The sequence below is a fragment of the Rana temporaria genome, chromosome 3 (genome assembly GCF_905171775.1).
Source record: "Rana temporaria chromosome 3, aRanTem1.1, whole genome shotgun sequence".
Classification (NCBI taxonomy): domain Eukaryota; kingdom Metazoa; phylum Chordata; class Amphibia; order Anura; family Ranidae; genus Rana; species Rana temporaria.
Window position 1 is genome coordinate 411,595,987 of NC_053491.1, and position 144,179 is coordinate 411,740,165.

Genomic DNA, 144,179 nt, shown 5'->3' on the forward strand with positions numbered 1-144,179 from the left:
AAAGTGCTATTTGTGGGGAAAAAAGGACGTCAATTTTGTTTGGGAGCCACGTCGCGCAATTGTCATTCAAAGTGCGACAGCGATAAAAATTCAAAATTGGTCTGGGCAAGAAGGGGGTGAAAATGCCCTGTATTGAAGTGGTTAAAGGGTAAGTTCACTTTTGTACACTTTTTTTTTCCTAAGTTCCAGCTCCCCTACGAACCAATATAGCATTCATTTACTTTTTTTTTTTAAATATCAAAGCTTTCCATTAAATCTACAGTCACTTACTTTTCTTGTCCTAATCCACGTTTCCAGACGTTTCCACTAGTAACGTCTTTCCTCCTGATCAGACTTCAGGTCATGACACAGGAAGGAGTTGACCAGCTAACCTCATGAGCACACATCCTGCATCATCCACCCTCCCATTCCCAGGTGCATGTTTTTGAAATGAAATGCAATCAATCAGTCAGTGATCACCCTTCTCACTAAATACACAATCAGATTGCACAGTGTATTGCCATCTTTATACAAGTACATAGGAGGGAGAAGTTTATTAAAAGTACGTTTATTAAAAGTCAGCAGGTACAAAATGTGTAGCTGCTGACTTTTTTTAAACAGACACTCACCTGCCCCACGGTCCAGTGATGCGGCCGCCCGAAGCCTCGCTCCTCTCCCTCTCCTTTCCGCAATGCCGGATTTGCTAGTGTGGGCAGCCAGCTGTGACAGCTTGCAGCTGCACAGCCGGGTGCGCACTGTGCATGCACGAGTCGTGCTGGGCCTTTCCAGTGGTCGGGAAATCTTCTGGAACCTGTGACGTATTCCAGAAGATTGCAGGGAGGGAGGGAGGGGGAGAAGAGGAGTCACCTAGGCAGCGAAAGCAGAAGCGGGAGCTAGGCAGGCCTGGACTGGCCATAGGGCATACCGGGCATATGTCACGTCTCTGTAATGTAGGGGGGGTCTTATGGGCTGTGTTGTAGAGGGGGGTCTGTAATGTAGGGGGGTCTGTATTGTAGAGGGAGTCTGTAATGTAGGGGGGTCTGTACTGTAGGGAGGGGGGTCTGCAATGTAGGGAGGGGGGTCTGCACTGTAGGGAGGGGGTCTGCACTGTAGGGAGGGGGTCTGTACTGTATTCAGAGCATAATAGCTCATTATGAATTACTTACCTGAGATCGAAGCCCCCGCAGTGGCCCTCGTTTGCCTCCTCCGTCGCCACCAAGTGACTTCCGGGTATCGCGGCTCTGGCGCTGTGACTGGCCGGAGCCACGCTGACGTCACTCCTGTGGATTCACGCGGGAGCCACCAGTGACGGCATGATCGACTTCACTAACGGCACGCTCAGTGCGCCTGCGCCGCTGTCTACGGCGCGCAATGCGCCGTAGACATCGGTACAGTCTTTCCTGCAAATATCTCCTAAACCATGTAGGTTTAGGAGATATTTCTTGTACCTACAGGTAACCCTTAATCTAGGCTTACCTGTAGGTAAAAGTGGTCTGTAAGTGCCCAAGTAGTTAATAAAAAAAAAACAAGCTGGAGCTTTAAGAACAGTGTTAGGTGTTACAATGACCCCTCTGTACACTACACCTATAAGCATGTGAAAAATCAACTGCCCATTGCCCACCCCAACTAGTAATCAGTAATGGTCAGGGCAGGTTATAAAAATAAAGAATGGATACATATGGTTACATCGGGCTTGGTGGTTACTGCGCCAAACTGAAAATAAACTACTGAAAACACCAGATGACACAAAATAACTTCCAGTTTTGTATAAATAGAAAAAAAACACGTGGAGATGGCAGATACCCCCACATTATATCATGGACATCAACACAGTTACAGTGTAGACAGCTGGTAGTGTACAAAATGTGGTTGTAGAATGTTACAATCTTTTGAGCCTGGCTTCTAAAGTTTTAGTTACATAAATAATCTGGTTGAAAAAAGACACAAGTCAACCCAGTTCAACCAACAGAGAAAAAAATCCCAACACACTCAAATAGAAAACCTCCATATACAATACCCACAGTTGATCCATAGGAAGATTAAAAAAAAACAATAAAGCATGATCCAATTTGCTCCAGTGGGGGAGAAAATTCCTTCTTGATCCCCCAAGAGGCAATCGGATATTCACTGGATCAACTTTACCTATAAATTTTAGTATACAGTTATATTATGTACATTCAAGACAGAATCCAGGTCTTTCCTAACGCTAGGGTGACACCTATGCATTTTTGGAGGACACATTTGCACAGGCACGACAGGCTATTCAAATTTTATATTTTGTTACAAAATTTTGCAAACGGGTAATGTTTCTCCTTTATTGATGTACGCTGATGAGGCTGCACTGATGGGCACAGATGGGCTGCACTGATGGGAACCCATAAGGCAGCACTGGTGGGCACTGATAGGCAGCACTGGTGGGCACTGATAGGCAGCACTGGTGGGCACTGAGAAGTGGCACTGATGGCTGGCACTGAAGGGCATTGATAGGTGGCACTGGTGGGCACTGAGAATTGGCACTAATAGGTGGCAGTGATGGGCACTGATAGGTGGCAATGATGGGCACTGATAAGCACTGGTAGGTGAGACTAATAGGCAGCACTGCTTGGTGGCACTGATGAGGCACTGATTGGCACCACTGGTGAGCATTGATAGGTGGCACTTGTAGGCATTGATAGGTGGCACTGTTTTGCACTGGTGGTCACTGGCAGGCGGTACTTGTGGGGCACTGATGAGGCGAATGCGCCTCTTCCACTCGGGACCAATGTCCCTTACACAAAAGCCGGTGATCGGCTTTCTTTTCTACGCTGTCACCGTGAGAAAAAAAAAAACGAATACCAAGCTTTTGTTTACATCACATGATCAGCTGCCATCGGCGACTGCGACTCATATAGTAGCGCGCGCAGGGAGCGTGCAAAGGGGAGGCCGTCTATTGACGGCCTCCCGGCACTTCAGGTCTGCGCTGTAGCTGTCATTCAGCTATAGCGCGAATGCCAAGTCGTTAAAAGAGAAGTCTGTTTTTTTTTGGGCTGTTCATACTTACCACGTTTTCAGCGGAGAGCGGTCTGAAGTCCGCTCTGCACTACACGAGCCGCTGAGACGCCGAGACGGCTGCTCCCCACCCCCCCACTGCTCAGCGCTGATACTACATCTATCTCCCTATCTCTGCACTGAGCATGGAGCCACCGAACACCGTCGATGGCTCGGTTCTCACTCCTCCCCAAGCAGAGCAATGCTGACTTTTACTCAGCATAGCTTCTGTTCTACTTCTCAGCGCTCATTGGAGCGCTGAGCAGTGGGGGGGTGGGGAGCGGTCGTCTCAGCGTCTCAGTGGCTCGCGTAGCGGAGAGCGGACTTCAGACCTGTGACCGCTGAAAACGGGTCACAGGAGTGCAAAACAAATTGCACTCCTGTGACCCATAGGAGAAGCCCAGCCTAAAAAGCTCAGGCTGGACTTCTCCTTTAAGTGGTTAAGAAGGGCCTACAAGTTATCAATAGGGTTTAGGTCAGGTGAGGAAGGGGGCCATGTTATTATTCTTTCATCTTTAAGGCCTTTACTGGCTTGCCACGCAGTTGCATGTGATGGAGCATTGTCCTGCATTAATACCATGGTCTTCTTGAAACATGCAGACCTTTTCCTGTACCAAGTGTAAGTGTCTTCTAAAAACTGGCAGTAGGTTTGGGTATAGATTGAGTCCATCCTCAACTCGAAAAGGTCCAACTAGCTCATCTTTAATAATACAAGCCCATACCAGTACCCCACCTTCACCTTGCTGGCATCTGAGTGGAAGTGGAGCTCTGTGCCTATTACTAATCCTTAACCAGGCCCATCCATCTGGTCCGACAAGAGTCATATCATCAGTCCATAAAACATTTGAAAATTCTTCAGAAGTCTTTTTGGCCCAGTCTTGACGTTTCAACTTATGTGTTTTTTAGTGGTGGTCGGGATTCAGCCTACCTTACCTCGGCCATGTCTCTGAGCACTGAACACCTTCTACTTCTGGGCACTCCAGGTAGGTTGCAGTTCTGGAATATGACAACACTGGAGGATAATGGACTCCTGGAAGCTTCACATTTGATTCTTCTCAAATCTTTGGCAGTTAATTTGTGTTTTTTTTCCTCAACGCGTTTCTTACGACCCTGTTGACTATTCGCTACAAAACATTTGATGGTTCTGTGATCACACCCCAACATCTTAGCAATTTCAAGAGTGCATTCAAGTTTATACAGCTTGGAGTTGGACAATATGCAAAAAAACTCACTTGCCTAATAATTGTGCACACAGGGCCAGATTCTCGTAGATCGTCGTATCTTTGCGCGGGCGTATCCGATTTACGTTACGCCTCCGCAACTTAGCCGGGCAAGTGCTGTATACTTAAAGCACTTGCTCCGTAAGTTGCGGCGGCGTAGCGTAAATCGGCCGGCGTAAGCCCGCCTAGTTAAAATTTGGAACAGGGGGGCGTGTTTTATGTAAAACTACTGTGACCCGATGTGATTGATGTTTTTGCCGAACGGCGCATGCGCCATCCGTGGAATTTCCCATTGTGCATTGCTCCAAAGTACGCCGCAAGGACATCATTGGTTTCGACATGAACGTAAATGACGTCCAGCCCCATTCACGGACGACTTATGCAAACAACGTAACTTTTTCAAATTTCGACGCGAGAACGTCGGCCATACTTAATATTGGCTGCGCCTCATATAGCAGGGGCAACTTTACGCCGGGAAAAGCCTAACGTAAACGTTGTAACTTTACTGCGTCGGCCGCGCGTACATTCGGGAATTCGCATATCTAGCTGATTTGCATACTCAACGCGAAATTCGACGGAAGCGCCACCTAGCGGTCAACAAAAAAAATGCAGTTAAGATCCGACGGCGTAAGAGACTTACGCCTGTCGGATCTAACAGATATCTATGCGTAACTGATTCTATGAATTAGTCGCATAGATACGACCGGCCGGACGCAGAGATACGACGGCGTATCTGGAGATACGCCGTCGTATCTCCTCTAAGAATCTGGGCCACAGTTTATTGTTTGTTTTTTTTCAAAATTGACAGTAATTTTTTTGTTTATAGCACAAAAAATTAAAACCGCAGAAATGATAAAATGCCACCAAAAGAAAGCTCTATTTGTGGGGAAAAAAAAACATAAATTGTATTTGGGTACAGCAACACACGACCGTGCATTTGTCAGTTAAAGTAATGCAGTGCCGTATTGCAAAAGATGGCTTGGTCATTAAAGAGGGTAAACCCTCCAGAGCTGAAGTGGTTAAAGTGACTAACTCTACACCAAGTTCACTATCACTATATGGACCACTCATGTATTTATACATGTTGATCATATCCCCCCTTAAAGGGGTTGTAAAGGAAAACATTTTCCCTAAATAGCTTCCTTTACCTTAGTGCAGTCCTCTTTCACTTACCTCATCCTTCGATTTTGCTTTTAAATGTCCTTATTTCTTATGAGAAATCCTCACTTCCTGTTCTTCTGTCTGTAACTACACACCGTAATGCGAGGCTTTCTCCCTTGTGTGGAGAATGCCTCTTGAGGGGGAGGGGGCGAGCAGGAGTGTCAGGATGTCCACTAACACACAGCTCCTTTCTCTATCTGCAAAGTAGAGAGCGTCCTGACTTGCCTGCTCGCCCACTCCCCCCTTAAGAGGCTTTCTCCACACCAGTTTTTCTTTACAACCCCTTAAGAGTCGGTTCACACATAGGCGGCATGACTTTCGCGGGCGACTCTGCAAGTCGTCCTGAGGATAAAACGACTTCTGTATAGAAGTCAATGCAGATCGCCCCGAGCCGCCCCGAAATACTACAGGAACCTTTTTTCTAAGTCGGAGCGACTTGCGTCGCTCCTATTAGAACGGTTCCATAGCATTGCATGGAACGCGACACGTCAGGCGGCTGAGCCGCCTGTCGTGTCGCCCTAGTGTGAACCGGGTCTTAATCTCCACTTCTCAAGAAAGAATAAATTCAGTTCCTCTAATCTTTCCTCATAGCTGAACTCCTCCATTCCTCTTATCAGATTGGTTGCCCTTCTCTGCACTTTCTCCAGTTCCCCGATATCCTTTTTTGAGAACTGGGGCCCAAAACGGAACTTCATATTCCAGATGAGGTTTTACTAATGATTTGTATAGTGGCAAGGTAAGGCTGTAACCTTTTATATTACCAGATGATGGCACTGCAGTTCAGTTCCACCGATATATGGAGGGGTGTCAAGTAATACTCAAGGTAGGGGGAGGGATGAAGTCAAAAACCTGTAACAAAACATATACAGGGTATAGAGAAATTTGCAAAGTAAGGAAGAAGATGCATCCCTCAGTGGTAATCATGAGGGATGGCATATGGAGGGCAAATTAACTATTTACCCCCCCCCCCCCCCCCAGGTATCTTACACAAATTTTCTTATGATGGCTTCCATAGGTGACAATCTATTAGGCCGCGTACACACGATCGGTTAGACCGATGAGAACGGTCTGATGGACCGTTTTCATCGGTCCAAACCAATTGTGTGTGGGCGCCATAGGTTATTTATCCATCGGTTAAAAAAAGCCAACTTGTTTTAAATTTAACTAATGGATTCCTAACCGATGGGAAAAAAACGATAGTTTGTAGGCATGTCCATCGGTTAAAAATCCATGCATGCTCAGAATGAAGTCGACGCATGCTTGGAAGCATTGAACTTAATTTTTTTCAGCACGTCGTTGTGTTTTACGTCGCCGCGTTCTGACACGATCGTTTTTTTAACCGATGGTGTGTAAGCGCGACTGACCATCAGTCAGCTTCACCGGTTAACCGATGAAACCGGTCCATCAGACCATTTTCGATCGGATGGACCGATCGTGTGTACAGGGCTTTAAAGTTACAATGCCCCACTTTCTGGCCAACGTTTGATGCCGGCTTTGCAGGCATACATTTGCAAGTCAGCCTCCCCATAGTTCCTGTAGCCTGGGAACAGCTGTGCCCACCCCCCCATACTTCAGTAATTTTGTGTATATGGATATATGTATAATGCTCATGCTGCATGTAATGCAGAAATCTAGGTCTCCCTAGCTCATGTGCAGCAGCTGCTCCCAGGATTCCGTGATGTGTATAAATGAATAAGCCCAATTAACCCCAGCCTGCTCTGTAAGAAGGGGCACCGGGGACATCATTAGCCATTTCAATTAGCAGGAATTAAGTAGCTCATCATACGAAGGAGGGGTAAGGAGGCTGTTACACTGGAGACACCATCAATTCCCATGGGATTCTGTTGAAAATCCAAAGCAGTCACTATTAATCCAGAAGTGACAATCATGATGACCTGAAACTTCAGACCACAAAAGCAAAGCAAACAAACAAAACAAAAAAAAAACAAAAGCAAATAATATGTAAAACAATCTTTTTATTGAAGCTTAACTCCAGGTACCCCAAGAATGGGGCATAAAACAGTCATTTATACTTTTTATCAATGCCATTAAAGATAAAGTTAAAAAAAATGACAAGTATATACCAGCAATGATTATTCTTAGCTTCTCTCCCATTATGCTCCTCTTCAGCTAAAGTCACTATTGTGTAGTAGAAGAAATGTGACAGACACTAACATCGAGACAGCATGTCTAAGCACGCACTCTATGCACATCATTGTAATGAAAGTCTTTTGTTTGGTTTAAATAGGGATCCACAGTAGAAGATGTACCAAGTACTATGGGTCAGGACAGTTGTTATAAGAGGCAGGAGGACTAATGGCAGGAAAGTGCAGAAGGAAATGACTTAAAGGAAAGACAAATAACAAAGAGAAAGATGGGATAGCAAGGATGACACTTCAGAGAAGAAATAGACCTATCCACCATTCCTCACGGTATGACCTTGTACACACGATCGGAATTTCCCATGAAAAAAGTCAGATGGAATTTTTTCATCGGATATTCCGACCGTGTGTATAGCCCATCTGAGTTTTTCTATCGTAAATTCTGACGGACTTAGACATGTTCTCTTTTTTCCGATAAAAACAATTTCTATCGGAAATTCCGTTCGTCTGTATGAAACTCCGACGGAGAAAAAAACATGCATGCTCAGAATCGAGTCGACGCATGCTCGGAAGCATTGAACTTCATTGTTCTCGGCTCGTCGTAGTGTTGTACGTCACCACATTTTGGTCGGTCGGAATTTTAGCGGATCTTTAGATCCACGTAATCTATCTGATTTACGTTCCGCCGGCGCAAATTTTTGAGGCAAGTGCTGTATTCAGAAAGCACTTGCCTCTAAAGTTGCGCCGGCGGATCGTAAATCCCCCGGCGGAATTCAAATTCCGCGGCTAGGGGGAGTTTACTATTTAAATCAGGCTCGACCCCGCGCCGATCGAACTGCGCATGTGCGGCCGGCTAAATTTCCCAGCGTGCATTGCTCCAAATGACGTCGCTAGGACGTCATTGGTTTCGACGTTAACGTAAATTACGTCCATCCGTATTCGCGACCGACTTATCCAAACAACGGAAAAAATAAAAAATTCAACCCGGGAACGACGGCCATACTTAACATAGGATACGCCGCATATAGCAGGGGTAACTATCCGCCGGAAAAAGCCGAACGCAAACAACGTAAAAAGATAAACTCCGGGCGGGCGTTCGTTTCTGAATCAGCGGAACTCCTCATTTGCATGCGGCCGGCCTGGAATTGCAGCCTAAGATCCGACGGTGTAAGTCACTTACACCTGTCGGATCTTAGGGAGATCTATGCGGAACCTGATTCTATGAATCAGGCGCATAGATACGACAGACGGAACTCAGAGATACGACGGCGTATCAGGAGATACGCCGTCGTATCTCTATCTGAATCCCGGCCACAGTGTGTATGCAAGACAGCTTGAACGATAATTCCGTTAGAAAACTCAAGAGTCTATCCCGATGGAAATTCCGATCGTGTGTACGGGGCACAAGGCTTCAAAGCGCTCAGTATTTTGTTTGTGTGTGTCCCTGTTTAGTGAGCCAGTTAGGTATTTTCAACCATGAAATAAGTTTTGGTTCCCTTTTTACCTTATGCCGCGTACACACGACCGTTTTTAATTAAGTTTTTTTCGACGTGATTCTTGTCAAGTCTGCCTTGCCTACACATGATCGTGAAAGAAAATGCTCGAGCAAAGCGTGGTGACGTACAACACGTATGACGGCACTATAAAGGGGAAGTTCCATTCAGATGGCGCCACCCTTGGGGCTGTTTTTGCTGATTTCGTGTTAGTAAAAGTTTGGTGAGAGACGATTCGCGCATTTCAGTCTTCGTGCTTTTCAGTCTGTTACAGCGTGACGAATGTGCTATCTCCATTATGAACGCTAGTTTTACCAGAACGAGTGCTCCCGTCTCATAACTTGCTGAGCATGCACGTTTTTTTTCATGTCGTTAAAGCCTACACACGACCGCTTTTCATGACGTGAAAAACGACGTGAAAAAAAAGAGCATGTTCTACATTTATAATGGCTATTTTTCACGTCATGAAAAATGCTCTGGAGCCTACACACGATCGTTTTTATTGACCATTTAAAAAAAAAATATTTTTCACGTCATGAAAAATAGTCGTGTGTACGAAGCATTACAAGGGAGGTTTACTCCTTGAAGAGTTGGGATTGAATAAAGGAAAATTTATATGAAATACTTACCGTAATTTTCCTTTCCTGATGGACTCCATGGCAGCCTACGTGTGGGTTAATCCCGCCTCTCATACCTCATAGGACCCTACTCCCATAAAGCTTTGCTTCTCCCAATAGACTGTGTTCCGTAATTTAGCCTACTCCAGCAAAGGGGAGGGAACTCCTGCTGCCATGGAGTCCATCAGGAAAGGAAAATTACGGTAAGTATTTCATATAAATTTTCCTTTTTCCTGACAGACTCCATGGCAGCCTACGTGTGGGAAATAACTAGCCATACACACCCGGGTGGGAAAATTGCTGGTTAAAGAAAAAGTTTTAATTGACATTGTCAACAGATAGAACATGTAAACCAAAATTAACCGATGATAAAGAAGCCGGTTCTACGCAGTAGTGCGTCATAAATGTATTCAGTGATGACCAAGAGGCCGCTCTGCAGATTACTTCCAGAGAAACATGTCGGGCAGCAGCCCACGATGTAGCCACGCCCCGAGTAGAATGGGCGGTTAACGCTTCCGGAGTCAAACCCTTCGCTTTATAAGCCCCTTGGATGGCCTGTACAATCCATGCTGCAATAGTTCTAGGGGAAGCACGCATTCCCTTGTTCTTTCCGTGAAAGGAAACAAATAGATGATCGGATTGCCGAAAAGATGCTGTAGCTTCCAGATACTGTTTTAATACATTCCCAACATCCAAAGGATGAATTTCAGAGTCCTCAGAAGAACGAAAGATGGGAAGGACGATCTCCTGGTTCTCATGGAAGACTGATGTAACTTTAGGTTTGTGACCTAGCATAGGAATCAAGACCACACGATCCGGGAAGAACGTAAGGAAAGGTTCCTTACACCCCAATGAGCCAATTTCTGACACCCTTTTAGCTGAAGTCATGGCCACGAGAAAGACCACCTTGAGAGAAAGAGCTTTGATTGATTGTTGGTCTGAATTCTGCATGTTTGAGAAAAAGTCCAAAACTAGCGGAAGATCCCATTTGGAGAATCTTGGCTTTCTCATGCCTAGTACACACGAGAGGATCGATCCGCGGAAACGGTCCGGGGGACCGTTTCCGCGGATAAATCCTCTGGCGGATTTTGATCTCATGGTTGTACTAACCATGAGATCAAAATCCCCGCGGAATTCCGTCCGCGGTGACGTGTCGCGCCATCGCCGCGATGATGACGCGGCGACGTGCGCGACGCTGTGATATAAGGACTTCCACGCATGCGTCGAATCATTACGACGCATGCGGGGGATGGATTTGGACGGATTGATCCGGTGAGTCTGTACAGACCAGCGGATCAATCCGTTGGACTGGATTCCAGCGGATCGATTTCTTAGCATGTCAAGAAATTTTGATCCGCTGGAAATCCATCTCCGGGGACAAAAATCCGCGGAAAAAGATCCGCTGGATCGTACACACCAGGGGATCTATCTGCTGAAACCGGTCCGCGGATCAATTCCAGCGGATCGATCCTCTCGTGTGTACGGGGCCTTAGAGGTCTCAGTCGGATAGCTCCTCTGAAAAACTGTCTGACAAGAGTGTGAGTGGCCCAGGATATCCCGGTGAATGCGGAGAAAGCCGAGACTTGGACTCTTAGTGAGCTAACAGATAGAGGTAGCTCAAGACCCGTCTGAAGAAAACCTAGAATGTCTTGAATTCTGGGATTACTAGGAGAACCGTCCATAGAAGTGGTATAGTCTGAGAATTTTGACCATATCCTTTGGTAGATTCTGTTAGTACTTGGTCTTCTAGCGTTCAATAGGGTGGAGATGGCTCCGCTTGGACAACCTAACGCTTCCAACCTTCCCCTTTCAAGAAGCAGGCCATCAGATGTAGATGGGTTGGACATGGATGAGGAGTCGATCCTTGTAGCAGGAGATCTGGTCTGGATGGGAGAGGAACTGGATCCCGGAAGCTCAACTGAAACAGCAATGGGAACCACGGCCTGTTGGGCCAGTATGGGACTATTGCCACTATCTCGACTTCCTCCCACCTGAGTCTCGATAGAAACTTGAGGATGACTGGAATTGGAGGGAAGGCATAAGCCCTGCGGAACCTCCACTGATCCGTTAGAGCATCCACCCCGAAGGCCTGGGGACAGCGACATCTGGTGTAATACTTCTCCAGCTTGAAATTGCATGGGGATGCAAACAGATCCACTTCTGGTGAAAAATCCAGTGACAGGATCCAACTGAAAATCTCGCTGTGGAGAGACCATTCGTTGTTGTCGAGAGATGTCCTCGACAGGAAATCCGCCTGTAGATTCTGAGATCCGGGGAGATATACAGCTGTCAAATCCTTCAAGTGTGTCTGCGCCCAAGACATAATTGGATTCACCTCTTTCAGTAGAGACAGACTGCGAGTGCCACCCTGTCTCTTAATGTACGACACTGCTGACGTATTGTCCATCCTTAGGAGGACTGAAGATCCTTTTATCAGGTGAAGAAAAGCTTGTAGGGAACAGAAGGCTGCGCGAAGTTCCAGCACATTGGATACGATTTTCTGGGACGGAAAATCCCACTTCCCTTGGGCTACTTCCTCCAGGCAGAGAGCCCCCCAACCTGTGTTGCTGGCATCTGACGTGATCGTGATCCAAGACACAGGGGCTAGAGAATGGCAATTGAGGAGATTTTTCCTTAGTAGCCACCAAGAAAGACTTTCCCGCATGTGTGATGTTATCCGAATCATTTGGTCTTGTGATCTCGGATCCCACTGCTGAAGAAAACCCTTCTGGAAGGGCCGCATCTTCCACTGTGCCCATCTCACCATCGGAGTTGTGGAGACCATGGTGCCTATAATGTTGAGGCATTGTGAGGCTTTCAGAAAAGGAGATTCTAGAGCGCAACGGATCCTGTCGCGAACAACTGGGATTTTCTCCAGGGGCAATGAGATGGTACTTAGAAATGTATTGAATTGGGCCCCGAGAAAGATCAGAGATTGTGTCGGTACTAGGTGACTCTTCTCTTTGTTCAGTAGCCAACCAAACTCGGTCAGAATCGATATGACCAGATCCCGGTGCATCAATATTTGCTCCTTGTTTTGCGATAGCAGCAGTAGGTCGTCTAAGTAGTGGTGTAGACGAACGCTTCTGGTTCTGATCAGGGCCACAACAGCCAGTAAGAGCTTTGAGAATACCCGTGGTGATGTTGTGATAACGAACGGAAGACAAACGAACTGGAGGTGAACACTGCCTACTGCAAACCGCAGATACTTCTGGAATTCCATTGCTATGGGCACATGAAAGTAAGCATCTTTCAGGTCTATGGCCACAAGCCAGTCGCCTGGTTGAACTGCTTGACGGATCGTGAGCAGTGACTCCATCTTGAATTTCTCCTTCTTGATAAAGGTGTTTAGATGTGTCAGGTCTATCACTGGTCTCCAGGAACCTGACTTTTTTTGGACCAGAAAAAGGGGTGAATACATCCCCTGGAACCTCTCGGCCGTTGGGACGTGTATAGCAGCACCTTGAGCCACCAGGGAGCTTGTGTATGACAGGAGGACTTGTCTTTTTTCCTCTGAGCCTGGCATTGTTGTGTGAATGATTTGAAGAATAGGGGATTCTGTAAAAATCCAGGAATGGCCTATAGATACCGTCTTGATGGCCCAGAAATCTTTTATTGAGGTTGCCCAGACATGCTTGAACTGGAAGAGACGAGCCCCGACTCTTTCCGTCTGGGCCGGCTCTACATCAAAAGGATTTGGGGGCGTTGCGTCCACTAGAAGAAGGGCTCTTTGCCGGCTTCTGACCAGAGGGTTGGTTTCTTCTCCAATTCCTCCTGAAATCACGTCCAGGCCTGTACCGACGAGCCTCCCTTGCCCGATCTTGATCCTGCCTGGGAAAGAATTTTTTCTGTTCATACGGACGACGATCCTGGGGAAGGAACCCTGACTTTCCCCCTGTGGCTCGGGTGATGGCATCATCTAATTTGTTCCCAAACAGGGAAGAACCCAAAAAGAGTATCTTGCACCATGCCTGTTTAGAGGCAGGGTCAGCCACCCAAGGGCGTAGCCACAGGGCACGCTTGGCTGTAACAGAGGAAAGCATGACCCGAGACACTAGACGTATAAGATCAAGGGAAGCCTCCCCCAAGAAGACTGAAGCCATCTTTAGTTCTTGGACTGGAATGCTTCTGGCTATGTCTTCAGAGACACAAGACAATACAGAGTCCATTTCACCTGTCCAGGCCTCCATTGCTTTTGACAGGGCTGCAAGAGCTAAGGCTGGTTTACAAGCCATGCCCGCTGTAATATAAATTCATTTTAAGTCAGTGTCTATTTTCCTCTCCAGGCCATCTTTAAAGGAAACGGTGTCTTCCAAAGGGAGAGTGACATGTTTCACCAGTCTCATCAAGGCCGCATCAACTAGAGGAGCTGACTCTAAATGTCTCACCTCTTCACTTTTGAATGGGTACAGCTTCGCTATCTTGGATAGTAAAGAATTTTTCTTGTCTGTACCAGACCATTCCTCTATAATCACGTCTCCAAGCTCACCGAGGAGGGGAAAATTTGGACGGTCTTTTTTAAGCGGGCTGAAGAACTTCCTTTGCTTGGAAGGTGCTTCTACTGGATCTTCCCATTTTAAAGCGTCCTTGACTGCTTTTACCAATGTTGGAACCAGGGAAAAATCAAAACCTGCAGCATAATTGACATTTTCCATTTCACTTTCTGAAGATACACTTGGGGAGCGGTTAACTCGAGAGGGCCCTGCAACTTCAGGATCATCCTGCACCAGGACTGGGGATGGTTCAACAGGAGGAACAACCGCTTGAGCCGTTCAAGGATTCTTGGACCACTCTTCTGACCAGGGCTTCTACCTGCTGGTCCTCACCCCCTCTTTCCCTTACAGCACAGGAATAACATGGCTCACAGAGGGATTTTCCTTCTGGGACCTGAGCTCTACATCCCCAACAGGAATTCCTTCCAGAGTGACTGGAATGGAGGTGAGAGCGGTGACCAGACGAGGATCTAGAACCTTCTCTATAATTTTTAGATGAAGATCTAGAGCTTCTAGAACTTAATTGATGTTTTTGCGACTGAATTTCAACATTATCTTCACGTGCTACTATTTGAGAAATAGACCTAGAGGGACTGGAAACAAAAAAGACAAAATACATTAAAAAAAAAAAAAAAAAAAAAAAAAACCCCATAGAAAACAGGCAGAGGGAAAATAATTCCATCCTACCTGCAGCGTAAGGTTTGGCCACAGGGGGGCGGTGACACATCCATGGCAGTGAGGATAACACACAGTACTAAAGAAAAATGAAACAGGAACAGTGCATCAGGCAAAAGGACATCTAACTACAATGAAACATTAAGGCAGTACAAGTACAGCCTCTTACCACAATCCACAGCCAAAACACCTCAATCCTGGACCGTCAGGGATGTGCCACTGATTAGCTGTACCTGACAGCTATTTAAACTTGCCGCCCTGTTGATGACGTCACCGCGCACCGGCGTGTGCATGCGCGGTTAACCCACGTCACCCCGTCGACCTTGTGCGCCTGCGCGATCATGGCTAGCTGGACCAAAGAAGCGCACACACATCCAAGCCTCGTTCGCAGAACGAGGCGTGCGCATGCGCAGACTGCCAGCAAGCGGCGAAGCTGGAACGCACTGCGTTCCAGCGGCCATAGCTAGAAGGAAAGAGACAGACAACACACAAAAACTGGCTGCCATAACAGTAAATGCATTTGTTTATACATTACCACCATAGGAACCCCATGATCCGGCCTGGAAACGGAAGCCACCGCTGCTTACTCTGCAAGGTCTGGGATAGTGGAGACCCCCTGCTAATAGCCAGGATATATGGTCAAATTGTCGCTTACCTGCTAGTGGCAGGCTAGAAAGCTCTTAAAAGGGTACCACAGACACTATAAATGTCCGTCCAGCTAAAAGCTGAGACTTGTAGGACTTCAGAGCCACCAGGATTAGGGATCAGGGAATATAACTTTTCTTTGAGGTAACAAACAACTACTTCGGTCCTAGGAGGAGGACAAAAAAGGAACACAGTCTATTGGGAGAAGCAAAGCTTTATGGGAGTAGGGTCCTATGGGGTATGAGAGGAGGGATTAACCCGCACGTAGGCTGCCATGGAGTCTGTCAGGAAAGGGTAGATCATTCAGTAACAAGCAAGTCAAAATGGTTGCAAAAAAGAAGTACCCATTTTACTGAGGCAGATCTGGCTTGAAATGAAAACTACATGCAACTGTTCCCAGGAGAACTGCAAGAACCTTGTGGCCAAAGCTGCATTTGCAGAATCTTGGACTTCCACCTCGCAAAAGGTATGAACTGAAGACCAGGTGGCAGCCTTGCAAAACTGGGCAACAGAGGCTTAATGCATAGGAAACACCCATTGATATTGTGGAGTGAGCACCTAATGCAGCGCACATACCATCACTTTTTGTGATGAAAAAAAACGACATTTTTAAAAACGTCATTTAAAATGACCGTGTGTGGGGAAAACGTTGTTTTATGTTTTCTGAAAAACGACAAAAAAAAATTCGAACATGCTTCAATTTTTTGTGTCGTTTTTCAAAACGTCGTTTTTTGTGTCATTTGATAGTGTGTGGGCAAAACGGCGTTTAAAACAACGTTTTTAAACCCGCGCATGCTCAGAAGCAAGTTATTAAGCGAGCTTCAATGGAACAGAGTGCCGCCGTACGTGCTGAACGTAACAGCGCTTTGCTAGAGCATTTTGAAAAAACGATGGTGTGTATGCTACGTCGTTTTTGAAAATGAAGTTTGAAAAACGTCGTTTTGTTTCATGAATTAAAACGTTGTTTTATTTCATCACAAAAAAATGACCGTGTGTACGCGGCATAAGAGTGCTGGAGGTGTCTTATACTTAGAGGATAAGCTCTTGGGGTGAGTTGTCTTATCCACCTGGCAATAGTGGATTTCGAAGCAGGATATCCTTGTGAGGTCCTGATGTCATGACACAGAGAGATTGTTGCTTTTAAATAAATTAAAATAAACTCTGATAGCTCTGACATATCCAAACGACGAAGTGCAATCTCTTTAGGGTTCTTGGGAGCACAACAAAAAGAAGGAAATACTATGCCTTCACAAATGTGGAGGTTAAATACCACCTTAGGCAGAAAACTAGGTGTTGGGCGCAAACTACCGTATTTATCGGCGTATACCGCGCACTATTTTGCCCTGAAAATCAGGGCAAAATCGTGGGTGCGCAGTATACGCCGATACCCGCTTTCCCGCCATGAGTTTGAATACTGCGCCCGCATATAGCGAGCGCAGTACACTCGTGAATCTTCGGCCAGTCTCGGCGCCTCTCGTACTGACGTCCTGAGTGTACAGGACGTCAGTGCGAGAGGCGCCCGAGCCTGCCCGAAGATTCACGAGTGTACTGCGCTCGCTATATGCGGGCGCAGTATTCAAAGTCGTGGCGGGAAACGAGCGGGAGGACGCCGCCGAAGGACGCCGGACCCGCCGAAGATGGACGCCGGACCCGCCGAAGATGGACACCGGACCCGCCGAAGAGGACACCCGACGAGGCCGCAGAAGGATGCCGGACCCGACGAGGCCGCAGATGGACGCCGCGCAAGACATCAAAACTGTAAGTACAAAACAACAAAAAATCTTTTTTTCCCACAGGATTGGGGGCTATATGTAATGTGCTGGGATGTGATCTAAGTGCTGGGATGTGATCTATATGTAATGTGCTGGGATGTGATCTAAGTTCTGGGATGTGATCTATATGTAATGTGCTGGGATGTGATCTAAGTGCTGGGATGTGATCTATATGTAATGTGCTGGGATGTGATCTATATGTAATGTGCTGGGATGTGATCTATATGTAATGTGCTGGGATGTGATCTATGTGTAATGTGCTGGGATGTGATCTATGTGTAATGTGCTGGGATCTGTATGTAATGTGCAGGGGGCTTTGGAATATAAAAGGGGCTGTTGAAAGTTTTTTTCCTAAAACTTCCCTCCTAAAATTAGGGTGCGCGTTATACGCCGGTGCGCGTTATACGCCGATAAATACGGTACTTTGTCTTTTTGTAGGATCAGGAATGACACCTTACAAGTAGGGATGAGCCGAACACCACCCATTCAGTTCGCACCAGAACCTTCGAACGGACCGAACATTCGCACAAACTTTTAGAAGCCCAATGAAGTCTGTGGGACTCGAACGTTCAAATTCAAAAGTGCTCATTTTAAAGGCAAATATGCAAGTTATTGTCGTAAAACGAGTTTGAGGACCCAGGCCATGCCCCAGGGAACATGTATCAATGGAAAAAAAAAGTTTTAAAAACGGTTGTTTTTTTGGGAGCAGTGATTTTGATGATGCTTAACTACTAGCCGATCAGCCGCCACAGTTATATGGTGGCAGGTCGGCTCGGCTGCGCGAAATCACGTAGGTATCCGTAATTTCGCATTCCAGCCATTAGGGGCGTGTGCGCGCCCCACCGGAGGCGCGCACACGCCCCCTGCTCGCCCCTGGTGCCGACGCGCATGCCCGGCGGGCACGATCACCGCTGGCACCCGCGATCGCTCGTTACAGAGCGAGAATTGGGAGCTGTGTGTGTAAACACACAGCTCCCGGTCCTGTCAGGCCTCGTACAGACGAGCGGACATGTCCGATGAAAACGGTCCGCGGACCGTTTTCATCGGACATGTCTGCTAGCGGATTTTGGTCTGATGGTTGTACACACCATCAAACCAAAATCCCCGCAGACAGAATACGCGGTAACGACGCGGTGACGATGCGGTGATGTGGCGGCGACGTGGCGGCGACGATGACGCAGCGACGTGCGTGAACCCGGAAGTTCAATGCTTCCACGCATGCGTCGAATCACTTCGACGCCATGCGCGGGTTCTCGGGCCAGCGGACATGTCCGATGAGTCGTACTGACCGTCGGACATGTCCGACGGACAGGCTTCCAGCGGACATGTTTCTTAGCATGCTAAAAAAAAGTGGTTAAAGTGAATTTTTGGGGGGAAAAATTCCTTTAAATATCGTACCTGCTGGGTGTCTATAGTATGCCTGTGAAGTGGCACGTGTTTCCCGTGTTTAGAACTGTCCCTGCACAAAATGACATTACTATAAGAAAAAAGTCATTTAAAACTGCTTGTGGCTTTAATGTAATGTCTGGTCCCTGCAATATGGATGAAAATCATTGAGAAAAATAGCATGGGTTCCCCCGCCCCCTCCCCCCAGGTCATTACAAGCCCCTTTGGCCCTATATACTTTGAACAGCAGTATACAGGGACTGTAGGTTTGTTGTTAAAGCGGAGGTTCCGTTACAAAAAAAAAAAATTAAAAGTCAGCAGCTACTAACACTGGAGCTGCTGACTTAATAAGGACACTTAGCTGTCCTAGCTGCCAGCGATGTCGGGCCCCCGCCGAGGCCGATCCTCGATTCTGGCAGCTCCAAGCGCCGCCATCCACAGTAAGGGAAACAGGCAGTGAAGCATGAGCGAGCAGCGCGGCGCTTTGTGAATGGGCCGGCTGCTTTCTGGGACACACACAGTTCCCAGAATGCAGCGCGCCCCATTCACAAGAAGACACCGAGTGTAGGAGGAGGAAGAGAATCCGCCGCGGAGGATGAAGAGGCAGATTCGGCATGTCCGCATAGCAACAGCTATTTAGGGTAAGTAAAACATATTTTTTTTTTCCATTTTTATTTTTTTTTCGATTTCTGGTGGAATTTTTTTTTCAGGTGGAACCTCCACTTTAAGTAGAATCTGTTTGTAATTTTGAAGTGGTACTTTTTTAAAGTGTAGCTCTAGCCAAAAAATCTATTTTTAAGCTTTTTGGAAAACATAGAGAAGGGTTATCACCCCTGTAACATTTGTTTTGCTGTCTGTGTGCATCTGTTCAGAAGATTGCAACTTTCTGTCCCAATGACAAATGTATTTTTGAAAATTTGGGTTTTTTAGTGAAACAAGGAATGGTGAAAATACTTGCAGAATGATCCCCTGCCTGTGGTATTAATATGAGCAGATCTCTGCCAGTAGGAATGAATATGAGAACACCAGATTTACGTAGCTTTAGGTGCACACTTTGCAGAGGACACAGACAGTACACACACCACGTAGCTTTAGGTGCACACTGTGCAGAGGACACAGACAGTACACCACGTAAAAATACTTGCAGAATGATCCCCTGCATGTGGTATTAATATGAGCAGCTCCCTGGCTGTAGGAATTAATATGAGAAAAACCAGCAAATCTATTGACGTAGCTTTCTTTAGGTGCACACTGTGCAGACGACACAGACAGTACACCACGTGAAAATACTGCAGCTAGCACAATCACCTGCCTGCCTGTCAGTATATTAGGAAGAGCGGATCTAGCTAAACTGAATACAGTGTATAAATATATACTGTATACAACACCTGGGATGCATATATATCCTCTACACACTGTAACATTAACTGACTAGCCTGCCTGCCTGCTCTATCTAACTCCAAAAAATGACACGCTCTCTCTCTCTCTCTGTCTTTAACCACCAACACACTACACAAGGCCACCATGTGGTATTCTCCTTTATTCATGCATTGCATGAATGTATGTTATTATTGCCAGCTGCCGCTGGTCTATTCAAGGTGGCCGGACATTGAGCGCCAACCACCTGAATAACGGCAGCTGGTTGGCTGTGCGGAAGTGCCTATCAGAGCCAGCGGCTTTGATAGGCTTTCTGTGTACAGCCCTCGTCCTCCCGGATGTCTTATCCAGGGAACGTACGGGGTGCGTTCCTTGGATAAGACTGACGGCCGTCTCAGCCAATCAGGTTCGCCGATTCTGGTTATCGGTAACCTGATTGGCTGAAGCGTCACCAAGGCGGGAGAAGAAGACATCGAGGGACGTCGAAGGATTAAGGTAAGTGCATTTTACAGGGCACAGCGGCGACAATTGGCACAGAGGCGACAAAGGGCACAGTGGCATCAATGGGCACAGTAGTGACAATGGGCACAGTGACAACAATTAAAGGGCACAGTGACATGCACAGTGGCAACAATGGGCACAGTAGTGACAATGGGCACAGTGGCATCAATGGGCACAGTAGTGACAATGGGCACAGTGGCGACAATTAAAGGGCACAGTGGCAACAATTGAGGGGCATAGTGGTGACAATTGGCACAGTGGCGACAATTGAGGGGCACAGTGGCTGCGTTTGGTGGCATGGCACAGTGCTGACAATTGATGGCACAGTGGCTGTGTTTGATGGCATGGCACAGTGACTGCATTTGGCATGGCACAGCGACTGCATTTGATGGCATGGCACAGTGACTGCATTTGATGGCATGGCACAGTGACTGCGTTTGATGGCATTGCACAGTGACTGTGTTTGATGGCATGGCACAGTGACTGCGTTTGGCATGGCACAGCGACTGCATTTGATGGCATGGCACAGTGACTGCGTTTGATGGCATGGCACAGCGACTGCGTTTGATGGCATGGCACAGCGGCTGTGTTTGATGGCATGGCACAGTGACTGCGTTTGATGGCATTGCACAGTGACTGCGTTTAATGGCATGGCACAGCAGCTGCGTTTGATGGCATGGTACAGAGACTGCGTTTGATGGCATGGCACAGTGACTGTGTTTGATGGCATGGCACAGTGGTGATAATTGATGGCACAGTGGCTGCCTTTGATGGCATGGCACAGTGACTGCATTTGATGGCATGGCACAGTGGTGCGAATTGATGGCATAGTGACTGCATTTGATGGCATGGCACAGTGGTGACAATTGATGGCACAGTGGCTGCGTTTGATGGCATGGCACAGTGGTGACAATTGATGGCACAGTGGCTGCGTTTGATGGCATGGCACAATGGTGACAATTGATGCCACAGTGGCTGCATTTGATGGGCACAGTGAGACTGCAATTTTTTTCTTTTTAAGTTTGCGCCCCCCCAAAAATTTTGAGCACCAGCCGCCACTGCTAGCTGTGCTGGGAAATCTGCCTGTTCTCCAATGATCAGTTTTCTTCTGACACGCCCCCCTGCACAAGCTTTTACTGGGAAGATCAGTGTGCCATTGCTTCTCCTTTCCCCAGCTCTAATGCAGCTGAGAACAGAGGGAATGTGATCATTAAAAAAACAAAGGTATGTAGAATTCTTTTTTTTTAACTAGCCACAAAATGTTTGCCTTTAATTTACATTTTATACTGAATGTGTTGTTTTACAAGGTGATTGTTTACAATCACTTTTAACGTCTGGGGGGATGGCACTTAACCAGCACCCCTCCTCGATCACTGTCTGCCGGTGTCTCCACCACTTACCCCATCTAGGTGGGGGATGACAAGCGGCGAGCTGTGGGTCAGGCAGCGGGTGACGGGAGGCAAGCGGTGGGTCAGGTAGGGGCTCCTGCGTCCTCTGTGTGTCTCTTCTCCTCCTAGGTGTCCAATAGGATCGCCTGTCCTTTCAGGCAATCAGGTGACGGATCTAAGATCCACTTCCTGATTGGCTGGGAGGAGGATCAGTGTGGCGATAAAAAATATTCATGCGCTATCTTCACACAACTGGGTGGGCATTAGGTGCAGTGCTCTGCGCCCCAAGCCCATCCTTTTTCGAAGGCTATTAGAGCCTCTGGCTCTAATCACATGCTTAAAAAAAAAACACCCCCAGCCATTGGATTCAATGCATCCGGCATCCCTGTATGTAGATCAGGGGGCCGGACGCATGAATAGGGGGGGCAGCGCCCGTGCGCCCCTAATGGACGGGCCGCCACTGGTTAAAAGGGTGGTAGTAAACACCTGAATACCTTATAAAGGGGTCTAGGTGGAAGTATTGAGAAGTCCAACCTGTGGTGTGATGTAACATCTAGTCATCCACCTTAGACTATGCTTTAGGTCAGTGTTTCTCAAACTTTTTAACTTCGAAAAATTCCTGACAAAAGTCTGAGATCTCAGGGATCCCCTGAAATAAGTTTCATATCTACAAATCACGGAACATCGTTGTGATCAGTGAGCTGTAGATATAACAACAAATGTTCTTAGAAATTGCATTAAAGTGGTTGTAAAGGCAGATTTTTTTATTTTTATTTTTTCATCTTAAAGCGGGGGTTCCGCCGTTTTTTCTTTTTTTTTTTTTAAATCCTTCTGCCGCTCTTAACTTCTTAAATAAGAAACTCGTGTGTCCCAATCTTCTGGGCGCCAGGAATTGTTTTCTCCCGCAAACGATATTTTAGAAAAATCCATAGATGGACGTTTCCATCTTGTTTGTGGGCACTGTGAAGCCCAGCAGGATGTCCTTCCGGGATACTCAATATCTAAAATGGAGAATTTGTAGCCGCCCACGTCACTTGACCCGCTTGACGAGTCACATGACCCGCTTGTCGAGTCACGTGACCCGTGAGATATCGCGGGATTACAGCACAGCGCGTCTCCTGGGATTCTCATAACTCACTCCCAGGAGACATTGCGCAGAGCTCCCCGTCAGGGAAAAGGCACGACACGCCCACTCCCCACAGGGAAGAAGACCCGGAAGTCATGCTGGATACAGGTAAGGGTACAGACATTAAACAAAATGACAAGGCTGCATGTATTTATTAGGGCTGCAGATATGATAGACTCAAAGTTCAGTTTGAGGGTGAACCTCCGCTTTAATGCATTTTATGCATTAAGATAAGAAACCTTCTGTGTGTAGCCAAAATAGAAAAATAGCCGGCAACTCCAATCCATAAGAAAATGTATTGGCACACGTAGGAAAACAAAAAAGCAGATGTGTTCCGTGTGAAGAGCCTTTGCCCCTGATAATACTTATCTGAGCCCCATCAGTCATCCGGGACTCTCCCTCCTGATTGGCTGAGACACAGCAGCGACGTCATTAGCACCCGCTGCTCTTAAAGTCACACACAAAGGCTCCTGGGATGGACAGGAGGGGAAGACCACCCAGCCTAGGCAAAGAACAGTGATGCCAGTTTCTCTCTGCAGCTTGTAGTCTATTGTTCATCTGCTTGTGATGAATGACAGATCATGGCGGAACCCCGGTTGAGAAACACTGCTGTAAGTGGTGGAATTTTATCACCAAGTTTAACACTGTACAAGTGAATAATTTTCAAACAATTCCATTTCCCGATAGTTTTAATGTAGAGCAAATTCTATTTAGGAAACCTGTAAGTCTACATTCTTGGTCCAGTACAGGTTAAACCGGTCTTACTGGTCCATGTCACTATCCCAGGCTTCCTTTGTCATGGTGGGCATACCAGAGGTATGTTCAGGGTCTGCGCTCCATAGGTAGGGACACAAGGTAAAAAGTGCGCAGACTAATAACTTCAAGATGATTTTTATACTTGTGGGTATAAATGACAAATACATCAGTCTGTATTTTAGTTGGGGAGGGGATAAAGCCAATCCACAATCAATGGTCCATATTAAAAAGTGACAAAAGTCCCATAAGATAAAAAGTCCATCCACAGAGGGCTGCCTCCAACAAAGGAATAGAAGTGCCTCTTTCTTGTATTCCTAAGAGTAGGAGTAACGGTCACAATTGAATATGAATAAAACAATTGCCAACTCACAAAAGGTATGGAGATAATAGGCACATCAGAAGAGAGGGGCATCCTGATGAGCTGTCATCATTAGATGTTCCACAGTGGAATGCCTACTGCTGACAGCTCATCAGGATGCCCCTTTCTTCTGATGTGCCTATTATTTTCATACCTTTGTGAGTTGCTGATTATTTTTTTCATATTCAATTGTGACCGTTACTCCTACACTTAGAGGCGCCGCTTTCTTGTATTACTCCATAGGGCTGGACCAAAGTCCCGGATCTGTATATTACCCTGCAGCTAACTACACAGATTGCACTAAGTGGCAAGGTGAGCACCCAAGTAGGATCCAGTGCCCGAAACATTACAGGCTGCCCCCAGCATAGAGTGCAGGTACAGCTCCCAAGGTTTTACCAAGGTTGGCCAGATCCAGGTGTGCTGCTTCTTTTGTTGCATTGGAAGACAGTGATGTGTTGACTAGTGTTGAGCAGAATATGCCATATTCGATTTCGCGATATATCTCGAATATATATTCGAATATTCGAGATATATTCGCTAAATTCGAATATTCGTGATATTTTATCGAAAGTAAATGATTGCGATTTTTCGCTATTGCGAATGCGAAAATAATTGCGATTTTTTGATAACTGCGGTAGGAGCACTCTGATTGGCTCAGAATATTCGTGATATTTTATCGAAATATCGCAACATGCGAATGCGATATTTATTGCGCAATTTCGAGAAATGCTGGAGGAGCGCTCTGATTGGCTCAGAATATTCGTGATATTTTATCGAAATATCGCAACATGCGAATGCGATATTTATTGCGCAATTTCGAGAAATGCTGTAGGAGCACTCTGATTGGCTCAGAATATTCGTGATATTTTACAATACAAAATAATTGCGAATATTCGGCAAATGCGGAAGGAGCACTCTGATTGGCTCAGAATATTCTTGATATTTTACAATACAAAATAATTGCGAATATTCGGCAAATGCAGAAGGAGCACTCTGATTGGCTCAGAATATTCTTGATATTTTACAATACAAAATAATTGCGAATATTCGGCAAATGCAGAAGGAGCACTCTGATTGGCTCAGAATATTCTTGATATTTTACAATACAAAATAATTGCGAATATTCGGCAAATGCGGAAGGAGCACTCTGATTGGCTCAGAATATTCGTGATATTTTACAATACAAAATAAAAAGTGTTTTGCATTGGTGGTGATTCTTTACTCTATCCATCTGTCACAGCCGTTTGTCAAACACCTTAAAGATTGAACACGTTCATGCTGCATGCTTTGGACTTTTTTTCACTTCACATATCAAAGACATTTTTATGAAAGATTATTTTTCTATTATTGGGACTATATTTCTTTATATATTTGTTTCACTGTGTATTTCACAAGTTATTTGCGCTTGCTTATTTTATAATTTGCCCACATGTCTTGTCACTAGACATATTTTTTATTCTTGTAGAGCGACTCCATTTTCTGTCTTGTATTAATTTATGTTGTATAACATTTTTGAGTTGCTGCTGTATTCTCCCCTTTTTTAAGGTATGCGCAATTTTTTCCTTCTTACAAAAAATAATAATATCAAACATACAAATATTCATAACATACACATACACAAAGCCCCCCCCTTTTGCATCAGAGACAATCAGAGTTCTCCTACCACAGTTATCGAAAATTCGCAATCATTTTCGCATTCGCAATAGCGAAAAATCGCAATTTTTTTTTTTTCAATTTGGCAACATAATAGGATCGCCTCAGCTTAGCTACTCGGCCCAGGGTCTCTAATCATACCAGCAATGCTTTTAGACGTCGATAGGATGTGATCTGTTTTAAAAATCAAATTGAAAAAATGCGAATATTCGGAATTGCGAATATTCACCGCGAAATTCGAAATATAGCGCGATTTCTCGAATATGCTATATTCGAGTCGAATATTCGCAATGCGAATATTCGTGAGCAACACTAGTGTTGCCTGAATAATCCTAAGTAAAATAATAAACTGGTGAAGAAATAGGTCCTCCACCATTGAGGTCTCATGGAGTAGGGTTATTGAAGTACACTTGGGTTGTGTGTGTGTGGGGGGGGGGGGGGGGGGTTGGGGGTTAAATGTCCAGCAAACCTTTACTAGTGTCCAATCACCTGGAGGTACCAGCTCATGACCTTGAGTCTTTAAAGATTCAGCCTGTGTCCTTTCCTTTATGACCAAGGTAAAACTACTGTCAAATACTTTTAGTATAAAAGTCCCCTTCAGCAACCAGCAACTACGGCACTACTATGTGGGCATGTTGATAATGGATGAGATAATTGTGCAGGCTTACCAATGTAAGGTTTACATTCACTCTTGCTCGGCTTGAATTTAAATCGGACCCATCAGTCACCAGAAGATAGAAGGTGCCCTGTCAACTGTCTAAACACATGCCGTCTCCCAAAAACCTGATTAAAAAGCCTATGCTTTTATACTTGTACGGCCTTTGGCTTATAATCTATAAAATGCCCTCCCCCCGCCTCAAAAAAATGTTTAATGCTTGGGATCCATTTATAAAGGCCACCTACTCCCCTTCCCCTTTATGAGCCAGCAGATTGAGTTAGGATTTACCTCAATTAGCCAATCATGTTAAAAGCAAATATCTGATTTAAAGAAGATCTATCATTATACATGTAGTACTTTAGTCCCATGTTGCCAAAGCTTTATAATCATAGTTAACCAAACTAAAGCGGTTGTCCAGATCTGCCATGGCAGGGGGGGGCTGCAAGTCAGACCTTATAACTGTGGTTTAGAAACATGGTACAAAGTACTACATGTACCTTGTCCCATAGAGGACAGAACTGTAACAAAACAAGATGCTAGATCAAGGGCGGTGTATGCATCTGTCCCACCACTGTACCACCCTGCTCTTCTGTCCCACCAATGTATCACTCTGCTCATCTGTCCCACCACTGTAACCCCCTGCTCATCTGCACCACCAATGTTCCCCCTTTCTCATCTGCTCCACCGTTGTACCCCCATGCTCTTCTGTCTCACCGCTGAACCATCTTCTCACCGGTCCTAACACTAAACATATCTGCGCCACCACTGTAACCCCCTTTCTCACCTGCCCCACTACTGTACCTCCTGCACATCTGTCCCACCACTGTATCCCCTGCTTCTCCGTCCCACCACTGTAACCCCCTGCTCATGTGTTCCACCTTTTTTTTTGCACCCCCCTGCTCCTCTGCCCCACCGCTGTAACCCCCTGCTCATCTGTCCCACCAATGTACCTCCTTTCTCCTCTGCCCCAACACTGAACCCCCCGCCCATCTTTCCCACCACTATAACCCCCTTCTCATCTGGCCCAACACTGAACCCCCCTGCTTTTCTGTCCCACCGCTGAACACCCTTCTCATCCCTTACACCACTGTAACCTCCTGCTCTTCTGCCCCACCACTGTAACCCCCCCTGTTTATCTTCCCCATTAAGGTACCCCCTTTTCTCATCTGCCCCACCACTGTACCTCCCTGCACATCTGCTCCACTGCTGTATCCCCATGCTCTTCTGTCTCACTACTGAATCATCTGGAACACTGAACCCCCCCTGCTCATCTGGCCCAACACTGAACCCCCCTGCTGAACCCCCTTCTCATCTCTTCCACCACTGTACCTCCTGCACATCTGCCCCACCGCTGTACCCTCCTGCTTATCCGTCCCACCTCTGAACCCCTCCTGCTAATTTTCCCCACCACTGTACCCTCCTCTCATCTATAATATACGTGATATGCAGAGTGGTGAAAGGAAGCAGAGATGAGACACATTTACCTATCCTGGCACACTCATTCTGCCGATCCAACTTTCGCACCCAGCCCATGTGCTGGTACGTGATTGCACATCCATTCCATATGCTGGTATGTGACATGCGCTCAGGTCGGGCATTTTCTGAAAGCAGTGGGCCTGTGTGCAGGATCATAAGTTGGGCCCCTGCAGCGGAGAAAAGGGGATGGGTGTGACTATTGCACTGAATACTGGCTATGGCTTAAAGGGACACACAGTGCAGGGGTTCAGTAGTAAGTGACACAAAGGTTTAGAAATAATTTCAACAAACTTCCCAGAAGCTCAACAGTAATTCCACAAACTGTCATCCGATTGTGGTTTTCCCTTTCTGAGATTGGTAGTGGCAACCATGCAAGTCATCTTCCTCCAGATGGTGGACAGGGCTAGCAGGACTGTGATTGGCTTTAGCAATGACCAATGACAGTCCTCCTTCTGGAAACAGAGACCAGTTAAAATGGTGAAAAATGTACTCAGCCTTTCTGTTGTGTGTGTGTGTGTGTGTCACGTGGAGCATGGAGAGGAGAAAGAGGAGCAAAGCATTGTCTGATGCCACGTAGACATGAACTTTTTTTGGGTTCTAAAAAAAAGATTTTTTTTTTTAATGTCATTAAAAACGATCGTGTGGGCTTCAGAGCATTTTTCAGGTTTTAAAAAAATGGGCAACATTTTTTTTTGAATATGCTCGATTTTTTTAACAATGTTTTTAACTTTGTCGTTTTTTGGGTTGTAAAAAAATGATCGTGTGTGGGCTTTAACGACGTGAAAAACCCACGCATGCTCAGAAGTTATGAGACGGGAGCGATCGTGCTGGTAAAACTACCGTTCGTAATGGTGTAAGCACATTCATCACGCTCTGACAGACAGAAAAGCGCAAATCGTCTTTTACCAACACAAAATCAGCCCCAAGGGTGGCAACATCCGCATTGAACGTCCCCTTTATAGTGCCGTTGTACGTCACCGCGCTTTGCTAGAGCATTTTTTTTTTTCACGATCGTGTGTAGGCAAGGCCGTTTTAATGATCAAGTTGAAAAAAAAAACGTATTCTAGAGCCTGAAAAAACAAATTTTTTAGAACCTGAAAAATAATCGTGTGTACGCGGCATTAGGATTTGAGGACAAAAATTGTGGCAAAGCATGGTAGTCCAAAACATTTCCTTAATTCGCAGGGATTTCCTCTCACTTTGTTTGGCTATGGGACATGAAGTGAAGGGAAATCTTCGCAATGGGACACAGATGACGGGGGGAAAAAATAAAAATAAAAGATTTGCCTATAGTTCTTTTTGATATTAACATTATAAATACCTCGTTCTTTCCTTTTTTTAGTGATTACAATCTCTGTTCTCAGCTACACAAGAGCTGGAGGAGAAACAGCAGCACACTCAACTGTACAGTGAGTGGCTGTGTAGGGGAGGGTCAGAGGCAACAAACACTTTAAGTTGTGCCAAGAGTATGCAACTCCACCTTGCATACACAGAGGAAGTTACAACAGTAGACACTAGGGATAGGCTGAACAGACCGCTGTTCAGTTCTCACCAGAACTTTTGCACATCGGGAAAAGTTCAGAACCAAATAACAAACCCCATTGAAGGCTATGGGACCCGAACGTGAAAAACAAAAAGGCTTATATGCAAGTAATTGGGCATACAATGGTCATGGGGGTCTGGGTAATGCCCTGGGGGACATGCATCAATGGAAAAAAAAAAGTTTTAAAAAAACGTAATTTTTAAATTAGCAGTGAATTATTATTAGGTTATTAAAGGTTAAAAATGAAAAATTCCTTTAAATATAGGGCCTGGGGAGTCCACAATTTGGTGGTGCAATGTTTCCTAAATAGTTACCCAGGGTTGGAAGATCTAGTAAAGCAGGCCAGAAGAGTCTATAGCCATTTTGGGCGATCATACACAGCTAGTGCTCGGTTGGCTGAAATTCAGTAGGAATTCCACCTGCCCGTAAACCACCTAATTTGTGACATGCCTACCAGGTGGAACACGACTTTGGTAATGCTGCTGCAGATTTTTGTGGCTTTCAGGTGCTCTTGCCAATAGCCTGAGTGGTGGGAGGTTAAATGTCGTACCCAAATGGTTGGCGTTTTTGCTATGCTAGATACAAAAAGTTTGCAAATAGCAACTACTAAAAAAAAAAAAAAAAAAAATGTCCAGACAGCCGAGCTGTGGGAAGTGGGCCAGGAGATAACAGCTCCACAATGCGATTGCATAGGGTGGCTGCTTTCTACTCTTCCATGATGGCAGCCTCGTTGGGTGCCGGATAGAGCAGAGGAGGAAAGTGAGTGAGGCACAACCCCAAGTCGAGTCAGTGACTTCATCTCCTCCATCCTCGTTACCACTGGTGACAACTTGGCAATACTCTGCATCTGGGGGGAACATGACTGCCAATTTGTGTATCAGTGTTCTCTCTGTAGGCTCATGTTCCTGCCTTCAACCTCAGAACCAACATCTGAATTCAGTAATGGCTTTGCATTGTCAAGGAGCAAGTGGCTGATGCGGTGTTTAAAACACTCCACTGACTTCACCATGCTGGGACTATGGCAAAAATGGCTGTAGCCAAGGAAGCAGGTTTTGCCACTCTGGCAGCTGCTGGTGACTGCACACTAGTCTCTGCTTGGGTGACAGAGGACGGTTTAGTAAGCCAGTCCACCACCTCCTCTGCATGCTGTGGCTGGATAGCATGGGCAACATCACTAACAGAGTAAATTATGCCCTGGTGGACCGAGGACTGACCACATCCACCTTTGCCTGTGGACACATACGCTGCTGGCACCCTTACAGCGCCATGGGAATGTCTGCCTTTCCTTGCTGTCCTCCCAGACATGATGGGCAGTGGGGGGTGCTTATTAACAAAATGTAATAAAGAGGTGTAAATGTGTACATGGATGTACTTTAATCAATGGAAAGTGGCGTTTGGTGCACTTTAATTTGAGTATTCACGACACAGACACACTATAATATACTATGTCAAACGTTCAGTAACGCACAGAACTATGGCGTTTAACACAGTATATTTTATTGTGGTACTGCAAGTTTAACAGTCACTGACTGAACTATCCCTTTATTCACACTAATGTAAAAGATGAATGGAGGTCACTTCATTCACACTGAACTATCGCTAGATGCACACTAAACTGATATTCTACACCGACAATAGAATCAGAATAGCACACTGTCCAATAGCACTGAACAGAGCCCTGTTATATCTCTTTCCATGCCACCATCACACTACAAATGGCTGCTATGAAAAGAATACTTTTATAGTGCGAGGCGGGATTAAGATCAATGAGCCATGATTGGATACAGTCATGACAGCATCCAATCATGGCGGAGACAGTGCTATGCACCCCAATTGGGCGAAGCTTTAATTGCTTCAGCCAATTAGGGCTTTCAATGCATTGTGCAGCAGTGCATGATGGTCATTCGGCAGACCGAACAAACTGTCAAACAACCCGAACAGCAAATGCAGTGAACCGTTCGCCCATCCTTAGTACCAAAGTACTGGAAAAGATGGCAGCGATGGAGGAAACAAATTAAAAATCTAGTAGACAAATCTGTGTGCATGTGGCACCAGTTCTCACACTGAAACCACTTTAAGTGAGAATCTGGATAGGTTGGAGTCTGCCCAATCACATTGGCAATTGCTGCTCCCCTTTCATTTTCTGTAGTGTAGCTGTAAGAGGATCACCCCCATATTTAGCTTTCATGTGCAGGGCCGTGTTCACCCACACAAAAAACAAACACACACATTATTTTAAAACACAATATATTTTCTATTTTGTTACAAAAAGTCACATTTTTTTTCAAGAGTTTTCTTTTCCATGAAACAAAAAAAAAAAAAAAAAAAATACATAATAAAACTGGAGAGAAGACTGGAATGAAGAAAAAAGGTGGAAAATAACACACAAAACCTCAGAATAAGTGGGAGAAATAAAAACAAAAAAAATAAAAATACATATATAGGTGAAATTAACCCAGGGAATGCCAGATAAAGACTGCAGCCTCCAGTCCAGGACTCAATGTGAACCCATCACCCTCGAGACTGCCATTCTGTAGGGATAATAAATACTCAGCCTATCAATTCACAAGGATGTAGTGACATCAGAGACAATTTAAACCGCATTTTATAAAATAAAAAGTGAAACAAATACTTGGCTATTTGTTCTGATGAAAGGACTTCCTTGAAAAGTTTTAGGTTGCAATCTATGAAATTGTTCTAGGGAACCTGCAAAGACGGCCATTGGCTGTCACAGCAGAAGTTCCCATCCAGTGCCAGAGGCAGCCACTGATGACTCCTGGAATAAAGTTTTGGCAGGGCATAGCTCTACAGTTCTTACACAAAATACTGAAAAGCTTGCTCTGGATGTAGAGCTTCTTCGGGAGTCAAGCAATAGTAGCAACCTAGCAGCAGATAGGAAGCTTAGTTGGTGCCAATAAAAGGCCATCATGACAGGTTCCTTTTAAGCCCACAGAACGTCTGACCATGGATAGTGTCAGTACTTAAACGGTGCCATTAGGTCTCAGAATAGCAATGCCACCTATTTCTAAATTAATACGTCACATCTGACCACAAATTGACTGGATCAATGGCTGTGATTTCCTTGTGAAGCTGCATTCTCTTAGATACAAGTCAAACCAACAAAATGGCTGCCTCCAAAACATGGCAATGAGCACACTTTTGAAATTAGACCCGACTCTTAGAACATAAAAAAAACCCTCCCCCCCCCCCCAATAAAAGCAAACATGCATAGCCCATGTTTCCTTACCTGGGCACATTTCTATGTACAATTTACATGGATTTTTTTCCTATTTACCCCATTTAAATTTTATTTAAAAAATACAGAAAAAAAAAGGATTTAACAACAAGATCAGCAGAACCAACGGTAAAGCCGCCAGGTCAAATATTGACCAATAATCCGTGTGGGTCTGTTTTTTTCTGGCCAAGTATGCGATATACTGGGTGTTGGAGAATTACAGCCTGGGACAGTAGCCTGGTCTGCCTGCACCATACCAAATAATGGTTAGCATCAACACTAGAAATTCCATCAGTGGATCGTCCAATCATGAGTCACTTATGAAATAATTAATGTCCTGTAGGGCCAATGCAGTGAACTGTATGCATCAGTGCACAGTGATGTCCATATCCACAAAAGCATTGTTCCATTCTTGAATGCATCAAAGACAAGAATGACGGGGTCCCGAATGCAGGGCATTTTTATAAACACGAGTCAGTGCAGAACATCCATATCTGCAAAGCTGAATATCAAGAGTGCAGAGCGGGGTATGTGCAGGTCTACAGGGACTACTCCTTCCATCTGTGTGGGTCCTAGCTATCTGGGCCATAAATCCTTTCAAGTCAGTCACTGGATTTGGTCACCAAAGACAGGGGTTGTGTCTGCAGCAGTGGTAAAGCTTGCAGGGCTGATGGGAAGACATGTGGAGACAGCATGGAGGATGTAAACGGGATGGGACGGGAGAACAGTGGAGATCCGACAGAAGATGGCATGTGTCCTGACAGACTGGAGGACGGAGATTTGGAGGCCAAGAAGGCAGCAGAGTGGCTGAGTGACATCTGTATTCTGGATTCAGGCTTGGTGGTGAGTGAGAGTGGCTGAGCCTGCTCAGAGTGGGTAGCCGCTGGTGCTGCTGGAGAAGCGAGGGCAGCGGAAGGTGTTGCTGGAGAGTCCAGCATGCTACCATGGGAGGAGCCTGGGCTGTCACATGATTTCTCGGGAGGAAGATGATGAGGCACACATATCTTCTTTACTTTACAAGCTGTAATAGAAAAACAAAAGTCAGTGCTTGGTTTACCAAAGAAGCAAGTTTACAGATTCTTTTATGGCACAGAATACACTTATGGAAGCCCAGAAAATAAATTACAGCTACAACATTTATTACAGGAAAACCTTCACCAATGTAGCCCTTTATGGTAGAATCAGGATTATTCCTGTCTGCAGGTTTTTTCCAGGGCAGCACCAGACATTCCCTACGCAGGCAGTTCTTGGAAGACCAAAAAGGTCAGATTGTTTTTGCTTAGACAATAGTTACAGTTTTCCCACTAATCAGGTTTGTGGAGGGATCTTTCATTGGAAAGATCATTCTGTCAACCAACTGCCTTCACAACCATCAATGAAAATTTGCAGTTAGCTTAAAGCAGGCGTCTCAAGCTGGCGGCCCTCCAGCTGTTGGGAAACTACAAGTCCCATGAGGCATTACAAGGCTGACAGTTGCAAAACTACAAGTCCCATCATGCCTGTGGGAGTCATGCTTGTAACAGCTGAAGGGCCGCCAGTTTGAGATCCCTGGGCCTTAAAGTTATCCAAAAACAACTGAGGTGATGAATATACAATCTGGCCACTGGGAAATGGTACACGCTGCCAAATTCACAGATCTTGGGTGACATGGCAACGATTCTTTTAGCCATTTCCTGGTGCCTCTATGGCAGCATACATATGGGGCAGAGAAACCAACCATATGTATGCTGCCATGGATAGGCACCAGGAAAAGAAAATTACAGAAAGGCAAGTATTACATTTTCCATTTTGACAGCTGGCCAGCAGACAAGCAGATGGCCCCACAAATTAAATTGCTTTCTAATGTCCACAGTTGGCCAAATGCTAGTTTGGCCTGGTTCACACCTATGAGTTTTGCGTTTTGGATAAATGCACTAGTTAGTTTAACATGTTTTCCTATGGGTCATGTTCACATCTGTGCGTTTTCAATGGGTGCGTTTTTGGGTGAGGGACTTTTCCCCCCCCCCACCAGGTTGCCTTGTTGGCTCCATAGACTTCAATAGAAAATCAGCGGAAACAAAAAACCCAGTGCTTGCATTTTTGCCAATTTCTCCTGCAAGAAAAGAGACACCTCCCAAAAATGCATAAAAAAAAAAAGAAACGCACAGAGAAAAACACATCAACCACAACCTGCATAGGTGTGAACCAGGCCTTAGACCAGTGACGGCAAACTTTGGCACCCCAGATGTTTTTGGGAACTACATTTCCCATGATGTTCACCTACACCGCATGAGCATTATGAGAAATGTAGTTCAAAACCATCTGGGGTGCCAAGGTTTGCCATCACTGCCTTAGTTAATGGGTGCTCAACCTGGGGCCCTCCAGCTGTTGCCTCAGCCTTTGGAAGTCACATTTGTAACAATCAGCCTTGCAGTTCCACAACAGCTGGAGGGCCACAGGTTGAGCACCCATGTCTTAGACCAGGGATATGCAATTAGCGGACTTTCAGCTGTTGTAAAACTACAAGTGCCATCATGCCTCTGGGTGTCATGCTTGTGGCTGTCAGAATCTTGCTATGCCTCATGGGACTTGTAGTTTTGCAACAGCTGGAGGTCCACCAATTGCATATCCCTGCCTTAGACTATAGCTTAAGCACTTCCCTGCCAGGCTATAGCCAAAAGATGGCTACAGAGCAGACCTCCAGCTCTGGAAGGACGTCCATGAATGACCAAGTAATTACCCCCTCTAATAGCCCATCTTGGATCTGATGTGGTATCAGGAAGGTATATCCAGTATACATTTCCAAGTCTTGATTGCAACTCCTCTATGGGACAATTTATGATGCCAAAGGCTGTAACGTACTGCCCACAATCAAATGAAGGAGCGGTCACCCAAGTAAAGAAACTGGAAGGTAGTACCGCAGAGCATCAAGTCTGCTGCTACAACTGATGTCACATCCAAGATGGAAGCACACAGATCTCAGGTCTTTTGGATGCGATACACAAGGAGGCCTTTACAGGGAAATTAAATACATAAAACAAAGGGGAGATGTGTAATCTTCGAGGAAGATAGTGGCCGATTTGGTGGGGGTTACATATCTTTTATTGTTGCCATGTCAAATCACCACATCACAAGTATGGCATGACATGTCCCTCCATGGGCTACATCAGTGAAGGTTTAGAAGACAATCCATACAAATACACACACACACACACACACACACACACACACACTTATTTTAAAATAAACTGCATCTACCTTCCGATTCTGGCGACTGCTGCTTCTCTCTCTTCCGTTTCTTTCTTTTTCCCTGAAAAGATGGAAAGCCCAGATAAATTAACATCCAGTATGTGTCTTTTGTTACAAAAACAATACACGTGTGATTGCAATAAAGCTGCACACTGCTCAAGCAGCACAACATTTCTATTGCCATCAAAAAGGACGACAAAATGTAACCAACTGTGTTTTGCTAGATTCATGATTAAAGTGAAACCTACCAAAAATTTAAAAGTGCCAAGGGTAACAAACAGTTTCAAAGGGCAACATCCTTATGGTACCAGTCTTCAGATAAAATTCCTGGTCCACGTGAAGCCCATTGGATTCTAGACCCAGGATGTACACAACTCCTCTTTAAGCCAAGACTAAAGGGTACATGACTAAGATGTTATAGGCTGAAACGCGTCAACTGTTTTGCCTTTGTTCACTGACGATTTTTCATAGAGCAATGACCGGAGTGTGGATAATCTTTTCTTCATTACTCAGCCAGCGACGGTGGATCGAGCACCCGGGAGCTCTGCTTTCTATGTGATGTATGGGTGGTAGCACTGACTTTCTTGTTTATATAAAGGGTACACCACCAGGCAAAGCAGTCAAATAAACTTTATGGGTTATATATGGGGGTTGTTCTACCTGCCAAAGGATTTGTATTTCCATCAATCCAGTCCTAACATTCACAGAACAGACCTGTCTAGCAGAACAAAAGGACTTGATTCTTCTCTGCTGCAGAAATACTTTCAGGTCCTGTCCCTCTCCTGGTCCTCGATTGGATGGTTAGGAAGAAGCAGCAGACTGATAGGCTTATCTGTCTTTGCGATTTCTACCTCTATAAGCATGCCCCCCTGTAAAAAACTTGGAGCACTGCAGCACAACGGAATGTCTCCTTGTGCTGCTTCAAGTGCAACAAAAAAAAAAAGTTTTTGCTTTGGATAGAGAGGAGATGGATTAGACCCCCTGTCAGTTTTTGTTGTGGTTTGTGCCACTGATAGGGCTCTTTCACACGGTTGCCCCGTTCAGGTCCGCCTGCCAGTTTTTTAGGCGGACCTGAACGGGCGCTCCGTGCTCCTCTATGGAGCCGCGGACGTCAGCGGTGACATGCCCGCTGACATCCGACCCGCCAAAGTGCGACGGAGGAAAAACCTACTTTTCCATCCATCTGGCGGATTGGATCGGGTGAACACGGACAGACAGTCCGGGTTCATCCGATCCCCCCATAGAGGAGAGCGTAGAAAAGACAGGGCGGTCCCTGCACAGTGTGCGGGGACCGCCCTGTCATTTGCCGGCTCAGCGGAGCGATCCTCGCTGAGCAAGCGGAGGTTCACGGGGCGGATCATTACTGATCCGCCCCGTGTGAAAGGGGCCTTCGGGGTATTTGCCCTCTCTTTGTCCGGTTAACATTATTCAGGATTTATATACCGCCAACAGTTTGCGCAGCGCTTTACAACATGAGGGCAGACAGTACAGTTACAATTCAATACAGGATTACAATTGAAAGTAAAAGAACATGTACAATTTTGGGATGTCCCCAGAAAAGTAATAGCGTTCCCCTCTATTCCATTGGGGACACTGTCTGGTGATCTGGGGGTCCCCAAGGGATTTCCCTTAATTTGCAGGGATTCCCTCTTACTTCCTCTTTGGCTATGGGACAGGAAGTGAAGGGAAGTCTCCTTAATTGGACAAAGATGGAAAAATAAACTGACAGGGGTTATGACTTTGCTTTACTCTATCCCAAAAAAACAAAGTTGTGCCTATAGTTCTGCTTTAAGCCCTCTCTAATCTCAGAGCTAAAAGCGTGCAACTGATAATCTATAAGGCTGAAGCTTGAATTAATTTTACAACAAACGAATGGATTGGTTCTCTGCTCCGAATTATATTCTTCATTGAACTACATGTGCATTTAGAGATACCCGTATTTATCGGCTTATAAAACACGCACAGGCGTATAACACGCACCCCAACTTTAAGAGGAATGTTTCAGCAAAAAACAATATATAAAAAAAAAAAAAAAAAAAAAAATTCCACGGCCCCCTGTGTATAACACGCAGGCAAAGCTTACACCTTATTTTCAGGGTAAAAAAGTGAGTGTTATATGCCAATAAATATAGCAATTGTCCAAAGATATTGAAAGTACAATCCTGAAGTCAGATCTGTGGTATAGTACACTTACATAGTTGTCTCGTGCAGACCATGTGGGATAAAGCTGAGAGTGAAGCTGCCTCTCTTTTCTTGCCAGCTCATAGTACTTTGCCTGTTCTTCTCGAGATAATGAGTGCCACTGTGGAGAAAGGACAGTCAGATCGCCATTTAAAATCTTCTATTCTCTAAAATACACATTCAAATTTGAAGCAGACAAAGAATCTCCTGCTATTAAAAGTTGTACTCAGATGCTACAGGCTCTTAATTCCTTGTTCCCCATTTTGACGCTCACGGAAATACCACGCTTTGCTTCCCTTCTAAGACTGGGGTAGTCTGGACAAACTGCAACCAGCTCCAGCTTGGAGCGCATCACATAATGGGAACCGGAAGTGACGTGGCCGCCTTGCTGGAGAGTATAGTGGTTGGAGTGCATATAGCCAAGCCACGCTTCCGGTATGGCGGCATTACTGTCCATAATGGCAGCAACATAAGCTTTGGTCTCTGTACAGACTTAGTATTTGCAAAGCCTACTCCCTGGATTTAAATGCGAGTACTGGATGATGTTGGACACAGCCTCTCCTGGCACACACAATTGTGGGACGATCAATTTTCCATATAATTTTTTAGCTAAGTTTTTGTGTGTTATGCACATGAGCTTTGATGCATTTAGTTTTTTTTTTATATCCATCACATGTATGCATCACGTTTAGGGTGTCATTACCTATGCTCCATAGAGGTAAACCCGTTAGTCCACACTCACAGGTCACGTGGGAAGTGCTCTGGTTTTATACCGGCCATGCCATTTGGATATTTAAAGTGGTTGTAAAGTCACAGCCATTATTTACTCTGACCCTCTCCATTTTAGACCCATGTTTAGTTACAGGAAGGGACTGAGGAGAGAGCACGATGATAGAGGCACATAATCTGATCATGCCATCATTAATTAGCAGCCATGATAAGCATGGTCATTACATACAGGGGAACATAGAAACAGGCAAGATCAACCAGGTATTGTACAACATGGAAAGGGCCGACTGACACTGCAAAAGAACTATGCTATACATCATGCCTTAAAGAGACCGTAGCTTTTTTCTTTTTAGGCTACAAGTGCAGCTCTAAACCACAGGTCTTGTCTGAGGAAGAGGGCAAGTCCCTCCAAGTGCATTATCCTTGCATATTTGTATAGGTACTCTGTATGATGTGATGCGATGTGCTGTGCAGTAAAGACATACAGGAATCTTGGCAGCCTGTATCGGAAATTTGTTTCAACCAACTTGTACACATGTTGGTTTGCGAGTATAGAATACATTTACAGATTTTTTGGATAAAGGATATCTGGAGGATAATGCACCCTCCGTTTTACAGTTACACATTCAAATTTTGCTTTTCTCTCCTTTCTCTTTTAAAAAACTCACCCGGCGGCCAAGGATCTGGTTGATGGCAGCGCTCTCTTTGAGCGTGCATTCCGCAACCACCTTCGCTCTCATTTCTTTCATGTACAGCATGAAGGCATTCAAAGGCTTTTTAATATGTGGCTTCCTCTCCTCTTCTTTCTTAACTGCAGCCGATTGCTTCCTGTAGGAATACAAATAAATAAAAATATAAACATGGGAGAGTCACTATGAATTTCCCCCTCAATAAAATTTCAGTTCTACCAAAGGGCGCCAGCCATTACAAAAACTAAAAAAAGATCAAAGTTCTGCAACAGAAGATGGATAAAAATTAAGGAATCCAGGTATTCGACAGTGACATGTGCGTTCTAAAACGTTGGAAACAACAACCAATAAAAAGCAAAGTTATCATAGGGAAAATTCACCACTAAGCATTTAAGATATAATGTATAAAAACTGTACCCATCTATAAACTGAAAAAAAAATCAAGATTTGGGTAGTGAAGGCCTTAAAGCAAAATTAAACCTCAAAATAAAATAGATTGCAGCTTACCAATACCTAATGGCTGCATTCACTCCCCCCCCCCCCCCATTTATTTTCATCCAGTGGCCTGGATAGTTATGCCGCGTACACACGATCGCAAGAAAAGTTTGATGTGACGTGCTTTTGGTTGGAAATTCCGACCGTGTGTAGGCTCCATCTGACTTTTTCTGTTGGAATTTCAAACAGCAAAAAATTGAGAGTTGGTTCTCAAATTTTCCGACAGTTTTTCTTGTCGGAAATTCCAATCGTCTGTATGCCGACGCACAACAAAAAAAAAACCATGCATGCTCTGAATCAATTCAACGCATGCTCAGAATCATTGAACTTAATTTTTCTCGGCTCGTCGTAGTGTTGTATGTCTCCATGTTCTTGACGGTTTGGAATTTCAGACAAGATTTGTGTGACCACAACACAAGTTTGAGACAAAATTCAGTCGGAAAAAAAAATCCACGGTTTTCTTGCCGGAATTTCCGACGGCATAACACTTCATATCCAAGAGCCGGTTCACACTGGGGCGACTCGTCAGGCGGCTCAGCCGCCTGACGAGTCACGTCCCATTCAATGCAATGGAACCATTCTAATCACTCGGGGCGACCTGCATTGACTTCTATACAGAAGTCGTTTTGCAGGTCGCCTCTGAAGTCGTCTTTAGGACGACTTGCAGAGTCGCCACCGAAGTCGTGCCACGGAAGTGTGAACCGGCTCTTAGGGTGTCTCCACTCTGGATGGAGGTGCAATGGAGACCCCCTTGGAAAGCAGCCATCAAATCTAATTGGCAAGGTGCAATATAATACATAACACTTTGATAAAGTGAGAGCCACTGAGCACCTCCCATACTGTAGAATTTCTCTGATCTCCAATTCTTCATGGCACATCTTTATTACTAAGTAGTACCTTTATTTAGCTATATAGCTCTGTATTCTTATGCAGATCAGCCAATTTTTAATTAGGAAGCATTTCTGGATATGGGGGGACTGTTGACTTCTGATGGCAGGGAGGGCGCTCTTGACATCTGATGGAAGGGGAGATTGGATGCGCTGGACATCTAGTCTTACAGATACAAGCGGCCCCTTGAGAGCAACTATAATACCAGTACAGCCCGTAATTAAAGGTTTTGACACCCCCTGCTCTGTGTGATGGAATGGTCAGACCACTTCTAAGCCGTTGCTTTGGACCAAACTTTATAGCTAGCTACTTAAAAGCAGACCCACAAAATGAACAGAATCATGAATTTACACTGCCTTTCTAATATAGCCATGTCCTGTTTGATTTTATTTTGGCATTCAAATCAAGCTAGTAATTGTGAGTGTAACAAGGATCCCTGTAATTGGTATTGCAAGTTTAGATGCTTTACGTGGAATGCAGAATTTGGCTGAGACTGCACTGCAATCCAGAACCAGTCATCTACATCATTCCCAGCTTTGCCATATATAGAGAAAGTATCTAGTCGGCAGTAATTGATCCTTTTCCTCGAAAGCTGGCAGATCTGGGTGAAGACTGGCTAGAAACTTCCACTATACAGCATAGGGCTGCAACAAACTATTAATTTCATAATCAATTAGTTGGCCAATTGTTTTGATTAATCGGATAAAAACCTAAAATAAATGTATTCTTGAATATATCTGTATGCGGTGGTGAATATAAATAACCAGCTATGTGGTTAGGGAACAAATTAGGAGGTTGAATCTGGTACAGAGCAGCCCCGATCCTCCTTTTCTGAGGTCCCCCCACTAGCACTTCTGGCTCCTTCTGCCTTCAGAGTACCCCTATTGCTAGCTGCAATATTATAGTATAGAGCGGCCCGATAGCAAGTTAAAGAAAAAGAAACGTTTTTTGGGTCCCTTGTTGGTGCTGTACACTCATCCCCCTGCCGAGTGGCCCCAATAGCTAGCCTCTAGCTATGGTGGCACTCGATCAGGCTTATACCAGAGCCATGTGCCTTTGAATGGACATTCTCCATTCACACACGGAGCACAGGTTGGCCTTGACCCCCACTCTCAACTCATTGGCTCACTGGCTGTGATTGACAGCAGCAGGAGGCAATGGCGTCTGCTGATGCATGAGCCAAGAGAGACCTGTTGCCCTCATGCACATTGCTGGACTGAAATTGGGCTCAGGTAACATTAAGGGGGGCTTGGGGGTAGCTGTTCCCAGAATGTTTTTCACATTAAAGCATAAAATGCATTAAAAAAAAAATCTGCCTTTAGAACCACTTTAAATAAATTTCCTTCTCCTGTCCAGGACTACATGTCCCACGAGGCATTGCTCATTACAAATTTACAAGCTCTCAGGCACTTAGACATGTATGGATGGTGTACTGAGCTGTATGTGTGCTGCACTGTATTTTCTGATATGTAAACAAATGTATTCTGTATGCAGCCTAACAAATCAATTAGTAAAATAGTTGATAACTATTTTCATAATCAATTATGTTTTTTTTCAAGCCCTAATACAGCATAGAATGAAAGCAGTAGTTTTTTTTTTTTTTAATACTGTAGGGACATTGCTACCCAGCTAAGGCAGTGTTCACATGGTGCATACTAGAGAACAAGTCTGTGGAGGGCTGCGTTTACCTGCATGGGGATGTACAGGAGTTCCATGCATCCCTGTGTAGGCAGTCCCACTTATGCCAAATGGGTCACAGCAGATGCACGGACAAATTGTTCCCAAATTTGACATCCATGTGGGTGTGGGCTGCGTGTCCCTGAACACATACACTGTGCATTGAGGGAAACGCACCCACGAAATATCAAATGTCAGCATCAGCTGTGTCAATACAGTCACTGCACCTGAATGGGGATGCATGGAACACCCCTGTTCCTCCCTGTGTGGGTGAACACGGTCCTCCACAGGCACACACTTTAGTATGTCCAGTGTGAACAAGGCCTTACATTTGAGAATACTTACGAATGAAGATTTGGGCTGAGGCTTCCAGAGGACGGCTCCTGCTTGATGACAGGTGAGACTATGGCAGGGTGAGGGATCCCTGAGGTGTGCAAGCCATGATGATGATGGTGAGGGGACACCATATGTGGAGAGAAGCGGCTGGAAACCAGACTGCAGGGATAAGAAGCAGAGACAATATGCGCTGTGAGCAACAAGGAAATCGGTAACAAAAATGTCAAAAGGCAAAACAAGGAAGGCGTGACAAGAGCTTGCAGACTAGTTTTTGGTTTACCTGGACATTGAGGCATTCATGGCCAACGTAGGATACGGATGTCTAAAGCCACCTGGAGGAATGGAGTACATGGGCTGACCTTGCCTGAAAACACACAAGAGAGTATAAAACAAACCACCCGACGTAGGTACAAGATTATAGTCAAAGCCTGTTTTAGTACTTACTGTGGAACCAGCCATCCCAGAGGATGAGGAATCTGCCCTACAGCTCCTGGAGATAGAGGGTAGTATGGAGACAGCTCTGACGGATGAGGAGGACGGGGAATTCCTATACAAAGAGTCATCCAATTAATGACATTTACCAAAAACAAAGGCAATGTCAAACCTCTACTGTAGAATACCACGCTTACCGGTCTTTGGGTCTATTTCGGGTGACAAGTGTCCAGGTGGGGTGACTGGTGAGAAGCGGTCTTGGCTGTAAGTGATGAGGGGTGTTAAAGGGTGCATATGATGTGGGTGTTGAACAACCGGAACTTTGTTGGACTGTGGAGAAAAAGCAAAAAATCACCAGGTTAATAAAAGGCCCGATTTAAGAAGCTGTGCTAAAAAAATAAAAATATAGGTGAGAGAGTCCATTATTTCATACACCAAGGCCCATTGGGCTGCCTTAACACTGTATACCTTTACTACACAAAAAGGTGTTGTATTAATGCAATGCACAATGTGAACAAAGTATTGGGACGGCATCCCAGTCTTAGTCCGTAGGGCTCAATATTAAGTTGGCCCACCCTTTGCAGCTTCAACTCTTCTGGGAAGGCTGACCACAAGTTTTAAGAGTGTGTATATGACTGCACAAAGCAAGGTCCATAAAAGACAGACGAGAGAGTTTGGGGTGGAGAAACTTGACTTGTCTGCAGAGAGTCCTGACCTCAACCCAATAGAACACCTTTGGGATTATTTAGAGCAGAGACGGCAAGCCAGGCCTCTCATCCATGCAACATCAGTGCCTGACCTCAAATGCACTTCTGGAAAAATTATCAAACATTCCCATATACCAGTGATGGCGAACCTTGGCACCCCAGATGTTTTGGAACTACATTTCCCCATGATTCTCATGTACTCTGCAGTGTAGCTGAGGGAAATGTAGTTTCAAAACATCTGGGGTGCCAAGGTTAGTCATCACTGCCATAGACACTCCTAAACCTTGTTGAAGCTGCAAAGGGTGGGCTAACTCAACATTGAACCTTACGGACTAAGACGCCATTAAAGTTCATGTGCGTGTAAAGGCAGGCATCCCAATATTTTTGGCAATATAGTATACTTTAAAAAGAGCAGTATGGATTTAACCTCTTCCTGGCCGCCCCACACACAAACTAAAGCAGGGTGGCCACTCTGTGCCAGATTACGTACCTAGCACGTGATCCGACACTTCTGGGACACGCGTCAGACAACCCACTGCTGCTAGGATTATACACAGTGGGTACTGTGGACTCCATGCCCGCCGATTACAGGGTGCAGAGGCAGAACGACAATCTACCTAGGTTTTGTCGTTTCTCAGAAGGGTAGGCACAGATCCTGCGTTTCTGCCAAGCAGGAACACGGAACTTTGCCTTTCCCCACAGTTGGTAGGCACTCCCTAGGCATACATTTAAAGTGGTTGCAAACCCCTTTTTTACAACCTTATGCTACAGGTAAGCCTATATGAAGGCTTACCTGTAGCCAACAAAGATATCTCCGAAACCTGCATGGTTTAGGAGATATCCTCTGTATGTGCCGATGTCATTGGCACTGGGGCAAACTGAAGCAATGGCACCTATGTGCCATTGCTACAGTCTCTGTGCCGTTAAGGACGGCTCCCGCACACATGAGCTACGTCACCGCGGCTCCGGCCAATTACAGCGATGGAGCCGCGATACCCGTAAGTAACTCCGGGACATGTCAGCAGCTGGAGGGGAAGACAAGAACTATTGTGGGGGCTTCGATCAGAGGTAATATATAATGAGCTAGTACGCTATGCATACTAGCTCATTATGCTTTTGTCTTGCAGGGTTTTTTTTTTTTTTTTCTTTTTAAGAGGGTTTACTTCCCCTTAAATTTGATTGCCCCCGGATGTTATCCCCTTCCCTGCCAGTGTCATTAGTACAGTGACCGTGCATATTTTTTGCACGGATCACCATTAGTGTCACTGGTCCAAAAAAAAAAAAAAAAGTCAGTTGGGTGTCCTATTTGTCCGCTACAATATTGCAGTTCCGATATAAATCACTGCCATTACTAGTGAAAAAAACATGCTAATCGCTATACTTTTACGAGAAAAAAAAGCACCCCCCACATAAAGGGGGGTAATCTTCCAGAGTAAAAAATAAATGCGATTTTTTACTTTTTCACTTTAAATAGCCTTGGTGGCTTTCTGCCAGGCTACTATACATGTGTTATTTTGCAGGATTTTCTCCTTCCCCCTAATAAACCTTTCTGCCATACCACACTGGTCTGGTAAGTGCACCATTTACCCAGCAGCCATTTTCCGAAAAAAATAAAAAAAACAGGCAAGCAGAACCTGCCCCTCACAAATCAATGTAATCCCTCTTTATTTGCTGTTTTTCTCCTCCGAAGAACCCCATTAAGGAGCTAGAAGCATTAGGAAGGCAGACGCCAAGTAGGCCGGGCCCCACCCAAGCCATCGGTCTTCTTTCCAATGAAGGATTGTGAAGAGTTTAACTTCAGCCCCCTCCTACATTAGGCAGCAGCTCAGCTCTTTGTGCTGAAAGACTTAATGCCTATTGAATAGACAGGAATTCAGGTGCTAATGCAGGTATACAAAGGAGGAACAAAGAAGGCCCCGTGTGTGACGAGAAACATTCTGCACACAAACACAAATGCAAGCATGAGTGAGCGAGTAAAGTTATGCAAGCATGCGTGTGTGCACGGTGTGCAGCAAGACTGAGCATGAATGCATGTGTATCTTGTCAGCGCTTCCTATATAAACATTACATTGGGCAAATGGGTTTCCTTTCCCCATTCCTCTCCATAGAAAAGCAGCCCAGAGACGTACAGTGAGAAAATAAAAAACAACTCCATATAATAAACCTGAAACTAGGGTACTAATGACAAAAAGGAATTTGAAGGGATTATACATCCCATTTATCAAGACTCTATAACTACACAGGTTATGGCCAAAGCCTGAAAACATCTGTATGCAATTCAGAATAAATGGCCCAATAAAATTAGGTTATTACTGTACTATACACTTCTGTACCTCTGGCTGATAGGATAAAGGAATGATGTGCATGGCTATGCCCACTGTCCTGAAATGAGTAATCTTATTTTTGGGAGATGCGACGGAATGAGACCTGTAAAGACCTTCTGTTGCAAAAAAGCTTTATTAGGTTACTTTGTTAAAGCAGAGCTCCATCTAAAAAGGGGAAGCTCTGCTTGTTTGCCCCCCCACTCCACATTTACCACCTTTCGGGGGGCAGGTACCCATCCCACCCCTTCCGGGAGACCTTCTCGCAGAAAGTCCAGCCCTTCTCCTCCTTCCACCGTCACGCCGGTTAAAAAGGGTTTCGCGCATGCGCAGTAGAAAATCAGCAGTGAAGTCAAAAGGAGAGCGTCAGCATCCGAAAGCCGATCAAAAAAAATCAGCTGGGGTGGCGATATCGCGGGCTCCCTGGACAGGTAAGTGTCCCAATATTAAAAGTCAGCAGCTGCCAACTTATTTTTTTGGTGGGGGCTGGACCTCCTCTTTAAATAAAGACATGTTATACTTCCCTGCTCTGTTTAATGGTTTTGCTCCTCCCCCTTGACCAGTGTCCCCAATAGCAAAAACTGCTCAATTCCTCCCATCAACACTGTGGGGTTGATTTACTAAAGGCAAATGGACTGTGCACTTTTGAAAGTGCAGTTGCACTCTGCAATGGCAGTTGCTCCAGAGCTTAGTAATCAATGGAGAGCTCTGCTGACTTCCATCATCCAGTCATGTACAAGGAAAATTGCAAAAACAGCATTTTTGCCGACACGTTATTGGATGATGGAAGTCAGCAGAGCTCTCCATTATTTACTAAGCTCTGGAGCAACTGCCCTTGCAGAGTGCAACTGCACTTTCAAAAGTGCACAGTCCATTTGCCTTTAGTAAATCAACCCCACAGTGTTGATACTGGAATGGATTCCTCTATGCTATTGTATTCTGACAGCAGGGGGTTTCCCATCCATCTGAAAACAATGATTACTGCTAGTGGCTATAGTTGCCAGCAGTAATCACACACACACACACACACACACACACACACACACACACTTGTACTCAAGTTGACCAGTAGATCAAAATTTGCTTGGTTCCTGTTGCATCACCCGATTTTCGGTCTATGCCCAGCACACTTTTCACCCACTGGTCTCTGCTACACTTACCCCCAGAGATGCTGAGCTGTCCTTCTAGCCAGTCCACCAGTCAATGCATTCTGGTACGAAAAAAAAAAAAAAGTCCTGCACAAGTCTGGTGCAAATGCAGTGCGGTTTGAGCCATACAAATCCATGGCTCAAATCGCACCCCAGAGACACCGCATGCAATTCCCACAGGAGTGTGCTGCAAATTCCTGTGCGAATTACATGCTGTGTCCTGCACCACATCGGTGTGAATCCGAGCTAAAAGGTGAACACACACACTTTAAATTCTAGGTGTGCATAGCCTTAGAAAGTTTGTATGTAAAAACAAGCCTTTTATTTGCTACCTTTTTGGTTTGGTAAATATACCACTGAATGGGTTATATCTATGCAAGAAGTGCAAAAATGCCTTTTAATCCTCCTAGAAACGCAGCAAGCTGAAATGTCAAGGTTATCAGCCTTGCACAAGTTCTGTTTATGGACTACAGAACACCTCCCCCATGGTATGGCGATGAGAGGTATTTTGTCACCCCATCGCTTCCTGTCCTAGGGTGACAAATCGGTTATTCTACTCTAAAGCAGGTGTTGTCACCCTAAAAGACAGGACATGTTACTGGCAGGATCACCAGGTAAAAACTAAAGCAAATAAAAACCAGATGAAAACGAATGCAGCCACCTCATTTTAGTGCTCAGGTTTAGATGCATTTTAATATCGATATGTTGGTCTCCAATCAGGTTAGGCCAAGAAGCCCTGTGTGGGTATCTGAATTGCAATTGTCACTTGGAGGGAACACAGATTTCTGAAACATTCCTACACGAGACCACCGTGCAACACCAAACTTACCAAATGTGCGGGTGATGGTGATCTGGCATCCTTCAAGCCGGCTGTGCTTGGGGCATCAAGGAGAGGCCATTTCATCTGTAAATACTGGAAAGAAAAAGGAGACAAGATTTAAAAACAAGGTCAGCAGCTACAGAGAGAAGAAGATTTTAAGGAGATCTTTTTAAAGTTGTTGCAAAAACAGATTTTCCTATATACACCAAGGGCTTCCTAACCAATCCCACTGAGCCACACTGTAGGCAGCTGAACATGGTGGGTAACATGTACCCATATATTCAAAGCTTTCAATATTGTATTTACATTTCTGGTATTCTTGTAAGCCAGACACGGCAGAAGTTTCAGAAAAAAAACATTTCAATTGGAAGGCGGCTGTGCATTAAAAAGTTATTAGCCTTGAATCAGCACTAGCTGATCTTTTTCACTCCCTCTAGGTGGCGCTGTTACAGTTCCCTTTATAAAGACAACAGGCAGAGGAAAACATGCAACATGGCCCAATTCAATCAACGTCTTCAAAAGAAGGAAAAAAAGTAACATTTGTTAATGCATGGATTCTTAGTTCACCTAAAAATATAAGTAATCTATACAGCACATCAATAATCATATCAACTCAAATATGAAACATGACAATAGTCTAAAGGCCTGGTACTCACCCATGTGCTTTTTATATGTACTATGTAGCACACACACACACACACACACACACACACACACACACACGTTATTTTTATGCATTTACCTGCGTTTTTCTGGCACAAGTAAAAAAACGCACTAAAACCTGCATCTTATTAAAACAAAGTACATAAAAAACGAAAAGGAAAGCGAATACAGGAAAAATAAAAAATAAAGTGGGGAGAAGGAAGGAGTACTTGCGCCCCCCCCCCCCCCCATCAAAACCTGAAGTTCAGTTGCAGGATCGGGCGGATAGAGAGAGAATTTGTGGTTTACTTAAAGCAGATCTTCACTCTAAAGGCCTGTACACACGATTGGATATTCTGACAATTGTCCGGAGGACGTGTTTTGTCGGACAATCCGACCATCTGTATGGTCCATCAGACAATTGTTGTCGGGAATTTCCGACAACAAATGGTGGCTGTGCATGCTCTCAAATTGTCCGGGAAGACATGTGTTCAGTCGGATCATCCGATCGCGTGTACACAAACCCATAGTACAAACACACATGCTCTGAACCAATGTTAAACATCAGACAACAATAGCAGAAGTTGCCCAAAGGGTGACGGTAAAGAGCTGAAAAACCATGTGGTTTGGTGCACATTGGGTGAAAATGTTCTGCCGTGTTTATGCATACCAAGTTCACGGCCAACACCCCATCACACAAAAATCCACGGAAAAGTCTGATGGAAGTCAGATCGTGTGTACAAGGCTAAAAAGGTGAAGTACCTCTATCCTTAAGCTAATAATATATTGGGGCTTGGGTAATCTAAAAAAGGTATATGGGACGTAGATCTGGCGTTGTGCATGTAGTTGGAAGCCTTGCGCCAAATTCATGGAAACCCTGCAACATATTCATTCTTCATACTGATGCGTGCAACAAATTTAGGAAGTTCATATTCGCCACAGTTTTCCTGTAGGTCGTTATTGTGATAAATTTATAAAGGAACACCTCGATATTGGTCATGAGGAAGGTGGTGGTAAACACCTCTTCCATGCGCGAGTCAACTGTTAGCTGTCGCATCTTTGAAACAATTCTGCCACAAAATTTGATATCCTCTTCCAGCTTCTCCAAATCGCTTGGTTGCCTGTAGATCTCCACCATTGCATAGGAGAGATGCTTGAGACAAGTAGATGAAGATCACAAATTTGGCCATTTGTTGCACTACTGCGACAGGGGCATCTATGACCACCTTTAGGATTTCCAGGAGTAACATTTTGTGGGGACAGAACTTGGCAATTTAGCCATTATAAACAGGTTTGCCAAGGTACAGTTGGACGTTACTTCCATAAAAAACAGATCTAGTCAACAGACCATGTCTTGCTGCAGCCATATTTTTATTCAGCTGTCACCACAGAGAAGATGTACAGAACATGGCAAATCTGGAGATTTGGCTCTCTGGTGCTAAAATGCACGTGATCTATGGAACATATACAGGAGGGGGAAACAAAAAAACCCTGCTTCCCACATTTATTTACTTTTGACAGAATATAATTGACAAATGGCCTGCCTGTAAACCACGGAGCCAACATAATGGAAGAAATCTGAGCCCTTCTCTCCCCCCAGATCCTCCAGTGCTGGGGAGGATTTAGGGATTTGTGCAGGGAGAGGGGGGTAGCAGGAAACTGCCAGCATGGGCAGATATAAATCCTGGAGGATCCCGGGAATGTTTACATGGGAGAAGGAACTGGGGCAGTAAAACCAACACAGAGCGAGACAAGGTCCAGCTGTGAGTGAGCAGCCTGCAGCTAGAGACTGGAGGCCTTGTCCTATTCACAGGAGGCAGCCGCCACACCACAGGCTCTTTCCAGCACCAACTCGAAAACCGTTTATAAAAAGTTCAGCAAAAAAAATAAAAAAACCTTTTAAAATGTTTGTCATGCCTAAAACAAAAAGCTGGCCAAGGGACCGTGCCCCAAGCAGACAGGGGCACAGAGTGGCAGGCCTGCTCCCCTGAGACAATGTGTGGGTGTTTAGGGGGGGGAGGGTGAGGGTTCAGCAGCCTGCCGAGTGACTGGAATCCAGCAGGAAACGTCCTTATTGTTCCTTCTGACAATTTCCAGAACTTAAGCAGACAAATGGCATTGTCGCCCCCCCATCAAGCCCCCGCCATACTCCCCCCTACTCACAGCAGCGTTCCAATTTTAAACCCTCTTCCACACAGACAGATAAGCTGATATCTGCAGAAAGGGAAGGGGCTAAAAATGCTGAATGGAGTAGTTCCTGTGATAAGAGCAAGGAGCCGGCCATCATACAAAAACTATCATAAGCGGTTTTCTGTTCAGGATTTCAAGGAAAAAAGGAAACACCTGAGCAGAGGGCAGAAAACAGGCCTCAAGAAGCCATTCTTTCCTCACTTGTGTAACAGTTATTGTCATTGCGGTCTTTTCTCTCAGATATACAAAGTAATTTGAACCACAACTAGAGAGCTATACAGACCTATGAAGACGCAAAGTGGACCACAACTAGAGGAGACACGCAAAGTGGACCACAACTAGAGGAGACACGCAAAGTGGACCACAACTAGGAGACACGCAAAGTGGACCACAACTAGGAGACACGCAAAGTGGACCACAACTATAGGGAGATAAAGACCTGTAGAGCAGCAAGGAACCCAGATGGCTACACTTGCATATACTTCTCCAACCAGGCCAAAAAGCATTCATAGAGGAACTGCCATTGCTGGCTATGGTATACCCCACCATCAGAAAACAATTTCCCACCCAGCTCCATCGATTTTTCAATCAAAGTTTGGCAAGCCAGGTGGTGCAGATAAGACCACCCATTGCTTGAATTAATATTATTATTATTATTATTATTATTATACAGCACCAACAGTTTGCGCAGCGCTTTTGCAACATGAGGGCAGACAGTACAGTTACAATTCAATGAAAGGAGAAATCAGAGCCCCGCTTGTTGGAGCTCACAATCTGAGGGAATTTAGACAAATTTTGCAGGAATCAGCCAAAATTTGAGGCAAGTATGGCCAGCTTAAGGGATAATACAATCAGAAGAGACTAGAGGAAACGTATTTATGTACAGCTTTGAGGAAAGATGGGAAGGGGAGGCATGACTGAAACATTAAGAGTGTTAGGTCAGGAGGGCAGCATTTTCAATATGAAGCTGAACACAAAAACATGGGGGCATGACCTCAAACTTCAAGAGCAACGTTCAAAAGTATATGATTAGCGGATGCTTGGAACAGACATTCAGCAGAAGTAGCCAATTGGCAGTAAGTGAATTTAAATATTCTTGGGATAGACATAGGTCTATTATCAGAAAAAGAGAAATTATATATATATATATATATATATATATATATATATATATATATATATATAATCTCTAAAAGGAGTCTTAAAACATGTGTATATTTATCTCCTTGCACAGACCTCATATTCACTGCAGTGTTTAGACCACTTTCACGCTTGCAGGACGTTCGAAAAAGTCCTGCAAGCAGCATATTTGGGATGGTTTGCGCTCCTAAACTGCCCCTGCCTATTGGAATGCATGGGCAGCGCTGCTTAAGCGCCTGCAATGCGCTTCAGCAGCAGCACTACATGGGTGTTTAACCCTCTCTAGGGGGTTAAATATGCCCTGCTCCCACCCGATTAGCCAAAGCGCCTCTACAACAGCAGTAAAGCACAGCAAAAACTAGCAGCACTTAACCGCTAGCGCCCCCACCGCACCAGTGTGAAAGGGCTCTTACTGACCCACATCATTTAAAGTCCCAGGAAAAAATAAAACCAACACTTAAAAAGAAGAACTTTTGGATAGAGTGGAGAGTGATTAGACCCCCTATTAGGTTTTTATTGCAGTCTGTGCCCCCTGCTAGGAAGATTCACGCTCCGTCCTGTTTATCACTGAAAGTAAAAAAAAGGAACCTAGATTTTGGGTTTTCCACAGAGAAGTAATAGACAGGAAGTCTGCCAAAGAGGACACTAGTTCTGTTGACTGGAGGGGCCCCAAGAGATTACCCCAATTTACAGCGATTACCTCCCACTTCCCATTTGGCTATTGGACAGGAAGTAAAGGCAAGTACCCCAACGGGCCAACACTGACAAAAAACCCTAACAACTGAGAGGGGTTAGATACCTAGCTATCCATGTATGGTCAGCTTTTCCTTATTCCCCATGCAGTTGGCACGCTCCTTTAAACCATGCAGGACTGCTGTTCCTGCATTGTTCATGATTAAACACCGGAGAGCTGCAACCAGCCAGTGTAATAAAGCAGCTTGAAGGGACAGGGCAAGAATTTCTACTTCATATCCCAGCCCACTGCTTGGGTACATTTAACCCACCCAACCCATAGTTTGGCTTTAAGAAATGTAACCTGGTAGTCTCTCTCCCCTCCTGTAACCGGACAGTGAAGGAGATGCAACAGCCTGAGGAGGTCAGCTCTCTGCTCTATCCTAGAGACCATTTTGTTTATAAACCTATGCAAGACAACTTGTTTTTAACTAAATACAATGTCCCAACAAAGAAAGTTACCGACCTGTTCAATTCACTTATTAAGGATTGTGCCCAAGGCCAGATCTCGCTTCCTGGCAAACAATTATGGACAATTTTCCCAGTAGATCTGGTTGTAAGCACCTAGTTTTCTAGCATCTTTAACATTTTGGGGGGAAAAAATGCTCAATTTCAAAATAAAATCTAAAATATCAGCTGTAGTAAACATTGTTTGGGGACTGAAAATACTCGCCTAATCCAAATCTTCTCTACATACTTACCTGAAATTCAAGTTTGTAGCTAACCAAATCTGTAGCAAGTACCTTGCAACCTACAAAACACCAACATGTACTTTTCTATGCAGGCTGCCCCGATTGGGTGAGTATACTTCAGTCGGCCCCAGCTGCTCGGCATATACAACTCACTGGCGTGTGGGCTTATTAGGGCATTTAGAGGACACTTCAGTTGGCTCTAACTGCAGGGGTTATTAGGCCATTCAGTTGACTTGAGTTTGCAGGTTCTCCTTGTGCCCGCATAGGTTTCCTCCCACAGTCCAAAGACTTACTAGTAGGTTTATTGGCTCCCATCTAAATTGGCCCTAGTATGTGTATGAAGGAGAGTTAGGGGCCATCGATTGTAAGCCTATTGAGGGCAGGGACTGATGTAATCTATATATTTAAAACACCATCTAAATTAGTGGCACTATACAAGTACAGCAAACAGTTGAAGATCTAGCTTGGCATATAGAGCTCACTCAGGCTGGGTTCACACTACGATTTTCCCGTCCGTCAGCCGCATATGATTTCAGTATTGAAAACGTACGGGCCCGTACGGGAAAACGCATAGATAGACAATGCATTGCAAATCGTATGCACTCAGATGCATCCGGGTGCGTACGATTTGCTGGCAAAATGTTTAACAGTACGCAAAACCGTGTTCAACCACGGTTTTGCGGCCGTTTTTGAAACCGTATGGCAAACGCATACGTTTTTTTTTAACATTAAAGTCAATGGAAAACGCACATATGTGCGGTTCCATACGTTTACGTCAGTTTCAGCCGCATACGTTTTTTCATATACGGACGGGAAAATCGTAGTGTGAACCCAGCCTTAGTGGGGATTTTGTGGGCATTTAGAAGACACTTCAGTTAAACTAGTTGATGATCTAGCATGGCATAGAGCTTACTGGAGTGCAAGGCTACCGGGGCTCTCAGAAGGAAAAGGCTACTACATTCGCTTTAAACTCATAATTAAAAAAAAAAGTCTCAGTCATGTTATCTGAGATAAATAAAAACCAAGCACGTGCCTCAGCCTGGCATTGGACTGAAACTAAAAGTTGCTGCTATAGGAGTCCAGAGAGAACTCACAGCACCGAAAACCTAGCCAAGCCCAATCCTGAGTGCAGAATATGTAAATAAATGAAGCCATAAAAGTTTGAGAACTTTCTAAAGTATTAAAAGTACACAAGTGGGGCTACAAGCAGCTGGCCGGAGTGCACCGGTGAACATTTCTACACTGCTCTGTAAACAGACCCTGCTATACAGACAGTTTCATGCAGACAGATTTCTTAATGCTGAATTGTTTTCTTTGCTATAGCCTTCAGGAATGCTTCCCCTCCCGCCCTCCCCCTCCATCCTTACACTCTCTGCCTCCTCCCCCCCACCATCGGTGGCACAGTCTCCCAGTCACTCCTGCCCTGGGGATGTTTACTTTGGCTGGGCCTAGACCTATAGCTCTGGAAAAAGGAGCGGGGTGAGGGAGACTCAGGGAGTGCATGCAGTTACACAAAGCTGCTATATGCTGCTAAGTCTTCCTAAAACCTGTAATGTGTCTGCTCCCCGGAGAGCCATCCCAGGGCATGCTAGAAGCAAAAAGTAGCCCAGTGTTTTAAAATTAATGTGTACCTGTCACTAGAACACAACAGCCACCGCTCAACCAAACTTAATGAGCATGCTGTCCGACCATTCTTTACAGGAGATCCTGACCGCTAAAATGGAAGCTGCGACAGAGGACTTGTTTAGAGATTCAAACTTCATGGCAGCCATCCTTCTCTTAAAATCACTAACCCAGAATATCCTTATGTATAACAGCCATCCCAAAATAGATCTACACATGCTAGTTCCTGGTCAGTGACTCACCAAGTGGTCCAAGCTGGACATGCCACTAAGTGGGGGCATTAGTTCGGCTTGGGGGGTGGCTGTGTCAGTTTCATTCCGGGACACTGTATTGTCCTGGAATGAAGGTGCCCGGGACAGACCTGCAAAATGTGGGACTGTCCCGGCAATCTGCGACACGTGGTCACACTAGTAAGTGGCCCTGTTGGCACCACCCAGCTTGACAATATTCAACTGAAAAAATAAAGTTGAAAGCCGGGTGAAAAAAAAAAAAAAATAAAAAAAAGTCACCCAAACACTGACTGAAAGTTATCAGATGCAGTAACGGCTGCTGGAATACAACAGCGGGTATTGCCCTGTCCAACCTGTTTAGCATGGATGAAGGAATATAGTAGACTTCACTTGCTTGTGGGCCGAACAAGAGAAATCTATGCATATATGGCTAGCCCAAAGATGGCTGCCCCTGGAGCTTGCAACTTTTAAAAGGCCTATTCCCAATATTGCTTTACACCGATGCATGTTTTACTGTGCATTACCGCCACTGATGGCAACACAGGTAATTGTGCAGTGCCCTTCCATTTAAGTAGCACCCCAATACACCTAGGCAGCTCATCACAAAGTATAGATGCAAGTTAACACTGCATTGTGGTGCAAAGTGTACTTTTATGGGCACTGGCAGCTCATTCCAAATGAACTGGCCTTATTAATGCAACACACATTACTGTGAAAAGAAAAACCTGTGCATTAATACAACCGGAGCAATGCACAGCAACAGTCTGAATGGGCCCTTTGTGTCTGCTATGGCAGCTCCCATATCTTCATCCTCCCAGATTCCTTTTAGGAACAAGTGGCACATTTCACAGCCCTGTACAATGAACATAATAAATTACAGTAGCCTTGTTTGGAGGTGCAAATGCTGCAAAACCACACGTGCATGCAAAGCCTTATTCAGTTTGCTGAAAAAAATTATATTATATATATATATATATATATAATAAAAAAGGGGAAGAGGGCTATTCCAAGTCACAGGAAAAGTATTCAAGAAATTGATAAGTAGCTTGTGCCACAGTGATCTCACTGAAGTCTAGGGAATCCGTAGGCGCAATATCTGATAAAGCCTAACATTTCTACATATGTTTGAAGAGAAGCATACACTTATTACATAACCAAGTTGACACATATTGGACACCAGGGTTAAACAATTGTTTACAATCTAGAAAGGGAAAAAAAAAAAAAAAAAACACGAGAAAGAAGAAAAAGCAGTTATCCCTAGGCCTTAGAGGGGTCAAATGTTGAGGTATAATTCATATACCCTCGGGCATATCAAACATCAGGTCCTTCAACATGGTTACCTCATGCGCCTGTTCAGGTTGACCAGGCATCCTGCAGACACCTTGCATTGTCATCTTAGAACTTCTCCCTGCAAGGGGCATCTGCGGGTACACGCTATGGTCCACCAATGAGCTGGGCAACTCTAGGTTTGGCAAGATTTGTGCATGAATATTTGGCACGCCAAATTAACTTATTGGGGCCACAGGAATGTAGACATAAGGACTGCTTACACTAAAAACTATCCATTTTAGATAGAAGATTGGAGGCATAGTCCATGTTACCCAACAATTGTGATCACTGCCCTGGGCACGGGCACCACAAATCCAGATATGTAGACCATGCGTCTATTTTCAAACTGCTTGCAACCCTGACTTTCTGTTCAACTAACCCAAAGAGCAATCCTAGGAATTGCTCCTAGTAGACACAGGCAGCAAGACTTGAATAGAGTGGTAGGGGCACTTTTTTTCTGCCATCTCTGCTCATGCTAGGGAGTTCCACTCATTCCATTTGTCCTGGTGACCACCATCATTGGGACACAGGGAAAATCCAGAATTTTGAGTTGTCAGCAGAACAGGAATATATAGTAAGTCTTTCAATGGGGACACAAACTACTGAGGACATCTGCCTTTAAAAAGGAGGATTTCCCTAATTTTGAGTTTATGTTTTACGGTATTCATGTAGCAGGAAGTTAAAGGAAATCTCCCCAATGCAAAAAGATGGCATAAAAAAAAAAAGAAAAAAAAAAAAAAAGGGGGGGGGGGGTACATTTAATCAATTTTTATATGCATACAATAAATTAATGGTTTAAAAGGGTGAAACTTTTATTTTAAATAGATTTACTGGCAACTTAGCAAAGCAGTAACTGTCAGCGAAAGTTTCCTCCATGTACATATTAGAGCCAGAGGTACACATGCAAGGATTCCATATTGTTGATCAATACTGGTGGCATGGGGTCGTTTTTATATGCTAGGACTGGAACTGGATCTCGGGGAGAGAAAAAAAAAAAAAAAATTCTCATCTTTATTTTCCCTGAGCTATAAAAAGCAGTGAGCCAAGTACAAGGTGGCGGGGCTGTATTTGGGATTGCAGACGGCCTCCCTCTGACCCTGTGCAGGGTGATGTTTCCTCCAGCGGAGCCTTTGATGCGGCTTACACAGCACTGGATGAAAGAGAACCGGGTAGAGAGGGGGAGTCCCCAAATCTGGCAAAGAGACAAAAATACAAACAGGGAACCCCAGAGCCCTCCTGGAAGCTCAGGAAGAGGGCAGAGTTAACTCTCGCTGTCAGCAGGCCCTAAAAAAGGTGACTGTAGACTGCTGTGCCAGAAAATGTAGAATACAGAGCCGTCAGATGTGAAAAGCATCAGCTGTCATACAAAATGCAGAAAGAATCATACACAAATGGGAGAGAAAAAAATGTATGTATGTTAATCGTAACACATACTAGAATAGGAAAGCCTACAAGTTTAGTTGCTATGGGCAACAAAGGCACTTTGCCTTTTCGTTCATTGTAATATAATTGAGATATCCAACTGAGATATCCAACAGACAAATCCTAAAATGAGGACTTTAACCAGTTTTATAGTGTTTTTACTCAGGATTTATATAGCGCCACAGTTTACAATATAAAAAGAGAGACAGTACAGTTACAATAAAACGCAAAAGGGTCCTGCTCAGAGGTACCCAATAGAGTGGGGCAAGTGGTAAAAAAGGTTGCAACTGTGGGGGAGGAGCTGATGGCTGTAATAAAATATTTGGGATTGCATAGTCAGCCAAAGTAGGAGGTAGCCGGACAGATTGAGGTAGAGAGTTCCAGAGGATGGGAGAGGCCCTGGAAAAGTCCTGGAGACAAGCATGGGAGAAGGAGACAGGGGTGCTTGAGAGCAGGAGGGCGAGAGGAGGACAGTTGGCTTAATGTTTGGAAAGAAGATTGACGATGTAGCACCGGACAGTGTTCTGAATGGCTTTGTATGTTGTGGTTAGGATTTTGAATTCATTGGGTGATCTGAAGTCAGTGTAGGGATTAGCAGAGAGGGGAGGCAGACACTGAACAGTTCGTAAGGTAGAGGAATCCAACAGCAGCATAGATGGACCGAAGAGGGGGTGGCCTATGAAGAGGTAGGCCTATGAGCAGGGAGTCGCAAGAGATAAGGGAGTGAATGAGCAGCTTGGTGGTTTCATTAGTTAAAGGGCTAATTTTAGAGAAGTTTCAGAAGTCTACAAGCTTTTGACAATTGGATTTGGGACCGAAAGGACAAATCAGAGTCTAGGATTACACATAGTACCCTGGCATGAGGGGGGAGGGATTAATAGTTACATTATTGATCTTGGTGGAAAAGTCATGGAGGTTGTTGTTGCAGGAAAGCAGATACAATGGAGTCTAGAACCCAGACAGCGGGACTTAAAAATATTACTACATCGGTCCTAGCGGTCAATGATAGGAGTGGGCACAGATTTAGGAAGAATGGAGCAAACTGGTCCCTCCTTTATAAAGGTCACATGTGACTGTTTGAACCATGGTAATCCCATAAACATGTTTTTTCATGAAGTATGGATATTTCTAAATAGCAATATATGATCATAACCAATATACAAGCGAATGCGCCAAACCTTCTGCTTCATTTGGAAGAAAGTGCCAAGCAATGTGCACAGTGTTCCACAGTGACCATTTTGTGTAGACTATGGAATGGTTACAACCCGTCATTATTTGCCATCTGTGCCCCATTGGGGTTCTTTCCCTTCACTATAGGACAACAGAACAGGGAGCAGAAAATCCACTCTAATCAGAAGATGTGTCCCGATGGAAGATTTCCCCTTTTTTTTTTCTCTTTTAAGTGTATTTTGTGCGTGTACTCGAGAGAGGAGCTGGACTGCAGGAGTTGGGAGTAGGCAGGCCTCCCCCAGAGGCAATCTGCCACCTTTCTCCATGCCCCGGGTGGCAATGGCAGGTGTGTAAGGGGGTCCTACCACACAGCCCGCCCTACCTGCTCCGCTTTGAAGCCCAACGGGGCAGAGGGACTCCCTATAAGGGAGTGAGAGGATCTAGCCCGCTCAACCAGCCCCGTTAGTCCTTCACCTCTCTTTTTAGAGACCGCGTGGTCAAAGTGCGTTAATGTTAACCCAATTTCGAGTGCGTGTGTAAGTGTGGTGTTTTTTGTGGGAGGTGGGTGGGCGTACTAAGCGCAGGCTTACCTCGCATAGCACACCCACCGGGAGCCGGGCTGAGACCACCAAACTCAATTCACATGTAGCTGAGACCGGGATCCGAACCTCTAGCTGCAGAGGTGAATGGCTTGTCAGCGCAGTGCCAATCGCGTTGAGCCACCGCAGCTCCCCTGAAGAAGATTTCCCTTCTACTGCTGTTCGGATGGCAACTCCAAAATTTTGGATTGCTCACTTTGCTTCCCACCGATGGTCACAACAATAAAAAAAATAAAGGGGGGGAGAGAGAGAGAGAGAAGGTCACCAAGACAATGAAGGGAAAGTTATTAAATCTACTTGGCAGAGGACAGCCAAAAAAATTAAAAAACAAAACCTGACAAGGGTTCCAATGCCTCACCACAAACCAAAGCTTTAATTTAAAAAAAAGTTTTAGCCTTGGATACACTGCAATACAAGAGACTCTCCCAATAGTCTTTAGCAACACAATCCCAACTGTTCTGCTACTTTTACAAATCTTCAGGCTTGCCAGCACACATGCAGGATATGGCCTTGGTACGCACAACTTGGTCTCTGAATAAACATGTCTAAATGTGAGCGCTCATCAATACCCATGAGGTCACATGATCTTCCACTTCAGGGGTCAGCGCACATAAACTACATTCCCAGGCAAGCAATGGAGACTAGAATGCGAGGGTGGAATCGTGACAGGGGGACAAAACAATTATCTAGCCTTGTTGCACCCCCCCTCTCATTTTCTGCAAGCTCTGCTAGAACACAAGGTGCGCAAATAAAGCGCATTCCTGAGGGAGTACACCTTGCTAAAAAAGATACGTGCACATTCCTTCCCCAACCCTGCAGGAATGGGTGCTCATCTTACTTGTCCTTTAGAGTCACACTGGCAGCTAGAAGTCCAAATATAACTCATGGATAAGGCTCTGTGCCACTGTACTGCCAACTTCCTGGCCCTGAAGGGCATCTGCCAGGTGGTGCAAAACAAAAGCAGCGTTTAGTGATCACGCTAAACATTTAACCTTAATTTCATGTTTCCACTAGGAAAAGAAAATACTGTTAAGGTTGAATTGAACAGAAGATCCCCATTATAGCAGATCACAAGGCTTAACTTCTCAAATCTAAGACTGGGCGAATTAGTTGCAGGAAAGACATTAGCTAGATTCCTCCCATCAACACAGACCGTGTTGATGAGGGAATCCCTCCTACCGGACAGGACAGCGATTATTGCTAATTGTCGATTGCAAAAGAATTTAGGAGCGCTGGTTGTAACAAAGTTGAGCGATCAACTTGGTACATTAAGCCTCAGCCTGCCCATTAATGGTATCTCGGCTGGTTCCTGCTGAACCGGCTGAGAGTCAAAACCGTCTATGGCCGAAGGATTGTTCTATACTTTACTGAAGAGGTCTGTGGCCTCCGTAGCAGCCTCAGCTGGTTGGACAACGGAGCAGCAGAAAGCGGTCATCCCCTGCTCATATGAAAAGCAAAGCAAAACCTCACTTGTTTCTAGAGACAACATATTACATTGGCTTATGAAGCTGTGGAGTCAAAGTAATAGGGACAATAGTGGGGGGGGGGGGGGGGGGGAACAAACACAAAAAAACACCACACACACACAAACTCAAGGGTTTTGTTTTTGGCAAAAAATATAATAAGAATGTAATTATTATATAATAAAAATGTAATTCTATATAAAAAAATAAATAAAAAAATTATATATATATATAATAATAATAATAATAATAATAATAATAATTCAGGTCTAGAAGTCTTACCAAAGTTTCTGGGTACAAATAAGGTATTTTTCATGTTTATTTTTTTTTCTGTCTGAGCTCTTTAGTAAATAGCTGCACATTTCTCTTATCACTACTGATAACAGCTTATGTGGTTGCTCAATTGTAGGATAACAGAATAGGGATCATAAGTCTGCATGGTTGTGTAAGCCGTCACACTGATGTACAGTGAATACGGTCTCTAACAAGCCTACCAAGTATCCCACACATCCATGAATTGGTGTACAGGGTCATCTGGTCTGCTCTGTGATAGTCTTGTGATTCTAGCTCATTAAATTACTATTTACCAGCAGAGAACTCAGGAGGGCAAGGTCTTAACACCACAAACATCCTCTTTCACGATTCTACTAAATGGTGCCGGGGACCAGAGCAATTCTATTGCAACCACTTAGAAATCTAGGCTAGAAAACAAGACCGTTGGATTCTAAAGTTACAGAAAGACGCTTAGGCAGGTAACCCCTTATTGCCTGGGTCTGCTTTACAACTTACAAGCTTGGTTTAGGGAGGGACTTTAAAAAAGGCAACCAAGACTACATCCTGCTGCGACTATCCCCTTTATCTTGTTCACAGGAAAGGGACTTCCCAGTCTTGAATGCATCAACGTAGTACAGAGGATGCCAATTCTGATCTAAAAAACGTTGGTTGTTGTGTGGGCCAATTACATAATTGGGAAGGTTGAATAAAAGGATAGAGATTCTATCTCATCTCCCACATCCCTGTATATTGTGTTCGCCAAGATGCCCATCTGTTTTTTTTTTTTTTTTTTTTTTTTTTTAACTATCCACACCTCCAAAAGTAAAAGAACCTTCAATTGCGTCAGTAAGTTCTAAATCACCAACCCACAATATATGGAATATGCAGACCAGGAAGGTCGAAAGTCCTACTCTACATACTTTTACTACATAGATAAGTCAAAACTTACTAAAGCAAGTGGATCTGACAGCAAGTCAACTAGCTTTAGAAAGTTATGAATAACCAATCTACGAGTAAGCAGCTCAGGATTGTTAGAAGGCCTCATCTACATATACGTGTTCTGGGGTAAAGACTCCGTACTAAACAAGGCGAGCAGAGCAACCAGGTAATGTTCTCTCTATTCTACCAAGACTTTGGGGACCAATTTATGTACAAATATGGGCACCATGCTTTCCTTTACGTGAAAGAAGAACAAAAGATGCACAGCGTGTAGGAGATATATATATATATATATATATATATATATATATATATATATATATATATATATATATATATATATATATTTTTTTTTTTTTTTTTTTTTTTTAGTTTTTTTTCACAAGTTATTATTGAAATTTATAAAGATGTACAAAAAAAAAACAAAAAAAAAAAAAAAAAAAAAACAGCCTTTCACTCCACTAATGGAATATTTAATATATTTCCCTTTAACCGGACACATAGTGTTAACTAGCCTGCAAGAATTTATAGTTAAGACTACAGGATACTAGAACCGGTGACACTGTCCTTTAACAAGCCTGGCCTCCCATCTAACCAGTCCACCTGCATTCACAGCTTGAACCCAGGACAGAAGGTGTGGCCTACATAGGCAATATTAAATTACTGGACAAGACAGGATCCCAAGAGGGTAAATGGAACCATGAGCAGCAATGTTAACAGAAAAAAAAAAAAAAAACACACACACACACACACACACACACACACACACACACACTTGAAATGACTCAAAGTTTTCCCTTATGCACTTATGTTAAATCACACTAGTCTTTAGGAACATTACCATTAGACTTGTGTAGACTACTCTTGGAATACATACCCAGTAAGGAACCGCATAGGTTTTCACAAATAGATCAGTGGACAGCAGACTATAGGTGTCCATCTATAGTATATATTAGGACACACTGCACCCTGGTGAGGGTGGGACAATGGAAAAACAAGACTATACATGGTTTTCTTGGTAGCACCTAGTTGCAAACTCTGATTCATTAACCGAGCCAAGTCACAGATTATTAACTGTCTGGGCTTCTACTCTTACGTCTGGATACGGCATACAGAATAGGGTCAACAGTAGCACAGGCTGATCCAATGTTCAAAATTAGCTACAGACTGACTAGTAAAACAGAAATGGAACCATACTCTGCACCATTTCACAACACAGAAAATTACAGGGGGGGGGGGGGGGGGGGACGACACACACACACACACACACACACACACACACACACTAATCATTTAAGAGGTCCTTGAGCACCATTAAATTGTCTGTCTGAAAAGGAGCATCTTGGGAGAATGGCCCATCAGTCTGCTAAAGGCATGAGGGACCAATCTGCAGGAGAACGCGTACCTACAACATAATGGCTAATGAAGGGCCTCAAAATTACAGGATTTTGACATCTATGAACCCAAAGCCATAGATTGTAAATCCAAATATGGAAAGCACAGCAGCTAAATGGTTGTTAGCACTTCACCTAAACGTCCTGGGGTCACCAGTATCAATTCCAACCACGACACTACCTACCTGGAGCTTGCATGTTCTCCCCGTGTAGGTTTCCCCCCCACACTCCAAAGACATGCTGGTAGGTCAATTTGATCCTGTCTACATTGGCCCTACTGTATGTATGTATGTATGCATGCATGCATGCATGCATGCATGCATGCATGCATTAGAAACCTTAGGATTGCAAAAAAATAAATAAAAATTTACTGCAGATTATCTTTGAGAAGGCAACATTTGAAGACCTGCTACTGTTAACTTTTTTGCATTTGGGCATTTTTTTTTTCCTGCCTATAAACTCCTCTAGGCTATCCTATGTGTCCATGCACACATGGACGTTTTTAGCAGCAGGGGAATTTAAAAGCCGTTTTTTTTAATGCCCTAAAAAAGGCATTCAGGAGCAAAATTTCTGACCAAAAAAAAAAAAAAAAAAAGAAGAAAAAAACCACAATGAACGCTGTTAAATGGGCATAAACTCTAGGCACATTTAGCACTTCAACATTTATTTAATTCCCTGGATTTATTTTGGCCATGGAAATAAAAAACAAACTCCCAAACTGTTAAACTTCTAGACGGTTTTTTAAATAATGCCGTTTAGGCGAGTTTAGAACACCGATTTTCTCCTGTAAAAGGATAAACAGAGTTTAAAAGAAACCAGTGTGCATGAGGCCTTACTGGCTGCCCACCAAATATAGTAAGTCTGCTTCATCACCAGCGGCTACATTTTTACATCTTCTGTAGCCATGCATCAGGCTGAAGAATTGGCAAAGTGTATAACTAACCATTTTGAACTGGGACAGTTCTGGGAAGACTTTTCATTTAACATATCCATAGTGGGGGACTTACAACCCAATGCCCGTTCCGGTTTAAAGTTAGAGAGGAAGGTGATGTTTAAAAAAAAAGTTCAAGTTCTCCCTTAAAAAGAACAATCTCAAATCTGAGATATAATAAATTATATATATATATATATATATATATATATATATATATATATATATATATATATATATATATATATATATATACATATACACATACACACACACACACACACCAATGGCTTCCCCTTGCGCCCAAGACAGAACTGGAGGTCACGATAAAAAGTCTGCCATCACTGCAGCACAGATGTATTTTCTTAGGTTTTGTTTTTTTCGTTGCAGATCGAAAACCTAAACCCCTTAGCTTTTAGCCAATTCAGAGATAGTGTGTGAAAATGTATAAATAAATTATATATATATATATATATATATATATATATATATATATATATATATATATATATATATATATATATATATATATATATATATATATATATATATATATATATACACATACACACACACACACACACACACACACAGCTCATTAGCAAACAACCTGTGTCATAGTTACAGTGTGATGTCACAGCTCACTAGCCCAATACTTGTAGCACATTTTCACACTACAAAAACCACCAGCTTTGATAGGTAGTCATGTTATTCAACATCATGGCAGAAAAGATCACACCTCGGGATCTGCACCTGCAAAGACTTGTATAATAGTCAGCTGAAAATGAAATTATGAACTTTGTAGGATATTTATATATAAAAAAAAAAAAAAAAAAAAAAAACACACCACACACACACCCCACACAACACACACACGACTTGTTAGGCCACTAAATACCGAGCTTCAAGCATACAACTTCATTGTTGAGATCCCATACATGGAGACCTTGAGGAGTGAAGAAATCTTTCCACCAGCCTGCCCATACAAGTGTCTAAACGGTATAATTTATGCATATATACACAGAGATGGTATCTAGGTCCAATGCATGTTTCATTAGGATCCTCCTTCCTTTACTCAACCAAGTTCCCCCTTTGGATATAAAACATGCCTGAGAAATGAAATATCTGCAGCATTCCTACAGTTGGAAAAGGACAGAACACAGCTGCGGAGATGGAAAGGAGGGAGAGGGAAGCATCTAAAAAAGAAACAGGAAAATAAGAGTGAAGCGCAAAAGTAAAAATGTTGAAAAACCCAGCGCTCTGCTGTTCACCAACATGGTCTGCTGGTAACAGAACTTCCACTTTGTGAATTCTGATTGAAGTCTCATGTCAGCCTTCAAGCAGATAAATTTGTCAACCAGTTTGACACTTTTTTTTTTTTTTTTTGAGAAAATGTTTTTAGAGAAACAAAAGAAGGTTCACGCATGTTGGGGGGACTGGGCCATAAAAACGTGTGTGCGCGTATATATAATTCATAAAAAAAAAAAAAAAGTAGTAGCAGTTGTATCTCCATCTATAACTTGTGGCAACAAATCCATCCCCCATAATGGTTTCTAAAAAGTCCATGATAAAGTTTTCACAGATTCACCAATACAATCATGGGAAGCCATACCTGGAGGGAAAAATGTAGACAAGTAAACTGTAAATTCAAATTGTTAATGTTAAAATAACAAACTGGTTATACTCGAGCTGCACGATTAATCGTAATTTAATTGCGATCTCGATTCACCCCTCCCCCCACACAATCTCCAGCCTCGATTTTTCTGGTCTCCACCCTGATGTAAACTGGACCGAGGAGAAGCTGTCAAAACCAGTGTGGAACGCAAATGGCGGCGATATCTGAACCAACGTCAGTTAGCAGAGACTGATGCGCCGATGGATGCCTGGGCGTGGGCGGTACCCATGTCCTCTTGGCCGGTAAACACTGCAGTGAGTCCAGCATTGATCCGATGGCTGATGCCAGGCATTTCCCAACAGAAATGTGAGCACATAGTTAATCATATATACTACGCAAATATATTACTGTACTTACTTACTGCCTGCTGCCGATTGGTTGATATACCCAGGCCAAAAAGAAAGCCCATGACATAGGAGGGGGTAATCTCAGTACTCCCTATGTCCCCATGCTGCACACCACCCAGTCCTCTATATGTAAAAAAGAAAAATCTACTGTATATCAAAGTTAAACTCAAAGAAATTATGGATGTATATAATATATACATCCATATTTTTTTTCTTGCCGAGTTTAACTTTAAAAAAATAAAAATCTATATCAATTAACCATTTTAAAATGTACATTTGTGGGTGGTGCATACTGACATAGGGGGGACAGAGATTTTTGAGAATCGTGATCTGTATTCTAAGCAAAAGAATCGCGATTCTCATTTTTCCCAGAATCGTGCAGCTTTATGTTATACCCACTTGCTCTTCCCCCTCCCCTTCTTGGTGCACCCCTGCTCCTGGCTCCTTTTCTTGGTGTGCCACCATAGGAAGCGGCTTCCTATGGTGGCACAACTTTCAGGCTCAATCCCAAGCTGCGATGTCTGCATTTAAAGACAAAGTGTGGCTCGACCCTGCCCCCTTTTCACAGGATTTGATTGACAGCAGCAGGAGCCAATAGGGGGGGGGGGGAGAGGACAGAGAGGGGAGAGCCAATGCTCTCAGGGACATAGCTTGCCCGAGAGCGGACTCAGGTACGTATAAGGGGGGAGCTGCACACAGAAGTTTATACTTCAAGCATAGAATGCATCAAGTTAAAAAAAACACCTTTTACAGCCATTTATGGATGGGCAGGCTGGTTGTACAGGAGGTTAAATATACTTTTGCACAACCAGCCTGTTGGATTTTCCCATGCTTGACCAGTGTTTCTAGCTATAGCCGGCAACGCTAATCAGTGTACTCCGATGGTGGGGGAAGGTTCGGTGGGGAGGATTCTACCCCATCCACATTGAATGTATAGATGGGGGGCATGTTGTTCAGCCTGAGGGTAAAAATAAAAATGGGACTCAAAAAGGTCTGCTTTATATTCTATCTGCATTTAAAGTTCATCAAAACTTGTGCATAAAAAAAATAAAAAAATATTATTATTATTAATAAAAATAAATAATAATAATAATAATAATAATAATAATAATAATAATAATAATAATAATAATAGTTTGCCTCCATGTGTTCTTGTATATTAATCTTGTTGCACAACCTACCTTTTTGGTCTGAAACTTCCCGTGGAGTATGGTCCTCAGCCACTTCCGATTAAAAGGGCAAAAAAAATGCCATCTTGCAGTGTTAGGCCCCAGGCAGAGTTGTGACCTTTAGCTGCATGCTCTGGGACAACAAGGTTGAACACCAACACAGAACATGCCGACATGTACACACTGTGCATGATAGCACTTGAAGCATCATGGGAACCTTTCGTCCCGAATCTGCCCACACCAGAAGTTGGACGCTGTAGTCGTGTTGTGTACGGCAACAGCTTGTTAGAGGCCAAAACTATTTTTTATTTTTTTGTATTTTAAAAAACACCCACACACACACTGGAGATGACCAAAAAAATGTAATTTATGAACAGGACATAAAAAAAAAAAAAAAAAGGATTACCGTATATACGCAAGCATAAGGCGAGTTTTTCAACCCATTTTTTTGGGCTGAAAATGCCCCCCTTAAGCTTATACTCGAGTCACCTTTTTGCACCTGATCTCCTGAACTTTGGGGACACGGTACCGGCCAGCCGTAGGCACACATGTAGCCCCACTCTTCCTCTACAAGTGTGCAAAGTTTGTTGTCCAGAGGACCTATGGCCGGGGAGCACCAATTTTTCAAAGCCGGGCACCCCTTCCATAGGCTCCCATGTTAAACAGTCATTTCTCCGGTGACTTTGGGGAAAAAAGTCAGTCTAGTCATGGGCACAGTGAGGCATGCAGATGGACACCCTAGGCTTATACTCGAGTCAATACGTTTTCCCATTTTTTTGTGATAAAAAAAAAGTGCCTCGGCTTATACTCGAGTATATATGGCAATATTAGAAAAAAAGTTAAACGTTTGAAACCACCAAGGAGACGGACATCTGGAAATAGAAAAATGGCCTATGTATGTATGTATGTATGTATGTATGTGTATATATATATATATATATATATATATATATATATATATATATATATATATATATATATATATATATATATATATATATATATATATATTCTCAGATACTTTCATTATACAAAAAAGTTTATATATGTAAACATAAATCAACTGCATTTGATCTGAACTGGATCATTACAGGGTCACCGTCCCAATCTCTACCTTGGCCAATCATGTAGTAATCACTATTGTAACATTTCCACTCCAGCCGTGGGTCACATCACCTCGTTCCCTGGCTCTGCTTCCCCTCCTTCTCCACATCGTTCCCCCCTTCTGACAGTGGGACAAGCTGTTTAGGATTTCTCAGGCAAGTTTTTTTTTTTTCTTCCTAAACAGCTGCAAATCCAGTTACAGGGAGGAATGTACAGGCTGAGCTCATGGGGGCCCTAGCTTGGGGAGGGGGCAACAGGGCAACTTTGCTTGGGAGATGGAGAAAACAAATCTATACAAAAAGTGGTCGAAAAACTGCATCTGGATTAATCTGCACTCTGCAAAACTATTTCTTCCAGGCTTCTCCTTCCACAGCTGGAGGTTTTACCTTTTCTTCCAGAACATTCGGTCAAGTTACAAAAAACTTTAGCATTTGCTCTAATTGCAGCAAGACGCAGGAAAAGGCTCTGCACGATAGAGATGCCATTTTGAAGAAGGGAGAAAGGTCTGCCATTGTATGGCATTCACGGCACTAAAATGATATGCACTATTCCCTACCCAATCATCAAATGAGGGAGGGGGGTTTATTGCAATCAAGGGGTCAGGGGTCAGCCAGGCCTTTGGCTTGGGTTTCCGTGGAAACCAGGCCTATTCACAAGAGAAGCAGACACTTCTTCACCGAGACACAATAGGGACCATTAGTAAAAGGAAAAAAAGATGGAAAGAGCGCATAGAAGGGAGGGTTAGAAATGCCTGCCTGAGGCAGCCATTCACTTTCCAATAGAGAATGTGGCCAATACTTTAATAATAGGCTAAATTTTTCTGAAAAAGAAAAGGCACTTAACAAAAGAAACAGAGGTGTGTTTGCCCTGCTAGCTTCCAGGAGACAGCTAAACGACATACAAGAGGAGCCATATGTATAGCCTCAAGACTATATTAAAACAGACAAATTTTTTTATATATATATATATATATATATATATATATATATATATATATACACACACACACACACACACACACACACACACACACACACACACACTTATAATATATAAGAAAAAAGAAAAAAACACACACACACACACACACACACATTTTTCTTTGGAGTCATGAACATCCCAGTACAACACTGAAATATGTCAGAAGGTCAGTATGGTGTCATGCGACCACAAAATGCAATAAAAACAGTTTAATCTCTTAGTTCTAATACATACGAGATTTAAAAAAAAAATAAGTAGCATATTGTTCACCTGAATGCTCCCTTGGGCAGGACATGGATGCGATTTTCCTTCCTGCAACCAATAAAATCTCTCAATTCCCCCGCCCCTCTAATGGGCATAAATTACATGTCAATAGATCAACTTGGGTACAATCAGCCTGCCCATAAGATGGTTCCAATCTCAGGCTGGTCATTGCTGAACTGGGCAAGATTAGAACCATATTTTGCAATATTAAAATGTCATTTTAGCAAAAATCAGCATTGCATGAGGGAAAGAAAAAAAAAAAAAAGTCCCCCCACCCATGAACCCAAGTGAAACTTGCATTGCATAAAATGTATTTTGACCAAGTACACCTGTATAAAGATGCACACCACACTCTTAAATTAGCCAAATTCTACACGACTACAGAGGACTATACAATTGGAATGCTTGGCTGAAGTTTTTCTGTCACAAAATGCACCTAGTAAAAGCGTTATTTCGGTAAAGTTGGCCCTAGATAATGGCGAACGGCTAGCCATCCCCCACACAATCTGGCAGATTTGTGAGGTCTTCTGTCCCAGCTTTGGTTCTGAACAGGTAGGCTATGGTCCCACAAGTGTTACTTTGGGCATTGGTCTGCAAAAAACAACCCCAATGCCATCTTATCCTGAGGGAAGGAACAAAACAAAAAACATATGTTTTTCTAGAAAGTCCAATCACTAGAGAGAAGGGCCTTTTTCCTTAAGGGATATGTACCACCAAAGAGATATCCACTACGCAAAAGGGCAACACATTTATATTTCTGCCCCAGGTGTCACCAATAACCGAACTGCCAGTATGACAGAGGCATTACTTTAAACCATTTCAGACACTTTTACAATGCAAGGCACAGAGGTATATATATATATATATATATATATATATATATATATATATATATATATATATATATATATATATATACACACACACACATACATATACATACATATATACATACACATACACACATATACATATACATACACACACACACACACACACACACACATTAATTGTGCTACCAACATTAGTGTGTGCTGTAAATGGCTTCCAGCATTGTTCCGGTTGCTGGAAGCTGTCATTTTGCTAAAGCCCAAAGCCCCTGAACAGCAGTAAATCATAAAGCAGAACTAAAACACATTTTTTTTTTTTTAAACGATCAACTAAACTGCAGGCGTCCCCTGCATCCAATTTGCATGACAGAGTGACCAGCTCTCAATGAGCCTTTTCACACATCTCCAGGGTGGCCGCAGAGCACATAGCAGAAGGGCCCTGTGAGTCTATGGCTCCTTTTAAAAGGTCCAAATTCAGGAAAAAAATAAAAAAAGTTCTGACCCAATTCAGACCTGAAACTGAACCGGGAAGCACCAGACCCCCTGCTCTGCCCCATGTCGCACACACTGTGAACCCAGACTTAGGTGTCAGCAGATCAGCCTCTACAAGTCCAGTCGTGCCCAAAAATGGAGAGCAACTGAGCATGTGCACAGCAGGGTGAAAGTATTATTGGATTTTAAACAGTATAGGCACTAGTTTTACATAACTAGATCTGCAAAAGGGGCCAGCCTGAAATCGAGCAGGACTTAATTTTCAGACTAAAGTTCCACTTTAAAGTTTATGTAATCCCAAGCAACAAACTTTTTAGGATTAGCTCCTTTTGGTCTAGGAAATATAGAACAGATATAAAACTGAAGAATTTCAAAAAGGTAGAAGTACCAATCGATTTTGCCAAAAATTTGGAGAGCCAACTTTTTGTGTAGGAGGGTTATAGGAGGTTTTTGTAATCCAGAGATGAAGTAGGCAGGGCCGACAGCATGTGGTAAGGAATTCAGAGCCAAAATATACACGGTGTTGTCATGTCAAAGAGGAAGTTAATGCACATGATATTTTATTAGAACATGGGCAGTTATTTTTTTGCACTTGCAGCAGTTAAAGGGATAACCCTTCGGTAAATGTGTATGTATTGCAAAATGTGTACACAAGTTGTTTCTTTTTGCTTGGACAAAGTGCTGAAATCCATATAGAACAATAAATCAAACTTTCATAAATAGGCCAATTTGCAACACATGCTGTGAGTAGAGGTTCTCTGCAAAAAACACAATGAAGGTCCAATATTTAGTGCATTAGGGTGCACTACAAGTCCATCTAAAATTGATACGCCGCGTAACTTCTAGGTTGCTCCGGCGTATCTTTGTTTTGTATCCACAAAACAAGATACGCCTGAAGCTGGGCTAGATCCAACTGGCGTACGTCTTAGTACGCCGTCGGATCTAAGGTGCATTATTACGCTGGCCGCTAGGTGGCGCTTCCGTCGATTTCCGCGTCGAGTATGCAAATTAGCTAGATACGCTAATCCACAAACGTACGTCCGGCGCATTTTTTTACGTCGTTTCCGTAAGGCTTTTTCCAGCGTAAAGTTACCCCTGCTATATGAGGCGTACTCAGTGTTAAGTATGGACGTCGTTCCTGCGTCAAATTTTGAAAATTTTACGTAGTTTGCATAAGTCGTTCGCGAATAGGGCTTTGTGTAGAATTACATTCACTTCGAAAGCATTGGCTTGTTGCGGGTTAATTTGGAGCATGCGCACTGGGATACCCCCACGGACGGCGCATGCGCCGTTAAAAAAAAAACGTCGGTCAAGACGTATTAACATAAAACACGCCCACAACTTAGTGATTTGAATTGCGCGCCCTTACGCCAACACATTTGCACTACGCCGCTGTAACTTACGGCGCAAATTCTTTGTGGCTACGGGAAATACGCTGTAAGTTACGGCGGCGTAGTGTATCTGAGATACGCTACGCCGGACGTAAGAAAGCGCCGCGCTACGTGGATCTGGCCCAGAGTTTTCTTATATTCTCAAGACCAATGGTCTTCAAACTGCGGCCTGGGGGTGGATGTGGCCCTTTGCTTGCCCTTATCTGGCCCTTGGGGCACCAAAACCGACATCAATGAAGTACTATTCTTATTGACAACAGTGGGGCACTATTCCTCCCATTAAAACCGATGATGCCAGGGTATTTTCAAACACCTCCTGGTCACAGTCCTGGCCACCTAAAAAAAAAAACCAATAAACCGGCCCTTTGCTTTGGAGACCCCCTGCTCTAGGCTAAAGATGGTCTCTACCCCTTTAGGAATCAATCCCATTGTTCCACCTTATAAACATTAAATTCAATTATTCAAAAGTAGCTTAAAACAGAATATTAAAATTTTTTTTTTTTTTAAATATAATTTATTTATATATAAAAACAGTATAACATGCACACCAATTAGGGCAATAAGGGATTTCTGTTCATCACAAGCCATGCAGACCTGGCCATCAATCTCTCCACAATTATTTCCAGTGGGGAGACTTTTAAACAAATATGCTTCATTATGAAGGGTGAAAAGCATACACAAAACTATTCAGTTCAGGAATATTAACCCCTTAACCCCAGCTCTGCAGGGGTTAATGGCTTCCACAATGCATCAGGCTCCTCGAAGTTATTAGTAGGGTCTATTGAGGAGGAGGGGGGGGGGGGGGGGGACATCCGCTCTGTGTTCACTCAGTGCTGAAACCTGAACCCCATCATATAGAAATGCCCCGTAGCTGTTCACGCTATTTAACGCTTCCCTCCAATATCCCACTTCCTGCTCTCCCCCTCGTCCAATTCTTCCATCTGGACAAGTCTGCTCTCTGCCCCAATACACTCTATCACCCCGCAGCCTCTTAACACTGAGTCAATTGTGTAACAAACCTTCACCCCCACCCCCTCCTACTCGCTGCTACCCATCAGCACCCTAATGCCCCAATGTTGTTCTTTCCCTCTCCCATGCAAATAAGCTGCAGATAAATCTAATTTTCCCCCTCTAATCTATTTAGCATGCATATCTTGTAATCACCTCCAACAGGCTATCCCGTGTATCCACTGGACTTCCAGGAAATTAGAACTGGTCATTATCTACTTCCCCTGTACCACATTCCTTCAACATTTACTCCTCTCCACTATAGGAGTCTTTTTTTTTGCGTCTCCCAGTGCATGATTACAAAAAAATAAAAAATAAAATGCATGCATGTATGTAGGTATAAAATAATAATAAAAAAAAAGTAAGTAAATAAAGAAGAAGAAGTAGTAAAAAAAAAAAAAATTAAGAAAGAAAAAAAAAAAATAAAATAAAAAAAAAAGGAGAGCTTTTAAAATTTCTAAAGATATAATTCTTTAAAAACACCCCCCCCCCCACCTTCTCTCCTCTTTGTATTCTTGTGTGCCAAATCTAAAGAAAATAAAAATAAAAAGAATTTAGCACACAAGTCCATCTGAACAGTTTGGCCTTTGACTGGTTGATAAAGTTAATTGCACTTAAAGAAAAAACATGCTCTTTAGCAAGTAAAGTTCCCTTTTTCTTTAATTAAAAAAAAAATAAAAATAATTCACAACTTCATTTCATGGTATTTTCCCCAAACTCAGAGGTGCGAAGTATTTTTTGTCCTAGGACACCATCCAAAGCTTCCACAAAATCTTATGAAGACAGCAAAAAAAAAAGGTCTCCCAGGGTAACTGGAATAAAACATCTCTGCTCAAATATTTGTGGCAATATAAAAACAGAACCACATTTGCATCCAGATTCACTCACCATGCTCCAATTAAAAGTTAATAAAAAAGCCAAAAATATTCTCTTTAATTAGCAAAATCCTGAGTCTGTCTCCTGATGTGAGCTCCAGAAGATCCTCTGCATCAGGAGAGACCGGGTGAAAAATGTCTTGCCATTGGTCACATGTCTGGGCCTTGGACCAATGCAGGATTTAGAGTGCAAAAATGTCACATTCCTCTCCATCTTAAACTACAGCATGCAGAGTTTATTATTTGTATAAAACATGACTATTTTCATCCATAAGTCCAAGATCCAGAAACCCCAGAGAAACTTAAGTAAAAAGTTGCAGCAGGGATCAGGGTAGGATGAGCAAAATATATTCAGAATCTCAGAAATGAGAGAGGCACCGAAATTTCAGCGGCCGAAAAAAAAAAAAAAAAGATATATAAAAAATAAATAGATAAAAAAAAAAAAAAAAAAAAAAAAAAAAAAAAAAAAAAAAAAATCGGCCAAAAATTGGTGTTCTCTGCATTTTGCCAAATAAAAAAAAGGTACTGAAAACACACACACACACACACACACACACACACACACACACACATACATGATTTACTATGCTTATGGTGCATTTTTCATAGGCCATGTGACTCAAAATGACCAAAAATGCAGGAAGCAGGATTTAACACCACAATGGACCAGTGAGAAGACATGCATTTAAAAAAGGGATACATTTTTCTTGTGCTAAAAAAGGTGCCCATGTGGACGCGCTTTTTGTCGTGAGTAAATAAAGAATTTTGAAAAAAAAAAAAAAGTGCCAATAAAATTTGTGATGTTAAAATTAAAAAGTCAAATACAGTTATGTATAAAAAAAAAAAAAAAAAAAAAAAAAAAAAAAAAAAAAGGAAGAAGATAGAATATACACACACACACACACACACACACACATATTTTTACTCTAGAGAAGTTTGATGGATACAGAGTGTTTTTTTTTTATTTTTATGAATGGATTAGGATTGCAACCTCTGTCCAGATTTTTGGGGACATTTTCCTTGGAGAGCTGGCAAAAAAACCTTCCCATCCAATCCAAAAAGTTGGCTGTAGATCAAGCATGATTTGCATTTTGGAGGCATGTTAATGTTTTGCTTTTGTGGGTCTATTAGAGGTGCACCGAATGGGCATTTTGGTGCCAAAACCAAAAATGCTGAACGCACTTGGCCGAAATACTTTTTTTTTTTAAAATTGGGTATGTGTAATATTATAAATATATTAAAAAAATAAAATAAAAATTAAATGGGCCAGCTAGTTGTGACTACTTTCACTCCAATATTTTTTTTTTTTTTTTTTTTATTATTTTTATTATTGCGTTTGCAAAGGTCAGACCCAATTCCCATATTTAGATCCAGCCACAGGAGGCAAACATAAAAATACAGCAAAAACTAGTTCTGGTGACTTGGCACCTATACTGCTCCCATGAAATGAGCACCACATCCTCTTGTCACTCAATAAATCAGTGTAAGTGTCCGCTCTTCAAGAAAGTGATCCCTGTCACCCCCATGGCGAGTACAGCTGGTGTCAGCTTTCAGAAGGGGAGGGGGGGGAATTACATGGCTACATAACCCAGAACTACAATGTTACAGATGAAAACTGTGGGCTTCCTATGGGGGTTCAGAGTGGGGCACAAGTATAAGGAGCATGTAAAGACTGGAGAGCAGTTTAACAGCTGCCCCTGAGGTGTCAATGGTCCCAGAAGCCTTTGCACCACCTCCCAAGCCCTAGCTAGTGTGAAATTACACAGGGCTCACAGGCATACTTCCTGGGCCAAATGCATGCCATATGGAAGCCAGAACCAATTCAGCATGAGACTAATTCAGCTGTGCCACAGAGCACTCTTCAAAATTAGAGGCGCCATCTTCCAACAAATCAAAAAAAAGCCAAACTTTTAAAAAGGTAAACATAGAAACGAACACTGACTGGTAAAAGTAGCAAAACAAAAAACTCAGCAAAAAATAAAAATTTGAAATCCATTATCGTGACCTAAGGTACCCATTACAAGTATGCCTCCAGCTAATTCCATCAGAATAAGTTACCACAAATATTCAGCTGTCTGCAGTGCAAAAATCCAAAGAACCCCCCCCACCAAACTGATGTTTGGGAAACAGGCCGGACCTTTCACAATCTGGGCTTTGCAGAGAAATTTTAGGCTATGAAAACTATAAACATTTACCCCACTGGGAAAGGGAGGGATGACGGCCATTTTGTAACCTCAACCAAGCTAAATTAATCAACCACAGAAGTTTGAGTGGTGAGATTTTTCCATAGATATTTACACCAAAAGTAACACATTCTGAGCCGGCAGGACAGGAGAGAGCTGCTAAGGAATTAAAGAGCTTTTTAAACAAACTACAGAAATCTGCCTAATGCGATTGCACGGGCATTCTACTGATCGCTGGTCTGTCTGTAAAAAAAAGGTAGCGCACTCAGGAAGGGTTAAAGAAAACAGAGAAAGTTATGAGCGCAGCTGGATTTTACTGCATGGGAATCATAATTAAGGACCCCCCCTTCAGCCCCCACCTCATGCATACGCTCACAGCCCCCCTCCAAGACGCTCATTCCCCAAAATAATACGAGCCAGATGTGCCCTTGCAGCTGTCTGAGCGTGTAGCGGTGACCAATATGGGGGAGATTAACCCCCTGTGCTTCAGCTTCCAGCAACCATTTCAGATTACTGCAAAGCCTAAGCAAATAGGATATAGATTCCTGCTCTCAGAGGGGTTCAAAGTACACACAAAAAATCAGCTATTTAGGAAACAAAACTGCCAATTGTTCTCAATACTATAAACAGATAAGATTGTGGTTGCACACTCAGTGCCTAGGCACGCCATGGCTGGCCAACTTGGAGAACCAAAATTTACAGTGGGACAAGACAGAACTCCATCGGTTCCAAAGCATTTCACCTCCTTGGTCTGAGTTGGTTACACCAAAATCAATCCTGAGATTGAAACAAAATTAAACATTCTCTAGGACAAAACAAGTTACAGTTTAGAGCAGCCATGTTCAACCAGGGCTCTGTAAAAAGCCAAGGCCCCTGCCACATGGGTGGACTTGTCCATTTACATCAGCCACACCATAAAGGATAAAAGGGTCCGAGTGAAAAAACTGACTGGAAGGCCCAAAAATCTGTCCAACCGTGTGAAAGGTGCCTTAGGCAGGCCATATATTATGCAATTTTCTTTGCTTCAAACCCTGGTCGAAAGAAAGAAAAATTGCTCTATTCCTCCATCAAAACAGCCAAGTGTTGATGGGGAAATGGCTCCCGCAGTGCTTCTTTGTTCTGCCAGCGGGGCGCACAGAGAGCCTTCCACATGGCAGAATATAAATTATCACTGCCAGTAGCTAAAGCCACCAAGAGTGATCAGGTGGAAAAAAAATAAAAAAAAAAATAAAAGCTTAGATGGATCAACTTCAGTACAACCAGACAAATCAAAATTGGGCAAGTCCAGCATCGATTAGTCTATGGCCAGCTGAAGGTTCCTCCAAAAAGGTTGCTGGGGTTCCTTGAGCTGCGGTTGGTTGAACTTCATTTGATGAATTTTGCAGTTCCAGACCAACATTTAGCAGAGCGAGCTACATGGACATCCAATATCTTTCTAGCCGTCTGGAAGGTGGTATTTTGACCACCACTTAAAGGGGCCATTATTCCCACCACTATAAGGGGGGACTCTTTCCTGACCACCAATGTTGGGGAGGGTGGAATTCTTCCCACTGGCCCACCAATGTAAGGGGCATTGCCCCCTCCTGGATCCCCAATAAAGTGGTTTTAACAGGGGTTCTGCAAGACCCAGAACTCATTTCAAGGGTTCTTCTGGGTTAAAAAACTGTTGCGAAATGCTGGTTTAGAGAGTGTTTGTACCATCTCCAACCGTGCCTGTTCTGGAAAAAGTAGCTTTTGCAAGTCAGCAAATTGAACTCTTAAGTCGTTTGTCCCTTTTCCAGGTCTCTACCCAACTTTCATTGGGCCAGGACCTCAACCATGGTTTTAATACACTTTACGGCATTGAAAGACCCCAAAAAACACAGGCCGAGCCCCAATCCACAAGGCGTTGACCTCTGCACAGCATGGATATATAAATCTGGATCAGCTTTCTGGTACAAAAAGAATGCAGACCTTACAGTGAAGTTAATTATGTATACAAACCAGAGAGAGAGATCCAGCAGCGGAATAGGCGAAATATTACAAAAGAGGGAGAACTGCTCTTTTGCCAGAGAACACAGTCATTAAATTATGGAATTATAAAGAGGCCAATATAGCAAAGTTCAGAGCATACGATGTGGGGCAGACTGGCTGCTGTGGAAGCCAAGTTTTTTTTACAAAGGTTAAAAAGAAGAAAAAGGACACCGTGTCGTCAGGCGTGAGACGCTACCTGAGCACTAAGGCCCATTGTGACCGCTGTCATTGTGAGTGTAGTGAGGGTTCTGAGGGGCTGTCAGGGAAGGATCATAAAAAATAAAAAGAGGGGGAGTTCTCCTGCAGGCTCTGAATCCTGCTCAGCTGGTTTCATGGTCTGCGCTGTGTATTGTGAGAATGAATAGCTCCTTTCAGGCTGTGAGACAAGAAGCTGTGTGCACAGCCCAGGGAGGGGGGAGAGGGGGGTACGCTGCAGATCATTGCCCCATTAACCCTTAGTTGGTCAAATTCCTATACTGCAAGCATGGAAGCACAATAAACCCTACACAAAAGGAAATCTAAATATCGGTTTCTAAAACTCCGATAAAAACAGAGGGGAGTCGGCTGCTATCCAAATTTAAAAAAACAAAACAAAAACAAAAAAATATTTTAACTTTTCTCCACTAAAGCCGTAAAAGGAAGACTGAGTCCTGAATATTACGGCAGCCATCTTTAAGTTTGTGATGAGCATGAAGCGAGATCTATGGAGGGCTGTACACAGGATGCAGAAGTGACACACTCACTTAAGGCTATGCAGCGCTGTGAAATTCCACATGTCAGGGAGGGAGAGGGCGGAGGGTGCAAGAACACAGACCCCTTTCAGTCTGTAGAAAACACAAACCAGGAGCACAGCCTAGGTGGAGCGAAGAAGGGGGGGGGGGGGGGGGAGGAACACGAGGGGGATAACAAGGACAAAAAAAAACATACAAAACTCCCCATCTGCTCTCGATAACCAGCCACGTCTGACACACAAAACCTACCCTGCAAAGCTTCGAAGGCCAAGTATTGCCAACAGTGCGACACCCAATCTCAGCCTGGGCCCTCAGAATTGGCACAAGTCTGCTTTGCTCTGGAAGATTTGGGAGCTTTTTAAAAAATTAAAGCCTTTAGAGTTTTACTGATGGTTCATGCACCAACAGGTCATCAGAAAAAGCTTCAAGGTTATACAAGTATATGGGCCCTTCCGGCTTGCCAAGTACCACTTGAACTGAACTCTATTCACTAGTGTTTAGTTTTTAATTAAAAAGTGTACACCAAATACTTTAGTTTGGAGAATAATTAGAACCCTGATCAGGTTATACTGCGATCTGGGGCTCCTTTTGAAGAGATCTCCCCTCCATTACCGTAGAAGTGACTATGGTTTTACCAGACGGGGAGTTTGGAGGTCCATTTCTAGCAGGAACACAGATTGAAAAAAAAAAAAAAAAAAAGAAGAATTCAAAACACCCCACAGTAAACCGAGGGACTGTACACCTTCACCCAATAACCTAACCTTCCAAGGTGCAGGGCTAAGCTGCTAGCCCAATATTGGCCCTGTCTGTTGCATGGTACATAGAAAGAAGCCACTTATACATACAGAGCTTACTTCACCTTATAGTGAGTAGGCCAACCTGTGTGGACAAACATGAGTTGTGGCCGACTAGATAACTATTATAATATTCTAGGATGACGACTATGACTCAAAAGGATGCTGGCACATAGATGGCACTCACAAAAACCACCCCTTTATGCCTAAAGAATGCCCATTATTAAAATGTAATGTTTAGTTACAAGCAAAAGGTTAATACAGGGCACTACCACTGTGAAATTCAATTAACTTCCACAGCCCTCATACAAAAGGTCCTTCTCATCAATGGCATGTCACATTTAAGTTTCTGAAAACTGGCTTGGTATCTAGAGGGAGTTACAGCCGCAGAGATTTCAGTTTTGAGAAAAATGTCAAAACAGAAATAACCTTAAGCATGTGTTGCATTTACCATAAAAAACATATAACTCCCCAAATAAATGCAACCATTGTAGACCATTTACCTCAGAAAATCTCCTACAGCTGATGCCAACACTAACCTTCACGATATATGGTATTAAAAAGGGCTTGTAAAGGTTTGTTTTTTACTTTCTAAATAGGTTACTTTAAGCTAGTGCATCACTTACCTTTTCCTTCGATTTCCCTTCCAAATGTTTTTTTTCTTTGTCTGAATTTCTCACTTCCTGTGCCTCCTCAGTAAGCCGTTCTGGCTGACTAACCCCCATGGATGATGGGGCAAGCTTACCGGAGGAGAAACAGGAAGTGAAAATGCAGACAAAGGAAAAAAAAAACATTTATAAAAAAAGGGAAATCGAAGGTAAGTGAACAATGTACTAGCTTAAAGGAACCCAATTGGAAAAATAAAAAAACTAACCTTTACAACCCCTTTAAAATGTAATAAATCAGTGATAAATACGATCATGTGATTCTAGCAGTAAAAATCCCATCATAAAAAAAAATGTCAGTTTTCTACCCCATTCAGCACCAGTAAATTGGCACCAAAAGTAAACAGATCCACTTGTTAGTGACCCACGAGTCCCTTCCTTCCATAGACTGTTGGTGCACACACTACTCAGCACATAATACTACAACATTTGGGATAATTACTACTATAACAAGAATAATCCACAAAGCAAACCTTCGCCACACTCCGTTTACTGAGCATTGTTTACTGAAGTTTGGAGAACTGCCAACACCCAACTGACTGCTCTTCTACATGGGTGCTCCCAAATGCCCACCATTTTGGTTTTCATGGTTGAACTGCAAAGTACTTTGTGACCATTATTTGTGTTCATTTCTTAGGAGATCAGATGGAAGAGGATGGGTGATAGAGAGGATGCCTAGTGAAATCCATTCATGTCCTGACACCATTGTTTTGGTTGACATCTTCGCTAAGCATCTCAATGCCCGGACAAAAGCATACCTGCCTCCCGTACCCTGAGAAGGCTGCCATTTTACGTGGTTAACAGAAACGGGATGGAATGCGGCCTGTCAGTTTGAGATGCAACACTCACGTTACTGGATAGAAAAGCCCCCCCCCCCCCCCCCAATAGCACACAAGTAGCAAAACCAGGAAGGGTGGAAGGCAAACCAGAGGAAAAAAAAAAGATATATAGCCATTGCATCCGAGTATTGGCAAGTCACAATACAATAAATAAATAAAAAAAAAATAAGTGGTTTTGGGTTTGATACCACTTTAAAATATTTAGTTAAATTTTACCTACCTGATTTTTTGGATGTCCAGTTGATCGTGTTTTATGTACAATTAACTGGCACAGAATGTATGGCGATTCTGCATTAACATGTCTATCAGATAGGCTGCCCAATGACCCTCAAAGAGCAGGATGACAACACTGCTGTTTGTTTGATGCACTGGGTTAGTGTAGTCGGCCTGCAACACAGGATGCCAACACATACTAATAGGGCTGTAACTAACGATTATTTTCATAAACGATTAGTTGGCCAATTATGGTTTAGATTAATTGGATAATGGCCTTACATATAATATTTTTTTTTTTTTTATAATATATATATATATATATGAGAGAGCATTTTTTTTTTTTTATAAAGGGCTAATTTTATTATGTTACTGGCCGACTAATCGATTATGAAAATTGTAATCGATTAATTTCATAATCGATTAGTTGTTTCGATTAGTAGAGATTTCAGGGTTTATATACACTTTAATGTACTAGGCCCCAATTCCCAAACTGTAGAGTCAAATGTAATAGTCCCTCCTCCCAATATGGCAAGGAGCCATTATTCAGGTGAAGATCCAACAAAAAGTTCTGTGCTTGAGATATGTGGCATAAAAGGTTGCATCATGACACTTCCCACAACTCCCTTTAGCTTCCAGTTTTTAGGCAAATCCTACGTACACACGATCGGAAATTCCGACAAGAAAGACGTGTTTTTTTTCTGACTGAATGTTGGCTCAAACTTGAGTTGCATACACACAGTCACACAAATCTTGACGGAAATTCCGACCATCAAGAACGCAGTGACGTACAATGAGCCAAGATCAATGAAGTGCAATAGGCAGTTTGGCTCTTCTGCTTGATTCTGAGCATGCGTGTGTTTTTTTTGCACGTCGGATTTTCCAATAGGAACTTTCCTCCCCCAAATCAAAAAATAAATAAAATTAATAATAGAGAACCTGCTCTTAATCTTTTGTTGGCGGAAATTCCAACAGCAAAAGTCCAATGGAGCCTACACGGTCGTAATTTCCGACCAAAAGCTCACATCAGACCTTTGTCGGAATTTCTGATCGTGTGTACGCAGCATTAGTGTTACTAAACCCAGGACCCTGCATTTACTATATCTGGTCTCCCACAGTACACAACATGGAACTGCAATTATTTTAGCAAATATAAAACTGCTAAATAAATACCTTCTCAGGGGTATATAGCAGTCTTGTGACTTATCAGTGTGGTTAAAACTTGTAGGAGCTTTAATTCTCCTCTGACCTCCCTATGAGGCTGCAGGTAACCCTCTATCTCAACAGTGCCGATTGGCCCTGTGCTGAGCAAATGCACACTCCCAGAGAAACCAACAGACACACCACCACACCTCTCTAGCAATACACACCAAACTGAGCATGTGCAGTGTGTCCAAGTTTCTGTACTACCAGGAGATGGATTGGGGGCAGTGGAAGGGGAGGATCAGAGAAGACAGAATAAAACAGCCTTTTTACACAATGCGGCGAATAAGCCCCTTAGGTTCCACAGTGAGTACAACAAGCATACTTTACTGCAAATAGAGACCGATTTGACTGTTATGGGTTTAGTAACACCAAGATATTTCACATGGCTTTATTCATTCACTGGGCTACAGTAGATGTGACCACTGCCAATTTCATGGTGCCCTAGCCAACATGCTACAGTTTCTGAAAACTCACACATAGCACTTGTTTTGGCATGCCAATCACACCTTAAAAACTATTTTTTCCACACCTTCAGTTATTAACTGATCATCTAATCTCTAAAAAAGGGAAGAGGGGGGGGGGGGCGACACTCCACACATACAGTGCCTGCACCACGTGTCGGGGTCATCAGGAGAATCGGTCATAAAAAGGACATACTATAGCTTGGACTGAAGGGTGTAAAGTGCCTGCCCTTAAAGTGGACCCTAGTTGGATATAATCACAAAAGATTTTTTTTTTTTTACATCCCGCTCTTTCTAATTTTTTTCAATGCGGTCAGTGGTGGCCCCACCTGCCGTCTACCGGTTGGTTCGGGACTTAACCCCATCTAGACGGGTAGCGCTCCTCCTAGGTGTCAAATTGGCTGAAAGGACAGGTGATCCTATCAGTTGATGGGTCTCAAAACCCACTTCCTGATTGGCCGGGAGGAGGATCAGTGTTACAATAGCGAATATTCATTTGCTGTTGCAACACACCTGGGTGGGCTCAGTTTGTATTCTCTGCGCCCCAAGCCCACCCTATTTTGAAGCCCATTAGAGCCTCTGCATTAGGATATAGAAAATAAAACCCTGACTTTTCAACCACTTTAACTCATCCCAACCTGCACCTATTAAAAAAAAATTAAAATAAAAAAAAAAAAATAAGAAGGTTTGCATCAGTAATGCTGTGACAGATTGAGAACATGCATCTTAGGTAAAAGTAGTAATTCCAACCCTTTCCCAATCTAGTTTAACATTTTTTGATACACTTTAGCCAACTTCTCCAACTTCTCAAAAGAGATCGTATGTGTGCAGCACATGATTAGTGTTACTTTTTTTTAAATTAAAACAATGAACATGTCATTACTTACCTGCTTTTTATAATGGTTTTGCAGAGAGCAGCCCCAATCCTCTCTGGCATCCCCCACCGGCGCTCCTGGCCCCTTTCCCCCGCCGAGTGCCTGTGAGGAAGAAGCCGGGCCAAGCTGCATTGTGTGCGTCTATGGATACAGTGTGCGGCTTGGGATCAAGCCTGCATAAGTGCCCCCATAGCACAACGCTATGGCTCGATCCCAAGCCACACACCATCTATAGACAACGCAGCTCGGCCCCCTCCCTCACAGGCTGTGATTGACAGCAGCAGGAGCCAATAGCTCCCGCCACCATCAATCTTCCTAGTGAGGATGGAGAGAGCTTCTGTTCTAGAATGAATACATTTCTCAGTAAACCTGGTTGTCATTCGGGAAAGTCCACTTACTCCAAAAAAATGTTTTTCTTTTTTAACAAACATTCGTGCAAAAATCTAGTGTATGGTCAGCTTTAGACATAGGATTACAAAGAAAGAAAAAAAAAAAAAACAGCAACCAGTTTATCTTCCGCTTCTCCAAAATGAAGTTTTGGCTTTGAATATACTTTATTAGCTGAAGTTGTTAGGAATGAATTGCAGCACACTTAAAAAGGCAATCATTCCAGTGCTGGATATATTATCTTTGCTGATAACCAAATCTCTTGAGTTGGATTGCTTCGGATATAGCACTTGTCCCAAGAGGAGAGCCTCTCGATAAGATGTGCAGCATTACGGGCCGTGTCCCATGGGCAGAAGGGCTGAATTCAGGCCCGTCTAGTGTAGTTGTACTAGGCGATTCTGGGAAAGGATTAGGATGTTTTTCTGCATGCAGCCTGAGGCCCCTCTCCAGCTGAGACTTGTCCCCACCTCCCATCCGGAAAAGAGCTCTGTAAGCAAGGGAAGGGTGTTCCACTCCAACTACTCCGTGTTCTGTTAGGACACTAAAATATTCAGCATTCATACTTCTGGAATTCACACTTCGTTTTTACAATAAGCTTAAAATTTGGATCGTCGATCTTCTGTTTCGTTGCCCATCAAGCAGAGTGAAAAGTGCATCGTAAAAATACCCACCCCCCCCAAAAAAAACAAAAAACGCAACACACACACAAACAATAATATCACACAAAATCAGAACAGCAACAAAAAGGAACCGCCCCCCCAAAAAAATATATATATATATATATATATATATATATATATATATATATATATATATATATATATATATATATAGTCCCAAGCACCAATTGCATCAACAGAGCACCCAAATATTAGTTAAAGCATGCTAACTGAATTTTACACAAAGGACTCATTTATCGACATGCAAATACCACATACTTAAAGAACAAACAGATTCTACGGAGCTGTTTGCACAAGTACGTTTCTGACTCCGTTCCAAACTGCAACAAGTCTCCAGGGTGGAATTAAGTGTCATGTAGGATACGAAGAGCAATTAGATTATATGGAGATTCTTCCTGGATTATCCAGGGTCAGCATATATAGGGGGAAAAAGAAAAACATACAGAATGCATTTAACTGTACAATATAGTCCCATCTATACAACAGATGTGCCATATGCTCAGAAACATCTACCTACAATGGAAGGTTAATTACAAAAACACACCAAAAAAAAACAAAAAACAAAAAAAACATACACAGTACCTTAAAGAGGTTGTAAATCACTGAAAAAAAAAAAAAAAAAACTGCAAGACAAAAGGCGGCATAATGAGCTAGTATGTATGGCATACTAGCTCATTATAAAAATACTTACCTTAAAAACAAAGCTGTTGCAGCGGTCCCCACACACCGCTGTCACAGGTTCATGGGCTCCAGCGCGCAATTGGCTGGGGCCGCGATGACATGATGATATCACTCCCACGCATGCGTGAGCCGCTGTTCATGGCACGGGCTCGAAAGGGAAGGCACCAATAGGCTGTTCCTTCAGAGCGCATGGGCCAGTGTCGTCACCTGGCTGCATGCACTGGAAAGGTCTCCAAAACTGTACACCTTTAGAAGATATTTTCAATACCGATATAGGCAAGTCTCATGGGCTTACCTATAGGTAAAAAGTTTGCAGAGGAAGTTTACTTCCTCTTTAAGGCCTCATGCACACTGGACGTTAAAAAAAAAAAAAAAAACATAAAAAAGCCAGCAATGTTAGCTGTAAAGTGAGTTTTTCAGTGTTTATTTTTTTTTTTTGCAAAACTATACAACCATAACCGCTTATGGCTCAAAAACGCGTTGGAGCGTTTTCACAGCCAACAATAGGAGTAAACAATGGGGAGGGGGGCGAGCAGGACGCTCTCTACGTTGCAGATATAGAAATGGCTCTGTTTTTTTTCTGTGCGTCCTGACTCTCCTGCTCGCCCCCTCAAGGAAGGGGGCGAGCATGACACTCCACACCAGGGGGAAAGCCTTGCATTACTGCGTGGAGTTAAAGACAGAAGAACAGGAAGTGAGGATTTCTCAGAATAAATAAGGGCATTTAAAAGCAAAATGGAAGGATGAAGTAAGTGAAGGAGGACTGCACTAAGGTAAAGGAAGCCATTTAGGGGGGGAAAAAAATGGTACCTTTTCAACCCCATTAAACTCTTGGTGGTCCATTTGCAATTAAAGGCCTCAGAACCTGTATAATTCACATGTTTTTGGGTTTAAAGGGATGAGGTGGCAACACTACCCAAGGGCTAGATAAATGGAAGCAAAGGGCCCCAAGGCCCAGTTGAGACCAGGAGTTAATACAGTAGTTTCCTCTCCAACCTTAGGCTCTGGAAGATGGAGGATGGGGGGCAGAACCCACCATAGTTGACCCACCCAACTGCTACACCCCCCCCCCCCCTTTAGCTGTAGAGGCAGCAATGGTCTGCTTCACAGCTGCAGCAGGGATTTTACCCCGCTCCTTTCGGTGGCCATAGAGAGCCCACTGAAAAGGTCTCCATTACAGATCCATGTAGCAATCAATTGAGATTAACTGCAGGTTATTGCATTATCGCTACTGCCAACACACACACACACAAAAAAAAAAAAACACACACAACACACACACACACACACACATTATGGCAGATGCATTCTTTTTAGGCAGGCCCCCCTGACATTTGTTCAGTCCTGGCGAAACCCAGCCTAAAAATACTTGCCAATAGGAGGGTCTCATATTTTACACACACATACAAACACACACACACACACACACACTCACTCACTCTATCTCAGAAACATGCTGTACAAATGCATATTAAAAAAAAAAAAAAAAATGGGAGGTTAAAAACAAACAAAAAAAAAAAAAAAAAAAAACTAACAGACCAACAAAGAGATTCCCAATCACAACAGCCAACAATCTGTGACAGAGACCTTCATTCCCTGATCGCTGGGTATTACTTTGAGACCTCATCTCGTGCACACTGGACGTTTTTGCGGCTCCTGGTTTTCGCTTGACGTTTTTTTTTTCTACAGTAAATAAACTCTCCAGCATGTTATCCTATGTGTCCATGCACACATAGGCTGTTGACTTGATGTGCAGTGCACACGAGTCCTGAAGGAGGATTTACAAATATTGGAAAATACCTTATGTATGTAAAGATATTAACATGTCAATGATTACAAGAGGTTTAAATACTTGAGAATTTACATTTTAGAAACAACTTTTGTTTTTGGGACTAAAGTCAAAATTGTACATATGGAAAACTATGCGATGTGGCCAGAAGGGTTCTCATTTAGGCACCTATGGCAATAGGGTGACACACACACACACACACACAAGCAGAATTGGGAGACATGGACACAGTCTTTCGGTGGGAGGTACAAATGGCAATTTCAGCACACAATACACAGGCATTGGTCACAATCAGGAAGCCAGCCCTCAGAAATGCAATGCAGCCGGGCATCGTATTGCACGGTGACCACTTACCACTCACCATTCCCACCTTCCTTCCCCCCCCCCACTTTCTTTTACCCCCGTTTGTCACGTTTTGTCTTTTTGTTTGGTGCACTGCACTTTTAGTGTGATGAGTAGGGTGCTGGTCCTCGGGCCTGCTCTGAAAGTCTTGGGAGTGGGTGGACATGGCCTTCTGGCTTAGTTCGCCTGCTCTCATGGGGTCTTCCTTCGGGGGAGCCTCACCGAGGAGGGTTCTGTTTCGGCAGTCCCTCCGAGGATGTTGGGTCCTTGTGGCTTCGGCTGCTTGGGCCAAGGTGGGTCCATGTGGCTTTGGCTGCATGGACCGCAGTTTACTCTTTTCCCTGCCAGGAGCCCAACGCCCCGGGGGATCAGAGCTTGACTTGACGATGCACCCGTCAGTTTTTTTGTGTTTCACTCTTTATGTGTGTGCACATTTTTTCCTGCACCGGGTGAAGTTTTGGGGTTGTGTTATGCACGCCACAGGCTTTTCAATTGAGCAGTCATCTATGGTGAGCATGTAGAATGGAAGTGACTGCAGGAGATCAGCAGTACTGGAGATGCAACAGAGTGAAACCAGGGGCAAATTACCTTTATCAATGTTTAAGTAAGCCAAACATTTTCCAGTTGTATTTACAAATTACAGTATGTAAATCTAACAACCAGCTATAAAAAAAAACAAAAACAAAGGGGATACCTCTACACGAGAAAGGGCCTATTCACACCACACACACACGTTGGGCAGTGCGGTCTTATGCCCCATTGCTTAAAAAGCGGGAGTTCACCGTAAAAAAAATTTTTTTTTAAAAATCGAACCTGTACTTACCGTTTTAGAGAGCGATCTTCTCAGCCGCTTCCGGGTATGGTCTTCGGGACTGGGCGTTCCTATTTTGATTGACAGTTTTCCTTAAGGCTTCCGACGGTCGCATCCATCGCGTCACAAGTAGCCGAACGTCGGTGCAGCTCTATATGGCGCCTGCGCACCGACGTTCGCTTACTTTCGGAAAATCATGACGCGATGGATGCGACCGTCGGAACCCTTTCGCCTGTCAATCAAAATAGGAACGCCCAGTCCCGCAGCCCATACCCGCAAGCGGCGGAGAAGATCGCTCTATAAAACGGTACGTACTGTTTCGATTTAAAAAAAAATAGCCGATTCCCCTAGACAAAATGAGCATGAATCCAAGGTTAAAAAATGTTATTTGCGGGTGAACCTCCACTTTAAAGAGGAACTAAACTGCACAGCATATTATGAAAAACCCACATCCGCGCAGATGCATAGCTGGCGTTTAAGGAATTTGGGCGCAAAGAAACTGGCTGTGGACACAAATACCACCAGCCTCTGGTGGATAGGCAATACAACACCCAGCAACATTGTGCAGATAGTATCACTGTTTGAGTGATTAAATTCACACCACTGGACTACGTTGGTGAGCACAAAATAAAATAAAGACCAGCATGATGTGTTGCAACAAACCCCTACACAAGCAAATTAATAGGTAGCACAACACATGCTGCTAGTATAAATAGGCCCCGACATGCCATCAATCCCTGGGCCTCTCCACCATGCCACATTCCAAGAGAAGTCACAAATCACAAAAAGTGATTCCAACACGCCAATATCAGTCTCAATATTCCTCTATCCACAGATTAGATTTATATCTCAAGGCTATGTTTATACAGTGCGATACACTCACAATTCCCATATTCAATTCCACCTACGCATAAGAGAAGTATACATAAACCTCACAAATTATGCATGGTTTAACATGCCATGATACTGTTGACTGGTTGGATAACAGATGATAATGGCCCGAGACAAAAAACACCTACAGCAATAGGAGGTACATAAATATAAAAGTAAATATTAGACATAATCATGGTTGTCACTTCAGCTAGAAACAGGTGCAACTTGTCTCAATCTCAACTCAGATTGCTGAGCCTAAACTAACAATAGGGTCCTGTTTGTATAAATGTGGACCCTGTATACGCTGCCACCCCCTGCACTTATTCACTTAACACCTATTGTTCCCTGCAAACAGGAGGTCTGTGTCCACCCCGCCCCCCATCCCCCAATTAGCAGCAATGTTATTTCTGTAACACAGAACCAACAGCAACAGGAGACCTGTGCCCAGGACACGCACACAGGAAGGGAACACCGATAAGAGAAGGCACACTATGGAAGGGGGTGGGCCCAAGAGCTGACCGTTCAACACCATGCTTGGTAATGCCACATCTTTCCATAGACTTCTGCTCCGATGACTTGAGAGGGCACATATCCAGACATGAGCATTGTGCCACAGAAAAGTCTGCATTGCTGTTTATACACTGAGTGTCACACAGACCAACGAAGAAAGAAAAATGACCACTAGGAAGGAAAGAGGGAAGGAAATTGTACCTAGGAAGGAAGAGGCTGATAAACGAGCAGCATGACCCCAGAACGTTCAACTATGGATAAAGCACAACAGAAGAAGAACCGGCTAGGACCACGGACCTTACAGATGCCTTGCTTATTGAGGATCAATATTCAAGGCGTGACAAAAGTATGGATTCGTCCGAAAAAAAAAAAAAAAAAAAAGAAGTGTGGATTAAAGTTTAATTGCAGTAAATGCTCAAAACCGCCAGGCCTGGCATTTGCGACTCCTGTGTTTATGCTGAATAGCAGAACGTTGGACATTTTTATAATGTAGCAGAACTGATGTTGTTACATGCAGAGATAATTTCCTCTTTCAGCGTAACAATTGTTCTGGGACAATTGCTATAGACTGACTTCATAACTTTTCTTTGGGGGTCAAGTCTGGAGGCCTAGGAGGCCATTCAACTGGGCCTCGCCTTCCGATCCAACTGTCTGGAAAAAGTTGGCTTTAAAAAAAATAAAAATAAAAACCTTCGCAATAGCAAAAGCGTGGTGCGGCACGGTCTTCCTGAAACCACATTCTATGTTATTCTAACAGAAGTGGACATCTATATTATAGGAGCAGGGATCCTCAAACAATGGCCCTCCAGCTGTTGTAGAACCACACATCTCATGAGGCATTGTAACACACTGACATTCAGACATGACGAAAATTGTAGTCCCTGAACAACTGGAGGGGCGTAATTTGAAGACCCATGTTATTGAGGTTCCACTCATTCAGCCCATATGACTGAATGAGTGAAGTCTATGGGTTTCCCCCATACACACACACCAACAAATCTCCCAATGCTTGCTACTGCATTAGAATAGCCAGCACCCATGGCTGCCAGAATACTTAAACATTGACTAAGTTCCGTTTGTTCAGCTTAAAATGTCTTACTTCCATTTCTCAATTGAAGCTTGCCAATATGGGTGGTAGTGGCAAGGCCACCCATGGCTTGAAATTTGACAGATTCAACAGGAAATGGCCAAAATTTGAGCCGTTTACATCCAAGCCTAGGTTTCCCCAAATGACATTACTATCAAAAACATAAGACCCAATTAATTGGTCAGCAAATATCTCTGCCCACACCATAATTCAGGGATCAGTTTGAGAATGGCCTTCAGATGTTGGGGGGGTCCATGTCACACCAGGAAAGTAAGTTGTGCCATTTAACCCCACCACTGAGCTGAAATGAGGTTTCTTTAGAGCCCTTTAACACTGGTGCGTTTTTGCGTTAAAAATAGCGCTATTAAAAACACTCCAAAAACGCCCCTCTCCATTGAAATGAATTGAAACGCTGTAAAAAAAAAAAAAAAAAAAAAAAAAAGTGTTTTTCCGCTATTTTAACGCTCCGCTATAGGCGTTTCCAGTGTGAAAGGGCTCTTAATATAACTATTCATTCCTTTTGTTTTAACAACCACTCACAACATTCCATACGCCTATTGGGCCGTGTCATCATAACCATGCAGTTTCTGGATAAGCTGCACGAGGCTGGAATTAAACATTTCTAATAATTCGATGCCTATGAATCCCAGACCTTTGGGACATCCTGCATTTTACTATTGATGGCACTCCAAGCAACATAGGGTTCTCTACATACAAACCACAATTTTTTACAAATGGGAATATCAAGTACATTAGCCAATTCCAAGTTATAACTGCACACAAACACATTTGCCCATTATGCCGAATATCTAAATTCTAAATAGCAGAGCCGGAGGAAATCACTGTTCGACATTGTATTCAGCAGCTAGCCGGACTTGCAATTGGATGCAGTCACTGTTTGAATTACAATTTTCCACCTAGGTCCTATTTTTTCGTAGCCTGACGTTTGTCGAACCAGTTGGTCATGACAAGGCCACCTACAGCTCACATTCCCGCCGTTTCCGGAAAAACTGTCCATAATCTAAACCATGTATGGCCAGCTTTAGAGAAATACTGAAATGACCACTGAAAGTCCTAGCTGCCTGGCCTTAAAGGGGTTGTAAATGTCCGTTTATTTTCTAAATAGGTTCTTTAAAGCTAGTGCATTGTTGGTTCACTTACCTTTTCTATCGGTTTCCCTTCTAAATGCCCCCCCCCCCCCCTCCTTGTCTGAATTTCTCACTTCCTGTTTCGGCTGACCAACCCCCAGCCAGAACGGCTCAGATGATGGGGCAAGTTTACTGAGGAGAAACAGGAAGTGAGAAATTCACACACACACACACACACACACACACACACACACACACAAATAAAAAATTTAGAAGGGGAAAAAAAAAAAAAAATGTAAGTGAACCAACAATGCACTAGCTTAAAAGGAACCCATTTAGAAAATAAAACAAACCTTTACAACCCCTTTAAATATATCCGACCCATAACATGCAGCTAGCTGAAGGCAGAACTGTTGGCCCGCATAGTAGTTCCAGGACAATGGCACAAAGTATATGGGACAACAACCAGGTAACTAGCATCTTCTTAAAGGCAGCCCCTTTGAAAAAAAAGTGCTTTACAAATGTCTTGAGGAGATAGACCAGCTATAGGATAGCGATTGTTTTCTGAAAGACCAGCTGTTTAGGAGCCCACAGAAGCCAATCAGAAATCTTTATATTCCAACAAAATTAATGTGGCTCTCCTTTGCGCCGACTTTAACCAAAGACAAATACTGTATTCTCAACAAGCACAGATAGTGTGCACAGTGCTGAGCCATGTCTGTGAGAAGTCGTCATTTCTGGGAGGCAAAAAGGAAACACATGGCGAGGGAAGGGCACAGCTGGTACCAGCAGAGCAGGAGGTGTGGAAAATAGCAGAGCTCATACAATTGAGGGAGTGAGAAACGGGACAGCATGAAAACAGACTGAGGTAGAGCCTTGGCAGATGACCACGTTGGAATGGCTCGCACATGCTTACATGTATGCAGGAATTGTAATCTCTGCTTGGCACCAAAACGAGCGAGACTTTCACAGCAATGTTTAGGAAGAACTCCAGCCTGCCGAGAAAACAGGGCATTGTTCCCAAATGTTGAGGTGTTAGAATATATCATCTGTGCATCCAATTACATGGGGTGTATTCCAATTTGAGGTTTTGCATTCCACAGATGTTATACGGTGATCTACCTTATTCACCCGACAACGAATTTACCTACCTCAAAGTTTAAATTAAGGCTACTGGCCTTCAACTCTACTGTGGTGAAGTCCATCTCTGCCCAGTTTACAAGTGAAACTTTGCCCATGTGGGGTAAAGAAATGGGCTCCCTTTAATGATGGCCCAATCATCATATATATCCTTCCCTCACCATCCTCCTGCTCAGCTGCAAGGAGTGAGGTGACATAACCAGTTTTTCCAGGGATTGGGGGGCAGCGCATGTGACCAACGTTCCTCCCATTTGATAGTACTGCTGCATGACTACTGGCTGCTCAGTTACCAAGTGCAATCACATGGGAACAGGGACAGCTTTCAGCCATGGGGAGGGTCAAGACACAAATCCCGGCAGCCAAATGAATTGGACAGCAGTCAACAATTATCTGTATTGCGATTACACACGCTATTCATAGTTGCCACCATCTTTACTAGTTCAATTGTTATAGGCAGAGGTAGGCAACCTGCCACTCTCTCAACTGTAGCAGAATTTCCAAATAGTATGAGATAGAGAATGTTGGGCAATGCACCATGGGAATTTTGCCATGAAGATTAGCCTAGTAACCACCACAATTGTTTTTACCATTCGGGGGTTGGGGGAAAAAAAAAAAAAAAAAAAAAAAAAAAAAAAAAAAAAAAAACACGACCGCACTGGTCAGAGTCGCTGTACCAGTGATCCGACATCAGTACAGTGATCTCACCTGCCGTTTTTATGCATGCCCCCCCCAGCCGGTCCGATAGAAGCTGGTAGTTTGGCTGCCCTCTGTCAGAGGATCATGCCAGCAGCTTACCAGCTCTTCCCCCCATCAGAACAGCAAGGAGATCCCTGTACTAATGTAGGATCTTTAGTACAGTGAAAAAAAAAAAAACACACGTGGTGTGTTCTAGGATTTAATATATCCAAAAACTTTAGGTGGGAAGGGTTAGAATCTTTTTAAATGGTTGTGAACTTCCCTCACTTTGACAGTGATGGTGGTCATGGAGGAAAACAAATAAAAAAAATCATTCAAATAGGGATGCAGCCAGAAGCAGGAATTTTTTATTTTATTTATTGAGGATTTAGTCAGTTTGTTTTCTTGTGCAATTGTGGCCTGTGTACATAGTAGGAACAATCTTCACAGTTCCTAACCCAGCCAGCCATCCATCCAAGGGAGGGGACATTTCCTCAATGGGCATATGCAGAGATTCCACTGGCACACCATCAACAAGTGTTATGAGCAAACTATTTACTCGCCACAATAACAAACAACCACTTTTCGGGCTGCTAGGCATGTAGTCACTACAGCAGCACCGAAACATCTCGCTATGGCAGTGAATGAATGGTTCTCATAATTCTTGGTGAGAGTGTGCCAATGATAGCTCTGTATATGGACGTAAATCTGCCCTCACCAGTCATTTCACTGCAATACCCAGAACCCATGGTCTGCATTGGAAGGAGCAGTCTGAGGTACACAAGGATTTCCTAATTTTGGACGCATGCAATAACTTGCAAAAAACAAAAAATTCTGGCTGTGTTCAATTTAGAAAAAAAAACAAAAAAACACCATTTTATATTATTGCCTAATAGAAATTTTGAGACCAGAAAACACTGTCATTAATCTGACATGGCCTAAAAGGTGCTGCTCCACACAGACAAAAGTTTTACCAATAGTGATAAAAAAAAAAAAAAAAAAAAAAAAATTTCCAGTACAGCCCCCCCACCGAGGTAGGAAGAAGACACATTTCAGTTAATTGAGACAGGTACAGGAGTTTAATTAGCTGCCAGCCATATGCGGTGATGGAGTCTTGTTTGGGGTAGGGTTGGAAGGCTTATGAGCCCTCCTCCTGCCCCTCGGGGCAAGGCAATTTGCAATGCACACGGGGAGGGGAATGCATCATTCCAGTCTGTAGAGGAATTTAATTTGCAACGAGACAATTCACCCTGATCACCTCCCAAAACACAGTACACAATGCTGGCTCATTAACAGCACTCAAGGGTAGCTGAGGGGGCATTTTAAATAATAAAGAGAGAGTCAGACAAAAGCAGTGAGGACCCATAATCCTACCAACAGCTCCATTGTCCCTTAACCCCTGTAAATCACTCAAATCTTGTATTGAGGGAAAGAGCTGAAATTTGACAACGGACAAGCTTTACCAATCAAGGCAGAGAGTTTTTTCCATTTTTATTATAATGACCAGCAGAAAAATGCAAATACAATCCTAATCAGTAAAGGTCATAAAGAAGCATTAGTCAATCACTATGTCAATGCAGAAGACAATAGAAAGGGGGGGGGAGGGGGGAGGGGGAAAGAAAAAAAAGACACATTTTGTAAAAATTCTCCTCTTTTCATGCAACACTGAAGAAATGACACTTTGCTACAATGTAAAGTAGTGAGTGTACAGCTTGTATAACAGTGTCAATTTGCTGTCCCCTCAAAATAACTCACAGACATTAATGTCTAAACAGCTGGCAAAAAAAAAAAGTGGGCCCAATTAGCCATTTTCCCTCCCCGGTGTCATGTGACTCGGTGTTACAAGGTCTCAGGTGTGAATGGGGAGAAGGTGTGTTAAATTTGGTGTTATCGCTCTCTTATACTGGTCACTGGAGGTTCAACATGTCACCTCATGGCAAAGAACTCTGAGGACCTGAAATAAAATATTTTTTTGCTCTACATAAAGATGGTCTAGGCTATAAGATTGAGAAGACCCCGACACTGATCTGCTGCACGGTGGCCTAGACCATACAGTGGTTTAACAGGACAGGTTCCACTCAGAACAGGCCTCGCAATGGTCCACCAAAGAAGTTGGGTGCACGTGCTCAGCATCATATCTAGTGGTTGTCTTTGGGAAATGGATGTAGGAGTGCTGCCAGCATTGCCGCAGAGGTAGAAGGGGTGGGGGTCAGCCTGTCAGTACCGAGGCCATACACTGCATTAAATTGGTCTGCATGGCTGTCGTCCCAGAAGGAAGCCTCTTCTAAAGAGGATGCACAAGAAAGCCTGCAGTTTGCTGAAGACAAGAAGACGAAGGACATGGATTACTGGAACCATGTCCTGTGGTCTGACGAGTCCAAGATAAACGTATTTGGTTCAGATGGTGTCAAGCGTGTGTGGCGGCAACCAGGTGAGGAGTACACAGACAAGTGTGTCTTGCCTACAGTCAAGCATGGTGGTGGGAGTGTCATGGTCTGGGGCTGCATGAGTGCTGCCGGCACTGGGGAGCTACAGTTCATTGAGGGAACCATGAATGCCAACATGTACTGTGACATACTGAAGCAGAGCATGATCCCCTCCCTTCGCAGACTGGGCCGCAGGGCAGTATTCCAACATACCAATCCCAAACACATCCTCCAAGACGACCACTGCCCTGCTAAAGAAGCTGAGGGTAAAGGTGATGGATTGGCCAAGCATGTCTCCAGACCTAAACCCCATTCAGCATCTGTGGGGCATCCTCAAACTGAAAGAGGAGGAGCGCAAGATCTCTAACATCCACCAGCTGTGATGTCGTCGTGGAAGAGGACTCCGGTCCAGTGGCAACCTGTGAACTCCATGCCCAAGAGGGTTAAGGCATTGCTGGAAAAGAATGGTGGCCACACAAAATATTGACACTTGGGGCCCAATTTAGACATTTTCACTTAGGGGTGTACTTACTTTTGTTGCCAGTGGTTTAGATGTTAATGGCTGTGTGCCGAGTTATTTTAAGGTGACAGCAAATTTACACTGTTATACAAGATGTACACTCACTACTTTACATTGTAGCAAAGTGTCATTTATTCAGTGTTGTCACATGAAAAGGTATAAAAAGATTTACAAAAATGTGAGGGGTGTACTCACTTTTGAGGGAAAGCATACATACACTTTGTATTTCTAAATATACACTGATCTCGCCTTCATATTTTCTCTACTCCCATAACTCTCGATTAAGACAAGAGCACACAAATCCAAGAGAGAAAAGTAACAAAGCCATGTCTGTTTGGGGAGAGGAACAGCTCGTTCGTGCTGCTGGCCTTAAAGTGGGCACACAGCCTCCAATCAATGTATCTCAGTCAAAGCACACTTATGCAGGATGAAAAAAGCTGCATGGGTTTAAAGTGAGATTTTTTTAATGCTTAAATGTCACACTGGAGGCTGCCATTTTAAAAGTCGAAGGCTTTTAATCCATCGTTTAATTTTTTTGTAAACACACACACACACACACACACACACACACACACCCACCGAGAACAAATCTGTTTACTTTTAGTCATTCAATAGCCCTGCAGTGCCCAAGTAAAAATAGATTAAAAGTCAAAATTAAATTATACAGTACACTCCCTGTATAAAGCATCCCCCCCCCCCGATATGTTACTACTACTGATTGCCAGGCTATTTATCAGTATTTTGGCCCAGAGAGCTACAACTGTGCACTTTTGCAGCACTTCTCTAAACATTTGGACCAGGAGCATCCACTGTTGCTAGGGGTCAACAGATCGCCATTGATCCGAACGGGTCAACGTCCGCGGATCGGCACACCACGCGATCCGCGGATTGAGCCCATAGGAAAGGCTGCAGCTTTGGCCTAGCTCCAGTAATCTTGCTACACCCGGCGGCAGCCTAGGTGAGCTTCCCAGAGCGGCGCTGACTGGGGAGACGTGGACATTGCAGTGGGGGCTATATACGGTGGCGATCCGAAAAATGATCCGATCCGTGGCTCTGATCTGAGGAACGATCCGAACCGTGAATTTTTTGATCCGTTGCACCCCTAACTGTTACGTCACATGACCTTCTGCCTCCTCATTTACATGTCCCACAATTTCTCGTTGACCTCCTGTGTCATAATACGCATGTCTAACTTATGTAAAAAAATAAAAAGTTACAGCTGGTCACTCATCCTAAACATTCATAGCCCTGGCTGAAATGGTGCACATCAGGGTGACCCTGCATGGAATTGTAGCCACCCTGTAAGTAGAAATAATATCAGAGCAATGGAATTTGTTTCCAGATTGCAAAGCGCAAGAGACAAAGGGGGCAGCATTGATAGTAGTACAAGGTGTGTGCATAATAAATTATAAAAAAAAAAAATATATATATATATATATATATATATATATATATAAATAAATAGTGTATGTGCATGTTTATTAACATTTTAATGTTAATTTTAAAATGCTGGCCACACTTTCACACACCGATTTACCATTCTGTTTTCCGCCACCAGATTAGTAAAATGTGAAAAGTGCCATTAGAACTCTCATATAGAAAGGGCCCACATTCTGCACCTTGTCTGCAAACAAGGCACACAAAAGGTTTGACAGAACAAATATGAACACATTTGACACACTTGAGTAGTAAAATTGCATCACAGGATTTGAAACCAACATTCAGCAAACAATGCAATATAATGGGTACATATAATTATAGTAATGTACTGCAGTGTATAAAGTAGAAAATACAAGTGATACAAAACAGGAAAAGCACGCTGGATGTCAGGGGCTCCAGTGCTACAAATCACACTTTCACAGTCACAATGGAAGACATACAGGACCTGCACAAGACTTCATTTTATGCTGCCTGGCAAAAAAACCTTTGGTGTTCTAGACAGAAGGATGATGCTGAATACTTACCGCAGTGATAAGCCTTTAGTCCCTTGCAGAGCTGGGGGCACCACCACCATCAGAGACTTCCAGGTATGTAGGTTAGCATTTCCCAGATGAGTACAGCTTTTTAACTGACCGGCTGTCAAGTCACTGCTGTGTCCTGCAGCATCCAGCAGGTAAAAGCACAGCGCCCAGCAGGCGACTCGCTAACCAACGCAACAAAGTACTGAATAGCTGTGGTGCTCATAGCTCTTCAAGAGAGCAAAGACTTGATTTCATGTTAGAAAGTTAAGTATTCATCTCTTACAGGGTGACTGCATACCTGCAACACACACACACACACACACACACACACACACACACACACACACACCCCTTTTACTTGGTGACCAGCAATGGTTAAAAGTGACCACAAAAGACCCACCTTGTTGGACCAGCTTTAAAAACAAAAACCCAAGTACATTGTAGGAGAGCATTGGGCGGAAAAAGGAACCCGGCTAGTTTTATAAACCAAGGGAAGGCAATGCTCCCATCCAGTACTGGAAGGACACCCCTCTGCATCATAATGCTCAGTGGCGTACCCATCCCTGAAACTAGCGTCTCGCCCGATATACCTGCCCCTGCAAAAGGCTACACTTCCAGGATTCTGGCCTCCAGCACTGCATGGGAGCCTTGGATAAAGGGCAATATCCACCATAACCTTTAGGCTGATGCACATATAAGAGATAGTGTTAGCCATAGTGACCAAATGAAATATCTGAGGATCAAGTCTAGACAGAATCTGAATTTATCTTAGGGGAAGACTAAGGCAGCCCATAGACTAGTCTTTTTTGTTCCCCCCCCCAGAATCCCTAAACCAGTGATGGCGAACCTTGGAACGCCAGATGTTTTTGAACTACATTTCCCATGATGCCCATGCACTCTGCAGTGTACTGGAGCATCATGGGAAATGTAGTTCCAAGACATCTGGGGTGCCAAGATTCGCCATCACTGCCCTAAACATTGCCAAGTGGGAAATGTCTGACTTTTGAAGCAGTGTCTTAAGCAAAGCATTCATGCCTAAAGCATATGCGACTCCTATACAAGCCCAGCTGAACACACACACACACACACACACACACACACACACACACACACACACACACACACACACACACACACACACACACACACACACTAAAAAAATGACATTAAGACTCAGCCGAAGAAAACAGAACTTTTGCCATAAGGTGTTTTATTTCCTAACCTACACTAGAGAACTGACAGCTGAAGAGTAAATCGCTAATATACCCATGCCAGACTGTTTTCCTCCAGCTGTTATGAATCAGATCCAAAATGTATTAAGGGAATAGTCATACTGGTATTGTTATTTATCTATACAGATGCATACAAAGACTCCAAATGTAACAAGACAGTTCTTACCGTGCGGGCACTGGGCGAGAGGGCACCATTGGGCAAGTAGTGGCCTCCGAGGTCAGGGATCATCAAGAAGGGGTAGCCCGCATAGGGAGGGCTTTTGAAGAAAGATGCATCTTGCTGCCTCCTAAATGCTGCAGGGGGAATGAGAAAAAAAAAAAAGTAAATATTTTCAACTGACAATATCATGGTTCTAATCATCAATACAAAATGCAGCTCCGTATATCTAAATCATAACTGACTGAAAAACTAAACAGATATGTTGCACTTGTTTCTGTAATGTCAATTTTTTTTATAAAAAAATAAATATGAAACCTTGTTAAATTAAACCATACAAGCCAGGTTTATCCACAGGCTCTCCCTTTCCTATGGTGACAACCCTTACTCAGTTGAGCATCAGGGTTGTCACCCTTTCCCTACACACTCCTGTGCTGGGATTACAACAGCTGCAGCAAAGTATAGAGAGCTGGCAGATTCTGGCATAGTCACAGTAAATGGCTATTCATACCCCTAATGGATTGCATCCGTGTCCACATGCAGAGGCGGCTCTTTAATTAGGCAAACTAGGCAGTCGCCTAAGGCCTCAGGACCGCCTAACTTACCCAATGCATTACCCCCAGTTTTGAGGGACAGGGGACCATAACGCTGCCACTGCTGTGCTCAGGCAGTGTTAAGAGCCCTGACTTGGGAGAGGGGCCGCCAGCATCTTTAACAACCAGTGAATATCGGTGACACCACCTCTTGTGACGTCAATGACCCAGCATGCCCTCAGTCAATGACGACACAAGGGGGTGGGTTCACCAGGTGACATCACCCCACCCCTTAGTTATTAAAAAGCAGGATCTGGAGGCTGCCTTGTTAAAGGGGGCTTCCAGTTTCCGATAAGCCCTCTGCCCGCAGACCCCCACAACTACCGGCCAGGGTTATGGGGTAGAGGCCCTTGTTCTTGAATTATTCCCCCCCCCTCCCATCATGGGTGTGAGTGGGGCCCCCCCCCCCCCCCCATGTCAAGCTTTGCCTAAGGCCTCACAAAGCCTAGAGCCGCCTATGCCACATGAAGCCCAGACAGAGCCTACAAAATGTAAAATGGCACAAGGGGGAGTTATGGAATACTGTAAAACAAAAATATGATGCGTTCCCGTCTTCCCTTATAGTTCTCTACAAAACAAGAATTATTTTGTGATAGTTTAGCTCCGATTTAAAGTAGAAGGCTACACAATAAAGCCACTTTAAAATGTTGTCCCGCATACATTTTAGCAATGCAAATCCCTTTAGTCAACCTTAATTGTATGCAGTCATCTGACCACAAAGCTCCAGCTCCTTGGTGTCAATGTGCAGCTGGCGGCCATGAACTCTCTAAATTGCCGACAACACCTAGAGACATCGGTGTGACGTCACTAATCTAAGCAATTCAGCCCTCGCAACTTATTGGGCCTGTTCATTTACACAGAGGATCTGCAGTGGAGGCTTTTATATTAGGATTTAGGCTAAAAACGTATGCAGAGCAATGGGGGAGCCAAGATTTTAAAGTTGATTGTTAAGCCTTTTCTTCCACTTTAAAAAAAAAAGGAGTAAACATTAAAGTCATATACAAAAGGCAGCCTTAAATAAGCCAAGAGTCTACAAGTTGGAGCAATCAGGACTAGATTCACCATTAGGCACCGCACCATAGGCGATGAGGGGGCTTCCTGTAGCGTTATGGGCCACCCATGAGAGGAACATTTCATTTTTTTTTTTTTTTTTTTTGTCAAAAAACACAAATACACATTTATCACAATATTCTAAAGCCCAGTATACATTAAGAAAAGCAGGGTGTACGATCATCTGTTTTCCCTCGATATTTCACAGCAGGTCAAAGCAGAGGAGGGTACCAATTGCGAACTATCCTTTCAGCGCCACATCTGGTCACTGTCCAAAGCTTGCCACCTCAACATCTCTGAAATATGCCCCATCCTAACCAATGACACCACTAAGCTTCGAAAGCCAGTGATGAACGATCGGACATTTTTTTTTGCATGCTAGCCTCATAATTTAATTTTAAAAAAAAGAAGGGGAAGAAAATTCTCGTATGACAGAATAAAAATTTAGAAGTGATGTAATGTACTGCTTTGTATTGTATTTTTGGACAAATTCTGAACAAAAATTGTACGAGAAACCTTTTTGCGTTTGTCTCTTTCAGAGAAGTATTTTTCCCCAGATTTTCTGATCGGGTGTACTAGGCTTTCACTCTCTGGTCATCTCTCGCCTTGACTACTGCAACTCCCTCCTCATTGGCGCAACTCCTACATGGGCTATCCCCCCTTCTGTCCATCATGCTGCTGCCAGACTCCCCCACCTTACCACTGGCTTCCCCTCACCCAACGAGTTCAAAATATTAACAACTTACAAAGCCATCTACAACTCGGCCCACAGCTCCATTACTAACCTAGTGTCAAAATACCAACCAAATCATTCTCTTTGTTTCTCCCAAGAACGCCTACCCTCTAGCTCCCTCATCTCCTCCCATGCTCGCCTCCAGGACTTTTCCCAAGCCTCTCCCATCCAATTGAACTCCCTACCATCTCCTACAGTTTGCTTTTAGGCCAAGCCTAACCAATTCTGCACCCACCTAAAAACTGTACTCGTTTTCGCCATGCTCATCCACCACAGCTATTGCCTTTTGTATCACTTGACCCTTCCTCTTAAGCCCTAGAGTAGACACTATCAATTTTCCTGCAGGTTTACCAAAACCATCCAATATGAAGTCAAACCTTAAGAGTTTTAATTTGTATGCAATCAGGCCGGCCCTTGCACTACATAGTTTTGGTAAACCCGAGGAGAAAAACCTGCAGGAAAACTGATGGTGTGTATGGGGCTTTAGATTGTAAACTCCAGCAAACAGGGCCCCTCTTATTCCTCCTGCATTAACTTGTATTGTCTGTCGCCCCTCATGTTGGAAAGCACTGCGCAAACTGTTGAAACTACATAAATCCTGTATAATAAAATTATTGTATGAAAATTCTTGAACTGCAAAAGCTTTTTTCTTTTGGTTTCGGATCATGCACAGTCTTTCGTTTTCCGGTTTTGCTCAAAAAAAAAAAAAAATATATACATTATATAAAAAAACACTAGAGCCCTGTACACACGATCGGTTTGTCTGATGAAAACAGACCGATGGACTGCTTTCATTGGACAAACCGATCACGTGTGGGCCCCATTGGTTTGCTTTCCCATCCATCGGTGAAAAAATAAAATGTTTTTCCTATTGATAAAAAATAAATAAAAAGATCGTCTGTGTGGAAGTCCATCGGTCAAAAATCCACGCATGCTCAGAATCAAGTCGACGCATGCTCAGAAGCATTAAACTTAATTGTTCTCAGCACGTCGTAGTCACCGCGTTTTGGCACGATCGGATTTTTGACTGATGGTGTGTAGGCAAGACTGATGAAAGTCAGCTTCATCGGATACACACACACACACACACACACACACACACACACAAATAGTCCCGTTTACGTATGAGAATTTTTTTCTTTTGGGGGAGTTTGACCCTACAGAAATTTTTATTTGGAAAGTCTGATTTTCATAGAGTGGACACAACTTTTGACACCCGATTCAGACGGCAATTCCTCGTATTGATTTTTCCTCCAGATTTTAACATGGTGTGTACCCCACTTTAGTCCTGCTAGGGCAGGGCTGGATAAAGCCCAGGAGCCAGGTAGCCAATGCTCCTTAAAAATGACAGAAGGTGCCAAACGTTCCTGGATTGGACAGACTGGCTTCTAAACTCAATATAAAATTTATATCAAGGCTGTGTACCTACAGAAGAGGTGACCCTAGAAGAGGGCAATCAAAGGCTGTGTACCTACAGAAGGAGGTGACCCTAGCAGAGGGCCATCAAAGGCTGTGTACCTACAGAAGGAGGTGACCCTAGCAGAGGGCCATCAAAGGCTGTGTACCTACAAAAGGAGGTGACCCTAGCAGAGGGCCATCAAAGGCTGTGTACCTACAGAAGGAGGTGACCCTAGCAGAGGGCCATCAAAGGCTGTGTACCTACAGAAGGAGGTGACCCTAGCAGAGGGCCATCAAAGGCTGTGTACCTACAGAAGAGGTGACCCTAGCAGAGGGCCAACAAGGCTGTGTACCTACAGAAGAGGTGACCCTAGCAGAGGGCCATCAAAGGCTGTGTACCTACAGAAGAGGTGACCCTAGCAGAGAGCCATCAAAGGCTGTGTACCTACAAGCTCCGGAGGTGGAAATTCAGACACAGCATATTAGGTAGCGGTTGTGGAAGTGACAAGTAGATGGAATTGGTTAGATAGTTGCACTTCAATGCAGTGGGTTCCAAGGAACTGGGTAAATAATTTAAAGGCAAGGACCACTGCATAAAACATTCTAATCTCCTGGAAAAAAATAAAAATAGAGCGCATGCTCTTTGACCAGGAAGTGACTGGCCACAGCTCCACAATGTACATAAATGTCAAACCTGCGCGTGCCCAAGTCCTACTACAACTGTCCAGCGGATTATCTTTTCCCACCAAGAGAACTCATAAAGTCATTCATTCTAGAATGGCCTCATCCCCAACGAAAACACAGCTCCCGGTTTAAAAGGCCCCACTAGAAGGAGACGCATGCCAAAGCACTGACTCACCCAGCGCTGTGTTACACCCTCGTGAAGCATGAATGATACATTAATCTTACCATAGAACGAGATACTGGAAACTGAAAGACTTGCATATATACTTACAGATTAAGTAGCATTACAGGTAAGTTGACAATTACACATTGTTTTTCTGAACAGCGAAAGCAAGACTTGGACATTTCTAAACTGAGCACACAATGCGCTCATCCACTAAACGGTGCGCAAGTGCCGGCAACATGGCCGCTTCCACAATAGCAAAGCCTACAGACCTCTACAATGGCCAGTGTGGCTGCATTAGAAAGTAATAACACAATACAGAACAGAGAAAAAATAAAAAAATATAAAATAAAAAAAACACACCAACACACACACACACACTATACAATCTTCTACATTTTCCTTTAGATTTACCAAATAGGAGGTCAAACCTAAACACTGTCAATTTGTATGCAGGCACTACATAGATGAAGGTACATATAAAGGAAATTGAATGAGAAATTTGTATAATGTATGACCAGTAATCTAAAAAAAAAAAAAAAAAAATCAAAAAATTTTAATAAAACTTGGACCAAGGCTGTGACAACCAATCAGCGCAGCGCAGCATGGCGATCCAGGAACATGCATCACGGGCTAATTCACACCAGAGGCTAGGTTTACTTTCATTTTTCTTTTTTGCAACTTTATTGAAATGTCAAAGTGACATTTCATAGTCAAAGTGGGTCGTGATGCAACGTATTGCTTCACAACATGTTGCACACAAAAAAAAAAAAAAAAAAAACGCAAATCCTGTTTGGCGCAAATTGATGCAGCGCAGTGGTGTGAGCTGAACACACAGATCTGCCTTGTCTACACATTAGACTGCATTGGGGAGGGCTTCCAGCGCAGCCCAATGCATATGGTGTGAATGGGTCCTCAGATTTTCTGACAACGTTGCAATAAAATGTAATATTTTTTATTATCAATATGAAAGTAATCTGCCACTTTTGGGAAAAAAATGTTATATATATATATATATATATATATATATAGACATTTTGTTTTTGGAACTGCACATTCAGACATTTTTGTCTTGTTTTTTTTTTTTTATTTTTTTTTTTTAGTTCCTCTATCTCACGTTTTTATAGTTGGGTTTTACATAAATGCATGTCATGTAATATATATATTACATGACATGCATTTATGTAAAACCCAACTATAAAAACGTGAGATAGAGGAACTAAAAAAAAAAAATAAAAAAAAAAAAACAAGACAAAAATGTCTGAATGTGCAGTTCCAAAAACAAAATGCAACTTCTGAAATCTTCTGCTCTAATCTGGCAAACAGCATTTCCAAACTCTAGTAAACAAAACAGACAAGCTCAATTCCCAGTTAACCCTTAAAGCATGGGTGCTGGACCTGTGGCCCCCCAGCTGTTGTGGAACTACAAGTCCCAGCATGCCTCTGCCTATGGGAGTCATGCTTGGAACTGTCAGCCTTGTGGAACTACAAGTCCCATGAGGCATTGCAAGGCTGACAGTTCCAAGCATGACTCCCAAAGGCAGAGGCATGATGGGACTTGTAGTTCCACAACAGCTGGAGGGCCACGGATTGAGCACCCATGACTTAAAATGTATGCAAAACAACAATGTCTCATTTTTTCCTCCTTTTGCCTGTTAAATATACAGCTGAAAGCATTTGGTTAGATGTTTGACAAAATAAATAAAAGAAGCCATTCAGCCAGCAATCTTATGAGCAGATACTGTCCTGTTCCTCCAAAGACAGTTATTTAGCATTGTTCCCAGCTGTCATCATCGACTACAAAACACCTCCCCCAATGTTATGGGGAGGTGTTCTATAGTCCTAATCCTAGGATGACAACACGGCTCCTCCCAGATACAGTACAGTTGTCACCATAGCACAGGGAGAGTATTACTTGCAGGATCACCCAGAAAAATAGAAAATAAAAAATTCAGCCGCCACATCGGAGGACAGGCAAGCTGCAATCCATTCAGGGATTAGGAGAAAGTTTAACTGACAGCAAAAAAAAAAAAAAAGTATGATGGGGACAAAAGGACAACAGAGCCCAAAGCCAGATCCCCGTTGTAGCCACTTAGTGCAGCCCAAGAGACGCTCCGATTGGCTGATTTCAGTTTGGACACATTCCTCATTCCCGTATGAAAGTCACTGTGTGAAAACATTTACTGAATTCCAATGACGGAGTCTGAGGCGGATTATCACTGCAAGAATTAGAAGTCTAGAACTAGATTGTACACTTCATATACACTTTATACAACACAGTTCATATACACTTCATATACAAACACAGTTCTAGAATTCGGGAAATCCAAGTAAAAAGATGAAATCTACACACTTGTGAGACTAGTTTTAAGAGCTTGCAATCCATTTGTGTAGCAGTTGTGTTATACTGTATCACCCCTCCATCTTGTTCTATGGTAGAGATGTGAGAAGTGGGTGAAGGGCGACTTACCTTCTGACAGGTAATCCCGGTGCTTCTCGAAACTGTCTCTGGGAGGGGGGCGCCTCTCCACCTGAAAAATCAAAGTTTGGTGAGAAAGGAAACTCCATGATCATTGTCCCGCCCTAGGGTGAAGAGAACTTGGTGCCAAGTCTAGTATGGCCTTGTACTGGGCAGAGGAGCCTGTACCATGCCCGGGCACCCCTGTATTGGGAACATATGGGGGGGGGGGGGGGGGTGTATGTGCAATCCAGGAATGCATGGTCAGGTCATTAAAGAATGGTATAAGTCCATAGGGGGGGGGGGGGGGCGGGAGTTCATACCAGTGTGCAAGTTGTAGAAGATTTGTACAGTGTGGAGATCTGACATAGTGGGGTTCATATAATGGGGACCCCTCCATATATGCCGATGGAATTGGGACTGACAGACATACTGCAGATCTTACACTGAGGCAGAATATACACCATATACTAAGAGGAGCATAGAATAGGGGTGCCACACATCACCCCGGGGGGTACACAGAATAGGGGTGCCACACATCACCCCGGGGGGTACACAGAATAGGGGTGCCACACATCACCCCGGGGGGTACACAGAATAGGGGTGCCCTGCTTATCACCCTGAGCCAGGGGGTACATAGAATCAGTTTTATGTCACAAGGGTACATAGAACGATGCACACAGTACACTGGGGGGGGGGGGGGGTACAAACTGAAGAGCTGTGCACAGATTTGGGGTGCTGCAGATCACATTGGGGAATATGAGAAGAGGTGCTCTGTACATTAAAGTGGGGAACATATATTGGAGGGGTGTTGTAGATCACACAGGGGTCAGTAGAATGGGGGGGGGGGGATACATAGAATAGGGGAGCTGTAGATTAGACTGGGATACACAGAATTGGGGAGCTGTACACAAAAACTGGGAGCTGCACATGACACAGGGGGTACATATATAATGGGGGAGGGGTACTGTAGATCACAGAGGGAGCGCACTCTAGATACCACAGGGGGCGCTCTAAATCACATGGAATGGGTGAGTTGTAGATCACACAGGGGGGGGGGGGGGTGCACACAGTCGGGGTGCTGTGGATCACACATCCTACAACAGGGATATATACTAGAGGGGGTGTTGTAGATCACAGGGGTACACGTAATGGGAGGGGTGTTGTAGATCCCCCTCCTATACCAAGACTGTACAGAACTTATACTATAGAAAGATCACACGGAGGATACATATAACGGAGGGGTGTTGTAGATCACACAGGGGGATACATATAACGGAGGGGTGTTGTAGATCACACAGGGGGATACATATAACGGAGGGGTGTTGTAGATCACACATGGGGATACATATACCAGAGGGGTGTTGTAGATCACACAGGGGGATACATATAACGGAGGGGTGTTGTAGATCACACAGGGGGATACATATAAGGGAGGGGTGTTGTAGATCACACAGGGGGATACATATAACGGAGGGGTGTTGTAGATCACACAGGGGGATACATATAAGGGAGGGGTGTTGTAGATCACACAGGGGGATACATATAAGGGAGGGGTGTTGTAGATCACACAGGGGGATACATATAAGGGAGGGGTGTTGTAGATCACACAGGGGGATACATATAAGGGAGGGGTGTTGTAGATCACACAGGGGGATACATATAACGGAGGGGTGTTGTAGATCACACAGGAGATACATATAAGGGAGGGGTGTTGTAGATCACACAGGGGAGATACATATAACGGAGGGGTGTTGTAGATCCCCCCCTCTTAGGACAGAAGTCTCACCTCGGAGTCGGAGTCGCTGCTGTGATTCTCAGTCTCATTGACCAGCGATGACTTGACATCGGCCAGATCCCCCTCGGCCGATTCCTCCCCGGGGCTCTTGTCCTCCTGCTCGCCCTCGTCCTTGAAGCGGATGAGCTCATCATTGGCCCCCAGCTCGTCCCCCCCGCCGCTGTTCAGCTGAGGCATGGTGACCCCCGATCACAAGTCTCCGAGGCCCGGAACACAACAGACGATCCGATCTGTAGCCGATCTCCCCGGCACTAGGACAGGCTCATAGTCCGCCAAGTTGTAGAAAAGTTCCCCCCCCCCTCTCCGATCAGCCCCCCCACCGCACGGCCCCCATCCCCCCCACTACAATGTACAGCCAGGTCCCCCCTCCTCCTCCTCTCTCCGTACAGAACTTCCTGCACAGTCCTCAGGAATGATCTCCTCCGATCCCCTTTGTATGTCCGATCAGTCCCGGTCCGTACAGAACCAGCACCCCGCCTCACTCCCGGTCCATGGAGGGGGATGGGAAGTTCCTTGAAAGTTGCAGATCCCAGCGATCAGATCCCGGAGCTTTTCCCAGGAGGGGGGGATGGGGGGGGACTGCGATCTCCTCCGATCAGGGATCTCCTCCGTGTTATTTCGGAGCAGATCTGTGATGATCGATCCCGGGACTGTAGGGACTGCTGATCCTTCTCCCTTCCCTGGGCAGCCTGTAATGTGGACCTGAAGGAGCTCGGTCCCCAGCCAGGATCCAGGGGGCGGAGTCTCTACATGCAAACTGACACTTCTTTAAAAAGAACTGCTCAATGGACAATTGAGGGAATGGGGCCAACATTAACCCCTGGGCTGCCGGGGGGGGGGGGCGGCTACGCCGCTGCTTAACCCCTCCACTGCCGCAGCCCCCACACAGGAACAACAAGTCTGATCAATCACAGCCATCCCATCACAGTCTATAATACACAGATCGCACGACGGGATTGGCCGGGACAGGCTGCTCTGTTGTTGGTGATTTGTGTGGAACAATAAAGTTCTTTATTTTCTCACATTTTGGTCCATTAAAGTGATTGGAAGCGATCATCTTCTAAAACAACCCATTGAGTTTAACATAAAAATGAAAGTCAAAACAATTGTGTGCAGATCTAGAAAAAACATTATAAATACCCTTTTCTTATTTTTATAAGAGATCACATTCCCTCTGTTCTCAGCTGCATAAGAGCTGGGGGAGGGGAAACAGCAGCACACGGAGCTTCCCAGTGAATGGCTGTGCAGTGGGGGCAAGGCAGGACAAGTCTGATCAATCACAGCCATCCCATTACATTCTATACACGTCACATTCTATCTATACACATCACATTCTAGATCTATACACGTCACATTCTAGATCTATACACATTACATTCTAGATCTATACACATTCTATACACATCACATTCTAGATCTATACACATTCTATACACATCACATTCTAGATCTATACACATCACATTCTAGATCTATACACATTCTATACACATCACATTCTAGATCTATACACATCACATTCTAGATCTATACACGTCACATTCTAGATCTATACACATTACATTCTAGATCTATACACATTCTATACACATCACATTCTAGATCTATACACGTCACATTCTAGATCTATACACATTACATTCTAGATCTATACACATTCTATACACATCACATTCTAGATCTATACACGTCACATTCTAGATCTATACACATTCTATACACATCACATTCTAGATCTATACACGTCACATTCTAGATCTATACACATTACATTCTAGATCTATACACATTACATTCTAGATCTATACACATTCTATACACATCACATTCTAGATCTATACACATTACATTCTAGATCTATACACATTCTATACACATCACATTCTAGATCTATACACATCACATTCTAGATCTATACACATTCTATACACATCACATTCTAGATCTATACACATCACATTCTAGATCTATACACATCACATTCTAGATCTATACACATTACATTCTAGATCTATACACATTCTATACACATCACATTCTAGATCTATACACGTCACATTCTAGATCTATACACATCACATTCTAGATCTATACACGTCACATTCTAGATCTATACACATTACATTCTAGATCTATACACATTCTATACACATCACATTCTAGATCTATACACGTCACATTCTAGATCTATACACATTACATTCTAGATCTATACACATTCTATACACATCACATTCTAGATCTATACACGTCACATTCTAGATCTATACACATTACATTCTAGATCTATACACATTCTATACACATCACATTCTAGATCTATACACGTCACATTCTAGATCTATACACATTACATTCTAGATCTATACACATTCTATACACATCACATTCTAGATCTATACACATTACATTCTAGATCTATACACATTCTATACACATCACATTCTAGATCTATACACATCACATTCTAGATCTATACACATTCTATACACATCACATTCTAGATCTATACACATCACATTCTAGATCTATACACATCACATTCTAGATCTATACACATTCTATACACATCACATTCTAGATCTATACACATTCTATACACATCACATTCTAGATCTATACACATTCTATACACATCACATTCTAGATCTATACACATCACATTCTAGATCTATACACATCACACTCTAGATCTATACACATTCTATACACATCACATTCTAGATCTATACACATTCTATACACATCACATTCTAGATCTATACACATCACATTCTATACGCAAATTCACGAACGTACGCGGACCCGACACAGTCTTCTTACGACGTTTCCGTAGCGGCTTTCCCGGCGTATACTTACCCCTGCTTCTATGAGGCGCAGCCAATGGTAAGTATACCCGTCGTTCCCGCGTCGAGTTTGAATATTCTTACGTCGTTTGCGTACGCCGATTCACAAACACGCGCGTCGCAAGTCACGCTCACGTCGAAACCACTGACGTCCTAGCGACGTCAGTGGGAGCAATGCACGCTGGGAAATTCCCCGGACGGCGCATGCGCATTTAAATCGGCGTGGGAACGCCCCTGATTTAAATAGTACACTCCCCCTAGCCGCGGAATTTGAATTCCGCCAGGGGTTTTACGATCCGCCACCGCAAGTTTGGAGGTAAGTGGTTTGTGAATTACCCACTTGCCTCCCAAACTTGCGGGAGCGGATCTTAAATCACGTAGATCGAGCGGATCTATAGATCCGCTGATCTACGTGAATCTGGCCCATCACATTCTAGATCTATACACATTCTATACACATCACATTCTAGATCTATACACATTCTATACACATCACATTCTAGATCTATACACATTTTATACACATCACATTCTAGATCTATACACATTCTATACACATCACATTCTAGATCTATACACATTCTACACACATCACATTCTATACATATCACTGACATTTCTTCTACACCATTGGCCAGGACAGCCTGCTCTGTTGTTGATGATTTGTATGGAACAATAAAGTTCTTTATTTCCTCCCCTTTTTGGTTCATTAAAGTGATTGTAAACGATCATCTTGTAAAACAACCCATGCAGTTTAAAATAAAAGGTCAAAACAATTGTGTACAGATATAGAAAAATTGAATATGAATATATTTTTCCCACCTTTGTGTCCGGCCGTGTGTACGAGGCATTAACACTTACTGGGCCGGATTCAGATACCTGAGCGTATCTGTCCGGCCTGCGTAACGTATCTCCGATACGTTACGCCGCTCTAACTTTGGGCGCAAGTTCTGTATTCAGAAAGAACTTGCTCCCTTAGTTACGGCGGCGTAACGTATGTGTTACGGCGGCGTAACGTATGTGTTGCAGCGTAAGGCCGCGTTATTCAAATGGGGATGTAGGGGGCGTGTTTTATTTAAATTTGTCTTGACCCCGCGTATTTGAGATTTTTTTTGAACGGCGCATGCGCCGTTCGTGAAAACATCCCAGTGCGCATGCTTGAAAATCCGCCGCAAAACGTCATTGCTTTCGACGTGAATAAGTAAATTACGTCCAGCCGTATTCACGAATGACTTACGCAAACAACGTAAAAATTTCAAAACTCGGCGCGGGAACGACGGCCATACTTAACATAGGATACGCCGCACATACCCCTCATATAGCAGGGGTAACTTTACGCCGGAAAAAGCCGAACGCAAACGACGTAAAAAAAAAGCGCCGGGCGGTCGTTCGTTTCTGAATCGACGTAAATAGTAAACAAACGGAAGCGCCACCTAGCGGCCAGCGTGAAATTGCAGCCTAAGATACGAAAAAACTTTTCTTGTCGGAATTTCCGACCAATAGCTCACATCAAACTTTTCTTGTCGGAAATTCCGACCGTGTGTATGCAGTATTACACTTGTGGAATACTTATGTGCACGCCTGAGAACACATTCCAAAAAATATAAAAATCAGCAGAAAATGCCAAAAATAAATAACTATGTGTGCTTAAAAGGAAGGGGACAAATATAGATATGATCTAAACTGAAAACACTTGTTCCTACAGGGCAAAGATCACCCTAGGGAGGCCCAGCCACCATTGTAAAACAAGACTTGGTATATGTTAGTTTTAGGAGAGCTACTAACCTATACTACGAAAAATCGGCCTTCTGACTGCCATCTGGGCAACATGAAAGCCTGGCCACTAACCTTTTCAGAGAGGCCAGCAATGGTGGCCTGCATATTTCTCCTAGCACCAGCACTCACGATCGGCCAGCAAAGATCCGCCTGTCCGTTTTTCATGCGGATCCGAGCGGGCCACCCATTGACTTGTATGGGCAGGCGGATGTCAGCTGAGATGTGTCCACTGACACTCACCTGCCATCCGATCCGACAAGATCCTCGGAATTCAGACGGATGGCGGTATGTTCGCCAACCGTCCAGCAGATCGGATGAAAATGGACATTTTCATCCGATCCTCTCATAGAGAACAGCGGGGCTCTGACCGGTCCGTCCCTGCGTGAGCAGAGACGGACCTATCATCTGCCTGCTCAGCGGGGATGAACAGAGCCATTCCCCGCTGAGCTAGCAGAGTCTGCTGAGCGGATCCGCCCCGTGTGAAAGGGGCCTAAAGATCAAGATTAAAATTAGCAGTGTAGTTCCTGGTATGTGAGCGCCTAGGTACCCCAGTGACTATAACATTATAACTGGACATCTGCAGCGTGAGATCTATGGCACTGCTATCCCTGACTGCCAGTATCATTGTATTTGGAACAAGACTGAGGCTCACACTTAGGCATGTTGGCAACAAAATCATGCATTTCCCCAACACACATAGAAGAGTGCACTCCTATGCAGCATCTGCAAATGCATGTCAAACTGCATGGTCCCATAGCACCATGCAGGTTGGTATGGTCCATTTTTGGAAAAGTCAGGAACCTTTTTTTCCCACATTTCCCACATGTAGAGCAGCTTATTGAGATGTGTCATCTGTTATGTATCATGGTGGGGTTCCATAGCTTTCATCAGATTGTTAAAGGGACACGTGACTCAAAAAAGGTTAGGAACCACAGCTCTAGAGGGACTAGTTGTTAAAAAGAAGACTAATCAATCCAGAAGGACGCTACCCATGTGGTCACCAGGAGCTGTCTTAGGCCTCGTACACACGGACGGACTGTCCGCTGGACCGTTTTCAGCGGACATGTCCGCTCGGAGATTTCTGTCTGATGGTTGTACACACCATCAAACAGAAATCCACGTGCACACGATACGCGGTGACGTGGCCGCGCCGTCGCCGCGACGATGACGCGGCGACGTGCACGGCCCTGGAAGTTCAATGCTTCCACGCATGCGTCGAATCACTTTGACGCATGCGAGGGCTTTCGGCCGATCGGACATGTCCGGTGAGTCTGTACAGACGACCGAACATGTCCGACGGACAGGCTTCCAGCGGACATGTTTCTTAGCATGCTAAGAAACATTTGTTCGCTAGAAACCTGTCCGATCCGCTGGAAAAATTGTCCAGTCGGACGTACAGACGACCGAACATGTCCGCTGAAACTGGTCACATCTTTTGTTTTTTATGGCCTGAGAGGACTAATGCCCTGTATACACGATCGGAAATTCTGTTGGGGTAAAATCCAATGGAATATTCAGTCGGAATTCCGTTTAAAGCGGAGGTTCACCCTAAAAACAATTTTCGAACATTACATTGTGCTCACTCTCGACATTGACAGTACGCTGATGTTTTTTTTTTTTTTGCCATACATACCGTTGTATCGCTATTTTCCCTGCCGGCTTCCGGGTAGTGGCTCCCTCGGGATTGGGCGTTCCTATGCACAGGCTAAGTGATTGACGTGATGACAAACGGCGCATAATGCACGTCACGAGTTGCCGAAAGAAGCTGAACTGCGAGTTGGCGCTATATGGCGCCTGCGCACCGACGTTCAGCTTCTTTCGGCAACTTGTGACGCGCCTTATGCGCCGGTATGAAGCTTTTGTCATCACGTCAATCACTTAGCCTGTGCATAGGAATGCCCACTCCCGCGGGAGCCACTACCCGGAAGCCGGTGGGGAAAATAGCCATACAACGGTATGTACGGCAAAAAAAAATGTTTTTAGGGTGAACCTCCGATTCAAGCTGTCTTGCATACACAGACCAAATTCCGACCGTCCAAAACGCGGTGACGTAAAACACTACGAGAAAAATTAAGTTCAATGCTTCCGAGCATGCATCGACTTGATTCTGAGCATGTATGTTTTTTTTCTCCGTCAGAGTTCCACACAGACGATCGGAATTTCCGGAAAAGAATAAAACATGTTCTATTTCTAAACTCCGATGGGAAAAAGTCAGATGGGGCCCACACACGGTCGGAATATCCGATGAAAAAATTCCGTCAGACTTTTTTTATTGGAAATTCCGATCGGGTGTGCAAGGCATAAGAGTGACCTGTGGCATCCAAGCCATAATAGAGCAGACTGGAACACCACATTCTGCCATTGCTCAGTACTACCAGTGACAAATCATTGTATATACAGTAGTATAGCTAAAACCTTTGTTTCTACAGATAATTATGGCTGTGACACAAGTACAATTCCTATTACACTGTAACATTAGATTTTCTATTACAATGTAGCATTCCACTGGCACTGACAAACCCTGTGGAAACATATTACTTTTATTAGTGAATTGTTGCATGTCAAAGAGCTGGGTTATGCCCTGTACACACAATAGGATATCTGATGGAATCTAATCCGATGGATTTTTTCGTCGGATATCCGATGAATCTGACTTTCATCAGTCTTGCCTACACACCATCAGTCAAAAATCCGACCGTGTCCAACGCGGTGACGTAAAACACAACGACGTGCTGAGAAAAATTAAGTTCAATGCTTCCGAGCATGCGTTGACTTGATTCTGAGCATGCATTGATTTTTCTCCGATGGAGTTCCACACAGACAAGTTTTTTTTTCTATCAGTTTTTTATCCATAGGAAAATGTTAAAACATGGATGGAAAACAAACCGATGGGGCCCACACACGATCGGTTTGTCCGATGAAAACGGTCCATTGGTCCATTTTCATCAGACAAACCGATCGTGTGTACAGGGCTTAAAGTGGAGTTCCACCCATAAATATAACATTACATCAGTAGTTTTAAAAAAATGTCATTAGTCCTTTACGAATTTTTTTTTTTTTTTTAGATGCCTTCCAAGTGTTGTTGCTAGGCAGACTAGTTAATCTTCCCACTTCCTGCACCTAGGTGCTTAATGCTTACTAACCTACACCGCACAGACTCCTGGGAATGTAGTGGGTGTAACTTTCCAGGAGTCTGTGCACTCCCCAGTCTCAAAGAATCATATGACTTGGACAGCACAGGTGCTGAAACCTGATCTGACACTGCTTGTGCAGCACTGAGCATGTTCGAGATCTGCAAGGCTGAAATCCAGGAAGTCATACAGTCTGGCTTCATGATGCCCACACTTAAGATGGCCCCAGTCAATTTCTATTTTATAAAGTGTCTAAATGCTGTAACAACCTAACAAAACGGACCTTAGTTTACAGACTAACTTTACTAGAATACATTAAGCTTGTGTATTACAGGGGTTTTTATATTTAAAAAGTGAAATTGTGGCCGGAACTCCGCTTTAACTCCACTTTAATGGGGGGAAAAAATAGCAAACAACACAAATCATATTGTAATTGAATGCTAATAAACATGACCTTTCCTTTTCAACCTGTAGCTCATTTTCTGAAAATGCAATGCAATATGGCTACCTGGAGGTGTTCTGAACACAGAGGGGCAGATCCACGTACCGCGGCGCATTCTTCCGTCCGGCGTAGAGTATATCTGATACACTACGCTGCCGTAACTTACAGCGTATCTTTGGTATCCTGAAAGAATTTGCGCCGTAAGTTAAATCTCCCGGCGTAAGGGCGCGCAATTCAAATGTATGTGATGGGGGCATGTTTTATGCTAATACGTCTTGACCCGACGTAAATTATGTTTTTTTTTTACGGCGCATGCGCCGTCCGTGGGGGTATCCCAGTGCGCATGCTTGAAATTAACCCGCAACAAGCCAATGCTTATGACGTTGACGTCATTCTACGCAAAGCCCTATTCGCGAACGACTTACGCAAACGACATAACATTTTCAAAATAGATGATAGTATAGATATATCAATCTCTGTCAGAATGGAAATATATAATCTAGGGCTGTCATCCTTACCCTTGCTTCACCCTTTACACTATCCAGTGGGAAGAGGGCTTTAAAGTGGAATTAATCCCCGATGGGTTTTACTTTCTCTTTGTTTCCCTGCATCGCATAGTAGCCCATTATGTGTCACTTACCTGAAACCAAAGCCTGCGATGTCCCCGATTTCCTTGCTGGCTGGAAGTGTCTATTCTTCACCCCTCTTCCTTCCGGGGCCGCTAACTCCGGCTCTGTGACTGTCCGGAGTCGCGTGACGTCACTCCCGCGCCTGTCACTCCCGCGCCTGTCACTCCCGCGCCTGTCACTCCCGCGCCTGTCACGGCATGACCCCAGCATGAAACGGCACAGCGTGCCCTTTCAAGAGTGCGCATTTGCCGATTACATCGGCACATTTACAGAAGACGGCATCGTTCGGGGACATTGCAAATATTTCCAGAACCTACAGGTAAGCCTTAATCTAGGCTTACGTGTAGGTGAAAGTGGTCTCTAAGGCTTTACAACCACTTTAAAAACCATGCGGTTCAGCCATGTTTTAACCACCCCTCAACCACTTCCCCTTTAGCTACAAAAGCAGCAGCCAGGGGTGTACCTAAAGCATCGAAGCTGCAGCAGGAATTATACTACCTGTCGAACGTGACCCATTCAAATGAATGGGGTAGCGCTGCAACCAGGGGAGGGCTGGGCCGGTTGGCAGGGTGGCAATTGCCTCCCAGGCCGCCCTGACTTATGGCTGGCGCCCGCTGCTCGCTACCATTTTCTTTTTTATTCTGGTCTAGGAAATTGGGCTGGGGGCATGGCAACGGAGGCTGACCACTAGCTGTTGCATTCCGGGAGTTGCAGTCCACGCTCAAGCTCCCGGTGGGTGGAAAACAGAGCAGTGCAGAGGAAACTACAACTCCCGGAGACTGGATTCTTGGAAGCAGGGTGTGCTGGCTGCAACTTGACCCCAGGACCAAGAGCCGTGGCGTGCAAGGACCTGCTGAGATCACTGTGGTGAGAGACCCTGACACCCATAGCTGACCCCTCCATCCCCCCATACACCCCATGTAACCTGCCCCAGTTACCAGGCTGCATTGATGGGCACTGGAGTTGACTGCACTGGTAAGGCTGCATTAAAAAAACAGATGGGCTATTGATGGGCATGCTGATTCGGCGGTTCAGCGGGCCAATTACCTGAACCTGCCCCCCCAGGCCTAAGGCTGCCAGCCCTCCCCTGGCTGCAACTGCCAACTGTGTCAATGCTTTTGGTTGGCTGTGGTAGTAGTTGTGGTATTTAAGGGGTTAGATCGCATTTTTATAGATTTGATAATTTTATGAAAAGAGTATATTATCCATTTTCTTTTTAGTTGTTTGCCTGGTCAGGTGCTCATCTCTTTGTCAGTATACATCTCTAGCAGTGGCGTCACTAGGGTTGGTGTCACCCGGTGTGGTAAAACATGGTGTCACCCCCCCTCTGTCTAGGCTGCCCAGCACCAAGCAGGCAGCGAACGGGGCGCACCCCAAACCAGCCCCTGTAAATGATAATATAGGGCAGTATAGTGGCAGGTTAGGGTAGTATAGAGTGGTATAGTGGCTGGTTGGTGTAGTGGGGTGGTATAGGACAGGTTAAGGTGGTATAGGGCATGTTGGGGTGATATAGGGTAGTTTGGGGTGGTATAGGGCAAGTTAGGGTTGCATAGGGCAGGTTGGGGTGGCATGGGAAAGTTTGGGGTGGTACAGGGCAGGCTGGGTGATACAGGGCAGGCTGGGGTGGTACAGGGCAGGCTGGGGTGGCACAGAGCAGGCTGGGGTGGTACAGGGCAGGCTGGGGTGGTATAGGGCTGTTTGGGGTGGTACAGGGCAGACTGGGGTGATACAGGGCAGGCTGGGTGATACAGGGCAGGCTGGGGTGGTACAGGGCAGGCTGGGGTGGCACAGAGCAGGCTGGGGTGGTACAGGGCAGGCTGGGATTGCACAGGGCAGGCTGGGCATGTCAGCTAAAAAAAAAAAACGGGATGTGTCACCCCTCTAGCGGGTGTCACCCGGTGCGGACCGCACTCCCCGCACCCCCCTAGCAACGCCTCTGATCTCTAGTACTGGATCCCGGTGATCTAAACCGATCAATGCCTTGTGAGTTTGATATAAAATGTTCAATTATCACGATAGTTATGATGAAAAATCTATGTAAGTTGTCTGGATAGCAGAAGATTTTTATTGTCTGACAAGGCAGACTGAAGATATCATTCACCGGGCACCCACCAATATCATTCACAGGGCAGATGTTATTCATCTGGCAGTCCAGATTGTACATTATTAAATGATAACATGTTCTTTTTCCCAGTGTGTGTAGCTATGCATCTAATAATTTAATAATCAGAACATTAAACTTCTACACTTGTCAGTCCACACTCACAACAATCCTCCCACGATAAGGTCAAATTCAGCAAATGATCATTTAGGCCACTTTTCCCGTATGCATTGCGATTTGCGATGAAATATGCACGTTATTACAATGTATAATAATGCCTGACACTTTGGGGTTGATTTACTATGACTGGAGAGTGCAAAATCTGGTGCAGCTAGGCATGGTAGCCAATCATCTTTCAACTTCAGCTTGTTCAAGTAACCACTTCGGCCCCAGGAAGGATTTACCCCCTTAATGACCAGGCCATTTTTTGCAATTCGGCACTGCGTCGCTTTAACTGACAATTGCGCAGTTGTGCGACGTTGTACCCAAACAAAATGATGTCCTTTTTTTTAGTGGTATTTAATCACCTCTGCGGTTTTTATTTTTTACGTTCTAAACAAAAAAAGAGCGCCAATTTTGAAAAAAAATAATAATAATTTTTACTTTTTGCTCTAAAACATTTCCAAAAAAATGTATTCATCAGTTTAGGCCGATATGTATTCTTCTACATACTTTTGGTAAAAAAAATCCCAATAAGCGTATATTGATTGATTTGTGCAAAAGTTATAGACCCGGAGTCACAAAGCACTTGTGCCGACGTATCTCGAGATACGTCGCATAAGTGCAAATATGCGCCGTCGTATCTATGCGCCGGACTCAGAAACTAAGATACGCCTGAAAATAGGCTTCATCCGGCCGACGTAACTTGCCTACGCCGGCGTAGAGTGTGCGCCTATTTACGCTGGACGTATTTGGCGCTCCCATTGATTTTCTATTCACATATGCAAATGAGGGAGATACGCCAATTCACGAACATACGTCCGTCCGACGCAGTGCGTGTAAAGTCATACATCCGGCGTAAAGTTATGCCCCATAAAGGAGGTGTAAGTCAGCAGCATCCAGGGGCTGCACCAGGGAACACAAGTCGACGTATTTTACGTAGGATGTGAAAATGACTAGGCGTAGGTTACGTTCACGCCATAGGCAGTGATCCGACGTTTCTTAGGCAGTTGTTCCGACGTGATTGTGAGCATGCGCACTGAGATGCGCCCACCGGATGGCGCATGTGCAGTTGGCGATACGTATCTGTCTGGCGCTCGGCCCAACATTTGCATGGGGTCATGCCTCATTAGCATGGCTCACGCCCACTTCCACTTACGCTAACTTACGCCTGAGAAACCCAGCGCAGATTTGGGAGGAAGTGCTTTGAGAATTCAGTGCTTGCCTCTCTGCGCTGCGTCGGCGTAGCGTAAAGGAGATACGCTACGGCGGCATAAATATGGGCCAGTGTCTGTGAATCCGGGCCATAGCGTCTACAAAATAAGGGATAGATTTATGGCATTTTTTTTCTACAAGTAATGGCGGCATTTAGTGATTTTTAGAGGGACTGCGACATTGCGGCAAACACATCGGACACCTAACTGACATTTTTTACACTTTTTTGGAAACCAGTGACATTACTACAGTAATCAGTGCTAAAAATAAAAATATTCACTGACATTGAACTAATGTCACTGGCAGGAAAGGGGTTAACATTAGGGGAGATCTGTATGGGGGAAGGGCTCACTGGGACAACACACAGATCCGTCTTCCTGCTTAGCAGAAAGACAGGATCTGTGTGATCTCCCCTGTCAGAATGGAGATCTGCCTTGTTTACGCAGACAGATCCTGCCGGACCCGCTGATTGACTCCCCCGCTGGCCAATGGGAGCACTTGCGCACGCCTACAAAAGCTAGTGCACGAGCCGACGTACGTGTACGGCGATTCGCTCAGCCAAGCCACCTTGCCGCAGTATAACTGCGGCGGGTGGTCAGCAAGTGGTTAAAGGAGTTGCAAAGTCTCAAGGTTTTTCACCCTAATGCATTCTATGCAAGTACAGGAAATACTTGTTGATCTTACAAGAACTGCTGTGTCCATTTCACTTCCTGTGAGATTTACTGAAGGTTGCTGTACTTCATAGCTTTCTCCTGTAAACCATAAATTGCCCTGACCCCCATGTAATGGAGATTAATAGAAATGTTTTAATCAGGGGCGTCCCGTACTTTAAGGGGCACAGGGGCGCCGTCCCACTATCCATACATAGATTCCAATGGGGGGTGTTTTCTTTTTGAAGCACATGATTAGAGCTAGAGGCTCTAATAGGCTTAAAAAATTGGTGGGTTCGGGGCACAGAGCACTGCGCTCCGAGCCCACCCAGTTGTGTGACAATAGCGAATGAATATTCGCTATTATCACACTGAATCTCCTCCCCACTAATTTAGGAAGTGAGTCCTGAGGAAGCAAAGCCAAGCCACTCCAGGTGAGAGCAATCCCACGCTTCAACCTCACGGTGAATGTCCAGTCCGCATGGATAGGAGCCACTGGAACAGGAAAAGGTTTGACCGCACTCACAGGCTTGAAGCAAAAGTGAAGACTTTATTGAAGATAGAAAGAAATCATCAGACAACATTGTAGACATCAATGTAGACCTGGCAGCAGGGCCGCCATCAGGAATTATGGGGCCCCTTACACAGCTTCAGGCATGGGCCCTCCTGGAGCAGAGAACCGGGGGGGGGGGGGGGTGCTGCCGCCTGAAATTGAGAACGGGGGGGGGGCCCTTTACAAAAAAAAAGAAAGAAATAAAGAAAAATATATATAAAAAAAGGGGGCTAGCCATCTGGGGCCCTGGGGACCTCTGGGCCCTTTAATTTTAAAAATATATATATATATATATATAAAATATATATATATATATATATATTTTTTTTTTAAAAAGGGGGGTTGTCATCTGGGGCCCTGGGGACCTCTGGGCCCTTTAATAAAAAAAAAAGAAACCTCTGGGCCCTTTGATAAAAAAAATAAAATAAACATTTATAAAATATATATATATATATATATATAAAAATATATATATATATATATAAACAAAAGATTTTTTTTTTATAAAAAAAGGGGGGTTGTCATCCGGGGCCCTGGGGATCTCCGAACCCCTAAAAAAAAACATTGTCCCTTTTAATAGGAAATAAAATATAAATATATAATTTTTTTTTTTTTTTTTATGAAAAATAAATAAAAAAACAGGGGGTTGCCATCTGGGGCCCTGTGGGCCTCCGGGCCCCTTACAGGTGTTTCACGAGTTGGAATTCGCTTAGTCATAATCGATGTCCATTTCCTGATTAGCCAAAATGACAAGTGATCCTATTGGACCACGATGAAAAGAGAGGAGGAGGGAGGAGACGTGGAGGCATGCCTGAGGAGACACAGGGGACGAAGTCGCCACCCAGAGGCAAGTGCTGCCTGGGGGTAAGTGCGGGACTCATTGACCTACCAGGGTGGGGGGTGCTTGTTACCTGACCCGAATGACCCACTGGGTGGGTGGTTGTGTGCGGACCCTCACAGACAGAAGAACAGGAAGTGAGGATTTCTCAGAGGAAATAAGGACATTTAAAAGCAAAATGGAAGGATGAGGTAAGTGAAGGAGGACTGCACTAAGGTAAAGGAAGCTTTTTAGGGGGGGGGAAATTTACCTTAACAACCCCTTTAATGACAAAACTACAAACACCACACCTTTAAGTCATCCGCCTCGAAGGCAAAACCTATGTATACCAGAGACGTGACGTGATGAAGTGTTGCGGCCCCATAGGCTCACTCCCATTTCTTCTTTTCTTATGGCCCTTGTGAGAGAGACTACAATAGTAGAATAAATAAAATAAACCTAACATAAAAAAAAGTTAACTATAAAAAGAGAAAGTAGAAAAGTACAGAAAAGAGGGGGGGAGGGTACTGGGAAGTTGGGGGGGGAGGGGGGTTCCCACGATCATGGAGTACTAGGAGTCTTCAGCTAGGAGGCATTACGTCTCTACATACAGAGCATAAGCTGAGGCCATTTCTGCTAGCATGATTATGCAGCAGAAGTGGATCCTCGCAGGGCCTGGCCCTCATCCGAGTAAATAAATATATTCCACAACTGCCAGGTTTTGGAGAATGTTTCCTGTCTGATTTGAGTTGTGAGAATGAGGTCTTCCATTCTCTTAATTTCCTCCACTTTTTTGAGCCATAAATCGATGGTTGGTGGGGGTGGGGACTTCCAGTGGAGCGGGATGCAGGCTTTGGCTGCATCCAGAAGGTGACAAATTACAGATTTCTTGTAGACTCTGTCGGCGAAGTCAGAGGATTGTAAGAGGAAGAATGCTGGGTCATCTGGGACGTTCCGGTCTGTACATTTTTGCAGAATTTCCCGAACTACTCGCCAGACGTGTGATAGTCTGGGGCAGGACCAGAAAATGTGTACCAGGGTAGAACATAGATCAGTCGCCGGCAAAAACTTGTGCAGTAGCGCCAGGGCTCTGTACCATTGTGATAGAATCTTGTAATTGGTCTCCTGAATCTTGGCACAAATCCAGAAATTGTGCGTGAATCTAAGGATGCGCTGTCTCTTGTTCATGTTGAAATGGCGATCTAGCTCCCTTTCCCACTTGAGGAGTCCCGGGTGCTGAAAGTCTGCGGGTGGGGTATTTAGGAGGGCGTATGTAAGAGAAAGTGTGTGTGGTAGCACCCCGGGGGCAGTACAGAGCTCCTCCAAAGTCGTGAGTGGTTGGCTGCTCGTTTTGTGAAGGGGAATCGGGTAGTTTTTTTAAAAACGAAACAGTACTTACCGTTTTAGAGAGCGATCTTCTCCGCCGCTTCCGGGTGTGGTCTTCGTTTTGATTAGTTTTCCGACAGGCTTCTGACGGTCGCATACATCGCGTCACGAGTAGCCGAAAGAAGCCGAACGTCGGTGCGGCTCTATACGGTGCCTGCGCACCGACGTTCGGCTTCTTTCGGAAAACCGTGACACGATAGATGCGACCGTCGGAAGCCTGTCGGAAGACTGTCAATCAAGTAGGAACGCCCAGTCCCGCAGTCCATACCCGGAAGCGGCGGAGAAGATCGCTCTCTAAAACGGTAAGTACTGTTTCGTTTTTAAAAAAACTACCCGATTCCCCTTGACAAAATGAGCATGAATCTAATGTTAAAAATTTACATTTCCGGGTGAACCTCCACTTTAAGGAAATGGTGCAGCTGAAGCGCTCTCAGGAAGTCTAAATTAAACCGGCCCGCAGGGTCAGAGAGTTCTGTGATCGTCTTCCAACACCCTCCAGAGCTGAAGCGGGAGGCTTGGTGGACATTTGTTTTCTACCAGAGTGACCAGAAAATTAGAAGACGCAGGATGGAACTCATTTCTAACTGTGAATGTGGATTTCATTCAATGAAAATTGTTTAATAAAAGTCTGGGATTCCATTCAAATAGCAAATCTGGAGGAAATTTTAAGGGCTCTTAAACAAAATTAGTTGACTCAATGATGGCAAAAGGGAATTCTTAACATACAAACAATTTTTTGGGAGCCTTCAAATGAAAAGCTAGGTCAGCATAGGGCCCTCATCTCACATGCATACATACACATACTGGGGCCAATTTAGACAGAAACCAATTAACCAACCAGCATCATGTCACTTTAGTGTAGGAGAAAACAGGAGTACCCGGAGGAAACCACACAGGCACAGGAAGTACATGCTAACTCCATGCAGGTAGTGTCCTGGTTGGGATTCAAACTGATAAGCCAAGTGCTCGACTCATCCAAAAATACCCTCAGGGATGTGCAGGGTGTAATTATGTATCATTTTCTTGGACAAAAATGTATTATTACACACACACAAAGTTAGGCCTCGTACACACGACAAACTCGTCGTAAAAGAAACATCGTTTTCCTCAACGAGTTCCTTTTCAGGCTTGTGGAGAATCTTGTCAAGCTTTCTTTGCATACACACTGTCAAGACAAAATTTTGTCGTTCACAAACGCGGCGACGTACAACAGGTACGACGGCACTATAAAGGGGAAGTTCGATTCCACTGGCACAACCCTTGGGGCTGCTTTTGCTAATCTCATGTTACTGCGTGTTAAGTAAAAGTTTGGTAAGAGACGATTCGCGCTTTTCAGTCTGTTACAGCGTGACGAATGTGCTATCTCCATTACAAACGCTACTTTTACCGAAAGTGCGCTCCCGACTCATACTTTATTCTGAGCATGCGCGGGTTTCTAAGCATACATACGAACGTGTTTCTCGTTGTAAACCAGCCCGACGAGAAACACGACGAGGAAATTGAGGCTCCCGACGAGAAAAAAGAGAACTTGTTCTTTTTTTTTTCTCGTCGAGAACCACAACAGTTTTCTCGACGAAAAACATACACACGACCGTTTTCCTCGGCAAAAAAGCTCTGCCACCAAGTTTCTTGATGGATTTTGTCGAGGAAAACGGTCGTGTGCACGAGGCCTCATTCTAACATGTTGACTAGACTATTAGAAGTGCTTGTCATATATCAATCGTCCATCAATTGTCTGAGGCCCCGTACACACGACAGAGTTTCTCAGCAGAATTCAGCCAGAAACTCAATCGGAGCCGTATTCAGCCGAGAAACCCGGTCGTGTGTACACTTTTGGCCGAGGAGCCAAATAGAGAACTTGTTCTCTATTTCCTCGTTAGTCAATGAGGAAACTTGGCTCGCCGAGATCCTCGGCGGCTTCGCAAGGAACTCGACGAGCAAAACGATGTGTTTTGCCCGTTGAGTTTCTCGGACGTGTGTACGGGGCCTCATTATTGCAGTTGCATTACTTTGCCATGGTGCTCTACAGCTCCTCTATCCCCGTTTCTCTTCTAAAAGGTATCTTCAGTTTTTGCTTTTAGTTTTGGTTAGATTAAAGAACAACGATAACCTCAGTTTTTTGCTGTTTGTGTCCCTGCTGTGGAGATTGCCCTGGAGATCATTTTCGCAGGGTAATAAAAAGTCATCATGGGAAATGCAACATTTTTCTGCTGTCTTTGGTACAGAAGGTGAGGGGAATTCATCCATTTAAGATTCCTATTCTGGAGATAAGAGGGGATTTCTCATCAATTTGGAGAGATTCTTGGCACTACCACAATATTCATCAATTTGGAGAGATTTTCTTCTCGCTTCCTTTTTTCTCTTTGTGACTAGAAGTGAAATTTCCCAAATGGTACATAGTCAGCAATAAAGTCCTGACAGCGATTTGAACCTTCCTATTCTATCCAAAATTCATATTTTTTTTTTGCAAGATATACAGTTTAAGCTGACTACAGACAACAAAGAAGGTTCCCTTCATGTGTTTCTTATAAGTGGATAGGGTAATGCTCCTATGTCTGTAGGCCCTAGGCCAGGGGTCTGCAAACTTTCCATTATGAGGGTCACATGATATATTACGCGGACCAAAAAAAAAAAACAGTTTTGTAAATCAACAAATCAAATATAAATGAATAAATACGTTTTACTTGGAGTTTTTGTTTGTACCACAGCAAAATAATTGTTAACAACTTCAGTAAAACAAAGCAAAGAAATTCCAAATAAACTTGAGCCCATCAAAGTCCCCCCATACATCAGAGTCCTCATCAGTTACACCTGGGTTTCCCTTTTAGAGTCCCCCTACATCATGGTCCACATCAGAGTCCCCCGTTATATTAGAGTCCATATTAGAGTTCCCTGTTACATCAGAGTCCCTCTTACATTATGGACCCCATCAGAGTTCCTCCTTACATCAGGGTCCCCATCAAAATCCACCGTTAAATCAGGGTCACCATCAGAACCCGACCTTTACATCAAAGTCCACCTTACACCAGAGTCCCCATCAGAGTACCCTGTAGAGGTGTGTCCAGATGGTGGTTGGGGAGTGTATAAATACTCTGGAGCCCAGAGGCCAGGGTTCTTGTCCTGAAGGAGAAGTCCCCAACCATGGAGGGCTGCCTGCCTTCCTGGCTGTCCTGCTGAAGGTCCAGCCTGCTCTTCAGGATCCCAGCCATGCTGAGAGAGCCTGCTCAGCCACAAACCTTTTTAGTGATTTAAGAGGGGTGCCACTGAAGACCTGCCTTGGGAGTATACAGGGAGAGCCTGTCTGCTGGAATCAGATTTGCATTATATGCTGGAAGGACACCGTGAGTACTGACCCAAAGGGGGAAGAATTTTTGTGACTGATTTATTTTATCACCATTGCTGTAGAAAGTACAAGGCTTGCCTTTCATGGGTCATTTCTGTTGGTCCCCCAGTGCTGAATACTTAGTGTGCCACTGCTTAAAGTGGTTCTAAAGTTTTAAAGAGGAGCTAGAGCCCCCCCCACATTGTTTTTTAAAGTCAGCAGCTACAAATACTGTCGAAAAGATTGTGAAATGACTGCGCTAACTAATCATGTGAAAAGCTGCTAACACTAAAACAAACAAAGTCAAGGAAATATGTGGAAACACAGTGTAGCTCTATAAACCATCATAAAAGAAACATGTTATATACAGTGCATTAAAAAACGTATACACATAACATGTTAATATATAAAGAAAGTGCAAAATCCAGTGGCTGTAGCCAGTGAAATGTAAAGTCACCAGTTATTTTTTGGATCCACTCTTAGAGAAAAAAACACTTTTGGTAGTGAGATGAAGTAAGACTGGGCACCAGGGATAGTGTATCCTCCACCCAGGTAAAATAGTTGAATACCCTTACCGAACAAGGTGGACTCACATACCAGCGGCAGTGGGTCAATAGAGCTTATGGCGACCACAGTCTGGAACTCCAATACTATGCTCTGGAACTCCCACGAGGTAGGATGGAACTGGAATCCGGTTGAGGAACAATCCAGATGTAGGTAATAGATGTAGAAGTACTCTCACCTGAACCAGTGTGGGGATAGTGAAAAATAAAAAGGCTCCATATGGTGAAGGTCAAAAAAAGTGGATTTATTATAAAAAGTACATACATCGAGTCACAGATGTGTACAGGAAATGTGATCACAGGGATAAAAGCAATGTGGGGAGCTGTAAAATGTGAGTCCGATGCGTTTCGTCCTAATGGACTTCAACTGGGGCATCAAAATACAAATACTGTAGCTGCTGACTTTTAATATTAGGACACTTACCTGTCCAGGGATCCCGCAATGTCGGCACCGCAGACGATTTTTCAATCAGTGGGTGATTTTTCACTCATCTTGGGTGCTGCCCCACCATTCCTTGTATGGCCTCGTACACACAACCGGTTTCCTCGGCAGAATCCATCAAGAAACTTGGTGGGATATTTTTTTTGCCGAGGAAACCGTGTGTACATTTTTCAGCGAGGAAACTGTCGAGGAACTCGACGAGCCAAAAAGAGAGCATGTTCTCTTTTTCCTCGACGGGAATGGAGAAAATTGGCCCGTCAAGTTCCTCGACAAGCCTAACAAGAACTCGACGAGGAAAACGATGTTGAGGCTTCTCAGCCAGTACCCTGTGCATGGCCCGGCGGCGGGGGAAAAAAGAAGGGGGCCAAACTTTTGGGAGACCTTGCCGCAGGGGGGTCTCTCAGAAGTGGGGACGGTGTGTGTCCGAAAGGTGCTCCGCTTTAAGGTTTTTCACCTTAAAGCGGAGTTCAACTCAAAAGTGCAATTTCCACTTGAAGCACTCCTCACCCCCTTACATGCCACATTTGGCATGTAATGTTTTTGGGGGGGAGTGGGGGCTTCGGTAGGAGTGGGACTTCCTGTCCCACTTCTTCCTTCCGTCCAGGGACTGCCTCGGCAACTTCTCCTCTCGCCTTAGATGGCCCCTCCCTCTAGGCGATCTCCTGGGACACGTGACAGGTCCCAGGAGGTCGCCTATCCACTCAGGGAGCGCAGCGCCGCTCACTCATGCGCAGTGCGTGCCTGGCCGTGAAGCCGAAAGCTGTCACGGCCTGGTGCCCACAGAGTGAATGGAGGCGCCGGCAGAGAGGGGGGAGAGTAGCGGAGATCCGGGCGGCCGCATCGCTGGACCGCGGAGCAGGTAAGTGTCTGTTTATTAAAAGTCAGTAGCTACACTTTTTGTAGCTGCTGACTTTTAATAAACCTAAAAAGGCTGGAGGTCCCCTTTAATGCATATGCATTAAGGTGAAAATCCCTTTGTGCTGCAGCTCCCCCCCAGACCCCCCCCTTTTTCTTACTTTAGGTCGATCCAATGCAGCGACATGCACGAGACCAGCGGCTTCTGTCGCTGTGTCCCTCCTCGTTGGACAGATTCATAGCAGCGGGAGCCATTTGCTCCCACTGCTGTCTAACAAAGGCTGTGACACGAGAGCAAGGGGGCGGAGCCGGGTCCCGATGTCTGTGTTAACGGACACAGAAGCGAGACTCTGGAGCAAGCACTCACGGGTGGCCCCATGGAAAGCAGCTTTCCGTGGTGGCTCCTGCCAAAGAGGAGGGGCCCTGGAGCGCCGCCAGGAGAAGAAGATCGGGGCTGCTCTGTGCAAAACCATTGCACAAAGCAGGTAAGTATAGACATGTTTGTTATTTTTATTGAAAAAAAACGAAGCTTTAGTAACACTTTAAGGGACTGTTCAGAAGAGCTACTACAGGGAAGAGTGTCCTCTTTGTTCCAGTTAGTAATGTGGTGTATCCCACAGCTCCCTAAACCTATCCAAGTTAACGCGTCAATAAAACTTTCACAATAGCAACCTTATGTACTGTGTTTGCTGAATCAGAAAATGAAGTTGCTGTTTGCCTGGCTGCCACACTACTAATGTGAATAGAACTGGGGACATTAAGGCCCAGATTCACGTACATCTGCGTATCTTCGCGCGGGCGTAACGTATCTGATTTACGTTAAGCCTCCGCAACTTAGCAGGGCAAGTGCTGTATTCTCAAAGCACTTGCTCCGTAAGTTGCGGCGGCATAGCGTAAATCGGCCGGCGTAAGCCCGCCTAATTCAAATGTGGGACAGGGGGGCGTGTTTTATGTTAATCTTCTGTGACCCGACGTGATTGACGTTTTTCACGAATGGCGAATGCGCCGTCCGTGGAAATCTCCCAGTGTGCATTGCTCCTAATACGCCGCAAGGACGTATTGTTTTTGACGTGGACGTAAATTACACGGACGACTTACGCAAACAACGTAAAATTTTCAAATTTCGACGCGGGAACGACGGCCATACTTAACATTGGTATGCCACAGTTATGCCTCATATAGCAGGGGCAACTATACGCCGGGAAAAGCCTAACGTAAACGGTGTAAATTTACTGCGTCGGCCACGCGTATGTTCGGGAATTTGCGTATCTTGCTGATTTACATATTTCGCCGCATAAATCAGCATACACGCCCCTAGCGGTCAGCTTAAAAATGCAGTTACGATCCGACGGCATAAGAGACTTACGCATGTCGGATCTAACAGATATCTATGCGTAACTGATGCTAAGAATCAGGCACATAGATACGACCGGCCGGACGCAGAGATACGACGGCGTATCTGGAGATACGCCATCGTATCTCCTCTAAGAATCCGGGCCCTAATCAGGAGTCCTAGCCATGGGTAGCGCTACACTTACACCAGGGAGCTGAATAAAATCTTGCAGAGGGCCTGATTTGGCCTGCAGGCCATAGTTTGGAGGTTCTTGCCCTGGGTGACCAATGTAGGCATCCCAATCTAAGTTGGATTTCTGAGCCAATTACTATTGTTTTTGCCTCCAGAGAGACCAAAGATGTCTGCTCAGTGCTGCACACCTCCATGGGCACAAGTGAGCACATGTTCCCAACGTGAGCTTGTCTATTTGTGTCACAATCATCCAAAGTGGGAAATTGTTCAGTGGGCAAATTGTGGGTACACAGCTGGATGCCATCTAATGTGGGAATCTAAAGCAGCCTACAAACATTTTCATCACCTCCTCCCAATCGCAGCCCTCACTCCACTTCACTAAAGCCAAGCTCCATAGGAGGGGCCTCGCAGATCTGTCAGCATCTTATCCAAAGCTGGAAGGAAAGTGACAGAAAACAATGTTTCTTTCTTGAAAATCCCTGGAAAGGAAAAGAGAGAAAAAAAAAAACAAGGCTTCGGAATCCAGACAATTAATCACTGGTTCTCCAGCCCCCCATCGGCCTATTCTCTGTGCATTGTGCTGCGACTCACATCTGGGCGATCTTTCATGGGTTAATATAATTGGGAAAATGAGAGGGACCCTTCAGTACGTTTTTCAGACATGCACACACACACACAAACCTCCCCTCAGGCATAGTTTATATACAAAGAAGAGGGCCCATTGTACAGCAATTCTGAGGAACCCTGTCTGGAAACTCATGTTATATCTAAATAGTCATGAACTAGGAAATAAGTTCTACTTAAACTTTATTTTTTTGAAAGCAACATTTTTTTTAAATTTCAGTTCCTCAAGCTAAAAGGCTTTTCTTTTTTGTAAAAACACATGGGACAACCTGGAGCGGTGTACAGTCTGTCCCACCAAAGTGACCCAGTCACTTCTAAAGCTTCCTGCAGTGATCAGAGGACATTCCCCCAATCTGTCTGGTCATGATCCCACATCTGCAGGCTGTCCCCTACTGTGGCCTAGCTGAACCTTCTACGGGAAGAGTTGATAGGCTGGTCCTTAAAGGTCATCAGGAATGTCTGCAGGGGGCACTGGCTACTTCCACCATTGAAACAAACATGCCCGTGTACCCAATGTTGTACATTGCACGTCCCATTGTTGTAGAACATGGGTCTTCAAACTACGGCCCTCCAGTTGTTCAGGAACTACAATTCCCATCATGCCTAGTCATGTCTGTGAATGTCAGGCCTCGTACACACGACCAAGTTTCTCGGCAAAAACCAGCAAGAAACTTGCTGGGAGATATTTTTTTGCCGAGGAAACCGGTCGTGTGTACATTTTCGTTGAGGAAACTGTCGAGAAACTTGACGAGCCAAAAAGAGAGCAAGTTCTCTATTTCCTTGACGGGAATGGAGAAAATTGGCTTGTCGAGTGCCTCGACAGCCTAACGAGGAACTCGACGAGGAAAATTATGTGTTTCGCCCGTTGAGTTCCTCGGTCGTGTGTACGAGGCTTCAGAGTTTTACAATGCCTCATGGGATGTGTAGTTCTGCAACAGCTGGAGGGACGTAGTTTGAGAATCCTTGTTGTAGAATAATCTTTGAGACCAGTGGCGGCCCATCCATTAAAGGCCACCCCCTCTATTCATGGCCGCCACCCTCATACTCTATCCACCACCGCTATTTTGACAGGACACCGCCACCCCTATTCATGTGTCTAGCTCCTTTCAGGATGCCGGACATATGAATTACAGCAGCGGTGTGTTTTTTTTTTAAGCACCTGATTAGAGCCATAGGGCCAGATTCTGGTACATCTGGCGTATCTCCGCGGCGGCGTAACGTATGTCATTTACGTTACCCCGCCGCAAGTTTTTCATGCAAGTGCTTTATTCACAAAGCACTTGCATGTAAAGTTGCGGCGGCGTAGCGTAAATCACCTGGCGTAAGCCCGCCTAATTCAAATTAGGCGGGTAGGGGGTGTGTAGCATTTATATTAAGCGTGTTCCCGCGCCGAACGTACTGCGCATGCGCCGTCCGTAGAATATCCCAGGGTGCATTGCTCCAAATGACGTCGCAAGGACGTCATTGGCTTTGACGTGAATGTAAATGGCGTCCAGCCCCATTCACGGACGACTTACGCAAACAACGTAAATTTATAAATTTTGACGCGGGAACGACGGCCATACTTAATATTGGTTGCGCCTCATATTGCAGGGGCAACTTTACGCCGGGACAAGCCTAACGTAAACGTTGTAACTTTACTGCGTCGGCCGCGCGTACGTTCGGGAATTCGCGTATCTAGCTAATTTGCATACTCGACGGGTAAAACGACGGACGCGCCACCTAGCCGACAAAAAAATAATTGAATTTAAGATCCGACGGCGTAAGAGACTTACGCCTGTCGGATCTAATTGATATCTATGCGTAATTGATTCTAAGAATCAGTCGCATAGATACGACGGCCCAGATTAGGACTTACGACGGCGTACATGGCGTTGCGCCGTCGTAAGCCCTTTGAGAATCTAATAGGCTTCAAAATAGGGTGGGCTTGTGGCGCAGAGCATTGCGCCATGAGCCCACCCAGGTGTGAATGAATATTCGCTATTGAAACACTGATCCTCAATCCGGGCCAATCAGAAACAGGTCTGAGACCCATTTTCTGATTGGCAGAAAAGAGAACAGTCCCGATTGGCCGCCGAGAAGGATGGAGGAAACGGTAAGCCGCCGTAATGTTGGTGGAGAGCTGGGGAAGGGAAAGTCGTCACTACTGCCGAGCAAGGGAAGCCGCCGGTGAAGCCTGAGAGAAGCGCTGTCCACCATAGATGGGGTAAGTGCACCAGACCCACCCGATCAACTGACTGGGGGGAATGGGGATGATACTGTTTGCCACCCCCCAAAAAAATAATTACCACTGGCCCCCACTGTTTGAGATTGAGCTGAGTATCTTTAGTCAGTTTGGAAGTTTTTATTTGTCATTTTTTTTCGTAGGCGTCTGAGGCTTCAACACTTTTTTAATGATTCATTGTTAGCTAATGGAAAGCTTGTTACTAGAAAAAAGTATTTTGGGAGGTCGAGGTCGAGGTGGCTGTGTAATGTAAAGGGGACCAGAGGTCCAGGTGGCTGTGTAATGTAAAGGGGACCAGAGGTGCAGGGGTCTGTGTAATGTAAAGGGGGCCAGAGGTCCAGGTGGCTATGTAATGTAAAGGGGACCAGAGGTGCGGGGGCTGTGTAATGTAAAGGGGACCAGAGGTCCAGGTGGCTGTGTAATGTAAAGGGGACCAGAGGTCCAGGTGGCTGTGTAATGTAAAGGGGACCAGGGGTGCGGGGGCTGTGTAATGTAAAGGTGACCAGAGGTCCAGGTGGCTGTGTAATTTAAAGGGGACCAGAGGTGCGGGGGCTGTGTAATGTAAAGGGGACCAGAGGTCCAGGTGGCTGTGTAATGTAAAGGGGACCAGGGGTGCGGGGGCTGTGTAATGTAAAGGGGACCAGAGGTCCAGGTGGCTGTGTAATGTAAAGGGGACCAGAGGTCCAGGTGGCTATGTAATGTAAAGGGGACCAGAGGTCCAGGTGGCTGTGTAATGTAAAGGGGACCAGAGGTCCAGGTGGCTGTGTAATGTAAAGGGGACCAGAGGTCCAGTTGGCTGTGTGATGTAAAGGGGACCAGAGGTGCGGGGGCTGTGTAATGTAAAGGGGACCAGAAGTCCAGGTGGCTGTGTAATGTAAAGAGGACCAGGGGTGTGGGGGCTGTGTAATGTAAGGTAATATTTAAGCAGCCTCAGAGTTGTAATAAAGCATAAACATCAAGTGATTGTAAAGTCCCTTTTTTTTAAAATAACAAACATGTTATTCGTATAGTACCTGCTCTGTTGCTATGGTTTTGCACAGAGCAGCATCGATCCTCCTCTTCTCGGGTCCCTCTTCGCTTTTCCTGGCCCCTCCCTTCTGTTGAGTGCCCCCCACGGCTCCGTGTGTCCATTCAGACATGGAGATGACGTTCGGTCCCCCCCCCTCTCTCTTCTGATTGGCTAACTGACTTTAATTGACAGCCACAGGAGCCAATGGTGCCACTGCTGTGTCTCAGCCAGTCAGGAGGGAGAGTTTTGGACGGCCGAGGGTCTCGTGGACATTACTGGACAGAGATGGGGCTCAGGTAAATATTAGGGAGTGCTGGGGAGGCTGCTAGACACAGATAACTTTGTATCGTTCTGCATAGAATGCATTAAAGGGGTTGTAAAGGTAAAAAATGTTTTCCCTTAATAGTTTCCTTTACCTTAGTGCAGTCCTCCTTCACTTACCTCATCCTTCAGTTTTGCTTTTAAATGTCCTTATTTCTTCTGAGAAATCCTCACTTCCTGTTCTTCTGTCTGTAACTCCACACAGTAATGCAACACTTTCTCCCTGGTGTGGAGAAAGCCTCTTGATGGGGAAGGGGGCGAGCAGGAGTGTCAGTACGCCCACTATCACACAGCTCCTTTCTCTATCTGCAAAGAAGAGAGCGTCCTGACCCTCCTGCTCGCCCCCTCCCCCATCAAGAGGCTTTCTCCACACCAGGGAGAAAGCATTGCATTACTGTGTGGAGTTACAGACAGAAGAACAGGAAGTGAGGATTTCTCAGAAGAAATAAGGACATTTAAAAGCAAAATGGAAGGATGAGGTAAGTGAAGGAGGACTGCACTAAGGTAAAGGAGGCTTTTTAGGGGGACATTTTTTTACAACCCCTTTAAGTTAAAAAAACCTTCTGACTTTACTTAACTCCTTTCAGCCATCCAATAATTCACTGAAGATGGACTTACCAGGGCAGTAAACCTAAAGACACTGCCAGGGTTTGCCGTATTCTATGCATTACGGTGACTTAAGTCATCGGAATCTTTTCAGACTTTTCATACATTCTCTGAATGAAATACAAGAGCAGGGGGTGAGGCTTCTGTTATAAGTACTGTTGGCCTAGTACTTGCAGTCTGGTTGCACGCTGAAAATATACCGGAAATGGATGACAAAATGTTTTTGTTTCAGTTATATATTTCTGAGTCAATGAAATTGGAGTGCACAGTTATGAGACAGGAAAAAAACAGTATGCACCTTTAACCTCCAGCCCTGATTTCCATGGGACATGAAACTTTAAACCAATCAATTTTGTGATTTCCTCCTCCAAATAGCTTTGCACTATGATCATAGCTAGGCCAAGGAGGAGGAGAGGCCACCATGGAGTCCTATTCTAGGGGATCAGAATGACATCAACAAAATGCCGTAGCAAAAGATTCATATATTATCTAATACCACCTTCCACTTTGCAGTGCATTTGGACTATAAACTGTAATGGCGGACAATACAGAACAGCAGGGAAATGAATAACAAATTCAATATACCTTGACTTTGTTTTCTGAGGCCAGGTACCTCCAGGTTATCTTTTGTAATTACTTTGTTTTATTGATGCTTAGGCCTCATGCATACTGGAGCTCAAAGACGCGGCTTTTACAGGTGTTTGAGCTTTTCATTTCTCTGCCTCTAAACTTCCTCCACTCACAGCACTGTCCTCAACCCCCCCTTCATGTCACCCATTGCCCCCCACACCGTGGTGTCCTCTGTCCCCCCCAATCACATTACTGCCCCCAAAGCAGCATCCTCTGTCCCCCCCCTTCATGTCACTCCCCCCCATACACGCAGCGGTGTCCCCTGTCCTCCCAATCACATTACTGCCCCCAAAGCGGTGTCCCCTGTCCCCCCCTTCATGTCACTTTCCCCCCCTACACACAGTGGTGTCCCCTGTCCTCCTAATCACATTACTGCCCCCAAAGCAGCATCCTCTGGCCCCCCTTCATGTCACTCCCCCCCCCCCATACACGCAGCGGTGTCCACTGTCCTCCCAATTACATTACTGCCCCCAAAGCAGCATCCTCTGGCCCCCCTTCATGTCTCTCCCCCCCCCATACACACAGCGGTGTCCACTGTACTCCCAATCACATTACTAGCCCCAAAGCGGTGTCCCCTGTCCTCCCAATCACATTACTGCCCCCAAAGCGTTGTCCTCTGTCCCCCCAATCACATTACTGCCCCCAAAGTAGAATCCTCTGTCCCTCCTTCATGTCACCCCCTGCCCCCCACACACCGTGGTGTCCTCTGTCCCCCCAATCACATTACTGCCCCCAAAGCAGCATCCTCTGTTCCCCCTTCATGTCACCTCCCCCATACAAGCAGCAGTGTCCCCTGTCCACCCAATCACATTAATGTCCCCAAATCGGGGTCCTCTGTTCCCACCCCCTTTATGTCATCACTCCCCCTTCATTCCAAACAGTGCCCTCAGCCCCCCTTCATGTCACCTCCTCCCTTCATTCACAGCACTGCCCTCAACCCCCCTAGATGTCCCCCCCTTCATTCACAGCACTGTCCTCAGTCCCCCTTTCATTTACAGCACTGTCCTCAGCCCCTCTTTATGTCCCCCCTTCATTCACAGCACTGTCCTCAGCCCCCCTTCACATCACCCCCTCCCTTCCTTCACAGAACTGTCCTCAGTCCCCCTTCATGTCCCCCCTTCATTCATAGCACTGTCCTCAGTCCCCCTTATGTCCCCTTCTTCATTCACAGCACTGTCCTCAGCACCCCTTCATGTCCAACCCTTCATTCACAGCACTGTCCTCAGCGCCCCTTTATTCCCCCCCCCCATCATTCACAGCACTGTCCTCAGCACCCCTTCATGTCCCCCTTCATTCACAGCACTGTCCTCAGCACCCCTTCATGTCCCCCTTCATTCACAGCACTGTCCTCAGTCCCCCTTCATGTCCCCCCTTCATTCATAGCACTGTCCTCAGTCCCCCTTATGTCCCCTTCTTCATTCACAGCACTGTCCTCAGCACCCCTTCATGTCCAACCCTTCATTCACAGCACTGTCCTCAGCGCCCCTTTATTCCCCCCCCCCCCCCCATCATTCACAGCACTGTCCTCAGCACCCCTTCATGTCCCCCTTCATTCACAGCACTGTCCTCAGCACCCCTTCATGCCCCCCCCTTCATTCACAGCACTGTCCTCAGCCTCTCTTCATGTCACCCCCTCCCTCCATTTACAGCACTGTCCTCAGCCCCCCTTCATATTCCCCCCTTAATTTACAGCACTGTCCTTGGCACCCCTTCATGTCACCATTCCGCCTCTGTCCCCCCAATCACATTACAGCCCGCAAAGCAGCATCCTCTGTCCCCCCTTCATGAAACTCCCCCTCCATTCACAGCACTGTCCTTGACACCCCTTCATGTCACTCACCACCCCTCCTCTGTCCCCCCAATCACATTACAGCATATATAAGAGGTCCATACAGTGAACTTGGTGTTGAGTTATTCACTTTACGGTCATCACTGAGGACAAGGGGGCACTCTTTACGTCTAGAGGAAAAGAGATTTCACCTCCAAATACGGAAAGGTTTTTTCACAGTAAGAGCTGTGAAAATGTGGAACAGACTCCCTCCAGAGGTGGTTCTGGCCAGCTCAGTAGATTGCTTTAAGAAAGGTCTGGATTCTTTCCTAAATGTACAGAATATAACTGAGTACTAAGATTTGTAGGTATAGTTGATCCAGGGTAAATCCGATTGCCTCTCGGGGGATCAGGAAGGAATTTTTTCCCCTGCTGTAGCAAATTGGATCATGCTCCGCTGGGGTTTTTTTGCCTTCCTCTGGATCAACTGTGGGTATGGAGTTGGGTGTATAGGATTTTACTGTGTTTTTTTATTTTTTGTTTTTTGTGGTTGAACTGGATGGACTTGTGTCTTTTTTCAACCTGACTAACTATGTAACTATGTAACAGCCCTCAAAGCAGCATCCTCTGTCCCCCCTTCATGACACTCCCCCACAATTCACAGCACTGCCCTCAGCCCCCTTCATGTCATACCCTGCCCCCCACACACCATGGTGTCCCCTGTCCCCCCCAATCACATTACTGCCCCCAAAGCAGCATCCTCTGTCCCCATTTCATGTCACTCCCCCCCATACACTCAGCAGTCTCCCCTGTCCTCCCAGTCACGATAATGCCCCCAAAGCGGGGTCCTCTGCCCCCCTTTATGTCATCACTCCACCTTCATTCCCAGCCGTGCCCTCAGCCCCCCTTCATGTCACCTCCTCCCTTCATTCACAGCACTGTCCTCAACCCCCCTACATGTCCTGACCTTCATTCACAGCACTGTCCTCAGTCCCCCTTCCTGTCCCCCCTTCATTCACAGCACTGCCCTCAACCCCCCTACATGTCCCGCCCTTCATTCACAGCACTGTCCTCAGTCCCCCTTCCTGTCCCCCCTTCATTCACAGCACTGCCCTCAACCCCCCTACATGTCCCGCCCTTCATTCACAGCACTGTCCTCAGTCCCCCTTCCTGTCCCCCCTTCATTCACAGCACTGTTCTCAGCCCCCCTACATGTCCCCCCTTCATTTACAGCACGCTCCCCAGCCCACTTTCATATCCCTGAACACGGGTAAACACAAATTAACGCTAGATGCTATTAATTTCAATGGTCAGAATAAATTAATATTCTGGCCAATGCAAGGAATATACTAAAAATGTAGGTGTGTGCTGCAGTGTAATTTGAGTCCATTCATTTTGTATAGCTCAAAACGCACCACACCGCACGGAAAATGTGCATGCGCCTTTTTTTGGCTGCACAGGAATCGGATCGCATGGGTGTACACACATGCAATCCGATTCAGACAATTTGAGACCCGTTTTTGGTTAACTTAACATTGACCCTTGCAACGGTTCGCATGAACGGAGTGCGATTGTATTGCCATGCGGGAAACGCACAAGAACTACTGCGACTCCTCGCACCGCACGATAGTGAACCAGGACTTATAAGGTAGGCTCCTGGAAGTGTTTGTTCTGTGGTTATTGTGCATCTGTGAGACTGTCACTTGTGTCACAGAAATGAATGGATATTTTGTGGGTACAATGTGGCACATGCAAAAGTAGGCTCTGACTCTATTTACCCATTCCCTTGCCCACAGTTCAACGCAGCGTTGCCACACGGTGACTACATTGAATGTCTCCTATGCCGCGTCTTCCTCTCTCTCTCTCAAGTTCTACATTTGGGCGGTATGTTTACTGTCCTGGTGACACTTTGAGGAAGATTTATCAAGCAAGTCACCAACAGCATCAGGTGCAGTAATAGTGCAAATCAGACTTGCCTTTCATTTAGGAAAAGATTTGTGTTGTGTATGTGCAACCCCTGATCCTGCAATCACAGGCAGCCATCTGCCACAGCTATGTAAACATATGATACAGATTTAAATGTTCACACAATTAGGAAGTGGTAAGTGGAATTATTTATATTAGAGCAGTGCTGCTTTTGAGCAGCAGAGGGGGAAATGGTTTAATTAAGCTGTGATCTCATAGTAAATCAGTACCATAGCTTGTCTCGCTGCTCCTTTATTGCACCGTCTTACTGAAATAAATGCACAAGTAATACATTTCAGGGTGATTTTTTGTTTCTAAAAATGGGACACAGACAGCAATAAAAACGGATCCCTACTACATCAAAAACTCCCCCCCATTTTGTCTAAATATCAGTTCACACACATAAACAGATATATCTATACAGAGCTGTATATATAGCTATATATCTATAAATATATATATATAGATAGATAGATAGATAGATAGATAGATAGATAGATAGATAGATAAATATATATATATATATATATATATATATATATATATACATACACACACCGTGTTTCCCGAAAATAAGACCTACCCAGAAAATAAGCCCTAGTGTGATTTTCGGGGAGGGCTGCAATATAAGCCCTACCCCGAAAATAAGACCTAGCGCGGTATGTGATGTGGGCTGTGTGTGCTGGATGCATTCGGTATATCACCTTTCGGTGCTCACCTGGCCTCCCGCTGCTCTCCTCCTCTTCAGACAGCTGTCAGTGGGGGATTTTGACCCCCCCTCAGTTTTCGGAGCGGGAACAAGAGCTTCGGCGGGCCATGGAAGAGCATAGCGGCGCTCAGCTGATGTCCCGCTGCTTCTCTCCTCTCTTTACAGCCAGCTGTCAGCGGGGGATTTTGACCCCCCCCTCAGTGCTCGAAGCGGGAACAAGAGCTTCGGCGGGCCATGGAAGAGCATAGCGGCGCTCAGCTGATGTCTTGCTGCTTTTCTCTTCTGCCAGCTCTCTTCTATGGGGGATATCAGACCCCCCTCCATTTGCAGTGCTCTGGCGGGACACGAATGCGGGGCTATGTGAAGGTGTTTGTCACACATGGATTGCAGAAAGGTACAGTTTTCATTACTGATACTGTAATCCAGAGCATTCTTGAGTTTTGCAAACACTTTTACTCGGTTCCACTGGCCACTGGGGATTCCTGACAGGCAGGGAGGGAGATTGGGGGAGAAATCAAGCCCTACCCCGAAAATAAGCCCTACTGGGTCTTTTGTTGCCAAAATTAATATAAGACCCGGGCTTATTTTCGGGGAAACACGGTATATATATATATATATATATATATATACAGTACAGACCAAAAGTTTAGACACAGCTTCTCATTCAAATAGTTTTCTTTATTTTCATGACTATGAAAATTGTAGATTCACACTGAAGGCATCAAAACTATGAATTAACACATGTGGAATTATACATAAGAAAAAAGTGTGAAACAACTGAAAATGTATTTCATATTCTAGGTTCTTCAAAGTAGCCACCTTTTGCAGCAGACACATCTCTAGAACTGGTAAGAGGAAACTGTGTGAATCAGGCCTTCATGGTAGAATATCTGCTAGGAAACCACTGCTAAAGAAAGGCAACAAGCAGAAGAGACTTGTTTGGGCTAAAGAACACAAGGAATGGACATTAGACCAGTGGAAATCTGCTTTGGTCTGATGAGTCCAAACTTGAGATCTTTGGTTCCAACCCCCGTGTCTTTGTGCGACGCAGAAAAGGTGAACGGATGGACTCTACATGCCTGGTTCCCACCGTGAAGCATGGAGGAGGAGGTGTGATGGTGTGGGGGTGCTTTGCTGGTGACACTGTTGGGGATTTAATCCAAATTGAAGGCATACTGAACCAGCATGGCTACCACAGCATCTTGCAGCGGCATGCTATTCCATCCGGTTCGCGTTTAGTTGGACCATCATTTATTTTTCAACAGGACAATGACCCCAAACACACCTCCATGCTGTGTAAGGGCTATTTGACCAAGAAGGAGAGTGATGGGGTGCTGCGCCAGGTGACTGGCGCAGCACCCCAAGATCATCACCCCAAGATCATCAAGAGAATGCCAAGAGTGTGCCAAGCAGTAATCAAAGCAAAAGGTGGCTACTTTGAAGAACCTAGAATATGAAATATATTCTCAGTTGTTTCACACTTTTTTGTTCTGTATAA

The 144,179-nt window shown here is 44.4% G+C and overlaps 1 protein-coding gene across 1 annotated transcript; it reads right to left on the minus strand.

Moving 5' to 3' along the window:
* Positions 1–31,649: 31,649 nt before the first annotated feature.
* Positions 31,650–110,714, minus strand: TCF7L1 (transcription factor 7 like 1). The gene is made up of 12 exons (XM_040346057.1): positions 110,405–110,714; positions 108,628–108,688; positions 101,546–101,673; positions 48,302–48,385; positions 43,494–43,626; positions 43,309–43,411; positions 43,145–43,228; positions 42,874–43,023; positions 39,448–39,607; positions 38,064–38,171; positions 35,879–35,930; positions 31,650–33,662 (listed from the first exon to the last, which is right to left on the minus strand). Exons 1-12 carry the CDS (start codon positions 110,588–110,590, stop codon positions 33,244–33,246), a joined length of 1,668 nt encoding a protein of 555 aa, XP_040201991.1. The 5' UTR covers positions 110,591–110,714; the 3' UTR covers positions 31,650–33,243.
* Positions 110,715–144,179: the final 33,465 nt, after the last annotated feature.

Coding starts and splice junctions, on each gene's coding strand:
- TCF7L1 (XM_040346057.1), bottom strand. CDS start 110,590: ATGCCTCAGCTGAACAGCGGCGGGGGGGACGAGCTGGGGGCCAATGAT. Junction 108,689..110,404: donor GCAGCGACTCCGACTCCGAG/GTGAGACTTCTG, acceptor TTGATTTTTCAG/GTGGAGAGGCGCCCCCCTCC. Junction 33,663..35,878: donor GCAGTCGCCAGAATCGGAAG/GTAGATGCAGTT, acceptor TTTCTATTACAG/CTTGTAAAGTAAAGAAGATA.